The sequence below is a fragment of the Melospiza melodia genome, chromosome 24 (assembly GCF_035770615.1).
Source record: "Melospiza melodia melodia isolate bMelMel2 chromosome 24, bMelMel2.pri, whole genome shotgun sequence".
In the NCBI taxonomy this organism is placed as follows: domain Eukaryota; kingdom Metazoa; phylum Chordata; class Aves; order Passeriformes; family Passerellidae; genus Melospiza; species Melospiza melodia.
Window position 1 is genome coordinate 2,901,307 of NC_086217.1, and position 136,357 is coordinate 3,037,663.

Here is a 136,357-nt window from a genome sequence, read left to right on the forward strand (position 1 = left end):
GTCAACTCATGCTCTTGCTAGGTAAATAACCCTTATCTCCTCATCTCTTTCCAGCTTCCCCAAAATCAGCTATTGCACAAAATGGATCACATGAGTTTCTCTGAGAAGCCCACAAAACCCTGCTGTCAGCTCCAGATATGGTATAAATCACAGAGACGTCCCAACAGGTATAAATTCTTCAACTGACCAAGCTGCAGCAACAGGGAAACTTCTCAGCCTGGCAGGAGCAGAGATTTGGATCCCAGGCAGCAAAACAGGTTGGTGGAATGGCTTTGTTTGAATGGTTAATTCACTTTATTTCAGGCTTTTCACTGAGAATGAATGAAATGCCAAACTTGGCACAGGCAAGGGGCTTTAGAGGGCGTGACAACTCAAGTATTTCACACCCTTCCTGCAGGAACTGCTACAAATTATGATGTGATAGTCCAAAGATTTTCGGGGGTTTCTTACCTTTTGGAGGCCTGTTCTTCAGCAAGGAAGTGTAACAATTTCTCAGAATATTTAGTGTGTGACATTTAGAATTTAAACCACACTGGCTGTTTGCCCCAGGGTATTTGATCCTGTGAGTGCTTTTTGGTGCTTTTCCAATTCTCACATCAATAAACACGTAAATGTGGTGTGACACGTCATTAAACCGACCTGGGATCTTCCCGAGCAAGAGCATCTGAAGTAAAAAAGTCGTCAGGGAACCAGGAAAGGGAAAGTTTAAAAATCAGCTCTCCCTTCTTCTTGCACTCCCTGTCTCTGCAATACATCCTGTGCTGCTCATCACGTGTGCTGGGCTGTTCCAAATGCACCTCTCACTCACGGGCCTCTCTTCTTAACAGCTCTGACCCTGAGGCAGAGCCTTGGCTGAGCCATGACCGAGGAGCCCGGGCAGAAGGACAGCGAGCTCGGACACCTCCCCTGCAGCATGGGCTGCGGGCACAAGGACGACAAAGCCGGCCTGGCTTCGAGCCAGAGCGCGTCCTTCAGCCACCAGCCGCCCTCCACTCCTGCCTCCAAGGAAGTGTGGAAGAAGGGTGGCCGCATGTTCTCCATCCTGCTGGCCGTGCACCTGGCCCTGCTGGCCTGCACGCTGGTGAGCAGCGGCGCTTTCGAGAAGATCGCCGTGCACGACTACGACGTCTTCTTCCTGCTGACAGTCATGATGCTGATTGTCATCATCTGGATCATCTTCTACCTCGCCGGCACCTCCCGGTGCCCCGGTGCCATCCTGGGCAAGGACTCCCACGCCGGGCCCATCTGGCTGAGAGGTAGGTGCTGGGGCTGGAGGGGAGATACAAATTCCAGACCCTAAATCCTGCCCTTCTCTAGTGCTAGAGATGGACAGTTCATGGGAGCATCTGTTATTACAAGGGAAGCAGCAAAGGTCTGGGCACAGCCTCTTCCTGATGATGGACTGGGACATGGCACCGTGCCCTGCCTCAGGTCAGCTCCTGGTCCTTGCACTGGATTCACTGCCAGGTCTCCCTGAATCCACAAAGGCTCTTGGCAACTTACACCAGCATCTCTTCTGCTGCTTTTGCAAGAGCTGTTAACCCCAGCATACCAGGCTGATTGAAAATCAGTTCCAGCTAAAATTACTGTATGATTTTGTTGCTGCCAAGATAATTTGGGTGCTGGGAGAGGAAAAACATCAGTAGAAGCAAAGCCTCTTCATGACAACATTTCCTCTTCTTCCTCTCATCCATCTGCATTAGCCCATGTGCACACATCTGTCCAACCACAGACAATTTTGTTCCCCAACAGGAGGCCTGATCCTATTTGCCATTTTCAGCCTTGTCATGGATGTGTTCAAAATAGGATATTACTCGAGCTTCTACAGCTGCCTGTCTGCAATCAAAATCATCTACCCCATTGTGCAGGCAATATTTGTGGTGGTCCAGGTGAGATGGTTGTGCTCTGTCTTGGGGAGCGGTAGAGAGACACAGGCACCAGTGGAAGGAGCTCTGATCTCTTGGATTTAGTTCAGCTGCCCCCACAGCAAATGCAAGGCCTTAACTCAGCCCCCACCCAGCCCACATCTTCTCCCTCCAACAGCTTCCATCTATGGCAACTCAACTCACTCTATGGCAGTGATTTAAGCTTGTTGGCATTTTTGTCACAAACTCTGAAAAGCCCCCAGCCAGCCAGGCCTCCTTGCCTATGAAGAACAGAGGGGGAGAAGGGCAATCAAGGCAGGGGCTACCTTGCAGTTTGAGGGGCCACACTGAGGACCCCCTGCTCTGGGACAATGCCAAGGAAGGAAGAGATCAGAGAGGGACAATTTAGACAGAACAAGGATTGGCCATGCGCAGAGCAATGGCAGTGGGAGCAAAGAACCTCCAGCAGAGGGCCAGCATCATGAACTATGAGGCTGAGCCCAGATGGACCCAAGCAAAAGAGGCTCCAGTTTGCTCTCTGCTCTGCTCTCCCTCCTTCAGAGGGGTCCTTTGCTTTCTTGTTTTGCTGGGAGTAACAACTCCTTTTCTCTTCCCTGCAGACATATTTCCTGTGGGTGTCTGCCAAAGACTGCATCCACGTGCACCTGAACGTTACCAGGTGAGCACAGCTGCTCTTGAACCCCACTGGCCCAGCAGACCTGGGCGTTCTGTACTCTCCCATACAGCTAATGTGTAACCAGGGGATAATCCCTTAATGCTGCCCAAAACGAAACCTGCTCAATCTCCAGCTAAACTTAGATCCCAGCTCAAGCAGCTGTGGTTAATGACCTGTAGATATATCAGGGTTGGGATTCAATTAAAAAATACAAGCATTACTCAAAGCAGATAGTATTAAATAAATAATTATCATTAAATAATGATTCATAGTTGACTTTTTCTTCCCTGGGGAAGATAACTATGCAGTGGGCAAGACTCAGGCTAAAATGAGATCTTGTCCACTTTTGCAAGACTGGATCTGCTGGAGACCAGTTCAGATATTTTAATTTATTCACTATTGAGAAACTCTTTCAAAAACAACAATGGGAATCAAGCCTTGCTAATTCTCATGAGCATGGACAAAAAAAACAGGAAGAGAGTGAGGGCAGCAAAGAAAGGATCAAGATTTCTAGCCTGGGCCATTGGAGTCCTCACACCACTTCAGGCAGGTGCCACAGTCCCAAATCATGGATGGGAGAAACATGGGCTAGAGCCACTGCTTTAATGTCACAAACCTTCTCCTCCTGCAGATGTGGCTTGATGCTGACGCTGACTACAAACCTGGCTGTGTGGATGTCAGCAGTGACAGATGAGTCTGTCCACAAGGCACATTCAAAGCTGAAGAAAAACATGACAGAGGAAATCTTCAGGTGGCTCCTGAAAGGTAATCTGCCTCTTTGCGAAGCCATCTGGTCCAGGGAGAGATCCCACCAGGTAGAAATTGTTCCCTAGCAAGTCAGATTTTATCCCTTTTCAGAAGGTCTGTTTAGAGCTGGAGGTACCTTTGTCAGGGCTGGTTTGTTAAAAGCCAAGTATGGATGTTCATTTCCTAACCTCTGTCAGACAGGAGTCAGAGAGGTAGAAGACTCTGTACAAATGGGATGGGATTGAAGAAGGGAAGGAAAAAGAAAGATTTAACCTAACAGTTAACGTTTTAAGAAAGAACCTGGGCACAAGAAAGCTGAGGGTGAAGTGTCCTTGTTTTTAAAGTGGTCACATATTCTTTTGTTCTTTGTTTTGATTTTCACTGACCCCAAACATCCAGTTCTTCAGGGAGAAGTCTTGTTCCTTGTTTTAATACCATGGCACCTGTCTGGTTTTGTCTTGTTTCAGTGGGAATGAGAAGCAGCTCAGTTGAAGAATGCAATTGCAACAGCCAAATCTGCCAGATCTTCAAAAATGGCTACTTTTGGCTGTACCCTTTTAACATTGAGTACAGTCTCTTTGCCTCTGCCATGGTCTATGTCATGTGGAAGAACGTTGGACGCTTCATAGACCACCACTCCCACCACATTCAGCGCCTGAAGTTCAGGCTCTTCCGAAGGACCTTCTTTGTAGGCATCATGTTGGGCCTCATCATCCTCGTGAGTGGTTTGGGAGTCCTCATCCTGTACGAGGTGCAGGTAAATTCCAGCACTGAATCCAGCAAGAAGAGCCAAGCACTCACCATGTACTACATCTTCAACATTGTTTGTCTGAGCCTGATGTCTCTTGTCTGCATCGGTGGCTCTGTCATCTACCGGTTTGACAAGAGGGACATGGACCGGCACAAGAACCCCACCAGGACCCTGGACGTGGCCCTGCTAATGGGGGCAGCCTTGGGGCAATATGCCATTTCCTACTACTCCATTGTGGCCATCGTGGCCAGCACGCCAAGGGACACTATCAGCGCACTCAACCTCACCTATGCCCTCCTCATGATCGCCCAGCACACCTTCCAGAACGTCTTCATCATCGAGGGCCTCCACCGGCAGCCCCCCAAGGAGGACTGCAAGCACGAGTCTCACCAGAAGGACCTCTACGGGCTCACCTTTGTGAACATCAACGCCGTGTCCCTGCGGGTGCCCGACACTGGCACCACCTTGGCCGCCAGCGCGGCGCCTGGCACGGAAGCCATGCACACTTCTGACCTCGTCAGGTCCCTCACTGCCCCCAAGAAGATGAACTGGAGGAGGAAGTTCTTGAGGGAGATCTCCATGTTCCTGCTGCTGAGCAATATCATAGTGAGTACATGCAGGGAGAAGAGTTTGTGGGGAAGGAGAGGGCTACAAGCACAAGGGAGAAGGGTCTGTGAAGGAAAAGGTGTGGCCTATGGAAAAGCAGTTTTTTCTGTGCCTCTGCTGTACAGAAAGTACATTAGTTATATTTATAAATGCAGAATTCTGATTCCCTTGTCCCCTAAAAAAACAAAGTGACTGCCCTGAAATTAAGACATTTCAGGCTAGATCAACAGACCTGTCACTTACCACCAGAATATCAGACACAGGAGGTGGATGCAAGAGAATAATCAGTTTCAGTGTTTTTATTGTGCATAAGTGGATGTGTGGGATAGATGACGTTAATAAATTACATTAAACCATTCCCTTCACCCCCCAAAGAAGGGATGTAAAGTGACAAATATCTGGGGTGAAGTCTGGGTTTTCTTGAGACATGGCAGCACATCTCTTCTCGAAACCCATGGCCTAGGAGGTTGCTCCTTTCTTGGGAAGCTGTGACTGCAGGCCCCTGATGCAGCACACACCTTTCTCACACAGTGCTGTTCTCCCATTTCCTCCCACAGCTCTGGATCATGCCAGCGTTCGGTGCCCGGCCCCAGTTTGACAATGACACAGAACTGAACTTCTATGGCGATTCCATGTGGCCGGCCATCGTGGACATTTGCCTGCCCTTTGGCATCTTCTACCGAATGCACGCCGTGGCCAGCTTGCTGGAGGTCTACATCATGTCCTAAAGAGCTCCCTTGCAAGGAAGATAAGATCCTCCTCAAGCAATCCACCTTCTTCCTACCCCAGGGCTGGGAGCTGCCCAGATGTCCCCAGGGGTCTCCAACACTGCCTGAATCGTGTCCCCTTGCAGTGTTGGGGCATTTATGAACTGTCAGTGAAGATGATCCAAACATAGTCCAGATTTTATTTTTGCTACTTGTGTGTGGATGTGCCTGTGTGTGTCTGAAGTTCTTAATGCTTAAAAGAGAACAGATTTTAAAAAAAAGGAAGTTATCTAGGGTGGGATCATGGTGATTACCCTTGGTTCACACAGAGACTCACCTTCCTTGTAAAGCCTGTTCACTCCATGCCACTGATGGACTCTCCAGAGTGTTCTCAGCACCCTCGGGCAGTCAGAGCCTCCCTGCACACAGAGAGCTGGAGAGTGCAAGGGCTGACAAAGGCCTGGAAGGACAGAAAGGGAAACCGCTTCACCTCCTCGTATGGCCAGTCGGAAATCACTCCCCTGCAGAGATGTGAAAAACAAACTGGTGACCACCAAAGGCTTTGGGAAACATTTTAATCTTTCCTCTCTGTATTGCCCATGTGTATGGGCCCTCTCAACACTGCTCTGTGCCAGCCCGTGCCTTCCTCTCCAGGAAGCTTCACTGCAGCCTCCTCTTCCCAAGGAGGGAGAGCTGTGCCTGTGGTCCTGGGCTAGCCCTGATATGGGATTGCTCTAGCACACTTTCTTCTCAGCTCTCCTGAATCAGGGCTCAAGAATCATAAAGATGATGTGGGCAATACAGTCTGGGGGAGAATAAAGAGATTTTTCTTTTTTCTTTTTTCTTTTTCTTTTTTCTTTTTTTTAAATACATAATGATTTTTTAAAAAAATATATGAACATTTTTGTATGCAAAGTTATTTATTGATTTTCACCGTAACTGAACTCCTGAAGGGACCCTATGATGCAGAAATCAATGCAATGCTGTGGCCAGTTTGATCTCCAGCACCTTGAAGGGATTGCTGGTGCTGGATCCTCAAGCCTGTGTGTGCTTTGAGGCTTAGAGTACAGCCCTGCACCCAGACCCTGTGGCCCTGGCTCAGGTTTCTGGGTGCCTGCAGCTCTCCACGAACCACTGAATGATTGAGGGGGCTTTCAGAGCACGAGTCCGGGCTGTAGGAGTAGAAATAGGCCTCTCTGCTGTACCCAGCATCCAGGCAGAGCCTCAGAAAGCCCTCTCTGCCAGGACAGGAGGGTGCATGTCAAACTGGCACAGCTGAGCTCTGTTTGCATCCTGAGAAATCAGGGTTTAACCATTCTAATAAAGGCTTTATTGTTCCATCAGGGTTTATCGTTCCAATAAAAAACACTGCAGAGGTGGCAGAAACCATCAAGCCTTTTCCCATGGACGTTTGCACATCCACCAAAGAAAAAATAATAAATGGAAGTCACGGGACTTGAAATGGAGTGATGCAATTTTCCATCCTACAGACCAGGCTGACGTGTTTCCAGCCACCTTCCCCTCCAAGTCCAGATCACCAAACCAGCAAGGACCAGTGCCTCTGGCTGGTGTGACACCAGTGTTCCTGTCTGCCAGCAGCCTTCCTCTGAACTGGGTAGGACATGGGGGAAAGCCCAACCTCCCCTGCCCTCAGAGGGCTGCGCTGATCCAGCATCTCCACTTGGGTCACTCCTTTCCCTCACCAGTCTGGGAGTCTCCCCAAGCCCAACTGACCCCCCAAAGGCCTGGTTCTATTTTTAATGTTGATCTGGTAAAGATAAAATCTTCCTCTAGAAACCTTACCTTTCCTAAAACAAAAGCCTCATTATTCTGTGGCTCCTGCAGAAGTCAGAGAAGAGACGCAAACAGTGCAGACGTCAGTCCTTCTTACGGCTCCACACATTGTTTGAGCCCAAGCTGTTGAGCACACACAGGGGCAGAAAACACTTTTAATCACCCAGTCTGTTCCCAGGGGGCACACCAGGATTCCTCCTACGTGCTCTTGCTGGTTCTTGCTCCCAGGTTCCCAGGAATGGGTGCCCTGGGTCAAGCAGGGCACACTTTGAACTGCTCTTTTCTTCTGGGCAGCTGCTGTAGGGGCACTTCTGGGGCCAAATAGATTCAGGATGGATGTGAGGAGAATCCCCCAACAACTCAAGCAGCTCTGATAGAGGCAGTAATCCCAAATCAACTTCTCCAGGGTGGTGGGTCAGCTGGAACCACAGCATTCAACCACAGTCCTGTTGGGATAAACCAAAACACTCTGGGGATGGTAGAGGCTCCAGAAGGATCCCTGGCTAACCTGAGGTGTCTCCAGGCTGCAAGCACAGGGATGACAGGGGTTTTCAACCAAGGGCTGAATTCTTCTTCTGCCCTCCAGCCACAAACATGTACCTTGGGAAAAGCAGTAGATTGGGAAAGAGCTAGTGAACCCCAGCTATATACCAAAAAAAGGGGTATATAAATATAGGGGGGTATATATATAGCCAGAGGGAAAGTGAGCACAAATGCAAAGAAGAAAAAAAGGAAGAGGCCTAAAAATCTAAACCCTAAGAAAACTCTGCTGTAAACCCTCTTGTGTGCTCAAGGATACCAGAAGGTATCAGCTCACAGTCAGTTACTGTGCAAAGGGGTGTGCTCCAGGGCTGATGGAGAATCATCCAAATGTTCTGGGCGATTCCTTGGCACATTCAGTCTCCCAGGTGTGTCACCCAAACCCAGGCACAGCCCTGGAGCAGGCACTGCCACATCCTAAGTGCACAAATCCATGCCTTTCCTTGGAGCTGCTCTCTGGCAGGTGACACAGCAGGTGACACTGCTGCTGGCTGCTGCATCAGTGCCCCTTTCCCCTCAGAGCTGGGACACAGCTCCTCACAGCCCACTCAAAGAGCAGGATGCATCTTCTTGAGGGAGGGTTTGGTGGAAGGGGAGGACACCACAAACACAGTACCCAAGTTATGGAAGGGATCACGCCTGGCCCTTTGTACACACATCCTCATGTCAGATCCCTGCAGAAAAGCACTGCTGGTAGCTCCATCTTCCTGCCTGCAAGGAGGGAAACTGAGGCACAGGAGCTGGCTGAGCAGAGAGCCTGTCAGAGCAGAGAATGAGGCTGGGCCCCAAGGCCACCAGCAGCATTTTGCTAACTGCTCCTGCCAGAGCATCCTTAGGCAGCAGGGATTCCATTCCCATCAAGGGATGGGGAGCCAGGACAGAGACGTGCCTCAGGGTGACTGTTTAAATGGCAGTCACTGCAAGTGAAGAGCTACAGGAAAGCAATGGACTGCCATGGGGTGCACTAGGTCCTCACAGGGGCTTCCACATTTGCCCACTTTGGTATAAAATCCACTTTGGCCTCCCAGGGATTTGAGCACCTGCTGTGCTGCAGAGGTTTGGTGGAACCCCAAACCCCACAAATAAAAATTACTCCCCATGGGCTGGCAGGGTTTAGAGCTCAGCACTGCTTGAGCTCGGCTGCTCCAGTCACAAGACCTGAGACACCATGTGAGAGTCAAAAAGGTCTCAATTCAGACCCTGGCTTGAGGGACCCTTGCCAGAGCCAGCAAGGGTGAGTAGCAAGAGAGGGAAGAGAGGAAGAGCAGGAGATCAGAAATCATTGCTCAGAAAAGACCAGGGAAGGCCATAGCCAGGGTCAGGCCTGAGGCATCATCCCACCCCACCTGGGTTTTGCATCCTCTCCTCTGCTTCTTAATCATCTGTTATTTGAGGGCGAGATTTGTTTTATTAGGGGAAAAAAACCAAAACAAAACACTATTTATCTAGGTGGTTTGCTCTGAGGTGTGTCCGAGACGGGAGGAATCAGAGTTAATTATTATCTGTCAGTGCAGTAGATGGAAAGTGGATGGATTGAGAAGGTCACAAGGCTGGAGATGAGGGATGGGATTGCAGCACTAGGTGCCTGTGAGCAGGATTGGCTCCAGCAGTGTGCTGAGGGCCAAGTCAGGAGGTGGTGGCAGAGGAGGCATTTCCCAGTGATCCTTAGCAGTGAGGAGGAACTCAGTGCAGGCAGGAGGTCAAAAGGGTCTGGACCAAGAGGCAGCAGGGAAGATAGAGACACGCTCACAAGAGGAGCCAGGCCATACCCCCAGAACCCATGGAGGGGATGGAGGGGCAGAGCTGGGCAGTGCAGCACAGCTCACCCTCGCTGGACGGAGCTGCTCTTTGCAGTGACCCCAGAAGCCTCTCACTCCCAGCCCCAAGGAGACGTCACGGCCGCGGTTATCAGTGCCAGAGGAAGGGCGTGGGCCGGCCGGGGAGATGTGAGGAGCCCCGCGTTCCTCAGGTGGCCTTTGGGCAAACACAGTGCCTGGGCACGGAGCTCCTTCCTCCCAGGCCCTGTTTACTGACCTGCTGGGCCTGGCCTGGCTGTTATCACTGCTGAGTGCACAGATAGCACCATTAATAAGCACACTGCTGATAGCAGGGGGGCAAACACTGCTCCAAACGTTTACCAGCTTTCTCCCAGCCTGTGAGTAGAGGCAGCTTCTCCAGGGCAGTGATTCCTGTGATCGATCCAGTGATTTGGACTCACCTTCTCCTTCCCAGCACGCTTGCTTACTTAATGATTTAGTTAAACTTGTGTCAATACATTCCAGTAAAATAGCTGCTCTTCTTTGAATTAAGGACCAAATAAGGAGGATAAACCCATCTCCCAGAGCTTTAAAACTCCTCTGGGTTCAATTTCAGCTCCAAAGCCAAGATAGGGCAAGTCAGGCTAGGAAGGATGCCTCATCTTTGCAACACAGATACCCAGTCCCATTGACAAAACTACTGAATCACAGCAGGCACCAGCATTTTATTTCAGACCAATCTTTGAAGGAAAAACCTCCAGTTTCAGCCAGACTTTAGGATACATTCGGACTCATGGCCTCCATTTCCTACTTCTGTATGGTTACCCCAATTTAGGATCATAGCACTGAAAAAGATTAGATTTGTTAATGACTTGCACAGAAATAGTTGGCTTTGGCCAACAGAGGCCAAATGGCTCTTGGGATATCCCAGTTTCCTGCTGATCTCTGGAACAGATTCTGGGAAAGAGCCAGGCCCCTGAAAGAGCTCAATTGCACTCAGGGGATCTCAAAACATGAAAGCAAGGACATCCAAGTAGGCCATCCAGACAGGCTGGAGATGCTGATGCTTTGGGGGAAGGCAGAACAAATCCAACTATGGGTATTCATGAACACTTGCCCAGACTGGAGCACCTGGGCTCCACCACAGCAGTGCAAGGGCTTGGTCAGACATTAAACATGACCTTTTGCAGGCAGACATCAAACAATGGCTGCACCAGCACACACCGGGTGTTCTCACCCAGCAGAAATGGGGCCCTTTCAGCCTTGTTTTCCACCCCTTTCGTCACATCCCCACACACGATAACCTGTGCTCCCCCAACCACTCCCACCTCTAATCAGCTTCTTGGGAATTATTTCATGGCTCTGAACTCCCAGCTCACGTGTCTGCCAGCTGTAAGGACCTCAGGGCTTGGGGGTTCATCCTGGGACACACAATTAAGTCCTCTCCTGCCAAGGAGAGGTACATCCTCTCTTGATGGACCTTCTAAATTCACCAGCTCAGAAATGCTGAATCCCTCCTGCCAGCCACAAAAACTGGGGCATCAGCTCACCACAGAGTCCCAAGTGAGAATCAGTTTGTCCTGCAAAAAGAGAGGGATCAAGAACAGCACAGGTTGGACCTAAAGCATCCCTGACCACACTTGCCCAAGACTGTGGGTCTCACTCTGAAATCAGCATTAGTAGGTTGTAGTTATCACCCTCAAAAGCAGCACCTTTCTGCCAAAAAGGCATCAAACTGGTGTCATTCCTGCACCAGTGCAGGGGTGGACTGCGAGCTTTACCTTTTGGGTAAGATGTGTGCCCTGGATAAAAGCAAAAAGAAATTGTACACGTGAGGAAAAAAAAAATCTTAGGATCTACCTAAAAACAAGGGAGTGGGGAACTCAAATGCGTTTTGGCTGAGGCAGTGTGGGTAAGCACTCCCAACACAAGCCTGTGCCAGGAGATTAGCTCTACACCTGCCTGAGCCATGGCACAAATTAGTCACCACCGTTGTGGTTTTACCAGTTGGCAGAGCTGTTGGTGTGAGGCAACACAGCAGGTGCATAAAGGAGCTGCTCCCCATTGGCTGCCTGTGGCAGATCTGAGAGCTTCCCACTGAGTAATTAATGAAATGACAATAATAGACACAAAGTAAACAAGGTGGAAAGAAAATAAATCAATGGGCTCGGAGCAGAGGCTGCATTTAGTGAGGAGCAGCCCTGACGGTTCCTGTCTGCACCTTGGGCTGTCAGTCTCCCGTGCATCCTGGTGCCATTCCAGGCACCGGCTTCGGACCGGCTGCACTCGAGGCTGGGCCGGCTCCTCGGGCAGGTAAGGGCTGGGCTGGGCTGGGCTGGGCTGGGCTGGGCTGCTCCCCACAGCACAGCACAGCACAGGGGTCAGGGGCTCGGGTCCCTCTGTGGGCAGTCCTGTCTGGGCACTTGGGTGCCTGAATGGGCTTCCTGCTGATGTTATGGCTTCTGAGCTCCCTTTGGAGCACTATGGTCCTAGAAGAGAGGAGGGGGTTTGCCCCTCTGCTACCAAGTTAGGAGAATTTTGGAGAAAAATGAGGAAGAGTTTAGGATCAGTCTCCACCAAGAGATGTGCGAAGGAACTCAGAGCTTGGGGGCTCATTCTGGGATGCACAAATTATTCTTGTCCTTCCATGGAGAGGTTCATCCTCTCCTAATGAACCCTGCAAACTCACCAACTTATAAAGAAATGCTGAATCTCTGCTGCCAGTCACAAAACCCAGAGGAGAAAGGAGGAGGCTCTCCATCTCGAGGTCCCACAAGGAACAATTTATTCCAGGTGAAGAGAGCAGGACAAAAAGCCCCTTGCTCTATTGTGCAAGGGGTTTTGCTCAGATACAAGTCAGGGGGTGGATACAAACAGCTAACTAACAGGGAATCCTCAGGGGAGCACTGAGGGGATTCCATCAGTGTCTGGGGCCACTTGGGGCAGGAGGGTGGAGAGGATGGGCCTCATGGGCACATGGGGCTTCCAGGAGTAGGGGAATTCCAAAGGGGTGTTCAGACATGGACTGGCCCGAGGTTTGAGTGGCAGGGAAGGTTCGGGAACAAAACGGGCTGGGGTGCCTTGCCAGGCAGGGAAAGAGCTGGAACAAGGGCGGGGAATGGCGTGAGGGACAGCTGTGAGGGAGGGTAAAACCCAGGGGTAAACCAACTCGGGGAGAACAGGGGGGTACAACAGAACAAAACACTCAACAAGGAATCAATAAAATAAATTCAAAGAGAGGCTGATGTTGCCTGATTGCTTTATGTCAGCAAGATTTCCCTCTCAAGAGCAGTACAGCCGTACCAAGATTTTACTGGCAGATGGACGGAAAAGCTCCCCGGCTCTGACTGTCAGCTTGGGCCCATCCCTCCAGCTCCTCGTGTCAGTGCCCTCACGGCCTTGAGCTACAAGAGGAAAAGCAAAGAAAAACAGGTACTGATTGTTTCCCAGTCTCAGCCCACTTGGATGGGAGTTTGGATCTTCTCCCAGCAGTTTATTCCAAGCTTTACAGATCCTTTGTTTATTCTCTCCAACTCTGCCACAATTTGTGTGACCATTCAGGGAGCCTGTAACTCTCAGAGCCCAAAAACAGAAGGAAGAGGTTGGACCCATCGACTGAAAATCAAACAGTTCTGAATTTCAAAGCAGGTCTAAGCTTGCTCTTCATTTTCAGGTAATCCTTACAACAACAAAGGGTAAGGAGAAAACCTGAACCCAGGGCTGGAGAAGCTGTAAAAGGTGAGGGTGGGAATGGTTTGAGCACCTCTGGTCCCAGCAGCCCCTGGTACTGTGGGGCAGGTACAGGTATCAGACACCCACTTTAATCCCGTGTCTCTGGACAGGTTTTGGCAGAAGGGCCTTTCCCCAGTGCCCTGCAATGACTCTGTCCACTGGGAAAGTTTTCATGCTTAACCTGGGCTAAAAACCAATCTCCTTTTCCCCTTCATCCAGCTTCTGGAGAAGGAAGGAAGGAAAAGCTGCAAAGCAAGGAAGGGAGGTCACCACACAGTGAAGTGACCTTCACAGCAGAGCATACAGCCTCCCATCTCAGCACATCCCCCCTTTAAACCTCCCCTGTTTTCAATGCAGCAGGTGATCCCCCAGGCAGATGAGCCATGTCTGACAAGAAAGACTCCAAGCCCTGCCATCACTGCCAGAGCAGATCAGCATCACTCCCAGCAGACACCACCACGATCCACTATGAGAAGTTCTGGCTGTACCGTCACTGCTCCTCAGTGGAGCAGAGCCACCGGCAAGCTCAGAAGGCTGGGCAGCTCTTCTCAGGGCTGCTGGCCATGAACGTGGTGTTTCTGGGCAGCGCCTTCATCAGCAGCATGATCTTCAACAGGGTGGCCATCACTCTGGCAGATGTCTGGATCCTGCTCTCCGTCCTCAAGGTCTTGTGCGTGTTCTGGGTTATTTACTACCTGATGGGCACCAGCCGGAAGCCACATGCCATACTCTACAGGGACTCCCACGCCGGACCCATCTGGGTTAGGGGTGAGTTTTTTTCTCTCATGCCTTCTTCCAAAGGCTTGGAAGGCAAAGAAATTCTCCCCCTGTTACTAGAAGAGCTAGAAGCTGTAGGATATGCAGTTAGGGCACTGGGAACTTCCCAGTTCTTGTCAGGCTGATGGGCACAGTGGGTGCCACAGAGTGGAAGCAGAGCAGCCAGGAAAGCCTGAAACTCGGCTTCCCTTCAGCCTCCAGTCAAACTTTGCTCTCTGGTCCCTTCACAACGAGAAATCCAGGCATAACCCTTTCCAGGACAGCAAATGAGCACTGTGGGAAAAACCATAGGAAAGGTTTTAGGCAGGAGCACTTTGAGAAGTGTGTTTATTCAAGAGCACCAGTGGCCCTATGTCACCATCATCCTCATTTAACATCACCGCAGCCTTGTTGCCAGGGAAGGATTCTTACCCATTGAGTCACATCCCAGTGACACCCAGGCTTTCCTGGGAGATTTTCCCTTCAGTATTTGCCCCACTTTGAGAAATTACCCTTCCCGCAGCAGCCCTGCCTCTGGTCTATCGTGGAGTTTTTAATTAGGCACTATCTTGTTAACTAAGCATGGAGAATCAATTGAAGGAAGCTGCAAGGTACTTGTGTACCTAAAGCTGCAGAGGCATGTCCAAGGCAAAAGGGAGAAACAATCAAAGGGTTCCAACTACTGCAGATGGGACTGCTACAAGCCTTAGCAGACCTGTGGTCATTGCAGGTTTCCTCCACAAGGCAGAAAGCATGACCCTCCATTAACTTACCCCTGCCATTTCAGGTTGTACAGAAAAGCCCCAAACCCCCATCCCCACCTTCATCCAAGCACAAGAAAATACCTTGCAGTTTCCTAACACCTTTAACCAGTCAAAGCACGCAGTCAGGTTCAGGTTCAGGACAAAGGCTCTCCTTTGTCCTCCTCTCCTTAAATCGTAAGAATTCCAGGAGAAAGACTGCCAGCTCCACACAAATCCAAGAAGCACAAGGCCCCCTATCCCCAGACAAGCTCAGATGCTCAACAGACATATCTGGGTTTATTTACTGGTCCTTTGCTCTTTGTGCAGGGTCAGTGCTGCTGTTTGGCAGTTGCAGCATCCTCCTGAATGTGTTTGAGATTGGCTACAGCACAATCCTTGTCCGCTGCAAATCCAATGTGGAAATTATGTTCCCTGTCATTGCAATCCTTTTTATTGGCACTCAGGTACTGCACATTACCCTTCTGTAAGCTTGTCTGTTCTCTCTGTCCCTTTCCTGGGAGCTCCAGGGCTGGGGGGAGGCTGGGAGATGTGGGAATGTGAACGAACATGGGGCATTCTCCTGAGCACTGAAAGCATTAAAGCATCACACACCACTTCAAATGCTACCTGCACTCCCTGTGTGCCACCTAGAGAGACAGGGGAGAAAGATTCAAAAATTACCCTAGAAATACCTGACATACCATAGGATCCAGAGGAATTTGCTTTGAAACAAAGTACGAAGAGAGGAAATTTCACATTTTGCCAGAGAGGTCTTTGCACCAGTCTGTGCCTCAGCTCCTCTTTGTACTTGCCAATCTATCCACCCAACAAAATCCTTTCCACACAAAGATATCTCACACCATTTTCACCTTGTTATTCAACACCACCCTTCTTCTTTACAGACCCAAAGCCATATTTGAAAAGTAAACTAATTCCCACCTCAGCAGCAAATACCCACATGAACAGGACAGAGGAACACAGAGCTCCGGGATGTGCATTCAGTGCAGTCACACATAAAAGCTGCCCTTACCCAAGGATGCCAGCACCTGCCTCAGCACTGGGGTGCAGGTGCACACATGTTCCTGCATCCTCACACCGAGGCAGCTTTGCTCCTGCTTGGACCTGTACCTTCTTTTCTACCTGTTTCTTTCCACCATGTGTGCAGCCAGCTGCCACCTTCACCCTGCTCACAGTGTTATTGTTCTCCACTTGCAGATTTACTTTCTGTGGCATCACTCTAAGGACTGCATTCAAGTCCAGCACAACTTCACCAGGTAAAAAACAAGGACAAAAAATGCCTTCTACTGCTCTAAAAAAACTTTTCCTTTCTGCCTGTGATGTCCATTATGATTCCTGTTAGAAATGTGTGCATCCTATACAGACCTTATATTTTGGGTCACACAGGAACCAAACTATGCGTGGTTCGGACCCATCCTCCCTCCACTGAACTGAGCTCACCAGCTCCCTTCAGTTTTCCTTTGTGCCTTGGAATGCTGCAAAGCTTCTTCCTTCCTCCCAAACGTCTTCCTGCTGCCTGTCTCAGGCACCAGCTCACAGACTGGAGGATGGGGGGGGTCTCCCTGTTACTGGGAGATGTCCCAGCTGAGGCCAGTTTCACCAGGCACTGCCTGCCCTGCTCCTTTGTAAATGGCAAGTGGGAATGTGCTCAGGTGTGTTTATGCAAAGCCACACCCCACGGGCCTCAGGCAGAGCGGGCACAAATCTGTGCTCAAATCTGTGCATGGGCCAGCGAGAGGGGAGGGACACGCTGGCTGTGAACCATCTCCAGACACTGTACAAGTCCTGTGTCTCCTCCCAGGTGTGGGCTGATGGTCGCCGTAGCCACCAACCTTCTGGAATGGCTCCTGTCGGTGACCAACGACTCCCTGCACATGGAGATGGAGTCTCAGCTGCGCGAGGTGGAGCAGCGATTCATAGGCAAGGCTCCTTCCTCACATCCCCATTGGTGTTAGGCTGACACAGGTGACTTCTAGGAAAACATTTCACAGGATCACAGAATATACTGAGTTGGAAGGGACCTGCAAAGATCAGCAAGCCCAGTTCTTGGCCCTGTACAGGACCATTCCCAAGTAGTCCACTGTGTGCGCCAGAGTATTGTCCAACACTTCTGAACTCTGTCAGGCTTGGTGCTGGTGCACTTCTCTGGAGACCCTCTGGGTCTCAGTGATTCAGATATCTCCAGTTCCCCCAAATGCTGCAACTTCCCTATTATTGGAGGTTGTCTCGAGGAAATGGGCTGCAAGGGGAGAAGATCTTCACCTGGAGGGAGAGGATCTGCTGTGAAACCCTAAAACTGAGGTCTAGGAAAGGAAAAGCCCACCATGAATTAGCATTTTTGCTCACTTTTTCCTACTAACTGCAAGCACAGGATTGCCAGACTAGAAGAGGCTCATGTAATTGCTGTGGTCTTCTTTGTGAGGATATAGAGGAGTAAAGGGGAATCTAATATTCCAGGGGGAGAAACAGAGAAGGCTTTGTTGTGAAGGAAGAGGAGTCTCTCATCCAGCACCTGTGGTGTTGACCATAGATAGGAAAAGACATTAGCTAAGCTGTGTTATTCTGAATCCTCATATACTTTAGGACTGAGCAGTAGCCAAATAACTTCCTTGTGATCCCTGTTTCTGAGGCACAGACACACATGTTGTGCCTGTACTCAAGAAACTCCCAAAGACAGCCGTGACATCCAGGTCATCCCTCTCTTAATTGTCACCTTCCTCTTCTCAAGCTCCAGGCAATGAGACTGCCATGTGCGTATGCCCAAACACGACCATCTGCAGAGTCTTCCAGGAGGGCTACATCCTGCTCTACCCCTTCAACACCGAGTACAGCCTGGTCTGCTCCTCCATGCTCTACGTCATGTGGAAGAACGTGGGGAGAACCATCAGCCACCACCACAGCCTGGAAAAGAGGCCCAAATTCAAGCTCAAGGGAGTGCTCTTTGGGCCAGTGCTGGGCACCAGTGCTGTAATCATCGGGGCTTGTGTTTTCATGATGTACCAGATCCAGGCCGCCACCTTGGACCCCAGCCGCCAGGTCCTTGTGATCTATTTTACCTACTACATTGTGCTCCTGCCCCTGATGAGTGTGTGTGCCGTGGTTGGGACACTCATCCATGCCTTGGAAAAAAAGGAGCTGGACACGGTGCAAAACCCAACCCGCAGCCTGGACGCGGTCCTGCTGATGGGCGCAGCCCTTGGCCAAATCGGCATGTCCTACTTCTCCATTGTGGCCCTGATAGCCAGCAACCGCAGAGACCTGCTGAACAGGCTTGCCCTGGCCTACTCTGTCCTCATTATCATTCAGAACATCACCCAGAATGTTTTTGTCATCGATGGGCTCCACCGGCGGCACGTTGTAGCAGCAGATGAGGCCAAGCATGCCAGACGCTGCGAGCAGCACACGGTGGCTGCAGAGCTGCCTGGGGAGGAGGAGAGCACGCAGGACAGCGTACAGGAGCACAGCCAGACACCTCCTGCCAAGGAGGAAAAGGAGGAAGACAGTAAAGAAGTGCAGAATTGTGAAGCCTGCCGCCAGAGACGAATGAGCGTGCTGGAGCTGGGACAGGAGATCCGGAAAGTTTCCCTGTCCTACATCCATACCTACTCTCACCTGACCTGGAAGAGAAGAGTATTGAGGGAGATCTCGTTCTTCTTAGTTCTGAGCAACATCATAGTAAGTATTGTGCTCTCTGCTCTGTCACAGCTCCGGCTGAGCCACGGTGACCTGTGACACAGACGTGACCTCTTTGTCTTTCTCTGTATTCCAAACAAAAAACCTTTGCCCACTAAGTCTCAAGTACTGGTGAGGAAAGCCAAGACTGGTTTTGCTGATAATACCCCACCCTCATAATTAGAAAGTCTCTCTTTTACCCTTAGAGTCAAGTATTACTGTGTTTCATGGGAGGAGACAGCTACTAAGTCCTTACTAGCCAAGATTTTAGCCTCTGAGAAAACCCCCACTAGGCTTATTAAGGGTGTTTCATGAGACACATGAAAGAAAATGTCAGGTACCAGCATTAAGTCTCTGTAAACATGAGTGTCCAGGCTTGAAACTCACACAATAAAGTACACTGTGGTCTGGGATCTTGAATCAACACTGCAGCCTTAATCCAGTGAAAACCCATTGCCCAGGGAAACAATGAAACCCCGTAGAAAGAGAAGCAGGCTGGGGCAGAATGGGGCTGTCTTTAGGTTTCCAGGGATTCAACAGGATTTGAATTAGAGCAAGGAGTCAACAGCATAACTGTGGGATTTTCCTTCTCCTCGCTGGCAAGGTGACTACTGTGATACTCCTAAAATATTCCTACAACTCTTGAGATTAGGGTGCAATAGGGGACAGTTTGTCATCCTCTGACTTGTGTCTCTTTCCCTCACATCTCTCCAGCTGTGGATCATGCCCACATTTGGGTCTCACCCCCTCTTCGAGAATGGAATGGAAAGGTCATTTTATGGCTACTCCACCTGGTTTGTGATCGTGAACTTCGGCCTCCCCTTGTCTGTGTTTTACCGCATGCACTCCATTGGGGGGCTCCTGGAGGTCTACGTGACAGCCTGAGCCAAGCTGGACCCCCAGGCCAGCCCCTGGGGGAATCAGTGATGCTGAACAAAGATGCAGTAAGCAGTAGATATGCACATGGAAGCTTCTAAGATGTTTTCCCTCCAGTTTCTGCTTGGACTTCTTGTACAACATCACAGTGACTTTCAGAAGAGGTTCTTTAATGTTGTCCTTTTCCACCATAGAGAATAGACTCAAAGCCCATAAACAAACTCTCACTGCTCTCAGGAATCACACATGCACTCAGCAGTCTGCCAGTGGATGCTGTTTGGCAGCAAATGGGACTTTACCAACTCTTACTGAGATCACCCAGATAAAAGAATGCAAGGGCAGCCTTCAGCAAAAGCAATGAAGACTGGCCTACACCAATTCAGAACATCAAAAGCAATCAAAAAATAAAAGCTATTACATGACCTTGCCTTACTGAGAATAAACACTTCTTCCTACAGGCACTCCCAGAGCCTCAGGTGGGAATCACTAGGGAAGCACTGTGGGTGATCCTTACACACCACGGATGATGTTATCACTGGTGTGGACTAGCCAGGGTCCCATCCTTGTACAAGGGCTAGTTCAAGAGCAAGCCACTGCCACATCCACTGTGAATCTTTCCCCATCCCAACACGTTGGCCCTTGCTGCTGCCTTGCACACCCACAAACCTTTCTTGAGGTCACCATGCACAAAGGAAGGCAGCTGCAGAGGTGCCTGATCAAAGACCCATTGGGATGTGTTCCATAGGGATGCTTGCTTTGAAAGCGTGTGCGAGAGCAAGGGGCTTGTGACTATGGGTCCAAATCCAGAGCTGATGAACTAAAATAAAGAGATTGAGTTTCCATGTGTGTCTTGTGAAGTCTCTGGGTCTGCTCAAGGTCAACTCACTTAAATTGTTCTTACATTCAGAGGTTGTGTGGGGCTCTGAGCAACCTGGCCTTGAGGAAGGAATTCCTGCCCATGGCACATGAGCTTTATGGTCCCTTCCAACCCAAACCATTCTGGGATTCTCAATCAAAATCTGTCATGACCCTTACCCAAGCATGGCACAAAAGGCATTCTCATTATTGCTTCTGTTCCTTTGTAAATGAATCCCAGGATCAGTGTGGGTTTAGGATTAGAGCCTATTTATGGGGTTTTTTTGGGATTTGCTAGTAAAGCAAACTCTCCCAAGACAGTAACAGTGAGGATTCAGCATTGAGGCAGTTTTACTTTCTGTAAAACTCTAAGTGAGACTGATTGCATGAGCATGAACTTTGCCCAATAAGTGTTTGTATTTGGGCCCATGTCAACAGAAATATGTCATGAGAAATAACAGCTGGATAAATTAGGCTCCAATAAAGTTAATTATTATTCTCATGTCAGTGTTTGTACCATGGGATCCACAGGACATACATGCTAACGTCTGACCTCAAACCTTCTTTGTAGTGATTGACAGCCTGGGGACAAGGAGAGATGGCACTTTGTGGGCAAACCATGACTTGGATTTTGTCCAGTTTAATGGATAAAACACTGGTTTAAGTTACTGAGCTTTCAGAGAGCAGGTGACTTTGGAATGAACACTGAATACATGACTGAAGACATGATCAGCATGGACAGGAATGAAGCCCACCAGCTCCAACTCTCACCTCCAGCCACCACAGATCAGATAAACAGTCAAGGCCCTCCATGTCCTTTCCTAACAGCCCCTAGGGCCAGGGTGCCTGTTTTACAGGTCTCAACTGCACAAAGGTTGTAGCACATGGTTCACTAACTCAGGAGACTTGATCCTGTTTGATCTTTGATGATGCTATAAACACAGAAATGGCCAAACCCACACAATTCAGGCTCATTTCCCAGAGTCAAATCTTCATTTTTGATTATAAAAAAAATTACCACTGCAGAGGAAGCCAGCCCACGGTCCACTAGTGGCACAAAAAAAACCTCAACATAAAACAAACAAGATTATAAACCTCCCTCTGTGGAAGGAGAAAAAAAAAGTACCCAAGTGCATGTTTCAGTTATCTTTATCTTTCTGTCCATAAGTAAGCAAAGAGTTTACAGTGCAAGTTGATTTCCACAGAACAAGGATCAGACTCCAAACACCAAGAAACAAACAAAAAGGCTTCCAGAGGAACTCACAAAGAAATAAAGCAGAAAAGAGAGGACGGAAGAGATCATGAGAACCAGCAGATCCATGGGAGGGAAGAGGCAAAGCACGTGGGACACAGGAGGCCCCGTTCCAGCTGTGAGGTGCGAGTGCCATACAATCAGAGTGTGGCCCCACCAAATCACATTCTTATACATGAGATTCTCCAAGTGAAACAGACCCTGTTCACACCTGAACAGAGGTGGGGTCAGGATGGGAGTAGTGCTGGGTGGCAAAGTGGGTTGGAGATGGGAGGCAGGTGGGGGAATAACCTCTCTCTATTTCACGTATTTCTTATCCTTCAGAAAACCGTTCCGATTTTATTTCACTTTCTACTGGCCTGGGACTCCATTCTCTCTCAGTGCCCAGAGGAGGAAACCACCTGACTAGAGGCCAGTGGGAGCCAGCAGCACACTGGAGCAGCTCTCTGGGAGAGGATGGCCATGCTGTTACCACTGCAGCTGCGAGGGTTAGGCCAGGGTTACAAGTCACAGAGTGTGTCACACTGTCCCTGTACTCAATGTGACAGACCTGTTTCCATGCAGTGACGCCGCTGGGCCTAACCTGTGGCAAACAGCTCACGACCAGCAATCCTCCCAAGAGCCTGAATAAAAGAGCACCAAGGATTATGCTTTGATGGAAAGGTCTCAGTTCATGACAGGACCCCTCACATTTCATTGCCTAAAGACCACGTGGGTCTAAGACAGCAGCCCCTCCCAGCAGAACATTACATTTGACTCAAACCTCAAGAGTGTCTCCACTCACCAATGTGTGACCCCACAATGCTAAACCAAGCCAGCTACAGCAGATCTCCCACCAATTTCCATTCTGGCTTCCCAAAATTTACACATGCTTGGGACCCAATACATTCAAGATCCAATAACTTGGTCAATAAGCAAAATGCCCTGAAGAATTCAACTGTGCCTCAGCACTCTCCACTCCCTACTGACATGGAGATGCTTTTCCTCCTACAACTTCCAAATTCCTCCTACAACTTCCCTGAGTGGCTCCCTCAAACCCTTGCCTTAACAGTAGTGTGCAAAAGACCGTTCTGCTCCCTGCATTGCATCAGCCTGCCAGGCAAAGATGGAAGGATATGGTTCCTTTCAAATCCAGAGACGGTGTCCTTTCAGCCAGTGGGAGAAGACTTAAAAGAGTTTAAGTCAGGTCTCTTCTCCTTGCTCTCACTGAGCCAGTCCCTTCATCCCTGTGTGCTCACATGGATTAAAAAGGGCTTTTAAAAGTAAGACAGGCTCCTTTGCAACAGTCCACCATGAAGGACAGGCTGCTGGGCTTGGAAGCCAAGGAAAAACTTCTGACCCACACCAACAAAACTTCTCAAGCAGCTTTCCAGGAAAGGACTAGAGAGATTCAGAACTGAGACACAAAGTTCTCCTTCAACATCATTTAGGTGGGAAAGACTTCCCTATATGAAACTGAGACACCAGGGAGACACCTGCAGCCAGAAGGGATGCCTTGGAAACTTTATGGAGCTACATGGAAGTAACTGCAGTTTCCAAACCCTGTCTCCTGCAGGAATAGCAGCTTCTCCCTTTGCACCCAATTTACAGCTAGTCTTTTTCAATTAAATGCTGACTCTGACCAGGGCAAGGACAGGGTCAGATTGGTTTCCAAACCACATCCAGAAGCAAAAGAGTAACAAAGGAGCTAAGAACAGTCTTGATTTCTAGTGCAACCACAACAATGGACAATCCCTTAGATATCTTTTACTCAAGGTTCATGGTGAAGGGTGAGGGAAGAGAAGTGAGCTGGGGGGAGGGATGCCCAAGCAGGTCCCGATTAAAGCTTTAAATGACAGGGAGGTAAATGAAGTGATTGTCCTTTTGGTCTCTCAGCTGGACGTGAAATGCAGGAATAGCTGTGATGAAGCAGCACGCCACAGTCCTTAGATCCAGTGTATTTCTCTCAGTAGAGGTAAGTGTTCTCTTCAGACCCGTTGAATCTCAAACAGCTTAACATCTGTGTCATACCAGATGGGGGGATCCACATTCCTGAGACAGAAAGACAAGAGCCACTTTACTCCCTGTGGCCAGTTACAAGGAATTCAAATCTCACAGCCACGATTACAGGAGCTGGCTGCACAGCGTGCCTTCAGCTTTGCATAAAAGGAAATCACTTGTTGAGAGACAACACACCTTACAGGGATGACAGTATCTACAACATCCCACAAAGCCAGAGCTTTGCATAAAATCTCTGCACTAGACCCTCTGGGCAGCTTTTCTATTCCCTGCTGCTGCCAGTTCCCAAACAAGCAGCACTCCCAGAACAACCCCCTTCATGTCACCCCCTCAAAGTTTAGGAGCAGCTGATACACCCAAGGGAAAAACATCTTCCTATCCTGTAAATATGAGATAAGCTAGGGCTGGCTGAGGGCATGCAATTGTCTCTGTAGGCCTCCCAAAAGTCTGGAAAAGACCAAGCCAGGCTGCACCCAGCTGCTTTACCTCAAATAAATAACTCCCCACATGTAGGTGCGGAACCACATGGCAGTGCCCGAGTTTGCCTGGTACTTGCGGATGAGGATGGGGTGAGGCACTGGCAGCAGCCCCACCAAGGTGCCATGCTGCAGGAACTTGAGGATCTCCGACTCATCCGTGAGACCCCTGCCAAGACACAGACCAGGAACATCCTTAGCATGTCCCACAGACACCTCCAAAAGTGCTGCAGCATGAAGGACCAGCCTAAACAAACACAGACACTGAGCTGTGGCCCAGAACACATCCCCTCTCCTCTGGAAACAGAGGGATCAGACAAACAAGATGTCTGGCAAGCCAAGTAACAACTCTATTGAGCCCGGGATGCTTTCACTTAAACTTTACAAGGTTTCCCTTAGAGGCCCTCCAAATTCAAACTCTGCCAACCTCACATTGCTCCTTAAACACCACACAGCCCTTCCTTTCCAAAAATCTCCTTACTTGTCAATGCAGATCTTCTCCACCTGAGGGACCAGCACCTGTAAGAGCCGCATGATTGTCTGCAGGGGGAGCTTTGACTTCCAAGACATCACCTGTAGGGAGGAAAACAGCAGGGAAATCAGTACACTGCATTGGCAGGTTTTTACAGCTGTCTCCACAATCTCTGCAACAAATGAAGTTTACAATAATCACAAAGCTGGTGGGTGAACTGAGTGCACAGGAGCAATACAATAAATCCTGGAGCACTAGAATTATGAGGCACCCAAGAAGACCAGTGGGACATTGGTTTGAAACAGGTAAATAAAATATTTCTTTGAAGATGTCAGTAAACTAAAGTTCTGGAGCTTTGACCTCGAGTGTCTGTGAGGAAATGCTGCTCTTGGAAAGCCTCTGATGGCAGGGAAGGGGCAGGGTGTGTGAGGCATTTCTGCCACAACTCTTTCTCATTATTTATTTCCTGTGTCCAGATGCCCTTACCCAGTCAGGAGTTGGAGTCCACTGTCCACTGGAGGATGCACTGGAGAGACGCCTTCGATCCCTCCGGGAATGGGATGCCTCCTATCAATAAACATTATTTTTAACAAATAAAAGCAAACAAATGCTAATCACACTTAAGAGTAAGAAATACAATCCATTTTCTGCTGATATTCTCCCCAGATTTTCTAGACTACTACTGGGAAAGACAGCTCAGCCTGTCTCTAGAACATGTCAAACCCACCCGACCTTCATTCACCAAACCCATGTGCTCTCACCCAGAGAGTGGCAATATTTGATGAAGCTGCAGGACCCTGTGGAAGGTCACAGCTCCAGTCACCACTGTTGACACTGCTGGAACAATCCACAGTGACAGAATTAAAACAGCACTGACAAGAGACTGTTCAGAGGGATGCTTCTCTCTTTTGGCACAGAGATGATATAGCTAACAGCCACAGATTTTTCAGCCTCTGTCTACTGAGTATCTCTGGGATTCTTTATGTCCATTCTGGAATATCTTAAAAAGCATTTTTCCAAGGGGAGGCTCCCAGCAACTCCTATCTAATAACTCTCGCCTCTTGAGGAATGACACACTCAACTTGGCTTTCCATATTCATGGTGGGAAGGAGGGAAGGAAATAACCCTCTAAAATCACTGTCAATCTCTGCACAAGGTGAAAACAGATAGGCTTTTTCCTTTAGCAATGCTCCCTGACCACTCACTGCTACAGCACAGAGCTGACTTTTCTACAAAACAAATGGGCACAGCACTTCCTTCCAGCAGCCACCCTGCAGCTCCACACAAATAAACTCATTCACTCAGCACCTTCTCAACCAGAAACAGCCAGCTTGGGGTAGAGCTGTGCCAGTGCTTTTCCAGCTTGGGAACAGTTTGAGCCAGCTGCTGGACACAGATGGAAAGACCCATGATTATGTTTCATGGGCTGCTGGAAGAAGAAAACCTTCCACAAGTTCTCAGTCAAGATCTCATTTAATGACAACATAATTGTGTGCTTAAGATATCTTGCTAGCCACGGGCTTCACCTGGTACCAGGCAAGGCCAGGAAGGGTAAGAAAATTGGTCCTGGAGCATTTGAGATTTCTGTACATTCCAATTTATTCAAGGCCACTCTGAGGGCAGCACTTCAGCCTAGCCCTCATGGGATCACATTGGGAACACAGCACCAGCGAGTTAAAAGATTCTGGTAGAGCTCTCCATCCCAAGGGAGATGAAAAAGCAGCAGCAGTAAGAACCTGAGTTGGAAACATCAGGATCAGGAGGTTTCATGGACATCCTCTGGCAATTCTGCACTCACTGCTCTGTCATAGTTTTTGTGTTGGAGAAAGCTCACTCAAGTGCCCCAGCTCTTGTGTCATAGCATAAACATGAAACACCCAAGATGATGCAACAGCCCTTCTGGACCACGTTGTGTCCCAGCACCCTGCACGTGTGCACGCTGCCTTTAATGCGATGCCCTTCTTTAATGGGCCAACACATCTCTTCTTCTAACCCCTCATTTTTGTTCACTTCACACCCAGACCTTCCCTGCACACCAGCATCCAGCCTTACCCCACTCCAGGACTCCCCATCACTCAGGGCTGCAGGTGGGTTTCCCTCTGGGGACAGCTGGGAAGCCTCAGGCTCCAGCGAACGCATGGTCCCATCCTCTGACACCTGGGACTTCTCCGTGAGCTTGTCAATCCCTGTGTTCAAAAAAAGAAAAGCTCAGAAACACAAGTTAATTAAATAGGTTTAAAAGCTCTTCTCTACCCCACTATGCACAGATATCCTGTATCTCTGGTGATATTGGAAAACCTCCCCTTTCAGCAAGAGAAGCAAGATTTAGCTTTGATTTCACAACCCCAAAGGAATTTTTCTCTATGAAAATGCTCCTTGAGAAGGAGGAGGAACACAGGTTCATGTGGATAGAGTTAACCTGAGACAACAGGTCAAGACTAGGACAAATGGTCTTATGGACACTAAGTCTGAGAGGACAGAAACTCAAGGCAGTTTGTTTGTGATCAGCTTGGGCCAACTGATCTGAAACTCACACTGAAAGGCGGTTAAGTTATTCACAAATGTAAACTCTTAATCTCTCCACACCCAGTGAAAGGGTGAGTCCACACCATATCCCACAGAGAAAACAAACCTCTCCTGTCCCAAAGGTAAACTAAAGCTCACCTGGAGTAGCCACCAGACTGGCCTTCAGCGTGCCTGGCTCAGCAGGGGCAGCAGGCCGTGACCCCTCCATGGAGACCCCGTCCTGGGAGTTGGTGCGAGAAATGGGCTCGGGGGTTTTCTTCCTGCGCTGCAGCCCCTTCTGGATGGCCTGCGCGTCCGTGGGCAGGTTGGCCAGCTGGTGAAACACGTTCCGCTTGCGGATCACGGCGTAGACCAGATTGGAGTTCCCTGGGAACAACAAAACGAGCAGAGAAGTAAGGCTCAAAGAGCTCTGCCAGCCCAGCACAGCTCGCTGGCTACACAAAACCTGACTGCTCCCACCCACAAAGGCAGTGGCACGGGAAAGAAAGAGCAGAGCTCAATATCCTCTTATCCATTACAGAAAATTCAGTGAAATCCTTCCTAGGCTGGAAAGCTGACAAGAAATGGTTTGGTGAGGGATATTCAAACAGCTGAGAAGAAAAAGGACAGTTTAAACCACATATTAGCATCTATTTTGGAAGAAAAGGTTACTAGCCAAGGTTCAACATTCCTCCATCTTCAAAAGAACTCACAAAACAAATCAGGGCATTTAATCTGAGACACAGGCTTGAAATAGCAAAGCCAAAAGGTCAGAATTCTTACTGCCTGCAAGATAGCACAGAACAGAATGAAACCATCCTCTAATATAAAACACAAATTACACCCACAAAGGCTGCTTTTGGATTTGGCAATTGCCACATGCAAGATTCCTATCAGGGAAGCAGAATGGCCATTCCTGATTAGCAAATTTAAAGCAAAACACTAAATTTTGACCAGGTTTTGGGACCTTACTTTATTATTTATTAGGCAAAAGACTGTTATGCTATTAACAGGGAAAACATAAGGCATTTCCTGGAAAGTAGCAAATATCAGAACTTTCTTTGGATGAGGTGGTTTGGTCTTAAGCCCCCAGAGATTTGTCAAAGCAGAACTGAGAGGCACTTGAAAATTGTTTTGCCCCATCACGTACATTGCTGAGCAACACGAGCAGTTTCACAGCAATATCCAGCCAGTCACAACTTATGAGTTACACACTCACTTTTTGTTTCTTTTCCTCTCTGTGCATCTCACCTTCTGCAGGAGGGCTGAGGTTATGCTGACAATTAGCTACCATCTTATTTTGTTCTAACTAAATCTGCCTGGGCCAGAACCCAATGGTGATTATCTACTAACCCAACTTATCAGTCCTATATAGCTCATTTCTACACTTCTCACCTCCTCTCATCTCCTTGGACTTCCTCTGAACTTCCATCTGACATTCTCTTGGACTAAACTAGTGCAAACCCACTAAATAAAGCAGTCTGTTACCATCAAACTGGTACTGAATGATGTTGTTGAAAACTTCCAGCAAGAAGAAAACAAGATGGTGGTTCTGGACAGCAGAGAATAGGAACCAGGTGGTGGAAAAAGCCTCCAAGAGATGCAGTAACTTGTTAGCAGCCACCATGGAGAGAGACTTCAGGTATGGAGACACTGTGGGAGGCAAAGCAAATGAAAACTAGGGAAAGAACCAAGGTGTATATATTCTCAAAAATACACCACTAAAAATGTCGCTTTTATGACCTTCCCACCCTTGCACAAATGGTTCCACAGAAACATTTCCAAATACAAAGCAAATGAAACAGAGATATTGCCCGGTAAAATGAGGCATTGCTGGTTTTAGATTTTGTTTAGGCTTACACTAGTAACACCATCTCTGCTGTGCCTCCTGAAAAGCTTCACAGCTGGAGCCACCTGGGCACTCGCTAAGTCCAAGGGAAGCACCACCACTGTGAGGAGGTGGCACTCCCTGCTGGAAAGGGACAGTACTGCCAACTGCCCTCACCAGGCCTGCTGGCAAATGTCCTGTTGCCTCCCCAAGGGAGCTCCAGGACTCTGCTCTCCCTCCTTCTGCCCCAGCTGACCATGCAGGCAGATCTTATCTGCACTGGCCAGTGCCCTCCAGCAGCAGGGGAGCACAGAGAGGGGCACAGGGCAGTGAGAGCACTGTGAGCTGTGGTTTCTCCCCCCACACAGTGCTCACCGTTCACAACGATGGTGAGCAGGCAGTCGAAGAGGGGCTGCAGCCGCTGGTGCCCGCTGGTGATGATCTTGTGAAAGACCTGTGGAAGGAAGGAGCTCTTGAGCAAGGCAGCACCTTACTGAAAGCACCCTCTCAACCAAAACCAGTGCCACCCCCACACTAATCGCTTCCTGACACCATTCCTACCTAGGCAGGGCCCTGCACACTCCACAATTACACAGGTGGGGAAGGCTGCTCTCACTGCAGACTCGTGCTCCAGGAGTACAAGCTTTCATTTACAAGGAATCCTTTGGGAATGTGATTAGAGCCCTATAACACTGCAAACAGAAACTGACTGTGAGCTGTTCAACAATGTTCAGGCAGCCTGGGACAAAACTAAACCGCCAGGAAGTAAGAGACACCTTCACCTCCAATAGACTTTGACTCTGAACCCTTATAATAGCTGCTTGAAATGCCACAGAACTAATGATTTTACACCTGATTTTAGTGCAGACTTCTAACTCAAATCTTTGTCCTATTTTTAATTATATCCTCAGACATGGAAAGATTCAAGTGCCTTGTAACCAGTTCAGGCATTCGCAATCTTGGCCTTCCCACCTTTAGCTGGCATGTCTGTAGAGAAGTCCGAAGCATAATTAAAACAGAGAGATGATCTGAGATTAATGGAATGCAAGAGCAAAACACATAGCATCAAGAGCAGTTATGGTGAGCAGGTTTCTTCCTGCTCCTTTTAACAGGAATCTCCTCTTGGAGATTTATCGGAAGCTGCTGAGAGCTTCTTCTCTGGCAAATGAGAACATGACAGAAGGGAAGCACCTGAGGCTTGTATTGCAAAGCACACAGCTGCTCATAGGCAGTGTTGTGGGCTGACTGAAAGGTCAATGAAACTTGCAGCTACCCAAAGCTGTAGAGCTGAGCTTGGTATCACTGTTGTCCCCATTGACAGATGTGCTCCACACACCTCTGTCTGCCTGGGACAGAGCCAGATCTCCTGCCTTCCCTACCAGTAGAGCAGAGGGAATGCACTCACCCCCTCATGACAGCAGTGCAGCACCATGAGGAGTCCTGTTCTTTGAGATCATTTAATGCAGATGGAATTACACCTCATGCAAATGCACCCTGGCAGATACATCACCTCAGGTTAACAGTGTGCATCCCACACACTTGCCAGCTATTCAGTGGGCTTCCAGTTTAGGGAGGGCGAGTATATTAAAGGTGGACAATGATTTGTGGAGCTAGGAGGGTTCAAGAAGTGCTGGAGCTGTACTCACTATGATGAGCAGGTCAGCATGTGTCCCTGTGAAGACAGGGATGTCCATAGGCACTCGTACAGAATACGGCTTGTTCAGTCGCACCCCAAAGTTACGCTCCCCACTGAGGAGCAGCAGGATAAAGACCCCAATGTGCATCAAGCCCACTCGTGCTGCATGGAGAAAAAAACACCAGAAAAATATGTCACAGAGGGGACAGTGAGGAGAGAGGAGAAACACTATGGGACTGATAAAAAACTGCACAGACTAAACCATCCTGATAAGGGACATCCCACACAGTGCTCCCTTCATTGTCAGCACCAGTGTCCTTCCCAAGCACATCTGTGTTAAGTCTTATCAGTGTTAAGTCTTGGATGCTTTTCTTCATTATGTTCTTAATGTAAACCTTTCATCACAGCAGTGAAGATCTGACTACTTCCCTGCACTACACAACGATGGAGTTATGCCTGATTTACTCCCTACTCTGCTTTAGCAAAGCAGATTAGTCATTTTTCCCTCTTCACTGGATCAGGGACACAATTTTCAATAAAAGGGACTCAAAATGTTAATGCATACTAAGGAAGGATTTCCCTTCCCTATATTGCAGGATAGATTGTGTCCTGATTCTAGCCCCCTACAAACATTAAAACCCAATTAACTGGACAACTCCACTCCATGTCTGTAGAAGGTCAGGAACATGCATTCAAAATGCTGTCAACTGGTAGGGAGGAAGCATCTCAAAAACATTCTAGCTCAACTGTCAAGCACAAATTGTTCCAAATATTGAAAATAACCAACTTACACTGGTCTGCTCTGGCATCATTGAGAAAATACAAGATTGGGACAAGAATGTCCAGAACATCACTGCTCTTCAGCACAAAGAAAAGGAATTTCTGGAAGAAAAGGGAGTATTTCAAACAATCATAAGTATATACCCTGCACCATCCACAGGACTCAGCACAGACAGTCTCCAGTTAATCAGTCCGTCAAGAACATTAAAAAGGCTGGTGTATGCAATACCTCATCAACACCAGTGCTATTTGTAGAGTTATGATAATATCTGTTGCAGAACCTGCTTCCAGCACAGACCTTCAGGAGCTGCAGCCCCTCTCCCAGGCTGTCTCTACAGCCAGACCCCCAGCACCTGCAGCATCCCAGAGCCACTGCCAGCTACCCACCACAGCCCTTCACCAGGGCTTCCTCCAGCCAGAGTCACAACAGCCAAGCTGGGGTGAAGCTCAGCAAGAAGCAGATCCACACCTTGTTGAAGTCACAGAGTTTCCAGAAGAGGACAAGGAGTTCCTGATGGAATTGTATCTTCTTGGCAGAGTTTGGCAGGTAGGTCTGGACCAGCGGGTTTGATAACAAGCGAGCCACTCCTTTCAGGATGAACTGGAAATCCTGCCAACAGATCAGGAAAGAGACTGTGGTGGGCCCAGGGCTAATGCAACCAGCATGAAAGCAGACAGGGAACAGTGCAGGAGGGAACATGTTACCTCCTCCCGGTGTATCCTTGAGAGGTAATTCACAAACAGATTGTCTGGTCCAGGAGGCTGCATTCAAAGAAAAGGAGGGAAATGCTTACTGACAAGGTATATTCAGGAAGTTGAAGTATAACCACCAAGGTTTCTCACTTCAGCTTTCTGCTCTGAGTAATTCAGCTTTAAATGCAAAGAGACAGAGAACTGCATGGAATAGTCAGGGGCTTTTCACTTACATGCTCCTGATTTAAGTCAGTGATCAAAATCTAGCCATGTATTTTGATCTGTATAGGTCTTTAGTGACCACAGGACTGAAGCAGGATTGGAACAGAGAGAGCAGACTGCAAGGGGAGTAGCAGTGCTACTCAACAAGCAGTGCTGGGTCCTACAGCTCAACATTCAATCCAAGCTGGTGTGAGAGGACCCCAGTGAGTTCAGGAGAGCAGCAAACACAGATTCCAGTATCACTCACATCCACATCATCCATGGCTGTGCCAGTGGTCGTGCCATCCACAGTGGGACTTGAACTGGTGGAGCTGTCATAGTCCAAGGTGACAATGAGCACCTGGGCTGCCTCCTCGACCAGGGGCTCACGGTAGTCAGAGAAGAGCAGGTGATTGTAAGGGATCCCATAACCCACGGGGTCGTAGGCACAGACGACGTTCAGCAGCGAGGTGAAGAGTGGGAGTGCATGTCTGAGGAGGAGAAAATGTTCTCAGAAGGCAGCAGCAGGAAACAAAAGGCACTGCCTTGGAGAGAGACAGGCATTTCTCTCCCCAGGAGCCCGGGGCCATGAAAAAACACAATCATTTCCTCTAACCTGTGACAGCAGTCCATGACTGAGCAGCTCAGACCCAAGAGCCAAGACTCCAGCTCCCAGCTGGGCTCCTGGACTAGAGCTGAGAGGGGAGGGGAGGTGAAAAAGGCCACGTGGGCTCCCAGAGGAAACATGTGCAAAATGTGAAAACGGGAAAGGACCTCAAAGCTCTCTAGCCTCTGGAAAGACAAAACTGTATTTCTTCAGCCTCCAGCCAGGTTTGTGGTCCCCTATGGTGAGTGCCAGCTGAGGAGCTGAAGTCCCAGAGGTACAATTTCACTAGAGGGCGGCATTCATCCGCCACCAACACCACACCCCCTGCCCAAGGGAACAGCAGGGAACGGGACCTGCCATTCCCCACAGGGCAGGGACCAGTCCTGCAGCAAACTCCAGTGGGCACCGTGCTCAGACTCTGCTGAGGAATCCTCACTAAGCAGAAATACTAATAGGGTGCACATGAGCCAGGGACAAAGTAAAAGAACAGCCCCTGGATGTTGGAGGTAACAAGTCCTGTGGTTACCCATTACCAAAACACTCCATGGAACGGATTTGAAGATATTTCTCCCCCTGGCACCCAGGCCCCTGCCCTTTACCCTCACCTGTTCTCTGTAGAGCAGAAAAACTGTACCCAGGGGTTGGTGTTGCTGCTGTCTGAGGAGGGAGGCAGGTACATGGCCTCAGAGAAACAGGTCAGCAGCAGCTTCAGCAGCTCTGTCCTGGAAGGAGAAGTAAAGGCCTGGAGCCATTCACGAGCAGGGACTGGGCACAGGAGGCACAATAACCACAACAACACACAAGGAAGGCTCAGTCCTGTCTAGAAAGTCCTTCTGAGGGAGAGCTAAGCCCATTTAATTTCCTAAGCCATACTGCTGTCACCGGCACAGAGCTAAACAGAATCACTGCCTTACAAAAAAGAAATCCAGTACAGAGCTCCTTGGCATTTCCAGAACAGCAGTGTTTACCCAGTTCCTGCTGCAGACAGTCTGACTCCCACCCTACATTACAAAAAGCTACTCAAAAGGTCAGCTGGCTTTTTTTCTGTGCTGTCAATCCTGTTACCTTGGAAAGGAGCAAGCAGAAAGCTCCTTGGGAATCATGGATACTCGAGGAGGCAAAGAGAGCTCATCTCCCCCAGATCTCTCTTTCCTGAGCCCAGTTTCTTTCCATTTGGCCTTAGCAGAAGCTCTTACCTATTCAAGTCATGGATGTAGTTGGGCTGTGGAGAATGAGCAAAGCCCACTCCTGCCTCCCAGATGTACTCACAGCTGTCAATGGAGTGGATATCTTCTGCTGTGTCCTGTGGGAGAAATAAGAGGCTGAAGCATAGAAGACAGGAGCCAGAATTGGCAACAATGGTGCATCCAAGGCAGTTCAGCCCTCTCTCTAGAAAAAAAACATCAGAGAAGCACCCAGACAACTGAATTGTACAAAAGTTCCCTCCCAGGCCTGAAAAAGCAGGTGCTGATGTCTTCAAAGAGCTCAGCCTTTGCAAGCAAGGGACAAAACACAGAGATAAAAGTACTGTGCATGATGGAAGGAGCCCACATTTCCAGCCATAATTTTAGGGCTGACTTCAGTGGGAATATGAGTCAGTCCTGTGTCTCCTTTGCCCATTGTCTCACAGTTCTTCCTCTTTGTGGTGCTGGTACTTCAGCCAACACCCACCACAACCTGTATCTCTGGGGCCACATGCTGCTCTGCCATGAACAGAAGATGGTGGTACCCATCTCTCTGCTCTTAAGCTGCAGTCAGACCAAGCCCAGAGAGGAAAAGTCAGCTCAGCAAAGACTACAGAGGCTGCAGGCAGCAGAAGGGCAGCCAGCAGCAAGGAACATAAATCACTCACAGTCTCAGTGTCTAATTCCAGTTGCCCAGAATCCTGAAAAACCAGTCTGGCTGTTGCCAAGGGAAAAATCACAGGTGCAAGTGGTGGGGGGAGGCTCTCCCAGGAAAATCCATTGTCACCCTGACTTGTGCAATCCATCCCAGGTGTCAGCACTGGACAGGAAGTCCATCTGTTTCAGCACCACTTACTCATAGCATATGGGTAGCCCTGATCCAGCCTTGCCCCTTCAGCCCCAGGTGACACATTTCAACTCTCTACTACTCAGAAACCCCAAGCAATCAATTTAGTACTCAGATTTGTCACAGAATTTTGCAGCCATCAAACATACCATGGTTTAGCATGCTCATTTTTAGTTTGCGTCAGATCTATCCCAAAAAGGAGAACTGGGTTTTTTTGTTTATAGACTGAACCTACAAACAACATGAGAGTCACTTGCAGGGAAAAAGGAGAGAGATGCACCACAATCTGTTCTCTGTTCTTAGCACACCTGGTAGAAGATCCCTGCTTCAGGAAACTCCTCTGAGGTACAGACAGTCACCACAAGGATCAGAACATATTTAAATGTCTTTGCTGCCATGATACAAAGAGGGAGAAGAGGTGGAAAGACACAACAGAGGCCATCTACTCATTCAGATCACAGCACATGTGAGCAGACAAAAAGCTGCTTCCTGCCCCAGAATGCACCTAACTGCCAGAGAGGGGAACAAGGTGCTAAAGGTCTCTGCTCTGCTGGCAACAACAGAAGAGCAATTGTTTGCCAGCATAACCACCTTTTCCTGAGGGGTAAGCTGTAGTGTGGGGGTAGTTGCCAGCCACTCCATTTGAGACTCAATCACACTGCAACAATCCCCAGAACATCTGTCTTAGAAGCCACAAACACCATACCATGAACCCAAAATGATGATCAATATCACTTACTGCAGGGTCAAGCTCAGCAAATCTGCATTTTCCTGCCTGCAGGCTTGCAGGAAGCTGCTGGCTTTCCCAGGGTCCCCCCCCACCATGCAGATAATATGCAGATAATCTCATGATTCAACTTCCAACTCACCACCGTGCTCCTCCGGTGGCTCTGCACAGTGAAGTCAGGACAAAAGAGCAGATCTGTGACAGCAAGGAGCAAGGACTCGGCCAGTGGCCGGGCATTTTCATCATCTTCATCTCCCTGAAGTGACAAACACGAGAGCACTGTCAGTTCAGGGTGAGCAAAGGGCACATAGTAACACCAATATGTCACAGCACAAGAAGACACACTCCCCAAAAACACATAGGGAGACAAGACATTACACAGGAACAGGAGGGAACAAAAGAACAAAGGAACAAAAACCCAGATGGTACAGGAAAAAAATTTGCCCCTGGAAGGTGCTGACTGAACAGGAATGAGCTCTTTAATGACAGCAAACTGAGCAAAGGCCTGGAGATGTCAGGGAAAAAGAAGAGTAGCACTGGGTACACCTTGGCAGGTGGCTTGGTTTATTGGATACAAAAGGGAAGAGAAACATTGACAGAGGAGAGGGTTTCACATTCATGAAGGAGGGTGATTTGGATGGTGCATGGAGACAGCAATAGGGAGAAGCCAACCAGCAGCAATAAGGTTAAAAACCCCTCCAAGTTCTTTCTGCATGGGCTGCCCAAAACTGGGGGTTACAGAACAGGGTGAGGCTGTGTGCATCAGGCCAGGGGCTGTCCCAGCCTGCCACAGCAGAGTGAGCAGAGAGGATTGTGCCATCTCCAGCATTCAAAGAAATCTCTCCAAGCACGCATGGCTACTCCTCTGCAGGCTGTTGCCACGGGAAACCTTGCCAGATCCTGCCTGTCAAAGAGCATCCTGCCTGGGAGGCCTTCCCACCACACACTGGTGCTGGAGGGAAAGGCAGAGAGCAGGAATGGCAGGAGCTTATCTACCTCAACCAGGCCTCTGTCAGCCTGAGCACAACACACAGCTCTTCAATCACAGCAGGCAGCCATGGAGATAATGGTCTGTGTGGCTCTGAGTCTGTCTTGGTGACAGCAGGGAGGATACCACACACAGAGCCCGGATGTAGGAACAGGCACAGCGAGGGTGGATGGAGCCAGCAAAGATGCTTTGACTTGTGCTCCCAGTCAGAGGTGAAATGACAATCATTAGGTCCAAGGGGATTTCTTTTCCAAGAGTGATCTTTACTAACAGTATCTAGACTGCCAGAAAAAATGTCCCTGCAGGCTGCAGGTATCACCACATCCAAAATGGTGACACACAACAAACCAGTAGATCTGAACACAATACAGACTCCCATAGAGGAGGGAGGAGCCATGGTTCCAGGAAGCTCTGCCATCCATCACTCCATCATGAAGCAGGTGAAGCATAATCTCAGAGATATTTACTAAGTGTCCAGGCATACCATCATCTTCAGTTCCCAGACAGAAATCAGCCACCAGACAGCAAAGCTGTTGCCCCAGATTAGATGTGGTTCCAGCTTCCCTAACATCTCAGGGATGTATTTGTTATCCCAGCCTTACATGCTGAATGCACATGGTTAAAGGACTGAGCCACTGAACCACAACAGCTCCACCCACACTCCAGAGGGTTCCCCAACACAGCACACGTGGACTGGGCTGGATCACCTTGGGGTGACTCCACCACTCTGAGACTGAGAAACTCTTTTCTAGGTGCTGAACAAAGTGGAAAAACAGAAATAACAGCAGCCTGGCTGGATCAGAGCACCAGGCACCCCTGCATGTTCCTTCCCAAAACATTGTTAAGCCTCACCAGCACTCCCTGGCCCCTGCAGGGATGAAAGGACTGACAACCACCACCCTCCCAATCACACAAATCACAAAGCAGGACTAGCAACGACTTCCCTTTTCATCACCTAGAACTTCCTTTTGATGTGCCCTCAGGCAAACCAGATTAGAGGTGGCAGGCAGAGACAGCAAAAGGTGCCAGTTTATACTGTACCAACCACTGCCAACCCTTCATAACTGTCCCCAAAGACACTGCACTGCACTTAGGAGAACCCATACCTCGTACAGCCACACTGACCTGCAGATCAGAAACTCACAGGAGAGGGCTCTCTATGCACAGAGCAGCTGCTGAGGGAGCAAGCAGGCAAATACATACTCCTGGTATAATTCAGCTGTGCTCTCACTGCTGCTATTCCTCCTATTTGCAGAAGATCCTAAAGCACTTTCACCCTGCTCCTTTGAGAGATGAGAAAGAGCACTATTATGCTTGCTGTCCAGACAAAGAAATGTGGGGAGGCTGAGATACTCCCCAGGGTTATGCACTTCACTGACAGAGCCAGAAACACAACCACTCTTTAACCACTCTTGCTCAGCTGTGGGCTTCATCTCCCAGCTTAGGCCCCTGGCTAAAACTGTATCAGCTCATGGGCAGGGTATTGAGTCATGGTGCCAAGAGCTTCTCAGGCACCATTCACTTTAAATGTGACATTGTAAAATCAGCACAAACAACACCCTGCTGCATTTTGATTTGAAACTTAAATCAACTGTAATTAATGGAACAAGGACATTTCAGTCTAAGAAAATCATACAGCCTTCACTACAGCTCTCATATTCACTAAGAGTCATACCTCCAGTTTACTGGTGAAGCCTTTCCTCACATATCAGTGTTCTCCTACAGCTACACACACAAATGAAACATCCAGAAGATGCAGCAAGAACCAAAGGACGGGAAAGAATTTAGAAAGTGTCACCTAATTTCTGACCACATAGAAATAATCAGAATAAAACTGCCCCCAAATACACACAGTGTCTCCTCACTGCAGCCTCCCCATCACCCTCCAGAAGGAAGAATAAGTGACAAGAGACAGACCTCTCCTCGGCCAGCCCCAGGGACAGTTGACCAGAAGAAACCCCTCCAGTCTGGGTCCTCAAAGATGTAAGGCAGGATACGGGTGAGGAGTCGACAGCAGTTCAAGACAATTTGTCTTTCCTTCTCCGTGTGGCAGCCACTCTCTGCTCCCTGCACCAGCTTCTCCACAGCCTGAAGGAAACAAAACCAAGGAAGGCAGCATTAGCCTGGGCACAAGTTAGCAAGAGCTAGGCAGGTCTGTCCTGCTAGTGATACCCTCACACAGATTTATAAGCAGTTCTTGGGAGTCCATTTGCTCTCAGCTTAATGGCACAGTGGCTGTTTGAAACTGTAAAAAACAGGGTTAATGGTTTTAAACAGACCTTCTTGAATTTCTGCTGTTCCACTGCAAGAGACCTCAAATGCCAGGGCTAATCCATGCAGCACATGTGTGGTGCCATGTGAGACAGACAGCCAAAGCACCAGAAGGCTCCTTCCAGCACTGCTCCATGACACCATGCACTGAACAGGGCAGATGAGATTAATCAGCTGCAGCAAGTGCATGAGATGCAGGCAGGAAGGAGCAAGGCAGCAGCACTGTGCTGCACGGAGGGAGGCGCTGGCAGAAGCACAGAGTCTGACAGCTCTGTCTGTGTGATTACAGCAGGCACCTCTCCTGACTCGGGAGCTGGCAGCTAAGCTGCTGCCTGTGTTGTGTGTAGGGATGCAGCCCCCAGCAGCACCTACCAAGGTCCTGCTGCAGAAGAGGGTGGTAGCCCAGGTTTCCCCACTGCCCTGTGAACAGGACTGCTGCTCTGGAAAGAACTTCTGGGCTGAGACCCTGCAGCCCATCCAAAAACACACTGCAACAATCCAGTAGCTGCTGCAACTGCCAGTGGAGGGTCACTGGGCTTTTCAGAATAGATGAGGGTCTCACCAGGCAGCAACTACAGCCACAGGAGGCAGTGACAGGAGGTTTTACCCACAGACAGAAAATAGCAGTCTCTTCCCTCCACGGCTGCCCCCACTTGCTCTTACTCCCTGATCCCAAGGGGAAACAGAGGGGAAATGAAAGCCAAAACATTTAACAAGGATTCACCTTGCTGGTTTTTAATTCATGAGGTCATGTGTCCCTGCTTATTTTCATGGCAGACTGCCTGGGTCAGTGACTCTGCCCGCCTGCGTCACTGCATTAATGGGTATTTAAGTGCTGTTTGTCCCAGCCTGTCACACACTCACTGAGCTGAACCATTTCTTCAGGCACACATATGACTGTACAGCCTGAATCTCCCACCATGACTGTAAATGACATTTCCTCACAAACACACAGCATTGCTAAGTCCAGTGGCACATTGTCAGGGCTCTCAGACTGGCAAAAGCACTGCTAGAGTGGGCTCTGTGATACCCCAAGATCTACAGCTCATGCATAAACAGTCCTGCAGTGACAAGGCCTCCCAACACACCTGTTTCCAGCAGGCAGAAGAGATTATATTTTATTCCTGGTTTTGGAAGAAAGAAGACACAGAGTCAAAGGGGTTACAGATCTTCTAAGCCCTTCTCAACTTCCAAATAGCTCATTGCCAGAAGCCAATACTAGGGAAAAAACACTGTAGTTTTCCTCATGTTCATATTTTTTCTCAAGTATCCTCTACATGTATCTGTCTATAATTCACAGTCAGAGGTACCTTCACTATGATTCAGTAAGTCTCATTCACATATTGTAGAGGAGGAAAGAAAAACAGGATGGCAGCGATTATTTAAAACTGGAAAAGTGCCATTCCAAATGTTTTAAACTACAAATTCAAGGCTGCTCTTGGCATGGCTCAAATCAGGAGCATTGTTAACACCTGCACTTTCCCAGGCAAAGTAAGTCTCAGGCTGCAGTTCACCAGCTTGACAATTTGCCAAACCTGGCAGGGTAGGAAATGCTGTTCAATTTCCCTGTGCTCCATACAAGGACGTGATAACACCAGAAGCAGCATCAGGAATGTTCTGTTATCCCAGCAGAACAAAGAAAAGTCTTAAGATTTTCCTCAAACTTTATCCAGGCAGTGGATAAAGTTGCACAGTGACAGTCTGCACATCCCTCTGGGATTTCTCAGCTTGAAGCCAGACTGGTGCATGGTGAGGTACAATTAGGTGCAGACAAGGAAGAGGATGTTTCAGCCTCAGCACAAATATGCAGCCTTGCTACAAAGTCCCCTGAGCAAGAAGCAGTTTACAGATATAGAGCAGGTAAGACCCAAGAGGACAGAGTGAAACACAGGAAGGGGACAAGAAGAAAAAGGCTCCAAACTGATCAAACACCAGCTATGGTCTGTCCTAACCTGTGAGAGGAACATTGAGGAACCCTCAGGAGGAGACAGGGACAAAAAAGCAAGCACATTCTGTGGTAGAAGGTACCTTTTATCCCTTGGAAACCACAGTGCTGTTGCTCCAGGGACACCCCTGCCTATCACAGCTCCACAGAATAAAACAGCACCAAACTTACCTTGTAACACAAAGTTGCCAAATTTGAAGGCGATTCTTCTCTCACTGCTCGGATCTCTGCAGCTGGTACAAGAGCAAAGACATCCTGCACTGAAGTGGCTGTGTCTGCCCAGAACTGGTCCCAAAAGGCATTATCTGTGGCCTCCACAGGCTGTGGAGAGACAAATGTGGTTATAGATGTGGAACTACCATTCCATACAATCCAATCATCAGCAATTATGCCTGGCTTGGGGATGGGATGAGGCAAGAAGAGGTTCAATAAAACATACTAGCACTGGTTTTATATGTCAGCCTCTGTTTCCGGGGCTTTGGATGATTTATCTCCCAAATTGAACATTCCTGCAGACATACAGGAGGCTTCATGTTTGTCTGCAGCTGCTGCCAGTAATCCAAGATCTTCAGCACTGCACATGGGCCAGGCTGTCCTTGTGCACTCTGCCACCTTCAGAGCAAGTCAAGGAAGCCCTGAGTGTGCACTGGAATTACTTCTGTTGTAACCAAAATCTCGAGGAAGTAATCAGGGACATCTCATTAGGGCACAAACAGAGCCATGGAACTGACAGACCCACCTCAAAGCACTTACAGATAAAATGCAATTGATCTTTCTGGATCAAATATTTATAGAGAACTGGACTCAGTGCAGCTGGTCGCTGCCAAGGCTTTGTTCTTAAAAAGCACTAAGTGTGCCATTCAAAGAGGAGATGGAAGGAGGAGACCAAAGAAAATCCATTTCAAACCTGTGGTCTCAGAAGCTCAGCCCCCAGCCCAGCCCTGGGAACACACCTCTTTCCACTACATTTTCTGCTAATACTTGCCAAGAGATGGACACTGCCCAAACACAGCTGCAAGTGCTCATCCCACCCCGGGGTCCAGCTACAGGGGCAGGATAAACACATGGCTGTTTGTGATAAGCAGTGTGAAAGAGATGGACCCGTGATTGCATTCAGAAGAGGAAAATGTGAGCTGTCCCAGGAGTTTCACCAGCCTTGGTGTGGGCATGCTGGGCAGGTCAGAAGAGCTGCTCACCTGAGCACCCCCAGCCCTTGGCTTGAGCTGAGGAGGAGCCTCCTGCCTGCCACCAGCACCAGCTCCAAAGCAAACAGCACTTGCTGAGGGAAATAATCAGCACCACTGGGTGGGTCCTGCATGTCAGATATGAAAGGGGCAGAAATGTGACTGTGTGTTTAATTGAAACAACTCCTGCCCGCTCTCAGATGTGTGGTAGAAGGCAGAAAATTTGTCCAGCTCTGTGCTGTGTCTAAAAGCAGCTCAGATGCCACTTAGGGGAGAACAGGCCATTCCCAACTCTGACACAGGGAAGTGCTGCATTGCCCTGTTTGCTGTCACCTCCTGAACTAACAGCCCCAGCCCACAGGCATGTGATGTGTCACCACCACAGGCCAAAAAGTGAGAGGGGCCAGCTACCTCAGACTGGTACAGCAGGTTATTGCCCTGCAGCTCTTTGCCTTAATGCTTCAGTGCTGCTGGTCCTAGTCCTTCCAGTCATGCAAGGAACCAGCCCAAACGACCCCCAGTCTTCAAAAACAAAACCAGAAAAAAACTCTTGTGTGTTCAGACATCTTATTAAAGTCAGCCCTAGTGTTGAAAACCCAATTTTTTTCACCTGGACACCAAAGCAAGATCCCACCAAACCTCTTCCCAAGGGAAGAGCAGCTTTTCCCAAATGGCTCAAGATCACAGGTCCTCAGAGGGGATCAGTAGGAACAATCCAATCCAATATTCACAGCCTGACTTTCAGCTGAGCACGTGAAAGAGCTGAGCTCTCTGTAACCTGGGCATGAAAAGCTTAAATGGAATGGATATTTTGCACATCTCGTCTCTAATTGTACTCCTCAAAAAGAGCAAAGTATTTGGAAATCTGATCTATGTGCTGCGTGACATACCCCACAAATCCTACACCCCATTTCAAACCACACACCACAACCTCATGTAGAACTGCCACATGTACATCCTGGCTGCCTGCCACAGCCACTCCCACTGACAACAGCAAGCAGCAATTGCTGCTAATTGGGCATCATGCATAAATAATGCCTTCACTCTCATCTAGAGGGGGAGCAGAAAACCATTTCCCTCCAGCAGACACTGATCCCTTTACCTCCCACTGGCCTGAGGCCTCCTCAGAGGTGGAACACAGCCTCTGTTTTACAGATGGCAGCCCAACACGGATTGAGGAACTCTGACTGCAGGGAGTGGAGCAGGGAAGCACAGGGGCAATTCCCTGAATGCCACGTTGGATGTACAGCAGCATTCCTGTCTCTGCTGCCATCTTGGCAACCAGATTGCCTTAAAACACCAATACCTTGCATTTTTAATAGTTGCAGCAAGTCAACTCTTCATCAACAGATGGTATCCCATGTACAATCCTGGGACATGGATTCAGTACTGAGTCACTCACATCCCCACTGCCCCCTGTTTTAATTACAGCCTGGCATCATGAAGCTACTCAATCCACATAATATTCATCTCCTTGATAGAACATTACTGTCTGGTTTTAAGCTGATTGTTTTCTACATGCAGCATCTCTGGGGATCTAAATATCCATTTCCTCACTGAGCTCACCCAACAGACTGTATCCAGCCTCACAGAGGAGAGAAATACAGACCTACATCAGCCTTGTTCACCAGCCAGGGAGATCTTCATTTGGAAATGTCAAGATTTAGGTACAAGTGTTGGTACAGCACACACTGCAGTCACAAATCCCAGAGCACTCCTAGCCTTGACTATGCTTCAGCCAGAGAGCTCACGAGGAGCTAAATCCTCAGCACAGGTAAGAAATAGCCTAATGTTCCTCCAGCACAGTGCAGACAACCAGCTCTGCACCAGCAGAACAATGAGGGTAAGAATTGAGGGATCAGTAGCTTGACTCTACTCTGGAAACACAACTGGCACATCTGGAGAGCAAAGGATCTTCCTGACCCACACACATCTCATGGCAGAGGCTGCTGAAGGTACAGAACTGACTGGCAGAGAGATTCTGATGCCCAAGCCAAGCTCCACACCACAAGGGTGAGGTAACTGTAGAGTCCAGTGTTGCTGAGGACGCAGTGGGCAGATCTGAGGTGATGTGACAGGGCGGGCAAGGAGGGAGACTTTTGCCTTCAATTAAGACCTCTCGCCTGCATGCTGCCTAAACAAAGGTAAAACCAGTCATTCTGGACACCTCCATTCTTTGTTTTCTACTAGTTGCAGATGTTGTGTTTCTTTGAAGCACACCACACACATGCTGCAGAAGTTAGGAAAGGAAGATGCTCGGTTTCCCAGCCTCGTGCCAGTTTCTGAGCAGAGAATCACAGCCTGAGCAGGCAATCCCCCGACAAACAGGATACCTCACAGGAAACAGGAAAACAGAGAGGGCCTGACCATGTCCTAAAAACAGGAAAAGCTCCCAAGGCACAGTCTTGCTTATTTGTTACTGTCCTCAGCCTGACACCAGCACCACCTTCACTTTCTCTTTTAGACACAGCTCCTCACAAACTCCAGCAGAGAGTGTGTGTGTGTGTGTGTGTGTTTGTACCTCCTCCTGACCAAGAGCTCTCTGCGCTTATGACCTCAATCAAATGTCCATTCCTAACAATTCCTCCAGGCCCCCACTGGAAGACTCCTGAAACTAGGATTGCTGCAGATCATCAGCAGAGAACCAAGGGGCAAGCAGCCACTAGCCTTGCTCAGTGTGTTCTCTTTTTGCTCCTTGCCAGCATGCCAACTAAGCATCCCACCAGCCATGGCAGCAATCCTTTGGAGCAGGGGCTCAAAGCAGAGCAGGGCCCTCGTCCCTGCCCGGGTTTCCAGGCAGTACTGCACAAGCTCAGGTGATCTGTTACAGCAGTTGATTCTTTCCACCCCAGACGTAGCAGAACTGTGGTGTGGAATCACCATTCATGCAGCACCTGACTGAGCTTTAGATCAGGTAACGCTGCAGGGCCAGGGATTAGTTTGAGGCAATTCACACACCTTTGTACCACCTGTTTGTGCAAAAGGAAAGCCTCTGGACAGACTTATTCTAAATCACAGAATCACACAGAATCACAGAAATTCAAGGCAGGAAGAGACCTATAAGATCATCAAGTCCAACCCATGTTCTAACAATTCAACTAGATCATGGCAGCAAGTGCCACATCCAGTCTTTTTTTGAACTCTTCGAGGGATGATGACTCCACCACCTCACTGGGTAGATGATTCCAGTATCTGACCACTCTTTCTGTAAAATACTTCCTTCTTAATCCTAACTTGCATCTCCCTTGACGCAGCTTGAGACTGTGTCCTCTTGTTCTGTCTGTTATCGCCCGGAGAAAGAGACCGACCCCCAGCTCACCACAGCCACCCTTCAGGAAGCTGTAGAGAGTGATGAGGTCGCCCCTGAGTCTCCTTTTCTCCAGGCTGAACAACCCCAGCTCCCTCAGTCGTTCTTCACACAGCTTGTGCTCCAAGCCCCTCACCAGCCTCGTTGCTCTCCTCTGGACACGCTCAAGCATCTCAACGTCCCTCCTAAAGTGAGGGGCCCAGAACTGGATACAATACTCCAAGTGAGGCCTCACCATATGAATAACTAGTAAGATTTTATCCCTTCAGCCAAGGACAGCACCTCTACACAGGCTTCAGAGCAATAATAATTTTTTTTCTATAGGATCTTTGCAGTCAGCAGCGCAGAATCAATGAGACTTCAAGTTTACCACCAGTTCTGCGCTCTCACAGCAGAGACAGTGTTGCAAAGCAAACTGGAACATGGGATTTGTAGAAGTCTGGCAGGGAAAGACCAGGACAAAAGTCAGCTGTGTCAACTGTTAGTTACAGCTTTCTTTTTAGACAACTTTGCTTTTGATCAACCTGAGACTCTTGGACAGCTGAGTCAAGCTTCAACACTGAAAGAAATGGTCTGCCAGGGACCAACCTTTCTCCAAGCACAAGTTGTGCTTTTATCAGACTCAAGCTAACAGCCCATTGTACTCCTGGATTTCCACACCACGGAAAAGGAAAGGACTGGGGTTTGTCCCTCATGTTTGAGTCTTCCTGTCTCTTTAAAAGCAGAGGCACAGCTCCCATTAAAATCTAACAAGCTGGTACACAAGATCAAAATTGCTTATCTTTTGGCTGCTTGCTGGCAGGAACCCCAACTGACTGGGAAAAGAAAAGGTGGCTCCCCAGCATTTAAAGCTCCCAGACCTGCAATTGACCTGCCCTGATGAACTGTCATATCCACAATCCATGTTCCCTTCATCTGTTAAATAGGCAGCCCTTTTATGGGCAGTTTGGGAGGGCTCACACATTCTCTATTATGAAGCACATCTGTTTTATTATCAAAGGGATGGGCCAACCAGCATAATGTGTGCAGAGTAATGTAATATATACATATATAAAAAGCCTAAAGACCATGTCTCCATGTGTGACTATAAATATACATCTGTAGCATAAGTTAATTTCTTCCTTCTGGTAATACTGCCGTTTTTAATCACTGAAATAATTCTGAAGTGATTTTCCTTTTTTAATACTCTTACACCTTTACAGTTTCTCTTTGGCAGTTAAAAAATCAATTAAGTCAATTCCATTTGCGTCCAGATTTGGTTCTACTTTCAAGTTCTGGGCTCCACATGTGCTGTAAGCATTCAAGTGTTATGTTCCTTACAGATTTATTTAACTTTTTTTAAATGCTCACATGGGAACAGTCATTTTTTAATTAAGAAAAGCCCGGAGATTATAAAAACTTATTTTTAAGAAAAAATTAACTTCTGTGCCAACTCTAAACCTTCACCAATGAGTGAACAGTGACTTTGGCTCAACCACTTCTTCCCAACAGAGCCTTAGGAACACCTCACTGTGCATTCTGAGCTCAGAGTTTCACGTTACAGATGATTTGGCGAAAATCTCTTTGTCCAGCTCTCTAATGTCAGAGGAGAAGGCTGCAAAACAGGAGACAGGCTGCTGAGAAGCAAAGCACGTTGTGAACCACTAGCTTGGAAAGATTTGGCTCTGTCCATTACTGCAGCCTGGTTTTGGATCCAGGATCTCATGGATCAGGAGGTTTTGCTGCTGGTAAGAGATCAGAAGGCTCCAGGAGAGCCCAGCCATGCGTTCTGCACGAGCAAACACCGGTGCCCTTCTACAGAATGTAAATATGGGAGCGCCAACACCCCACCCTCTTCCACATGCAGTCAGTCTCACCTAGATCACAGAGACGTGAAATGAATCCAGCCAAGAATGAAGCTTTAGCTCCTTCCTTTTCTTTCGGGGCCCCAGTGAACCTTCTTCCCTTACACAGGTCAATAAACCAGGGGAGGGGAGTGCTCTTGCCTGGGCTGCTGATCCAAGGGATTGCCTCACAGGATTTTCTTTGTGAACAGCAGACTGGGCAGAGCCCTGTAGGCCTGATTTACCACCCCCCAACCTCACTTTATAAGCACATTTTCCCATGAAGGAAGGACAGCCCAAAGCTAAGGATACTCTGAACTATCTGGAATGCAGAAAAGACTTTGGAAGAACCCCTTAAAACATTAATTCCCCCACTTCTCTCTTTACCTACATTCACAGCTAGTAGTTTTTAAGAATATATTCACAAAAGCCATTCTTTAGCAATGCAGATAAATGTGATACTGCTTTAGAAAGTATAAACATGTTTTTTTTCCAGTCTCTTTCACAGTCTTATCCATCTATAATTCAATTCCCACTAGTAGCCTCTGCCTCTTGAGTTTTCAGAGATTTTCTCCTACCACCCTTTACTCCTTTTCATCCATACCCTTTCCATGTGAATTCATTCCCCATCATTAACTATCTTTCTGCCATGACCCCCACGTTTTCTTAGCAGCTGCCTTACTTCTAAAGGTGGATCATAACAGCTGTTCTCCATTGCAGCTCAGAAGAACACAAGATGCGACTCCTCAATAGAGCAAAATCCCTCTGCTCCTTAGACAGAAGGACAGGCTACTAATTTTCTGCCAGTGTGCTGCTGCTGCTGGGCACTCCACTTAAAACAAAAATTAAGCAAGCTCCCAGGACAGGCACAACATATGTTAGACCTCTAGACAGTGACCCTCCCTTCACACAGCCCTCACTTTCACTTAACTCCTTCTCCACCTCAGCCTGCAGAAATCAAGCGTTAATTCACAAGTCAGAGATGGAAATATCTACTGCCAACAGCACAGCTGCTCAACAGCCCCTTCCATCAGCTATTACCTAAAAACAGGGCAAGGTTCTCCACCCATTATGCGCGGGGGTGGGAGAAAGGATACAGAAAAGGGAGCAGTGGCAAACCGTGTGATGTAAACCCGCAAGCGGAATACATCAGGAGCTGTGGACATCCCTTATGACAGCAGCGTCTGCTCTGTTAGCACAAGACGCTGTTCAGCAAGGCACAAGATGTCACCAGAGGCGGTGACAGGGCCCGGCCACGTCTGGCAGCTGCCCCGGGGACCGGCCGGGGCCCCTCCACAGACCGGTGAAACGGCGATGGGCGCAGCCTGCCCTGAGCCCCACGGCCTTCGGGCACGGCCTCGCTGGGAGAGCCTGGCCAGGGCCGGCCGTGACTGCAGCCGCGGCCCCGCGGGTCCCCCAGCCCCGGCCCCACACGCAGGGACCGGGCAGAGCAGCGCCGGGGGTGTCTCGGGCAGGGCCGGGTGTGAGGGGCTCCTCAGGGCGGCGGTTCCCAGGATGGCGCGGCCCCCCTCGCCCCCCGCCCGAGATGGCGGCCCTCACCTGGGTCTTGGTGGTGAGCTGGATCACCGCCTTCCTGAAGTTGAGCTTGGAGTCGGCGCTGCCCATGGTGCGGCCCGGCTGCGGGCAGGGCCGGGCAGGGCTGTCCCCTCACGCCGCCGCTCCCCGGGCCGCCGTTGACGCCATCCCCGTCCCCGCACCGGCGGCTCCCGATGCCTCCCTCCCTCCTCCTGTCAAACCGCGGCTCGCCGGTCCCGGCCCTCCCCCGCCTCCTCCCGCATCCCTCCCTCCCTCCCTCCGCCCGAGGCTCCTCCTCCGCCAGCTCGCCAGCTCTCCATGCCTAAATCCCGCCCCGCCGCCTCCCCTCTTTTCCCACCTCCGCCTGTCATCCGTCCGCCGCTTCACCCTTTCGTTCTCGCCCTCCCTGTCGCAGCCCCTTCCCTGCCACACTTCGCTCCCCACGGCCGTGGTCCCCACAGGCCCTGCCTCATCTCCGCTCACGACAGAGCACGGCTTTTCTCATTTCTCCTTCCTCGCTGTCCCCTCCTGCCTGCGCTCCCTCCGCCTTCTCTGCCCTGCGCTTTCCTTTACAGCCCTACTCTTCTGCTCCATCCTTTGCCTTATCCCTGCATCGAGCTCCTCTGCTCTCATGTCACCGCTTTTCCCCTTTTCTTGCCCCTTTTCCCGCAGCCTTTGTGCCCTGAAGCTCCTTTGCCAGGCTCGGGCACAAGCCCAGTGACAGCTCTGCAGAGGCATCCCCGGCCACTCTCCGAGCCTGGTGCCAAGCTTTGCTTTGGTCCAGAGGTGCAGGACAAAAGCCAGCTCCAGTCTGTCCCTAGCCCTGGGCTGAAAGGAGCCAGGTACAAGCACGCTTGTAACACAGACCCTGTTCGAGCACCTCACGAGGAGCTCAGTGCATGTGGTGGCCCATTAACCCTAATGAAATTCCACCCACACACGAGGAGAGGATGTTTTATAACCCTGGGTGCTGGGAATTCAGGATTTGGCACTCACCGAACACCTCAAAGCAGCTGTTTGAGGGCATTCAGTGTTGCCTTTGAAGCCATCGTCGAGGTTTTCTGCTCTGAGCAGCTCTGTGAACTGCAAGCAGGTCTTTTTGGTGTCCCTAAGTCACATTTCACATGCTCTACTCTACAAACCTTTCTTCAGAAAAAAAAGTGAGGTAATTCCAATCGTTCTGCAAAGAAAGCAGTGTGCTGACTCTCCAGCTGGGGCAGACTGTGGGAATTCTCTTTTTTTGGCATATAACCTGGACAGGAGTGATGTTTGATTTGACTGAGTGACATATCAGATCTGAGACATTCTGGTAAAACCTACAGGAAAAAATATTTTCACAAAATCATGTAATCTGGCTTTTGCTGCCAAACAGCCTGGGGCTTTGCATCCAAGTACTCAATATGGCTACAATATACAGATAAATTATAAGAATTTATCATAAGATATCTTATAAGAATTCTGTTATGAACAGAATACTTTTCAAAAGCAATTATTTCTCACAAATAATAGAAGAACTCTAGTCCAACTGCCTGACCACTTCAGGTGTGACCAGAAGTTTAAGTATCTCATTAAGGGCATTGTCCACATGACTCTTCAATAGGCATGAGAAAGTTCAGATTTTCCCATTTCTGTATTAAAATTGCTTAGAAAAAAATCTAAGACCTAGAGATGGCTTTCTCCAAGATACACCACAAGTGCTTGATTATGTTTGCTGAGTTATAAATGCCAGGTTAAAGAGACTCCTTCATTCTGATCTGTGATTGTATTAAAGGAGGTGACTTTCCAAGCAGCCACTGAATTTTCAGGATATGTATTTGTGATGCAGAGGTCTATGAGGAGAAAAGAAGAGAGGAATAGTCTATAATTCCTCTCTGATTCCCATCTGTATCCCCCTCCTCTGCTGCTGTACACAAGAGCTGAGTCCTAGCCCTTGCTTTAATCATCCAGGGGCACCCAGCTGCCTGTCACTGCTGGATTGGATGGAGTTTTTTGACACAAATCCCATCTTTTCTGGATGCACAGTCTGCTGCTCTTGCGTAGACACTTTATATTGCCTTTTCTGTAGGCACCAGTGCAAGGCAATGCCATCAAATTTAAATCTGTGGAGCTCCATCATGCAGAAGGAAACAAGAAAACCCAAACTAACAAAAAAACCCCAAACCAAACCAAACCAAAACAAACAAACAAACAAAAAAAAACACCAAAAAACACGAACCAAAAAAACCATTATCCAAACACACTGTTACTGTTGCAGAAGTTGATTTGAATCTATCAGAGATTCTAGGGCTGACAAGCACAAATAAATTCCCTTATGCCAAACTCCAGCTAGGAGAATGACCATCATCTCTAACCCTTATTCCATTAAGGTGGAAAGCAAGCACCAAAATCCAATATATTTTCTGAATTTACTTATATGTAACAGACACATTTTCTCCTGAGAACTCTATAAATCCCGATTTCCCTGAATATTGAGTTCATTCCATCCTTCACAAAGATAAGAAAAATGAAAGAGGAACCTGCATCAGAGGCACTGATTTCCCATCAGAGTGCAAAATAACACAGGGATATATATATAACACACCACACTGAGGAAAAGCTGTGGGGCTGTTTGTATGGGGTATCCCCTTTTGCAGCCCCAGCTAAGGGAGGGTGGATGATCTTGTAGAGCAACCCACACAAACCCAGCAAGGCAGAGAAGGCGCTGAGAGGTCCCGTAAGTGCCCCAAGTCTCCGCGAAGCCCATGGCGAGGCCGGGACACGGCATTCCAATGGCAAGCCGGGATGGGCAGAGCAGGGGCACGGCGGGAGCCGCAGCCGGCACCCCGCGCTCCGCTCCCGCAGCCCCGCACCCGCGCTCGGCTGGGCGGAGAGCAGCAGCAGGAGGAGGCGGAGAAGAAGGAGGCGAAGGAGGCCGGTCTCGCCTCGCCTCCCCCTTCCCTCTCGCCGGTTTTCTTTGCAGCATTTCCATGCTAGAGGTCCCCACCGAGCTGCGGAGCGAGGATCTGCCTGGCTGCGCCGGGCCCTCTTCCTTCCTTTGTGCATCCCCCAGCCCTGTGCAAGCCGTGCCCCCCCGCCCCGGCCGCACGTCCCCGCTGCATCCCCTCCTCCGGAGCCCCCCCCGGCCCGGCAGGCAGGAGGAAGCCGCCCCCCCGGGCACGCAGAGCCGGGGCAGGGGCCGGGCACCGGCTGCCACGTCGTGCCACCTCCTCCTTCCCGGCCCGGCCGGGGCACCGAGGCCGCATCCCCGCCCGCATCCCCGCCCGCATCCCCGCATCCATCCCGCTCCGCGGGCCGGAGGCGCCGGGCCCCCCTTCGGCGGATGCTGCGCGTCTCCCCGGGCCGCTGGTGCTAAATGCTGAGCGCCGACAGGATGGAGGAGTTTCAGAGCGAGGAAGAGGAGCCCTGGTACGACCAGCAGGACCTGGAGCAGGGTAAGGATGGGGGCACGCCGCAAGATGCCAGGGATGGTGGGCCAGGGGATGCGCGGGCAAGAAAACGGGCGAAGCCCGGGGAGGAGAGGGTGGGATCCCTTCTCTCTGGACTGCTATTTGGTTGGCACAGCCAGCGCCTCATCCTGCAGCGGCAAATCTCGGCTCTGCTGCTCCAAACCGCTGTCCTGGCCGAGGAAAGTTTAATGGATGGAGGCAGGGAGCCCAGAGCTGTCCTAAGCACTAGGGCAGTAAATGATTTGTTGTGTTACATCTTCAAGGTAGTTGGTTCCCCAAAAAACTTGCTGCAGGCAGAATCAAACAGGGATAGTTATGACACTGCTTTTATTTCAGAGTAGTCCAAGGTAGAGTTATCAGGCAAATTAGTTAGAAATTAATATAAAGGAAATAATGTATTGCTAAGGATGCTGAAAGTCTGTCTCAAAAGCTTTGCTGTCCCAGCCCAAATCCAAAGGGATCTTCAGCTTCTTAGTCACCTAATTACTTCTGGAGATTTTTCCAACCAGCCATAATATCAGGAGAAATATGGGAGGAGAAGAAAAAAAATCAAGGCCAAGTTTTGAACGGCAAAAGAAGCCTTGTTAGAAGATAAACGTTCACTTCTGTAGTTTGCTTTGAAGTAACTGTACCTAGTTCAATTGAATGTTTATTCTAAGACTGGACAGTTGGTGCCTGTGAGTATTTGGGGCTTTTTTTTTTGTTTTATTTTTCTTATCTTAATATTTTGAGTCAACACGCAGTAAGTAAATAACTGGAAGAAGTCCCATTTCAGGCCAGTGGCCCAGGAATGAACGGGACTGATTTGGCAATGCATAGCAAAAAATTATTCCTACCTGAACACAGTTCCCCTCTGGCACTCTGGCACATTGTGCTATAGGTACAGTTTTATATTTGCTTTTCCCAGCTGACTGTCAGCAGGGATGTGCAGTCCAGCTGCAGTGCCTCCAGTACATGATGTCATGATTTGAAGTTTATACAACTTCAGCTGCAGGACAGGGGCCCAGCAAGGAATGATAACCAGCCCCCCAGGGGTTGTCACAGCTGGGCTTTAATCCCAATTTCTCAATTCACAGGAAGTAGTGGGATACTGGGCCCTGTTCTTTGAAACACAACACTCCAACAAAGCCAAGAGCACAGAGATGAAGCTATCAGCTGGATAAACAGTGCAGCCTTTGAATGCTCAGAAATTCACATTTCTGGGTGACGTCTTCCCATGGCTCACAAGGGGCCTGGGCACTGGTCCAGGGGTGGGATGTAGGCTGAGGAACAGCAGAACTAGGGATGAATACAGGGAGTGTTGAACAAAGTAGGACCAATTGATTTTTAGCCTAACGTTGTCCTGGTGTCAGGTTCATGAGTCAGCACTGGCACTGTACAACTGGCTCACAACAATAAGAGCACCTTCCCACTGCAGGCCAGGTTCCCAGCTCTGTCCCAGCAGCCTAAAAACAGAATGACTGTCTCCAGATGATGGATTGAGGCTGGGTACAGGCTCCACTTTTGAGCACGTACAGAACTGGAGGAAAACACACACCCAAAACAAAGCCCAGCTGTGGGTTTGCAGCCTCCTGCATATGAATAGGGGCTGCACAGGCTTCCACAAACTCAAGGAGAGATGCGGGAAGGCTGTAACTGGAATCAGCCAAATGGAAAGGTCCTACGGGGTAATTACAACCGCTATTAATTTGCACAATGCACAAAGCATCACAAAGGACAGTGCTGGACTTTGTCCACACACACTGTGCCTGTGCATGACACCCAGAGGTCTTTGGTGGCGGCACAGCCGCGGAGCCTTGGTTTGGAATGGGGGGTGGGTGTGCAGCACGAGACTCCAGCGTGGCACGATCAGGGGCATTGCTAAGAGGATTGGCATGCCAAGAGCCCGGGGTCGCACACAAACCCACGCCTGGCAGCAGCACCAGGGGGGCAGAGGACAAAAGCAGAGGCTTAAAGACCTTTCCTTAGGAGCAAGGGGTGGGGGAAACAAGAAACAATCCAAGCTAGGAGAGCAGAGAAGGTTCTTCCGTGAACCGGTTGGTTGCTGGGCCTTTATCATCATTTCACAGCATCATCAAATATTTATTACATTTACATCCAAAACTGTTTGCTAAGCAACAGATGGCTTAACTGGGAGCTCTGTGATGATTATGTTAATTAACCATTTTAGCACCAGAGTGGAAATCATGCCTCCAGCTCCACACCAAGCACCTGTTACTTTCTTTGTCATCCTCCACGAGCTTCACCTTGCCAAAGTAACTATTTTTTTTTTCAAAATAATAAATCCCAATCACTCTTTCTTTGCCCTGAAGTGTCCACAGCAACAGGGTGCATCTACCACATGATTTAGAAGCAGCAAGATCTGGTCCCCAGCCTCAGGGCCTTTCCAACCTTGTTCAGATTAAGCCAGTGCCTTTCAGATGCCTTTACCTGTTCCCTGCACACTGTAACACTCTGTGGCTCAAGGCATTGTACCAAGATGCCTTAGCACACAGAAGCAGAGACTCAAGTCCCAGCCAGGACCCTCAGCAATGACATGGTAACAGCAGTGGTGTCCTGTGAGGTTTCCTTTGCAATGATGTTCCCTCTGGGAAGGCTTTCTGATTTGAGAAAAGTGGTAAAAACGGAGCTGCAATTCCCTCTTACCATGACTTAGCTTATTGCTTTGTAAGCATGAAGAGATATCAGTGCTGCTTTGGTCCAGCCACCTTCCGTGGGCCAGGGAGTCTGTGCCTCTAAGTGTTAAAACCAGGATAAAATTCTGGTGAACCTTTTCCCAGCCATTGTGAACTGATGATGTGGCCATAATTGCATCACATCCTGTGCACAGGGCCTACGTGCAGCCAGACCCCAAGAGAATGAATGAGCTAAAATTAGAGAGTCTGAGCTGCAGATAAGTGGGGGCACCTTTCCTGTTCATCAGGAGCATTTGTGTTTGGGAGGGCTGTGTGCCAACTCAATTGCATCTGGATCCCAACAGAGCCAGCAGCTCTGCCAGCCACTTCCAGCCTTCATCTCAGCGCAGCATCTCACAAGATGGATCCTCCTTGCAGTCATGCCTCTGCCTTCCCTCATCTCCCCAGCTCCCTATCCCCCTGCCAGCAGTCAGGTCTCAGAGCAGAGTGCATCCAAGAGGAGGCCTCTCAAAGCCACCCTTCTGACCCCTGACCATGGCCTAAGGCACATGGGGGTTTCTTGGGTGTCCTGCATGGGGACAGGAGTTGGACCTGATAATCCTGATGGGTCCCTTCCAACTCAGCATATGCTAGGATTCTATAAGTGTGGGATAATTCCTTCCATGTCAATAAACAGCCTCTCACTGCTCTGAGATAGGCAGCAGGACCAGCACATCACCTCACTGCCACTGCAAGACCAATTGTCCTCCAGGGCAGCCACAGAAACCTCTGGGCCAAACCATCTGCAATGCAGGCTTAGGACATGACAGCTGTAACCTCTAAAGGTCTCCAGATTTAAGGATCTTTTTTAATTCCTCCTCCTCTTGCCAAGCATCTGATTGATTGAGTACTAAGAAGGAAAATGACACAAGGTGCTGAGCTTGCACCACTCCCGACTCATCCGTGTAAAGACACAGGGTCACCAGTGCTCTAGTGCCCAGCTCCTGGCATTGGGGTAAGCCCAGGGGATGCATGCTGGCACCCATACCTGCACCACCCAGGCTGTCCAGAGCACTGCAATCCATTATCAGCTTGCCCAAAGCATTCACTGCACAGGGGAGCTGGTGAAACTCATATTCCACCCCTCAGGAGGCAGTTATCCCAGCAGTCCAGGGACAAGGCACACACCCTGCCTGTCCTCCCTCCCTCCCTCCCCATAGGCAAGCCAGAAGGACAGAGCTTTGCCTGCAGTAGCTGAGCCACTTATTTATTTAGCAGTACAGTACAGCAGGTAGCTTATGGAAGTGGAAAGTTTTCAGTGACTAATTGCTGAGCTGCTTAGGAATGACAAGAGGGACTAGAAAAGTCACAGGAGACAAGGAAATAAGATGACAGGTTAGTCTAAAGAAGTGATGAGAGACTCCAAATATGGGGGGGAAAAAGAATATATATAGATGTATTTTCCTAGAGCGAAAATTCCCCTGTTACTTGAAGGCAGCAAGCAAAAATGGCACAAGAAAGCCAAAAAGGGGCACAAGAAAGCCCCACACAGCAGCTTTCAGTGAGAGACCAGAAGGTCCTCTCCACATCTGCTGAGCCTAGGCACGTAGTTCCAGCTGTGGGAGGGAGCAGAATTAGAGGAACTGCTGGAAAGGGAAAGGGGAAACAAACAAAAAAAAAAAAAAAAAACAAAAAACACCACCAAAACAAAACAAAACCCTGAAAAACCCCACAAAAACAAAACAACAACCAAAAAACCCAAACAAACGAACAAAACACCAGAGTTTTCCATATTTCCCATCCTGAAACAATCAGCTAACAGTGGCAATTCTCCTTGGCAAGGCCATGCACAGAGGATTTATGGTCTGAACCCTGAAGGACGTTTTCTCCCAGCAGCTCTGAGCCTGAGGGACTGGCAGCCAAGGCACTGGCCACGAACACCCTGCACATGGAGCCTGTCCCCCCAGCCCAGCATTTTCCAATCCTCTCTCTTTGCTCCTGTACCTGCCAGTGCTGGCTGGTGACAGGGCACTGACTCAGTGTGACAGGCAGGAGCCACTCAGAGCAGTGACAGCACCAGGGTCCCACCCTGCTCCTGCTAAAGGCAGTGCCAGCACTCAGGATAACGCACTGCCCGCTCACTCCCGCACTCACACTCTGTCTCCTCTCCCAAAAGGCTTTCCCAGAGCAGCACAGTGCTGAATTCCCACCTCATCTCACTCCAACAGATCTGTGTGCTCGCATTAAACACACCTTCAGGGTTTCCAAAGCTTCTACTTAATCTGTCCAAAAAGACTATGTCATATGTGGGCCAAGAATTTAGGAAAATATTTCCAATACAAAATACCCCAAAGGAAGGAGACCAGATGTTACACAACTGCTGCTTTTTGCACAGCTGGGAATTTCAAAGGGATTTTATGTTAGTTTGTTTTTTGTTTTTTTCCATGTGTATTTAACAGTTATAAACCATCTCTCCAAAAAGTGACAGTTCTAATGGTTAAAACAGACCATTCCTCTGCAGCTTTCTGGGAAGTCACTGTAGTCTGTGCAGCTGCTCTGGCCCTGCTCAGTTAATCTGCCTCCTCTGAAGGATTCAGACCTCCACGTGTGTAATATCCAGGTCCATGCTTCTTGGCCTCTTCCAAATATGCAGCTGCAGCACCAGCAGTTGGAGCAAGGATGTGATTGTGCCATCTTCCAAGATTTCTTGGGCCACAAGGAAGTATTGAGTCCTGGGAAGGCACCTGAACTGGGAGGTGGTGGCCAAGCATTGGTGTCTGCAGGAGGAGGCAGAGCAAGGAGCAGCACAGCACACCCCACAAGCATCAGTCTTTGAAGCAGAACTGTGTCAGGGACACTGGTTTTGGTGTTGGGCTCCCAAAAGAAGTATTGCTCTGCATCCTGCTCAGGACTAGTGGTGGGCATAACATCATTTTGAGAGTACATCAAGTATTTCATCACTCCCTTTCCCTGCAAGCTCAGACTGGAAGGTTACAGCCCTGTGCTCTTGCAGTGCAGCTGCACAAACAGCACTGATCACTCATCTGAGGTCAGGATCTCTTCCCACACGGGCAGCATCTCCAGCCTGTGCCAATAGCCAGGCACAAGACAGCTGGGCTGTGAGCTGAGCACCTGGAGGAACAGGGCTTCCCAAACTCCCCAGAAGCAGATGGGAAGGGAGCAGAAGTGGGGCAGCACCCTGCAAGAGGATACGCTTTCTTCTAAGTCGAGACAAAAGGCTGATGGAGAAGAGGTGGGCAGGTTTTTTGCGTTGCTGCAGAGGGTCAGGCTGTTTCTGCATTCAGCTGTAACACATGGAAGAAAGGTCTCTGTACCTAAATGCCTCTGGACATACGAGGTGGCAGACAGAAGTAACCAGCAGTGGCAGTGCTGGCAGGGGTCTTGGGGGCTGCTACAGCTGCAAAGTGACAGCTGTGCTAGAAGGGTTGCTCCCTGTGCCCTGAGTGTCCAAATCACTCAGAATCAGTGGCTCCACCTGCCTCCCCCTAGCAAGAGGGGAGCAAGGGCATCCGAGTTGGCTGGGAATGGCTCCGAGTAGAGGAATATATTCAGGAGCAGGGCAGGGCAGGAGAAGTGACACGGTTGTGGCAGCCCAGCGCTGTGGGCACCGTCCCCTGCCACGTGAGCACAGTGACCTGTCCTTCACAGGGCGCCTTTGCTCGGGGCTCTGCACGTGCACAGAGCACCCTGGTGCTCATCCTCCTTGTCCAGCCTGGGTCACTTACAACCTCCTGCCCCCAAACACACAGGGAAGAGGAGTTCTGCCACATGGCAGCCATCCACATGCCTGTGTCTTTAGCTTTAAAAGACTGGAAGCCTTTATTCACGGTTTTCTGCAGCCCAACATAATTAATTAGTTGGAGATTTGCTGCCCAGGGGAGGAGTGCATGCAGGCAAGCTCTGGCTCCCTTTCTCCCTCCTCTTTCTTCACTCCTTCTCTTCAATAGCCCCACTTGTATATATTTATTTAGGACATTCTGATCCAGGTGCACTATCAGAGCCTCGGAGCCACCAGTCACTAAGCTCATTCAAGCCATTTCAGCCTATAAGGCAAACACAGGCACTGAGGCTGTTTTAGATAAGAGAACAGCAGGAAAAGATGCAGATGGGCCCTCGGCCATGGTCTAATAACATCCTCTGTGTTCTCATGCTCTAACAACTTGGCAAAAGGCACAGCAGTTGCTGTGGGCACAGGGATGGGACTGCTCTGCCTGTGTTTGTAGAGGCACAGCTCATAAGCTGAGGTGACCATCCTGGGTCTCAAATATTAATATACAGGGGAGAATTCGGAGTGCAGGATGAGAAGAGGGAAGAAAGAAAAGGCATAAATTAAATCTAAAAAGTCTGGTGAGCATCTGAGAAGAATAAAGGAGAGCTGATAGAGGAAATATTGAATAGAACTGAAAAATATAGAAGGCAAGGAAGGGAGCAGCAGGGGCTAAGAGAGCTGGAGGACTTCTCTGCAGCACAGCACAGTATAGACAGTGTGTCCCTGAGCCCCTTGTCAGGGATTTCCACTCCTTGGTGATGCCACTTTTGCCCAGGGGGGCTCAAGATACCATGGAAGGAGCTGTTCTCAGTGCACTGGGCTTGCCTTGACCCTCTGCCACCACCTGAGCCCCCCTCCCCAGCCAGGGACACTTGCACAGCCAAAGGCAGCACAGGAGCACGAAACAGATTACACAAGAGAAAGAAAAGGAAAAACAAAACAAAACAAAAAAAAAATCCCAAGCAGGAAATCCAGCAAATCTCATTAGAGTAACAAAAATGCCAGTGTGATCAACATCAGCTCAGCCCAGCAAGAGCCACAGTTTGAAAGGAAAACTGTGCTGCTGGGGGCTCAGGCACCCTGTTTGCCCTCACCCGGCCCTAACAGAGACTTTTCCCCACCTGCTTCATTGGGGCTGTTTTACAAAGCAAGCCCTGCCCTTGTGGAACATCCCAATATACCAAAATAGCAGATCCTCCCCAAAAACAAACAAAACACCAAAAACACCTGATCAGCAATGTCTGAGTTACACCAGTGTAAAAGCAATGGAGAACCCACGTCTCAGCAGTAACACTGGTGACTCTCTGGAAGCTCTGGCTGGCCTTGGGAAACACCATCTTTGTACAATGGGCATGTTGGAAAGGCTTTTTCAGGTTGTGTTTGAGGTGCTGCCAGATGGCATTTGCTTCCCTGCACCCCAGCAAGTTCCATTGCAACGCCCTACACAGGCCAAGTACAGAGGTTGCTTCCCTCACCTGCCCTGGAGCAGCAGTCAGTGATACACAAAAGCTGATCCTCACTGTGATATACCCACACAGCACAATGCCCTGCAACTATGAAGGAAAATAAATGAGTAGCAAGTATACCCTATCCCAGGGTAAACAGCATAGCATCGTTCATTTAGACTTTGAAAGGAATAATTGCACCCACCCTTGACTTTAAGTACCCATGTGTAATGGAGCAGACAGCAAATGCCATTAAATTAAACGTCAACAGCATTAAACATCAGTTCTTAACTCTCAATGTACCCCATCCATCAACTCACAAGCACCCTGAGCTTCCTCCAGAGACCTCCCCACCCTCCTCCCTGCTCTTCAGCAGATGCATTCAGCGTGTGCAGCACAGGACAGGAGCAGCCCTTTCCACAGCCCCACATTTAGGGAGGGGCCACAAGTCATTCCTTTAGACATGCTCTGCTGAAAAGGACCTGCAAATCCATAAACCCTTGCTCATCTGCACCACACAGCAAAGGACTTCTGTGTCCCCTGCAAGCTGCTGGCTTTGACAGGGACAGGGCTGGTTTATTAAAGGTGAGGAGCCAAGTGCAGCATCCCCAGTGTGTTCTCTCACAGCCTAAACATGAGAATCCCTCACTGCAAGAGAAATGACAGGGGAGAGTCCAAAGCAGCTGCACCAGATGGTGGCTTCCTCCAGAAAGCTGCATTTATGAGGAGAATCTGAACAGCTACTGGATCATCACTGAGCCAAGAGCAGCCAAAACCTGCTCAGCACCAGGCTTATGCCCTCCCAAAGTCACAACCAGGAGATGCTGGAGGGAACAAACCCCTCCTGAGGGCTGTGGCTGAGTGCTCTGCTCAAACAGATGCAGACCAGCCCTGGGAAGGCAGAAACAGCTCCAAATCCTCTTTGAGCCTCGTTGCAAGGCTGGGGAAGCATCCAGCTCTGCCACAGCCCCATGCAGGGAACATGCCTGTGCCAGGGAACATGCCTGTGCCAGCACTGCCACAGGATGCTGCCATGAGGGAATAGCCTGCAAGTTTGTCCCTCAGCCTCCTTCCATCAAAGGTGACAGCTTTTGGATCAGGATGGGGTTTTTTCAAGTTCCCTCAGTGGCACAGAGGTAGCAGAATTATTGCTGGGCTGCTACTGCTGATCTCTGCAGCTCCAGGACGGTGCCTCCTTGATGTTCTGCCCAGCCCTGCTCCTCTGCTTGGATTCAGCTCCTGCTCCCTTCCCACCACATGGTCTCTCTTCCCATCCCCACCCTCCTTGCTCAGAGGCCTTTCCCATGGAAGCTTTCAGAGAAATGCAGCCTCCATCCCTCCCTCCCTTCCCTGCTCCACAGGCACAGCCCTTTGTTTGGGGACACGGCATGTCTCCTTGGCTGGTGTTAATTAGAAGGGTCACGTCAGTGCTTGCAGTGCAGGGAGCCAGAGGGCGCCAGGACAGTTTGCATCCACAGTTCTCTCCTGATAGGATTTGGAAGCATCAGGAGTCCATTTTTGAAGTTGAACATTGGCCATTTCACAGTGGTGCCTTCAGCACAGGCAGGATGTGGAGGGATTGGGCACATCGAGCAGACACACAGCACTCCATTTCTCCTCCTGCATCCAGAGGTGAGGGGGAAGGGAGTCATCAGCATATCTGCTAAATTAGGGCAAGTCCTTCAGCACTGGCTGGCTGATCTGACAGTGGAGAAGCAAAGAAATACAAAAAATTGGGGGAAAACCATAGTACTATGTAGAAAGGATTCTTGAATTCCTAAACAGTTCTTTTTCTCCCTCAAACAACTTGGTGAAATTTCACATTCAGCCTCGGGTTTCCAAGGTCTCTGTGGAGAGGAGCTGTGTGCTCCCTCAGCCCATGCAGAGCCACAATTAGTACAAAGATCAAGAGGGATCTTGTCTAAAGACGACATTAAAGCACTTCCACAGCATCCCCCCCTCCCCTCAGCCCCATAAGCTGGGGGGACCAACAGGTGGGGAAGAGGACTCAGGCACAAGGGGGTGGATGAGACAGGATTACCAAGGATGCTTTGGCTGGCAGGCAGAGAGTGAGGGAGTGTGTGTGACAATGGCTGAGGCAGTTAAAAGACACTAAAAGGACCAATTCCCCCAAGTCCTTCAAGCCTGGAGTCTCCCAGGCCCTTATGCTCAAAATGGAAATGAAGACTCAATTTCCTCAGAGCCAAGCCCCATTCTTTCCTCTTTCCCACTCATCCCCAAACGCTGCCCATTTCCCCCATTAAATTATTGCTGACAGAGCCCTTTAAATTACAATGCAGGATCTTGCACTGCCTAATCCACTTAACTCAACCCCAGCTGATTAAATTGGATGCCATATGGTGGGAGAGCACTGGTGTAATCCACAGGGACGGGGACACACTTGACTCATTACCTGGAGCACAGCACGGAGCCCTCTCATCCACACCTCCACATTGGGGCCCTGCTTGCTGCCAGGGATGTGATTCCCAAGGTGCCACTCTCCAGGAACAACACTGGCTCTGGCAAGGTGGTGCTGACATTAAACACAGCCCCAAGCAGCTTAAAGGCACAAATTATCCTTCATCTCTGCTGGCATCTGGCTGTTCCCCCAGCCCCAGCTGGTGTAGCAAACACTCAGCTCTCCCTAGGGCACTTTATAAACTAGGGAAATTTGGTGCTTGGAAAAAAACAGATAGGTGGAGGAGGTCTGTCCATGGGGAAACGTGCCAATAACTTGATTGCAGGGAGAGCTGCGACTGCAGCCCTCAGACTGGGTCACTGTGCAATGAAGAGGATTATAATTAAAAAGGTCACAGCCCTTTTAATAATAACACCCTGCAATGCAGGGCACAGCTGGAGAGCACATTCCCATGGAAAGGGGAGATTCGAGGAGATACTGAGCAGCTGTTGGGAGCACCACATCTGGGGAGCCAGCAGAAAAAAACACGGGCAACACACAAACTGGTAACAAATCAGCACATCTCAGAGCACAGCAGCATCCCTCAGGAAAGCCCCACCCCAGGCACTAACAGCACTGTAGCTCACCCCTGGCAAGCACTCATGTCCAAGGTCAGCATGAGCCTCATTTTGTGATGTGTGAGAGGTCAGGGCTTTCCCAGGCTCAGAACACATCCCAGGAGTCCTGGTTCCCCTTCTTCCTGTCTTAGTGACCAAACATCCCTCTTTCCCAATCAACTGCAAGGCCAAATGAACCACTGAAGAAAATGATAGCTACTCTCAGCCCTGGCAAAGCCTTTTCAGAACACACCATTAAATGCAGACTAGAGGGGAGAATTACAACAAGCTGAGAAAATGCCAGGGCAGGAGACCCAGGTCCCCTCATACCCTGCAGGATTGTCACTCTTCAACTACCTACAGATGCATGATAACCACACCAAAGAAAGAAAGAGCAATAGTGCACACCGGGACCTGTTTCCTTACCTTTTGCAAGGATTAAGGTCAGATTTTCACTCTGCCATCCTAAGAGCTGTTACCTCTAGAAGCACCAAGAAAAATGAACCCTCCCTGCTCGCAGTCAGGTTTTAAGAAGACAACCAATTCCTGTGAAAGCAAAGGGCTGTTCTCAGAGCCATCTGTGCTGTCCCAGCCTCACAAACAGCATCACCTGTGTGCTCAAACTTTGGCCAACACAGGATTCACATGGCCTGGAGGCTTTTTCTTTTCCCATCAGCAAAGCCAGCATTTTCAACTGACCACACTGTCAACATCTACTTTTCCCTGCATTTCTCCTGATGTCCAGCTTTTTCAGTAGCTTCCTGAGGGCATTTAGAGGTGGCAGAGAGTGAACACAAAGTAGTTTGTCCTTTCCCTGGAGCTGCCCCAAGGAAAGAGCCTTGGATTCAGCTGCTGCAGCGCTGCCAGGGCAGCACATCTGGGAGGTGCCTCCAGCCCCCTCGGGCCACGCAGGGTTTTATTACTCCTGTCAGTCTGTTAGAGGCTGATGGATGGAGGCTGACAGGGAAGGCAAGGCACTCCCTTCGTTAGAGATAATAATGTAATTTATAGAGCATCCCCAAGGCCCTGCAGGGCTTTACCAACCCTTTGCTCCATTCTGACAGGGGCTGAGCCCTCCCCAGTGATAGGGGATGGAGGTGCTGAGCACCTGCCACAGCCCAGATCCTGGGCTGATCCTGGTTCCAGTGTGCAGGGAATGCAGGAGGGTTTTGCAGCCAGCAAAGCACTACATTGTCATTGCATGGAGGAGCTGCAGAGTCCTGAGCTTGGCCTCCCCTTGCTCCTGCAGCCCAGCAAGACAAGAGGCCAGATCCTGTATGTTCTGTGAGCATACAGCCAGGTCAAAACGTGCCAGTACAACCAGTGTCATGAAAAACGTGCTGCTGTGCTTGGTGTGGGGTCACTTTTTGGGGTGGGGGGAGATCCCACCACACCCAGCCACGGGGCTGTGGGAACTGCAGCAGCTTTGTCCCTCTGCTTTTCAGACTTACACTTGGCTGCAGAGCTGGGGAAGACGCTGCTGGAGCGAAACAAAGAGCTGGAGGACTCCCTGCAGCAGATGTATGCCACCAACGAGGAGCAAGTGCAGGAGATTGAGGTAGGGACACAGTCGGGACAGGGCTGGGGACAGGGGCTGCTTGGCCAGCGCTGCCACCTAAGGGCAAAGGTGGGAAAGGGGCACTTCCACCAGTGCCAGCAGCTCAGATGCCAGCAGAAAGGCAGGGATGTGCTGTGGGGTGTGGAAGTTGAAGTATCCTCTGTAAGTGCCTGAAGCAGGATGGAGTAAATTCTGAGTTTTAAAGTCTGTTGATGGATTAAAGCTCATCCCAGCCCTGGAGAGGGTCTTGTTCCCCTATTAACTTGCATTTTTCCTTTTCTCACATCCTCACTCCCTGCCCAGATGTGCACACCAGATTTTGGCACCAGGCTACATCTGGGTCACGTTTGGCCTTCCCCTGCACATCCGTCAGCCTCCACACTCCCTTCTCTCTGCTCTGCTGCAGCTTTCCTTTGATTCCAGAGATTCAGAATCGTTTTTGTTCCCAGCTGGCCCCTTGGCACCCCCATAACACAGCCCCCTTTGTTAGAGGCATAAAATAGCTCTTTCTCCAAGAGCTGCAATCCAAACCCCCATTTCAAGCATCCTGTGGGGTCAGAGCAGTATTTCTAAGAGCTCACAGAACTGATCTTAGAGGCTTAAACCTGCTGTGCCTGGGAGGGTTTTCATCCACTGGAAACCTTCTAGGAATCTGTGAGTTAAAAAAGACTGGACACCCCCTGATTTAAAAGGACACAGGGCAGAGGAGGTCTGCCAGTTCACAAGAGCAGCACATGATGCTGCAGGGATCAGACAGCTGATGTTTGAGGGAACTAGTGGATGGATTTAGTCATTCCCCCTCCAGCAGCCTGTCAGAAACACATCCACCAGAGGATCTGGAATCTGGCCCCAGCTGAGAGTGAGCACCTGAGTAGATGCCCCTCTCCTAGTCTTCCAAGGATAAGATTTTGCAGTAGCAGACTTACAGAAAAGGGTGTGCAAATCCACAGAAACCACAGGTCTCCTCATATTTCACAGACTCAGAGTTTTAGCCTGAATTCCCAAGGAAACACAGCTTCTGCAATCGATCTGTCAGGAGATCCAGTAACCAACCGGCCAATTTCAGTCAACTTTCAGTCCCAGGGATATCAACTTTCTTTGGTACTGGGAATAAAAAAGCAGCTGAATAGAGAGAGATAGAGGTTAGTGCCCTTCACAGAGGGCAAGGGAAGTTCAATCGTATTTTAGACACAAAAATATTTGCAGTGGTTGGAGGGATGAATATTTCATCTGTGGAAGAGGCTTCAACCAGACAGAGCCACAAAACACATTATCAGAGGAAGCAAAGGCTGTAAGAATTTCTGCTTGTGAAAAACCCTGGGTTTTGGATGTGGAGTGCTCACGCTTCACTTTTCCCTGCAGTACCTGACCAAGCAGCTGGAGATGCTGCGGCAGATGAACGAACAGCACGCCAAAGTCTACGAGCAGCTGGACCTGACAGCGCGGGACCTGGAGCTGGCAAACCAGAAGCTGGTGCTGGAAAGCAAGACTTCCCAACAGAAGATCCAGTGGTATGGCCTCCCCTGGATCTTCAAGATCCCAGAACCTTCAGCTCACCTTTCCCCTGCCCCAAAGTGCAGCCTCTCATTGCTATCTGAGCCATTCTCTTTTGTAGCAGCCCATCTTTGCAGATGTTTAGAACACAAGCGTGTTGCAGTAGTGCTGGTTAGGAGGGGTCATCCACAGCACAGACATCCCTAGGATAAGGGCTGGATAAAAGAGTGTCTGAGGCTACCTGGAGAGAGGCACAGCAGGCTCTGCTCAGATGATTTTCCTTGAAGAAAAGGCACATAATCCTATCAGGGAGATCCCCAGCACACAGCTCTGAGGAAACACCAGGCACAGATCCAGCAACTCATGAAACCCTGGCTAGTCCATGCTGAAACACCAGTTTATCAATAATATTTCTTTCCTAAAACAAGCCCATGATCAAGGTCATCCCTAGAAACAGCAGCCTAAGCCATGTTCTTGTAATGCAGCATCATTTGCAAACAACTGTGTGGAGAAGGAATTTCTGAGCAGAGTGTTTTGCAAACTATCTGCAGACAGAATGAAACAAAATCTCTGCCCAGTCTCTGTGTTTCTCTACAAGATAAACAAAAGGAATAGATGCTTGTTTTAAGTGCAGAGATGTTTCAGGAGAGTGCTTATGTCTCAGAGATGACTCTTTCAGCCAACTCATTTGAGGACAGGACTCCATTCAATCCCCCTATCACTTTTTTTATAACTAACCCCATTCAAGAGTGACCACACAGAGAAAGACCAAAAACAAAAATAAGTGCTGTCATGATCCCAGGGCACTGGAAACTGGAAGCACCTTCCCTAGACTGGATTTCTCTATAGGAAAAAAACACCTTTTAGGAACTTGTAGCATCTGATTTCTCACCTGTGCTCCCTCCTCTCTCTGCAGCTTGACAGAAACAATCGAGGGGCTGCAGAACCAGGTGGAGGAGCTGCAGAAGCAGGTGGAGGAAATGCGGAGCTTGGAGCAGCTCCGCATCCGGAGGGAGAAGAGGGAGCGGCGCCGAACCATCCACACCTTCCCCTGCCTTAAGGAGCTGTGCTCCAGCCCCAGGTACGGAGCCTTGGCTGTGGCAACCCCTCCACACTGCTCCCCACAAACAGGGGAGGTGCTGGGTGAGCAGAAAGCGCTCAGACACAGAGGTTGGGCACCAGAGCCTGAAATGCACGGCTGGAGCTGAAGGGGGGATGTTCCTCTCACCAACCCACCTGCCTAAGGAGGTGTGGGCAAGGCGGAGCCTTCATGATCTCAGCACAGGGATACTTCCCTTCCCAAACCAGCACAGCCCATTTTCCCTTTCCAGCTGCCTTTCCAGCACAGCACCAGCACCTCTGGCTCACTGAAACCAGTTGAGATGGTGCATTTTGTGCTGCATGACTCCAGCACTCCCTAGGAACACCAGTCACACATGCAGACACACCATGTGCTACCAAGTGTTGTACAAACACCTTCAGCACTACTGCAGCCTTAATCCTCCTCAAAACCCAGGACTGTGTTAATTCACTGACCTCACGAGGACATTTCTTGCTCAGCTTTGTCCACAAAAGAGGGTTCTTTAAATAGATAAGCAATCAATAAACTTTGTTACTGAAAGCATCCTCTGCCAGAGGATGTGAACCAAAGACATTTTCATTGCAGCAGCAATGAGGATGTTAATCAGGCCATAACGTGACCCCCAGCAAAATCCACTTAATGTCTCTGTGGTTCTTTTCCCCCCAGTCCCCCAATCCCACTCTCCCTGCTACCACAGGACCTTGGGCCCCCTTGCATCTCCACAGTTGGCTCTGAAGGTCAGGCTGCCCTTCAGTGCCCTGAAATCTGTTCAATACCCCCCACCACAGCCATGCATCCCAGGGGAAGCCATGGAGCTCGCATTTTCCAGTCTGTTCTAAACAAACAGGATGTCATGGGTGCTTCACTGAGGAGGAAAACCCAAATTCCTGAAGGGAAGGGGGAAGTGTTTGTTATCACTTCCGAGGCAATGAAGAAGGGGCACCTCTATCAAAAATCTCTGTTTGCCTTGCCATGTAAATCTTCCCTCACTCCCTCCAGAGCACCTCCCAGACACAGGGCTGCACAGCAGCAGCACATGTGTTTCAGAGTTTTGGCTGGGTGGGTCTGGGGTTGTTGCTGTACACAGTGGGTAGTTGATGAACTCAGTGGTGCAGAGAGCAGCTGAGGGACTCCAGCAGGAAAAAGCCAAAGCCACCCACTTTCAGCTCAGACTGGTAGCACCTGAACATTCATTCTTGCTTCACTGCAATGCTAGTGGCTTGTCTGTTAACCAGATTGTCTTTTACATTTTAGGTTCTCATTTCCCTCCTGTCTTTTATTGCTGCTGTCCAATAAAACTGCAAGTTCTGTGGGACAGATTTGTCTTTGTGTCCACACCTTGTCATCTCCTGGCACATGGAGAAGGCACATCTCACTCCATGAGCTCATGTCCTTTTGGACATCAGCAGAACTACTTACATAACAATAAAACACAAATCCCTCATGGGTCAAACTGCTTGGTCTGACTCTCTCAAGCATCTTTCTCCTCTTTCAGGTATGAGGATGCGTTCCAGGTCCACAGCTCTTCCACAGAATTCAACCAGAAGCCACTGGAGAGGGAGAACGAGCGTCTCCAAGCCATGGTGGACTCGCTGAGATCCCAGGTGAACCAGGAGAAGCAGCGGAAGGAGAGGGTGGAGCGCGAGTACACCTCGGTTATCCAGGAGTACTCGGACCTGGAGCAGCGGGTGTGCGAGATGGAGAACTGCAAACTGCGCATCAAGGAGCTGGAGGCAGAGCTCCTGGAGCTGCAGCAGATGAAGCAAGTCAAGAAGTACCTGCTCAGCAGAGAGGACAACCTGTCCGAAGCCCTCCTTGAGCCGCTGAACAACGCCCCAGAAGCGGATTACATCGACCTGTCCGAGGAGGAGGGAGGGAAAAGCCACGGGACGTCCATGACCCCTTCCCCAAACCACCCGGTGCGCAAGAGCTGCAGCGACACGGCGCTGAACGCCATCGTGACCAAGGACGCCGTCAGCCGGCACGAGGGCAACTACACCCTGCACGCCAACAACGTGCGCAAGCGCGGCATGTCCATCCTGCGCGAGGTGGACGAGCAGTACCACGCCCTGCTGGAGAAGTACGAGGAGCTGCTCAGCAAGTGCCGGCAGCACAAGGACAGCGTGCGCCACACGGGGGTCCAGACCTCCCGGCCCATCTCCCGCGACAGCTCCTTCAGGGACTTCCGAGGAGAGGGGCACGAGCTGGAAGAGCGGAAAACCATGGAAAAGACCATCAGCAAACACGTGGAGGCCGTGGACAAGCGGCTGGAGCAGAGCCAGCCTGAGTACAAGGCTCTTTTTAAGGAGATCTTCTCCCGCATCCAGAAAACAAAAGCAGACATCAACGCCACAAAGGTGAAAAACAAGAGCAGCAAATGAGTCCTGGCTCTCCGCAGCTCCACGTGCGATTGCAACGGCCACGTCTTCTGTTGAGCCCCAGGAAACGCCGTGTGGCCCCTCTGCTTTGAAGGTTCAAGAGGTCTGCAAGCGAGAGAATGTCACAGGGACCCAACTCACTTTTTTAAGCTTAGGCTCTGGACAACCCATTGGGACAATTGTACATTGTAGTTAGAGGATTTCAGAAACCACATGACGGATCTCTGCATGAGTTACTGCTGCTGCCACCAGACATCACAACAGCAATGTAAACCCCACCATGAAAGAAAAGAAACCAGTCTCCCCCTCCACCCTTTTTCAGCTTGTCCTACAGCCCAATTATCTGCAAGCAAAAGCCTGGATGTCCTCCAGCATGCTGCCACAGCTGGAGTACAGCGCCTCAAAGTAAAACAAAAAGCCATCAGAACTTTAGGGGCTGCCCCAGCACAGCAGCCCAATCCTCCAGTTAGGTTTTATGGCTGAGAACCTATGCTTGAACCTGAGAGACTTCTATCTCTGCCTTCCCCAAAGGGCAGCATGGTCTTGCTATTAAAGCCATTCTCTAATCAGTCAGGTTTTTCAGCTCTTTACAATGCAAGCTCATTGCAACTGGAAAAACTTGAAGAGAAACATAAGACTGATTGTTCCATCTCCATCAGCATCTCTCAGTGTTTCAGTCCACACTCTCCAGACCTTGCAGGCATATGGGATTTACTCGCTCTAAGTCTGCCCTGGTATTTCAGCCCAGGTGAAGCACCATGCCTGGTAGGAACTCAGAGCCCAGGGCTTTCCCACAGCGAGACAAGAAGTGCTATTACAATATCAGAGACACACTTTCATCCCACGGTCTGGGTACCAGCTCTCTGTGCTGTGCTCTTCAAGAGGTCATCGTCCCATTGTAGCAAATTCCTCAAAAATAGCTTGCATGGGCTCAAAACTGACTCCCAGGGACTCACACACAAGCCAGGGGATGCAGCACCTCCCAGGTCAGGAGTCTGGCCCTGGCAGTAGCATGGATCACACATCTCCCCTCACTCCTGCTCCAAACATCTCCCCAGCCACAAGGACAGATTTCAGCTTCCTGCTGAAAATAATCTTTCTTGGCTGAGACACTGTTGTCTCTCATGTTCCAGATCCCTTTCCAGCACTGAAACCTCCTCACTTTGGCTTCCACAGACATGCAAACACGCAGCCAAATGGCCACTGCAGTCTCAGGAATCACCAATTTCCAGCTTCCATGAATTAGATGATGACCTTGTACAGGCAGACACTTTTAGGCAGAGAAGCAGCATCTCATTCCAGCTTAGGCAACACCCTGAGCATTGAGCCACAAAACCCAGCAGTTCAGTGTAAGCAACCTACTCTGTACCCGCCTGGAGCAACCATCAGCTACATCTGGATTCTCTTTTCACCAGCTTACATCCCAAAATCTTGGGTCAACAGCTGGAATCTTTGCAACATTGAGAGAAAGAAATGTGAATGTGGCTTTGGAAGGGGCAGACTGTTCAACTGGAATAATCCCCTACATCCAGGGGACTGTTCAAATGGAATAATCCCCTACATCCAGGGCTTTGATGCTACAAGGAGCAACCTTTCTTTCACTCCCCATGGAATTAATACAGAACCCCCCCCCCCCCCAAAAACCACCCTGTTTTGTTAAGCTGAGTACCACAGAGGTAAGTTGGCAGGAGTGTGATGAACAAACCACCCCTGCTCCAGAGGTCTCCTCCTCAAAACCACCAACTGCTCTTCTCTTCCACACTCTGCATTTCCAGGTGCCCCACAGCCCCAGATGCATCAGGAGCTGCACGCACAGCTGTGGCTACCAGCTCTGTAACAGTATGGAGAACCTTCATGCCTTATTTATTTATAATGGAAAGCAGTTGTCTAATAAAATAAAATAAATAAAAATGAACAACAACAGCAAGAGAAGCGTTGTTGGTGTCCTGGGAGCGTTCAGCACCCCTTGACTCGGCACTTGCAGCAGTGTTGGTTTAAGGCAGGCAGTGCTTGCCCTGCAGCCAGCTGATGCTGCAAAGGTGTGGGAAGGGAATCACCCTCACTTTCTGTTTAAAACAATCCCATGTGGATCAGCATCACAGTTAAGTGCACAACACATTAAATATATTTATAAATGCTCTATTCTCCTCTCAAACACAGAGAAACACTGATTTTTCTCACAGCTCTTACAGCTCTTTTTACTTTTAAGAACAGCACAAGAGCTAATTCTTTGATTTTCAAGTACAATTTAGGTCGAGAAAGTGCTTCAGGCGCCCTTGCAGAAAGGAAAGAGAATATGCTGAATTATTCTGCTGCATTATTTATATAACACACATTTTTGTGCACTTGGGCTGCCAACACTGCCACGCGATCAAACCTCTCTTTTGTCAGCTCGGAAGTCTCTGTAAAACCACACAATTTCTAAGCTTCCAATTCAAATCCTGTTTTTCTTTTGACCTTTTTTTGCAAACCACAAATCCAAAAATGACTGATGTAAGTAACATGATATTAGTACTTGGCTTGACAAAGGCACAGCTGCCATGTATCAGCAGCATGTTCAGCAAAGTGCTGAGGACAATTTTCTTCTGCCTCCAAAAATGTTAGTGGCCATATATTCATGTCCTGATTGACTGTGTGAGTCAGAATCACTTGATTCCTGCCTTAAGTGGTGCTTTCCGTGATCAGAGGAGGAGAAAATAAGCATCTTCTGGCCTTTTGTGCCACCTTTGATCTAAACTTTTCCAATTGCTTTTTGGAACACCAAGGAAAGCTACACAACTCCACTGAGAGGGAACAAGAGAGTGCTGAGCAACCACTCTGCCAGAGAAGTGGTGTAGCAGAGAGCAGCAGCTGCTTAACAGCACACCCCCATGGTTCGTGACAGAAAGGAAAATTGCTGCATGCAATTAAAATGGATGAGGAAGAGTATGATGTCACAGGAAATAGTCCTTAATTTCAGAATTTGGCAAAATCAGTGACATTACTCAGCTCACAGCATTAAGATAATAACGGCACAGCTTGTCAACTGTGTGGTTGCATGCTGAATTTGAAAGCTGGCATTTAGACACGTGCAGTTCCATCAGATCTGGCCTGGCTTCTCACTGGAATAACACTTCAGAAGGGTTATAACCTGCTGTTATAAACAGGGAGGGGCCACTTGAAGCACAAATTCAAGGATTTTCAGAGCTCGAGCTCCCCACAGGAAGGATTCAGCATCTTCCCTTTCCTACAGCAACTGAGACCTTCTGGAAGGCCCCTCAAAGCCCGGAGGGACTTTGCTCACACATTAACAGCCTGCCCCCTCACTCACACAGGGAGTGACTGCGTCCTTGGACTCCTCAGCCCTCCCCTCAGGTTTCTGGGATGGCTCCTGACACCTTTTGCTCTCCAGTGACCACCAAGGGGCTGAGGTGGCTTCCTCAGCCAGGACCAGGGACAAAGCAGTTCATTTCTCCAGCAGGAATGCCAAAGGTTTGGCTCTCTTGGCTCACACCAAAGTCAGACCTTGCCATCCCAAGCCCTGCCTGACAGGGAGAGCAGTTTCCAACCACCCAAGCAGAGATCACCCAGCTTTTTACCAAGGCTCTGTGGCCAGAGTGGGAATGAAGTGTTCATTCCCAACACAGTGTGGGAATGAAGCAAAACCAGACAAATGTCCTTTTAGATTGGCCTGGCTTCACCTGTGTGACCTTCCAGCTCCTTTCCCAGCCCCTCTGAGGCACTGTCCTTGGAGGGTGTTCCTGCACAACCACCACCAAACATGTTTGACAACAGCTGGTAAATGAGTCATCCTGCCTTGAGTATTGTACCCATCCCTCTGGCTACAAATCACAAATATTTACCTGTTCCCTGTTAGAAATTAAGGTCACCAGATGGCACAGTTTGCCTCTGACAGCTCTGGGTTTTTTCCTTCAAGCACTTTGTTTCCAGCTGAGTTTGGACAAGGGCAGTGGAGCAGAACTCCGGGATTCTGAAGCTCAATTAAAGCGAAGTGAGGAGCCCTCTGTGGCCCTGAGCTGCTCAGCTGCAGCCAGGGCAGAGAACCATCCATGTCCAGGACTTGCTCCCTCCAGAGGACTGAGTTCCCTGACTTTAAACGCATTATCTGGATGGAACTCGGCTCAGATCAGTCACACAGTCTGCATCGGCTTCTGAACACCCATTTTGCCTTCATCCACAGTTTTAAATACGAGATTGTCAGCTCCTGTCAAAACACCAGAGCAAATGACAGCCCATCCCTGCCTATGCATTTTCCTGCTGCCAGGAATAGCAATCCCTGCCCCTCTGGAACGCAAACCCTTCTTGCCAAGCCAGCCTGGCAGCTCCAACAAGAGCAAAAGCTGAAGGATTTCCACAACTGCTTCACTCCCCTGCATCCTACATCCACCGCTGCTATGTCAGCATTCAAAGAAATAATTGTGTATATATACATGTGTGTGTTTGCATGTAACTCTTTAGCGCTCTTGAGAGGATAAAAATGTGAAAACTGAAGCACTCCAGGTGCAAAAATGACACAAACCATTAAAAAGCAGGATGTATTTTCATTTTCAGCGCTGGCCACCGCGCAGGTCTGGGGCGCACAGACCCCACAGGCACCCCTGACCTCCCTCACGGCCCCGCGGTGCCCCCAGGACACCCCACATCCCCCTCTCCTGGCACCCCCCATTAGTGCTGCAGACCCCTCCCCGCCCCACAGACCCCCAGCACGGACACCACACGCTCAAGCTCCATCCCACAGCCCCAAAAGAGCCCCTTTATCCCCCTAAATCGCGCCCTCGCTCCCTCCGCCCCGCCCCGGAACGCAGCGCGCGGCCGCCGTTTCCGCGGGGACGCCGGGCGGGAGAGCACCGCGGCGGCCAACATGGCGGCGCACACGCTGCGGGGCCTGTGTCGGCCGCGGGCGGGGCTGGCGCTGCTGTGTGCCCGGTTCTCGCAGCGGCCCGCCGCCGGCACCGAGTACCGGAGCTCCCACAGCCTGGACAAGCTGTACCCTCCGCAGCAGGACGGAACCGCCGCCCGCACGACGGTCAGAGGGGCGGGGGGAAAGAGGAAGAGGGCGAGGGACGGCGTTTGGGCGGGGTTTAGTTTTGATTGACAGGTGTCGGCGTGGTTTATTTCATCGGGTGGGCGGGGTCTTAGGAAGGAGCGGTGCCAGTTTGGTGGGCGTGGTTACATTGGGGGCGGGGCTTTATGGCTGCCTTGGCCGTGGTGGAAGCGTGGGGGGGCGGAGTGGGCGGGGCCGCCGTGGTGTCCCCGGGGCCCGGTCAGCCGAGGGGCCGCAGGGGCCCCGGGATGCCCCCAGACCCCCGGGCCTCCCGACACCGCCCCCGTTGTCTCTTCCAGGAGGAGCCGCAGCCGCCCGCCCTCGACGTCCCCATGGGTGAGGCCCCCCCGCCCTGCACACCCGTGCCGGGAGCCGGGCACCCCCCCGGGCACCGAGTCCGTGCTCCGAGCTCGGCCCCGTCCCGGCTCGGCCCCGTCCCGGCTCAGCCCCTGCCCCTCTCTTGCAGCTCGCCTGACCGTGTCCTACAGCCGGAGCAGCGGCCCCGGCGGGCAGAACGTTAATAAAGGTGAGGAACAGCTTCTCTCTTAGAAAAATCACCATTTTCGGTTGTTTTTCTGTACCATGTGGCAAAATATTGAACACAGCTTCTGAGTCTTCAGAGTGCTGGAGACCAGAGATAACGCATTGGATGCTCCTAGGAACACTTACAGGGATCATTCCTGCTACAGATGCCACAAGGGACACCATCCCTATCCATAGATCAAATATAACAGAGCCAACTGGATTCTGAAAGTTCACTCAGCAATAAATTCTCAGCTTAATTCAAATAAACGTAAAATACTGCCTGTTCTGCCATTAAAAATTAGGTAGGCAGCGGCTGGCAATAAATTCTGTGGTGTCTAGAAAGGCAAATGCCACGACAGGTACAAGTTTGTCTTGTAGAGTGATGTGTAAAAACACAGCAAGAAAAGAATTGTGACCTTTCAGGAAAGTCATCATGGAATCATCCCATGTTGAAAGCCAGCAGAGATCAGGCTGAATTACCTCATAGATCTGAGGAAGGCAGGCTGTGACATGGAAACAAAGACCCTGTTTTTCCTCCCAGTGAATTCCAAGGCAGAGGTTCGGTTCCACCTGGCATCGGCCGACTGGATTCCCGAAGCTGTGAGACAAAAAATGGCTCTGATGGTACCAACCCTCCCCTTCCATGGTTTCACTGTCTCAGTGTCAGAACGTGGCAGTTCCAGCGAGGTTTCAGTGCTCACGTTGTGTTTTCCCATCCCTCAGCACAGGAATAAGATAAACCGGGCTGGTGAGCTGATTGTGACCTCGGAGGAGAGTCGCTACCAGATGAGGAATCTGGCGATTTGTCTGGAGAAAATCCGGGCCATGGTCACGGAGGCCATCGAGAAACCCAGGGTGGTGTCTAAGGAGACAGCACAGAAACTCATAGAGAGGTATCTTCATTAAAATGCTCTTTATTTGGGTTCGGGCTATCACGTTGCACAATTTAGTTTGTAGGATTTTTAAACCATTTTAAAGGTCATACTCCTTTAAATCTCCTTTTTTAAGGAGTATCACTGATCCATTAGATTTTAACTGCTTAGATTTTAACAGTCCCAGAACAGGGACTGTTTTTTTTTTTTTTTTCTATCTGAGGATGTTTGTTGGCTCATCAGATCTCAAAAGTTGAATATTTAAATGCTTTCTTTGTACACTGAGGGATCTTTTGGTTTTGTTTTAGGGTGGAAAAAATGAACCGTGAACGGCTACGACAGAAAAAAATACACTCAACTATAAAACAGAGCAGGAAGGCAGATTTCGACTGAGAACAGCAGAGATAGAGATCCAAGCCCTTGGCATTCCATCTTCCTAAAGAAGTGATGTTGGCAGCTGTTAATGATGCTGAACTCATGAGCTGGATTGAATAAAAATGGCCTGAAAGTGTAAATAAACATATTTAACATCTTCTTTTGTAGCCAGTGATACACTGTGATGGCTTGTGAATAATTTTTCAGAATAACTATTGTTCACATTTGAGAGGACCTAAAACTTCTGATTTTTGTCAGCCACTCCTGTTTTTAAACATTCTTTGTGTTCTTCAAGCAGCCTTTGCTCCATCAGAGCACCCTCCTGCTGAGCACAAAGCTACTCTAGATTTTTGGGGAAAGAAAGGGAAGAGTAAAAGCAGTCTCAACAACACATCTACATAGCAAGTAGAATCTTAAAGCATTAATTTTGGAAAAGACCTCAAGGATCATTAAGTCCATCCCTTAGAGTATCCCCTGTTTCTTTCCTTCTATTTCCTTCCTTTCATCTTTATTCCTTTTGTTGATTTTTCTCTAACCAAAGTACATAATTTAGTTAAGCTAAAGCCACATCAGGAATTTGGCAGAAATCTCAACAGTAGGAGACAGAACCCACCCTGTGAGTGCAGGAAGCTTCTGGCCTTTGAGGTGGGACACCAGAATCCTTTGGATGAATCCTCCAGGCGCCTTAGTGGACCCTGTTTAAGGAGAATGAAGCTCTGTGGTGTGATGTGGTCACTGCTGCCAGGTGTGATTACTGTGAGGCTCAAAGAAATCAAAATTATCCCTTTTTTGATGTTTTGCTGGGCCCCAGTGGCCTAATGGATAAGGCACTGACCTTCTAAGTCAGGGATTGTGGGTTCGAGTCCCACCTGGGGTGGGGAGCAGTGAATCTGTTTTGGGAAAACCCCAAATAAGAGAGGGAAGTCATCCCTAAGGTTAATGTGGGGCACATGGAGGTATCACGGCTCTGCTGCATTGCCTTTGGAAGTGGAGCTTTGAGCTCCCCCTGACGGAATATTTCCATCTGCAAACAGCATTCAAAGCGCAGATCCTCCCCAAAATGCAATGGTGGGGGGGATGCAGGAGCACTCCCAATGCATTCTGACATGCCAGGGAGCCCTGCCCTGGTCTCTGCATTCCGACATGCCAGGGAGCCGTGCCCTGGTCTCTGCATTCTGACATGCCAGGGAGCCCTGCCCTGGTCTCTGCACCCCTGCTCAGCACCAGGAGCATTTCACACTTCACCTCCTCTCACGTTTTCCCCCACCGCAAGCTTTTCTGCAAGGGATCACTGAATCATTCAGGGTGGAAAGAACCTCTAAGATTTATCCAGTCCAACCCAGTACTGCCAGTTTCACCATCAAACCGTGTCCCCAAATACCACATCCACACCCGGTTTGAGCACTTCCAGGGATGGTGAATCCCCTTCTTCCCTGAGCGTGGGAGGGGGTCCCTGCCAGCGCCCCTCTCACAGGTGCAGGTGTCTGAAGCTCAGTGCTGTGCCCTCCCTTTACAAACACGGGGATGTCGCTGACTCCGATGTTTTTGTGACACTGAACGTCCTCCCACCATCACCATCCAGGACAGAACCAGCCTCAGCCCAGCCTCCCCATCCCCAGGAGACCTTGCAGCCACGATCACCCGCTGCTTGGGGCTCTTTTCCCACCGATTTGAAGAACTTTGGTTCAAGCACAGGCAAGAAGCCCTGAACGAGCAGGTGGCACCGGGGCGAGGAGGAGCCGGGAATTTCAGGGATTAAAAGCAGAGGGCGAGGTGGAGGCTGGTTTAACATCACGAAAAGCGTCTGACCGACGCCAAGAGGGGCAAGATGGAGAGCAGGGAACCCGCCCGGGCTGCGGGGAGAGCGCAACACGCTCCCCCCGCGGAAGAACCGAGGGACGCGGAGTTCCCGCGGGGCAACCCCGGCCCCGCCGCAGCGAAAAGAGTCACCCCAGATGGGACTCGAACCCACAATCCCTGGCTTAGGAGGCCAGTGCCTTATCCATTAGGCCACTGGGGCCGGGCAGTGACACCTTCTGGGTGCCGTCACTTAACTCTCTGCTGGCCAGGCGGGCGTGCGGCTGCTGTGGGTGGGGACGGGCGGGTTCCGTTCGGGATTTCCGGGATCACCCCGGTGCAAACAGTCCCCACCCCCCTCCCCGCCCCCCCCCATCTCCCGCAGCTCCCGGCGCGGCTCAGGAACGCCACCGCGAGGCGGGGATGGGGCGGGATGAGATCCCCGCGCGGCGCCCTCGGCCCCCGGGAGCTGGCGGGGCCGGTTTGGGGCCCCGGACCCGCCCCGGACCCCGCGGAGGCGGCGCGGGGAGCCCAGCGCGACACAGCTGCTGTGGCCGAGTGGACAAAGCGGTGGTTTTGTACGGAGAGGTCCCCGAAAAGATAGATGGTGGGTTCGAGTCTCGCTTGAGTTAATAGAGATTTAATAGGGATTTAAACTCCTACTACTCCTGCTGGATCCCACGGCGCCCTGCACTCACAAGGGTGGGCACTGGGTTGATATTTCCCACCGAAACACCCACCAAACTGATAATCCACCCCCGAGCCCCCCATTAACTCTCCGACCAGTACGAGAAAACAGCCTTTGTCGTCTCAGCCCTTCCATCTTCACAAGAACCGACCGTAGGTGGGCTCAAACCCCACCCGCAGCCGGTTCCAAGCCGCAGTTCATCCTCCCCCGACAGATGTAAACTCCCCCTCATTCCCGGCGAAAATTTCACCTTAAAACACCTCAATCTGGCTCTTCTACAGGCACATTTTCTGGCGCTTTAGCCAGCTCAATCCCCACGCCGGCGAGCCGCGCAAAATCCCCCGCCGGAAATTGAATTATGTGTCGAGTACAGCCGGTGGCTCTAAAACCACGAAGAGACTCGAACCCTCGATCTTCGGATCCGAAGTCAGACGCCTTATCCATCAGGCCACGTGGTCACCAACCGACGAGGGTCCCTAGTAGTGTCACGCGCTGGGGGCTCCCCGGGTGTCCCCCGAGACCCCCTGGGCATCCCCCGCATTCACCCAGGGCATCCCCCGAGACTCCCTGGGCATCCCCTGCATTCACCCAGGGCATCCCCCACATTCACCCAGGGCATCCCTCACATTCGCCCAGGGCATCCCCCGAGACCCCCTGGGCATCCCCCGCATTCACCCAGGGCATCCCCCACTCTCCACCGCTCCTGGAAGCGTGGCTGGCTCTCCCGACCCACCCCTGGTGATGGAGGCCCCCTCTCCTCTGCGACCCCGTGTGCCAACAGGTCACTGTCACTGTAGATGTGACGGTCACAGCGTCTGTGCCACCAGTGACAGGCACCACTAGAGCAGAACGCTGTGACAATACTGGAAAAAACACCACGGGCCTCATTAACCCCCTGTTTGTTCTCCTCCTGCTGCAGCCACTCTCCCCAAAACCTGTGTTTCTCATCTAATCCCGAAAAAGTTTCCCGAAGCCCACCCCAGGAAGGTATTTTAATTGGTGATCAGTGCCCGGCACTTGGGTAGGTTTATTGCTTTCCAGGCAGCAGAGCCTCCCAAACCTAAGAGAGAAAAACAAAAAGAAACTTCACTTTGTGTTTTACTGGTGTGGCATCGCCTTGACCACAGCTGCCTTTAATATGCTTTAACTCCACAGGAAAAGACCCTCCAGGGAGATTTTTAATGCCACAAATCTCAGAGGGCATTATCCCAAAGGCATTATTACCAAAGGGGAGGACTCTGGTCCCAGGGCAGCACAGCCGAGCGCTGTGACGCCCCTGCCCAGCCCCTCATGCAGACGTGGTTTCTGGTGGAGTAAAGATTCCCGACATCCCAGCTTGTCCTGCTCCGGGAAGAGGCTCCCCACACAAGGTGGACATGAACCAGCATCAATGGGATTTTTGCTGGGGCTCGGGTGCAGCTGATTACACAGGAAGGAGAGAAAAATGTAGCTGAAATTCCCTAAAAACAAGGGAAAATGCAGCTGAAATTCAAGAAAAACCCAGCTCTGCCCAGACAAAGGTAATTAAACAACTGCAACTGCTCTGCTTTGGTGCCCTCTGGGATACCTTGAAGGATGTCCATGACCTGGCCAGTGCCATCCTTTCGCTAATCCCTACAAAAATCAGCCTTTCATTAACACCTCTTCTCTCACCCTCGGGTCCTGGTTGTTATCCCCTTGATCACAGCCTCACCTGAGCTCTGGGACCACACAACTTATCGCACAAAGCATCCACCTTTGCACCCACGCCTGGTGCAATTTGTAGCAGCTCCTCCTTGTTTCCCTTTTCTGTGAAATCTAAACAGGGGCCACAGGCCGGGAGCAGAGAGTCACAGCATCCCATCAACAGCGGCTCCTGGCCCATGGAGAGAGCCCGGAGCTGCCGCGGGGACTTCGCTGGCCCAAAACACATCATGGACCACCCCGACCTCGCTCTTTGGTCTTCCTCCACATCAGGTTCCGTGTCCCGGGCCGTGCTCGGGCAGGGCGTTGGGGAATATCTTCCCACCAAGCAGCAACAGCCAGCGGCCGCAGGGGGAGGAGGAGGAGGAGACGCGCCGGCGCTGAAACGGGGAGAAAGAGCAAGGAAAGAGGGCTAGCAGGGGCAAAACGGAGAGCTCACCCCAGGTGGGACTCGAACCCACAATCCCTGGCTTAGGAGGCCAGTGCCTTATCCATTAGGCCACTGGGGCTGCGCAGGGCGCGCGCCCCGGCCCGCGGGAACGGCCCCGACCCCGCACTGAGGGGGCGGCCCGGGGACCCTCGGGCCGGGCCGGGGGCACCGCGGGGCTGGGCCGGGGCCGCTCCGGCAGCGCCGCACCCAGCCCGAGCCCGCGAGTTCCCTCCGGCCCCCGAGGGGCAAAGATGCGAGCGGAGAAACGGGAAAAAGATGATTTAAAAGAGGAGGGCGGAAGGGGGGGAAAAAAGGCCGACCACGAAGGGACTCGAACCCTCAATCTTCTGATCCGAAGTCAGACGCCTTATCCATTAGGCCACGCGGTCGCTGCGGTGGAAGCCCCCAGTGATGCTGCCAAGCGCCGGCAGCGCCCCCGTGCCCCTCCCGGGCACCCCCCGGGCAGAGACCGCGGGGGACACGGCACCGGGGAAATACACACCGGGGACACGGCACCGGGGAAATACACACCGGGGACACACCGGGGACACACCGCGCCGGACGCGGCACCGGGGAAATACACACCGGGGACACACCGGGGACACACCGCGCCGGACGCGGCACCGGGGAAATACACACCGGGGACACACCGGGGACACACCGGGGGGGACACGGCACCGGGGAAATACACACCGGGGACACGGCACCGGGGAGACACCGTGGGGGACAGGGGACCGGGGAAATACACACCGGGGGACACGGCACCGGGGAAATACACACCGGGGACACCGCGCCGGACACGGCACCGGGGACACACCGCGGGGGACACCGGCATGCGGGGGGACAGGGAACATGGCAATGGGACGTGGGAGGCCGTGGGGGACAGGGAACATGTCAGGGGACACGGCTGGGAGGGACCATCCGCTGCCATGGGGAATTCTGCTGCCAGAGGGGGAATCAAGTGTGGGAATTACTGGGGCTGCCCTGGAGCCATTCACAGGATCACAGAATCATGGAATATCCTGGGTTGGAAGAGACCCACAAGGATCACTGGGATGACAGCAGGAAAAAAAAAAAAAAAAAAGGCAGAGATGGAGAGGAGGGCAGCAGAGGAATACACAGATACATTAAAAACCCCAGAAGTCTCTGAGCCCTTCATCTTAACTGTGAGGACTCAGAAAAGAACAAAAGGAGCATGGGAGATCAGCAAGGAGGCAGAAGCAGAAAATCCATGGAGAGCTCAATGGGAAATGACACAGTGTGGTCTACTGGAAAGCAGGACAGGGCTCCAAGGAGAGCAGCCTCCCCCACAGCCCTCAGTCACACAACCACTCATCCCTGGTCCTTTCCTGGGGTTGCAGCAAACCCTCAGCCCTGTAAATGAGACTAAATTTGCTACTGAGTAGCTCTGGCTCTTTGCCTTTTCTTTGTGGGGATCGGCCCTTTCTTTTCCTCTCCCTCAAATTGTTGGATTCTTTTTTTTAATGACCTTATTTTCCCTTGACCACAACTAAAGGCTACTCCCAAGAGCCAGCTGAGTGCATCAAACCATTAGCAAATTCTTCCCCCGGCAGATAAAATGTGTTTACAAAAATCCATCCCTCATTAATAAATATCAAATCAAGTTCCACATAACAAATGACGCGTCCTGGACCGGCTCATAAGACTCACGGCACCACTCTCCTCCTAAACTGGAAGCAGGAGATGATGCAGGGAGTTTTTGTAGCCATCCTCACCTTTTCTCTTGGGACAGGTAAGTGCAAGGGGGATTGAAAACCTTTGAGGAGTTCTGTTCTCATCTGTGTGAGAAGGGATTTTTGTGTGTTAATGATGTTTTTCACATCCACAGCTCCACACCCTTTCTTTTTTGATGCATCCTCACAGGTTGCCCGATGTTTTTGTGTTTCAAGTGGGATTTTCTTTCCAGCAGGGGCTGCCCCAAAGTACCTCTGCACCTACTATGACATTGTTGACTACCTGAACATCTCCTCTCATGACAAGCTGCACACGTACATCCTGCCCAAGATAAACCTGAAGGAGCCTGTGGAAGTGAAGGTGGATTTCTTTCTGGTGGCAATTCTCTCTGTGGTAAGGACTCAAAATGAGTTTTTACAACAGGAAACTGGGCTATTACTAGACCAGGGTTTGAGTCTTCTGACAGCAAGTCCACAGGGGTGAGAATCAGCCCCTTCCACTTCAGCTTTCTGCTGTTGGAAAGCACTTTTGGAAGATGTGGAGTATTTTCTCCCACTCCTTCCAGAAGTCACATCCAGACAAGCAGCCTGCTTAGCAGGAGGCTCCAAACACCCTGCAGTGCCTGAACTGGGCAGTGCATTCGCAGTGCACTGCCATGGAAATGTTAACAATAATCTATTATTTTTCCTAACCATTGCACTTTGTGCTCCCACCCTTCAGCCGTAGGACCAACAGCCATGAGCTCTCTTCCCAAGCCCCATTACTGCAGTCTGTGCTCAGGGAAGAGCTTCTGCATTGGATACATCTAAGAAAATCAGCTAAACATCTTTGTTTCTCCAGGTGGAAAAGCTGCAGACAGTCAGTTTTTACTTCGTCCTGAACCTGGTAGGTCTCTCAAGAGCATTTCTTTCTCTCCTGATGCCCAACACAAAGTCTGGTGCCCAGCCCAGAGCTCATCTCTCTTTTGCAACTTCTTCCCTCAGGAATGGCAGAACCCTTTTGCAACCTGGGACCCCTGGGATTTCTGTAACATCTCTGAAATTGTTCTGCCCATGGATACGTATTGGTCGCCCCCCATCTTCATCTTGGAGCGGTACGTCCCCCTCTCATTTTTATCCACTGGCTTCACAGAAACACAGAGGATGCAAACTGTTGGTTGTATTATAGGAAATGGGATAAACTCAGATGGCTAAAAGTTGTTCCCTTGAGCTCTCTGTAACCGAGAACCTCCTAATTTAGATTAATGGCGATGACCACAGTTTATACAAAGCACTTAGTGGCTCTGTAATACTGTAACAGCCCCTGAAATTTCCCATCTGGGCTGCAGCTAAAACTGAGGGAGCAGCAGAAACCAGCGCTGCTGTGGAATAAAGTGACCTTTAGTAGTATGTGGAGAGATACAGGGCAGAGCACTGAGGGTCTGACAGAGGGATGGGCACCTCCACCAGCTCTCCAGAGGGAGAGAGGAGTGGGAGTCAGGGCTAGGAATGGGCCCCTGCCCTGGTGAGGGCACAAAGCAGAGGACAGAGAGGCAGGAGGTGCTCAGGAGGTGCAGAGCTGTTGGAGAATTTTGCTCAGAAATGGCTTAAAAGGCAGCTGTGAGGAGCAAATTCTCACAGCCTGTTTCTGTAAACAGCTAAGTTCTCAAGCCTGTCTTCAATAACATGGAGGCCTTGAGAACTTTCATAACAGGGTGAGAAAATAAATCTTGGATTCAATAACAAACCACAGGTATTGAAAACAAAAGGAGGGGTTAATGTGTAATCTGTGACCTATGATGAGCTCGGATTTTGCAATATGCATGAGCTTAATTAACACCACTATAAAAGTGTGTAAATGAGATCAATAAATTGGAGTTTGATGCTGATCAACAAGGATGGGTCGTCTCCCTTCACTTCAACACAGAGCTACAGCAGACCTTGATCCCAAAGGGCTCAGGAACCCTTCTCCCAGACCTGGTTTCCTCTCTTCCTGCTGCATCCCAGGGCTGGGTGATGGCTCAGAGCCCCCCAACAGGGTGTTCACATCCTGGTTTTACGGGGCTGAGGCACAGGCAGCATCTCAGGCTCAGTCACTCTCCCTGTCTGTCCCCTGCAGAGTGAACGGGCAGGACCCAGAGCTGAATTACGTGGTGCTCATGCACAACGGCACCTTCAACTCCACCCGGCCCTACCAGGTCACCCTCACGTGCAGTTTGGTGATCTTCAAGTTCCCCTTCGACACCCAGATGTGCAACCTGAGCATAGCTTCATTCCTCTACCCAGGTACAGCTGCAGGCTGAGCTTGACCACCTCTGGGCTGAATTTGGAGGAGGAGGGCTGGGTGAAATGGGCCCTGGTAACTCCTGGGCTCCTGAGCAGCCCCTAATGCTCACAGCAGGGTTGAGGTCATATGAGACCAGGGAAAATGAGTTAAAATGCTGCCATCCTGTCCTGGCACATTTCCCAGCAACATCTCTGGAACAATCCAGATGTTCTGTGGCAAGTCCCTCCCAGGACTGGTTTCTACAAACCAAGAGACCTGAGACCAGGAGGCTTCCTGCAAAACTGCTACTTGTTCACATAGAATTTTGCAGGACTGATCTTTAAACACACCTGAAAGCTACAGAAATGGCAGGAAATTAATAATAGAATTCTAAGGTTGGAAAAGATTTCCAAGGGAATCAAATGCAACCATTAAAAGGACAGTTTCAGGGATTCAAACTGCAGTTAAAATTCATCCCACAGGGAGGGCTGAAATCTAAGCAGAGGTGCCACAAAATCTCCCCGGTTCCATCCACAGAGGACAACTGCCCTAATTCAACAGATGTTTCCCCTCTGATCCACATTCCCAGAGGTCCAGTGAAGCCTCTTCACAGAGACCTTTTTAATTTCTCCCTCATGGGCTGAGAAACCTGAGCAGTGCATGAAACCTTCCCCCTTCCTGTCTGCATACACCCTCAGCTGGGTGGGAAAGGGAGAGGAATAACTGACCTCTAATAAATTCCTGAATTCTTCAACTTCCCTCCCCCTGTGCCTCCTGCCCAAGCAGTAACAGACTTTGTCATGAAGACGAGACGGACACCAGCTGAGATCGTAAGAGACAGCAAGAGCTTAATCCTAACTGATGGAGAATGGAAGTTTACCAACGTGAGCATCATGGAATTCACGGAAATGATGGATGACAAAGGATTTTCTGTGGTCACCTATGTGGTATGGCAGCACTTCCATATTATATTGCACTGATTTGGCACCAAAAAACCCCCAGTATAAAACAGGACAATTTTTTACATTAGGGGACCAGCATTTGTCAACACATTGAGTCATCTCCTGCTCATCAAATTTTGCTCATCTTCCTCAACAGATTTCCATGGATAGACGACCCACTCTCTACATTCTGAACTTGATCCTCCCAACGTGTGCCCTGTACTTGCTGGACATGGCTGTGCTGTTTGGTCCCAGCTCTCTCGAGGAGAAAATCAACTTCCAGATTGCCATCATCCTCGGCAGCTCCATGCTGGCTGTGATTCTCAACAACAGCCTCCCAACTTCCTCCAACAAACCACCCATCATAGGTACCCACCTTTACCAAATAAACCCTGATTTTCACCCAGGTACCAGCCCAAAGGGGGGGTTTTGGGTGTTGATAGACACATTCATGAACACTGAAGTCATGAACAGCTAAGCTTGTTTAGCTTGCTGGAGTTAGGCTTTCCCTGTTCCCCACCAGGCAATGGAATGTAAGAAAATGCCGATTCTCCAGAGCTTTCTCTGTTTTCCTGTTGCTCTGCAGTGGTGTTTTTCCTGGGCACCTTCCTGCTCATGATCATGGCTGTGTTGGACACCTTCTTCCTCTTGTACCAGCAGCGCAAATCCGGGCGCTTGGACAAGGTCCTCAGGAGCTTCCAGCAAGGTAAAACAGCCCAGAACACCTTCAGCAGAGGAGGTTTGGGGCATTTTCCTGCATGTTGGGTGGAGCCAGGGTGGGTTTCCTCGGGGACAAACTGTGCCCCAGGCAGTGTGAGCCATGGTGGCCCCACAGGGCTGACCCTGCCCCTTGCTCCTGCAGACCCACACCAGCTGCCCAAGGCACCCCCAGACAATCTGGCCAAGGGGGGCCCCCAGCTGCTGCACCCTCCCAAGATGGCCCAAGGGCAGCCCACCAAGCGCCTCTGGCAGCTGCAGGAGCTGGATCAGTTCCTTCCAGTTCTGGAGAAGGTGCTTCTCTTCAGCCACCTCTTCCTGTCCCTGTTCTTTTTTGTTGTGATCTTTGTAAAATGGAGCAGCTGAAGATCAGCTCTGCCCAGTGCCAGCTCAGTTGTTCTCTACTGTGTTGCTTCTGACTCCCTGCTGTCATTTGTTCCTGGTCAATTCATAGAGCTGCAGTTCAGTTGCCTGAATAAAATAAAATTAAATTAAAATCCAAAGCCACAGGACCCAAGATCTGCATGTGTAGTGCTTTGTACTCTGGCTCAGTAGAACGGCAGATGTTCTTGAAGTATTCTGTGAGCTACTAAGGTATTTGAATAAAATAGTTGTGAAATCTGGGGATTAACACCTTCATTCTACCTATCTGTAATTCTGACCTCAAACATGACCAAAAAGAAAAGGAGCTGATTGCCTTCTCTTAGATGAGAGAAGGCAATCAGCCATCTTGAGTAAACACCTTCCATCTTGAGGGGAGGTGTTTAAGAATTCCACCTCACATTATTAAATAAAACAGTGCAAGTCTTTACTATTGTTTCTGTGAGTTCCAGTGAGATCAGCACCATTCAGAAATCCAGGGCAAAGAGAAAAGGATCACCATGATTGTTTTAAAAAAAATTTTTAAAATAATTTTTTATGTGCATCTCAACACACCAATACTTCTTTACCTCCTCTTGGAATTGGCTTTTTCCTAAACAATCACAATTAGCCCAGAAAACAGCCCCAGACCTGTGGCTGTAGAAGCCCTGAGACACTCCAGACACCCACAAATCACTGCCAAACACACTCCAGCATCTCAAAGGGCTACACACGTTCAACTTCTGAGCAAGTGTCTGCCTGCAAGGGCAGGAGAACTCCATCCCCTGCCCCTCATGGCAACAGAGAGGGACTGGAGGTTCATTTGCATTTCACAGGGTTCAGTTTGATCAGCAGGACAGGGAGCTTGGTCCTGCTACCAAAACAAGCTCGTGGGTAGAAAACACAAAATCCAGAAAAAGTGGAATGTTTGCAAGTTACTGTATTGTTCCACGTCTGTATTACTCAGAATTTATGTCTAAGATCTAAGCCACAGACAGAGAAAGCTCTTTATTTATAAGGTCATGGAGTCTGACAGTCATTAAACTGTTCCCTGAACTGCTCCCAGTTTACAGATCAGCAATTGGCTTGTGGGGCCAGTATGGATACTTCTGCTTGTTCAGTTTGGTTTCAGGGAAGGCTTCACCCAAGTCTTCGAAGGTCATCTGTTCAAAGGGAATCATGTTCTGGAGCTTCTGGAGCTGTGGAAGCAGGGACAGACAATAATGACAAGTCAGAGGTGAGCAGGAAGGAGCAAGGCACAGCCAGGAGGGCAGGGTGTGCTCCAGACCAGGCAGGGGCAGCCTCACCTCCTGCTCGTACTGCGCGATGCGCGCCTTGGAAGCCTCGATGTACTCAGCAGTGCTCTTGGCCTGGGGAGAGCAGAGAACGTGGGCACAGTGGTTATGACAAACACACTGCCCCAGAGTGAACCTGCACACACCCCCCAGGCTTTCAGCTGGCATTAAAATCCATCACTGTTACACTGGGAAACTGATGCAACCTCCAGCAGACCCCAGCCAGCCAAAGCCTGCCCTGGGCAGGGATCCCCTTACTCAGAAAGCCAGGCACGTGTGTGCAGGGGCACATCCACAACATCCCCTCCCTCTCACCCCTTCCCATCCCCACAGAAGGCAGGGACAGCCCCAGCAGGGAATGGTTCACTTACAGCTTCCTTCTCCTGGGCATCAATCTTGGCAGTTTGTGTATCCACTGGCTCTGGAACCTTCAGTGCACTGAACTGTAAATTGAAAGACAAGTATTTTTAAGGTTTGTTTGACTGAAACAATCCTTCACATCGAGGTCACCTTCCCTAGCAGCAGGGCAGCATTCCCTCCTGTCTTCCTAGGATTTGCTCACAACCATGTACATTAATGAGCCAAAAGTGATCAGCGCAGCTGTCCCCTGTCCCTCCCAAGCAGCACTTGCTCACCCAGGAGCTTCCAGACATCTCCTCTGTCCTGCCCACCACCCCCAGGACACACACACCACCCATTCCCCACAGCACTGGAAGGCAGCTGGAAGGTCCCACACCACAGACTAACCCCATGACAGAGTTACTGGCCCACACAAAGCTCCCAGCCCCATCTGAGCTCAGTGGGTGCCTCCAGTTCTGGGAGGCAAATTTCCATACTGACACAACCAAGCTCCTCTGCTGATCCCAGTGTTTTCCTCTCAGTGCCCCAATTAAACTCCAAAGAGCAATACCCAGCTGGCAAGGAGACTGACCTTCTTCTGGAACTCATCCACCATTCCAGCCTTGGCAACATGAGCTTTGTAGAAAGCCCAGTCGATGGCCGGGGGCTTCTCTGGCAGCGCAGCCAACCTGAAAGGATGGAGCACAGCAGACATGAGCAGCAGCCTGAGCATCAGCACCAGAGTTTAGCTGCTCTCCAGTTTGAAACAAGCCATTTCTGCAAATCCCTGTGCCCCTGGAACAGGCTCCTCAGGACAGACAAGCAGAGCTGAGCTTCACTCAGCCCCTCTGGGCGCAGCCCTTAAGGAAGGACGAGGCTGTTCCACAACACTGAGCCAGAGGCAACCAGCAGGACTCCCTGCAGCTGCCAGCACTTGCATCAGGCACAGGATGCTAAAGGATTCGAGAACCAAGATGAATTTGTAGAGCATTTAACAGTGACAAAGCTCATGCCAAAGCAAGGTGTGCTCGCAGAGCTGCAGCTACGGGTTTACTCTGGGGAAGATTAACTAAAGGTGATTTGCCAAAAAAAGCCACCAGCTGCCTCAAGGTGACCCGCTTTAATACCTGCGAGGCCACTCCTGCGGGACCGCAGAGGGACAGACAGACAGACAGACAGACAGACAGACAGACAGCGGCACTCGCAGCGGGCTGTGAGCGGGCACTCACCGGGCCGTCAGCGCATCGTTGCGGGTCTTCAGCGCGTTGAACATGGCTCGCTGGCTCGGCGGCACCCGCTCGGCGAACGCCGCCCAGTCCACGGCCTTCAGGGCAGCCCTGCGTCCCGCCATGGCTCCGCCTGGCCCGGACACACCGGTGGGTCACGGCGGGCGGGGACCGCGGAGCGCGGCTGGGGAGCGCGGATCGGGCCGGGAACGCGGCATGAGGGGCGGGATGGGGCGGGACACGGGGCCGGGGACACGGAACGGGGACACTGGGGATCAGGGCACGGAAAGGGTGCGGGCACGGGGATCGGGACACGGAGGGAAGGCGGGCACTGGGGATCTGAGCACGGGGATCGGGGCACGGAAAGGGTGCGGGCACGGGGACCGGGGCACGGAGGGAAGGCGGGCACTGGGGATCTGGGCACGGGGATCGGGGCACGGAAAGGGTGCGGGCACCGGGGATCGGGGCACGGAGGGAAGGCGGGCACTGGGGATCGGGACACGGGGATCGGGGCACGGAGGGAAGGCGGGCACTGGGGATCGGGACACGGCGATCCGGACACAGGGGTCGCTCCTGAGCCCCGCCGCGACCTCACGCTGGCCCCCGTCCGCTCCCACCGGCCTCCGAACACCGAGCACGTGCCCAGCCTGTCCTGTCCCCCACCCTCGGCACTCCAGCTCCCCTTTCCCGCTCCCGCGCCCCGGCCCCGCTCTCACCTTCACTGACCGACACCGCCGTCCCCGCCGCGGGAAGTACCGCCCCCTCTGCTCCCGCCGCCCAATCAGAACGCGGACTGACCGGAAGTCATCATCCCCGGAAGCGGCGCGGGCCGGAAGCGGCGATGGCGGCGATGGCGGCGGGCGGGCGCTGAGGCTCCGCCATGGCCGAGGGGCCGCCGAGGGGCCGCACGCCCAGCCCGGGCCCCGGGGGGGCGCCGGGGCCGCCCAGTCCCCGCGCGGCCGGAGCGGCGGCGGGGGCCGCCGGGGCGCTGTCCCCGCCCGCCGCCGCCTCCAAGTGGGTGCGGCTGAACGTGGGCGGCACGTACTTCGTGAGCACCCGGCAGACGCTGTGCCGGGAGCCCAAGTCCTTCCTGTGCCGTCTGTGCTGCCAGGACGGGCCCGAGCTCGGCTCCGACAAGGTGAGGCCGCGGCGGGGCCGGGCCCCATCCCGGGACAGCCCCTCCCCGTGTCGCCGCCGGTGCCACCGGGGTGCCCAGAGCTGGCCCCGAGCCTCCCGTACGGCCCCGGGCTGTGCCTGGGCCGGTGTGCCGCGGTTTGGGGCTCGTCACTGTGACACATCACCGGCTCGTCCCTCGTGCCCCACGGGCAGGGAGAGGAACGGGGCACCCCGAGGATGCCGCAGCCCCGATCCCTGCACCGCCCTGGGCTGCGCTCAAGGAGCCGCCCGCACTCCCGCGGTGCTCACAGCGGGGAGGGAAGGAAGGAAGGAAGGAAACTCCTAGAAACAGGAATGTTACAATTTCTCACCCTGAGCATGTTTGCTGCTTTTAATATATTCCCCTTCACTCTCATTCATAAAAGATGATGGTGCACTTTGCTTGCATGGCTGGACAGTTTTGAAGTCACTGCAGTTTGTTGTAAGGATTTTACAAACAATTATTCTTGCAATTGCAGATTTTCCACGGGATCAGATGCACAAGGTGTTGTAAATGTGTTGTGAGTGGGTCAGCCAGAATCAGTCGAGTCTGTTGCTGCTCCATTCAGAGTTTAATCTCAGGATAAATCCTGGTTATGATTGAAATATCAGTCAGCAGCATCAGTGAGGAGAGGAGAGATTTCTGAGTGGGTTTGCACGGTTTCTTATTGCTTTAGAGTAGATTGGCAGGAGAAACAATGCTTTAAAGTCCTTAAGAGAGGGATGTGAGAGTTCTGCAGAGGGCTTGGCAATGCTGCAAAGCTGCTCAAGAGGTGCTTTTGGCTGTCAGTTGTTGGTTATTTAATGCCAATAGTTGTTGTATTGCTGGACACATGGCAGGAGCGTTGCAATGTGTGTTTGCAATAGTAGAAAGGGGAAAAAAAAGAGAACAGTTTTGGCTGTGGAGAAAGTTCGGCTGTTTTAGAAGTGGAGATCCCATCTTCCTCCACAGCCTCCTAGTTAAACTGGTCTGGAGAACAGGCTTAGCCAGAGCAGAAGTGCCAGGTTTTGGTTCTCACTGTAGTGAAAAAACCCTCCTAATCCCAGCTTTCCTCTCCAGGCCCATAAACTGTGCACAAGTGCTTCATGTAAGGCACCTGCCAGCGTTGCTGGGGCTGCAATGTTCATAGATCAGACCCTGAAAAAGAAAAATGGTTTAAAGATGTAGCACATCTCCACACAGGCAAACGAATCCGTGTTCTCAAAGGGAAACTGTGGCATTTATTGTGTTAGATTGAAATTCTTGTTTGCTGGCCCCACTGAGCCGTGCCTGTTCTGCTGTCAGGATGAGACTGGGGCGTATCTCATCGACAGAGACCCCACCTACTTCGGGCCCATACTGAACTACCTCCGGCACGGCAAGCTCATCATCAACAAGGAGCTCGCAGAGGAAGGTGAGAGAAGAGCACAGGGGAGGCTGGAATTCCTGTTTGACAGCACATCCAGAGCCCTCACCATCAACTGTGTGAGCAAGTTCCCCAGGAGTGCTGTTAGTACTGTTAATTGCTCATTAGCAGGGATGAAGTCATCAGATTCTGTGTCTTCCCGAGCACAGAGGCTGCAGCTCACAGCACGCCCTGGCACTGTGCTGAGCCCAAGGTCTGGTGCAGCCCATCTGACCCTCACAGACCATGGTTCTCCCCAAACAGGCAGCTCTGAGGGCTTTCCCTTGATGGGGCTGGGTGAAGAAATGGACATTGTACCATGAGATTTCTGATAATCCCAGGGAAAGGGGAATAATCTTTCTTAAAGATCCTCTTAAGTCACAAGAGGAGGTGACAGCTAGTCAGGCATTTTCTCCTAGCCTCAGAGCAGGAGGTGGGTGGCACATTTGGGATTCTGACATCTGGGCTAGATTTGGAGTCAGCAGCAGGGCTGAATCCTTGTGACAGAATCATCTTCATGCTATCCTGTGCAAAGTAACAGAATCTGTGCTTTGGTTCCTCGTCAGGGGTGCTGGAAGAGGCCGAGTTCTACAACATCGCGTCCCTGGTGCGGCTGGTGAAGGAGCGGATACGGGACAACGAGAACAGAACCTCTCAAGTAATGCACCCCTGGGTCATGCAGGCAGTTCTGGGCCTCAGGAGGACAGGCATGGCTGCAGCCCTTGCAGCAGCACTTCTTTGGTTCAGCAGCAACAGGGGAATAAATGCTGTTAGGTGGATGCAGGGCATGGCGAGCAGAGTCCTCAGTGTGGCTTTATAAAGCACAGACCACTGAGCCATCTCAGCCCTGCAGGGAATGGCAAGGGACACTTACAGGAGAGGGGCCAGGAGCAGGCATGGGTGATTATAAAGCAAAACATACTGCTTTGGCAAAGAACAGCTCAAACTCTTCCTTCTCTAAACCATTTCTTCCCTTTGTCTCTCTGTGACATGTTTCCCATTGATGCTCAGCTGATATCAGCACATCCAGTAGATTCAATTTCAGAAATGTTTTCAAAAAGCAGCAAATGGCTTTGAAAGCTAAGGAAGTTTTGGTTTCACCGTAGCTGAGACACCTAGAAAGCTTTTAAGAGAAGAGTACCAGGCATAGGGTTCTGTTTTGGAATCAGTGGGATAGAAAAGCCCTTAGAAAGCCTGGGGGGCTCTGACTTCCTAAGATGAGAGCAGGAGCAGCTTATTAATTTTTTAGCATGATCCTAGTAATTATATCATGCTAATTTTCTAGCATGATACTAGTAAAGCAATTACTAAACCCAGGCATTGTTCTCTGTGCCCCAGGGACCTGTGAAACACGTGTACAGAGTGCTGCAGTGCCAAGAGGAAGAGCTCACACAGATGGTGTCCACCATGTCCGACGGATGGAAATTTGAACAGGTACCATTACCAAAGAATGGCACAATCCTTTTGAAGAGTGGATGTTGAATAGGTAGAGTTGCCTGTTGAGTTGCTTTTCACACTGCTCTGCTCTTCTGAATAAGCAGCCTGACCTGAGCAGCAATCCACTTGTGTCCAGTTACTGACAGGGGAGAGCAGAAGTCACTCAAGCTCCCAGAGAGATTTCATTTTCTCTCAGGGCTTCTTTTCTCCTTGTCAAATCCCAGGGCAGTTCTTTCTTTCTCCTGCATTTCATCACATACACCAGGCCACAGTATAACAGTTCTATCCAGGAAAATTACCAGAGCCATGAAAAAACAGAGCACAACTTTCTTGGAACCTCAAAGCCATAACTGCTGCATTTGCTGAAAAGGCTCTGAGTGACAGGAGAGCTCTCTGCAGATGTCTTTGCAGTGCAGCTGGCTCCAGGGCTGTCACTGCAGATGCACAGGGCATTGGGTCCACGTTTGGTTTCTGGAATCAAACACAGTTCTCTTATTTCTGGGGAGGGAGAACTGGAGCCAGCTGGCCTGTGTGTTATGTTATATTAAGAAACTACAGAATAGGATCTGTGGATTTACAGCAGTGTCTTCCCACTCAGTCCAGCTTCAGAACAGGTGGATGCTGTGGGAAGTGTGCTGACATGAAGTGAGGCAGAGGATTAGGAACAGCACTTCCCATCAGTTGTTCCTTTGGATCTGTTCTTTAATGCCTGAAAACTATCTCAGAGTGGAGAGGCAGCCAAAAACCTGCCCCTGGAAGGAAATAGTGAAATCTTGTGACCAAGGACCACTCATTGCTCCATGAAAATGCAGTTCTCCAACACCCAGGTTTTGCTGTCCAACAGTTTACAGAATCTGCCTTTCACACATCCATATCTACACCCCCAAAACCTTGAGGCTACAGGCAGTGCCTTTCATGGGAACCTGCACCCTTAGATCTCTCCTAATCTTCCTTTTTAAATCTATAATCTATAAATATGGAGCTGGCTCTTCCAAAATCTGTTTGGACATGGAAGTTAAGGTGCATGCTGCACATTAAAGTTTCCTGGACACACACAGTTGGTAAGAGTCACAATGCTTTCTTCAGATGACTTGGATTTATTTTCTGGAAAGCAGAACTGAGTTGTAAATGACAAATTAGCTCTGTACTCCAGGATGTCCTTTTAATGTAATAATGATGAATGAGACAGATGGGATTTCTTGGATAGAGTCCAGACCCCCTCAACACAACAGTAATAGAATATAATCCTGTTTACACAGATACCAGACTCCATTTTGGCAGCATCCACATAAAGGACAGTGTCTGTTTGCCACATGTCCCCAGCTAATCCAACATCTGCCTGGGGTAAAGAATTCCCATTTCCACATCAGTCACAAGGCAGTTGAGAGCTGAGTTCAGCAAGGACCAGGCAATTTGCAATGCCTGCCCACGTCTGAGTGAACTGGATATTATGTATTGCACAATCTGTTTTCCCTTTCCCACCCCCAGAAGCTGGGCAATGTTCTGCTGTGTTCAGCATTAGTTTCAAGCTGGAATTCCTTCCCGGGGCTCCAGGTGCCACTAGAGGGCTGTGGAGCTCGGATGTGTCCCTGCCTTACACACACACACACACACAGGAGGCTGCAGGGGACACTTCATCCAGAACAGATCTGGGACAGTCCTCTCTCACAGCAACTGCAGGAATAAAATCAAGGCTCACTGATTGTTACCTTGGCTGTCTCCTGTTGCACAGCTGATCAGCATTGGATCTTCCTATAACTATGGAAATGAAGACCAGGCAGAATTCCTCTGTGTTGTGTCCAGGGAGCTCAACAATTCTACCAATGGCATTGTCAAGGAGCCAAGTGAGAAGGCCAAGGTAAGGCACCTGCTCAGATGTATCAGTTTGAATTCCCCTAGAAAGAAAAACCTTTCCTGCACCAAGCTGCAGCAGTAGTTCTGTGGATCAGCTTTCCATTGCCTTCTCCATCCCCTCTTGGAAGATTTCATGATTTACTGCAGGACAAGAGCTAAGGCTCTTTGTGAACTTCAAATTAAGATCAAAATACGAAATAAGATCAAATGAAGGAAAGAATAACTTGAAGAGGGAGAACAGACTAGCAAGGACCTTTGAGGTTAGGTTTTGTGGTTGAAGGATGTTGCAGGGAGAAACAAGATTTTTCTTCTCTTTCAACCCTCCCTATCCCTGGAAGTGTTCAAGGCCAGGTTGGATGGGGCTCTGAGCAGCCTGGTCTAGTGGAAGGTGTCCTTGCCCATGGCAGAGAACAAGATAAGCTTTAAGGTCCCTAGGTCCCTTCCAAACCATTCCATGAATCCACCTTTTTTTTTTTTTTTTTTTTTTTCTCCCAGAATTAAAACAGAAGGCAACATCTTTACCTCCTGGCAAGCAGCTGAGCAGGATTTCTAGAGAAGGGGCTCACTTACCCTTAACCAGCCTATCATTTGTTTTGGTGTCATAAAAGCCTGCAAGCTGCTCTCACATTAGTCCGTGCTTCCTTTCTCTGCAAAACCCAAGGACTCTGAACAGGAACTTGTGCATTTAAACTTGTCTGAGGTTTTCACAGAAGGTCTCTTGTGTTTCAGATTCTTCAGGAGCGAGGATCCCGGATGTAATTCAAGTGTCCACTCCATTAAACTCCCAGATGTCACAGGGCAGTCCAGCTGGGCAGAGCATCTCTCCACAGAGCAACCCAGCCCTTGTACAATAACCAAGCTAATGCAAAGCAAAGCCAAGCCTGTCCTGCCAATGGCAGATAATTCTGGTCATAACCAAAGGCTTTTCTCTTACCCTGGAAACCGAGAAAGGAAAAGACTCTTCCAGTTGGACAGTCCTTTCCACAAGTATTTGTTTGATTTCCTTGGCCAGCGCTGTATTGAATTTTTCCGACAATGGCTGGGCCGGATTCCCAGCCGGAGCCTTTGTGAAGGTTGCTCAGGTCCTCAGGCCCTTGTAATCAATCCCACCTTCCACAGGCTGCTGTGGGTGGGAAGCTCCCACATATTTGAGCTGTGCCATTGCTTGCACCCAGGTCTGCTCCAGAAAAGTGCAGGGACCTTGCAGTGCTCCCCCTTCTCCCCCAGATCTGAAGAACAGGGCTTTAAAAGGAGGAACAAAACAACCACTCCTAAAAATCCCACACAAACTTTTCTATCCTTGCTTTGTATCTGTTCCTTGTTCAATTCCTAAGAGCTGAGTTTAGATCTGAGGGGAGGGGAGTTGTGTATCCATCTGACACAGATCTCACTGGTAACACTATTCCACATGGGCTCCTGGTATTTTCCAAAGCCCATCACTTTGTATGCATAAACAAAGAGACCTATGTTCACCCAAAATAGTGATAGAGTGATAATCCCATCCTTTACACTTCTCCACAGAGGAAGAGTGGTGACATCTTCCCTCCCCAGTACCCTGTCATGGCCATATCTTAGCCTGGTGCAAAGTCATAAGGTTTAGGGACTTGCTGCTGCCAAGTTCAGCTTTGCCTTGTTTGTCTCCAGCAGTGTGGGCTCTGTCTCCTTCCCTCTCACCAGGGAGGGCTTGAGGCAGAATTTCTTTTCTACTGTACCAAGCAGGCAGGTTTGTCTGACCCCACGAGATCCTTTGCAGAGGAGATCCCTGATTTACACACAGTGACCTGCAGCCCCCTCATGTCCCCACCTTTAAGAGATCACCTCAAATTACAGAGGGACGTCACAGAGCTGGGGTGGGGGGGTTTTGGTGAAAAGTTGCCAAACTATTGTAATGTTTCTTGTCCAAAGTGATGTGTCAACTTTTGTGACTTTTCTTTCCTTTTTTTTTTTTTTTTTTTTTTGGAATGCCTTGGATGGATGTGCAAAATGTTTGTTTGTGCCTCTCTTGAATTCTTATCTTAGCCAAACTGCAGTCACTGGTTCCCCTCTGTTACTCTGTGCCACCCCTAACCAAGGGCATGTCCCTCTTAGTCTGGTAAATGGAATTTCATAGGAATTTGCTGCATGTTTTTCCCCTTTCATCCTGGCTTTGTTCTTTGTAGCCTGAGTGTTCTGGCACTTGGGTCATTTTCAGTCCCAAACTGACATTACAGCAAAGCTTAGGAGATGCTGGAATTCAGACACTGACAAGCTCAGAGCAGATGTTTCTCAATAAGCTACCAGAAAATTCCTCACCTGGACTGAGGGGTTGGGCTCCTTTTTGGAAGGCTTCAGCTACCCATGTTCTCCTGAAAGTTTTGGCTCAGAATTAGGCAGGTTTTCCATCTTAACCACTTGTTGCTGAGAGGGTCCTACCAACAGTCCAACAACCAGTTCAGTGCCCAAGATGTGCAGCAGAGACACCGAGTGGCACCGCTGTGCTCTGCCTCTCTGCAGTCCTTCTGCATGTCCTCCTGCCTGTCCTCCATCCTGCTTTGCCAGTGTACCTCCTGCAGTGGAGCCCTTGCCTCATTCTCAAGACAGACTGCTTAATTGTCTGTGCTAGATTAGTCCTGGTAACAACAGGCTGTGCCAAATGTCTTTGAATTCACATTGTGTCAGTGACAGGCTGTTGAATCACAGCTGGCTTTCCATCACACTGAAGAACCCAGCTCTGCTTCCCTCCATCTGCCCTGTTCATAACGTGGTGAGCTGGTGTTGGTGTGATCAGACTACACACCTTGGCTGGGCCTGAACAACACTGTGATGTGTACAGATCTCCCTCCTCTGTCCCTATGCTGTAGCCTCAGCCACTGTCTGTGCTCATAGCTAAGAAATCAAGCACATGTATGCAAGTTAGCAGCCTGAAAAGCCCTTTGACACTCATTTGTCTTATTGCCTTCCTCAGAGGAGGGAGTTTTTGGGAACTGGTCAAGAAATACCAAACTGAAGGCAAGAGGAACTGGTCAGGCTGTGTTTGCCACATTGATGCCACCTGAGCACCTTGCTAAACCATGGAGCTCAAAGCAACCCTGGCTGCAGAGGGAGACTTTGTGTCCTGTACAGCTCCAGCAGACAAGAATAACAAACACTTCCCTGGCTGCTTTGTGTCACACGTGCTGAAGCCCAGGGAGGGTTGCCTGATGCGGTGATGCCATGGCTGTCCCCTCTGAGCCACAGAGAGCCTAAAAGTGACCATTAGCAGGTGAATGGCACAGCTGCTTAACTGATGAGCACAAGAAAGAGCCAAGTTGCATCTTGGTTTTCCCTTTCATGCTACTTTTGGCAATGAGAAGGTGCCAGGGGACCATGGACTCTTTGAGTTCCATTGCAGGGTCTGTTGAATTTCAGCAGAACAAATTTATGGTACAAAATCAATCATTGGTACTGGATGCTCAAGTTTTTGGGTGATGTTTAGGACCAGGCATGAAGTCCATCCAGAGCAGGTACATTCCAAGTGAAGGATTTCTCCTTCCCTGACTCTGCTAAGTCACCTTTACCCTGAGACAGGGCAGGTCTCAGCATTATGCACCAGTTGCATCCCTTCTGTGCTCAAACAGGGCTTTTCCTTCCATTGCCTTTCACTCAGTCACAACTATATCAAAATTAGTGCTGAATTAAGATGAAATTTGTCCCATTCACTCTAAAAAAGTGTAGCATGTTGTGGTGAGTAGAGTAGGAGAGCAGGGGTAGATTTACTGGCTGTCCAAGAGTGCTTATGCCTCTTGGGAAGGTTCACTTTAAAGCATTAATCCTGGGAATGGAGTGTATGACACTTTAGATTTTTTTTTTAAAAAAACTTTCCCAGTGGCCTAAATTGTTCCATTATGGCAAGACTGGAAATATCCTCTTGAAGTGTCTTTGTTTCTGCACATTTTTAAAAACTGATTTTTCTCAGGGGTGACTGAGTGGGCTGAGGCGAAGGGGGCCTGGTTGGCTGCGGGGCAGGGCCGGGGTAGCCGGGCCTGGGCTCCTACCCGGAGGTTTTGTACAGTTTGTCACATGTCAGTGCCCTTTGCTACTGTTTCTCTTTGTTTATTAAATGTGTTTGAATAACAGTTGAGATGCCGTGAATTTGTTTTTCCCAATAAAGATTCTGAAATGGGTTTGAAAAGTTTGAAAGGCAGTCTGCAGCCTGCTGCTTGGCCTGCAGCACACAGACACTGCATTATGGGGGATGAAATGTGCAGATTGGGCACTTGCTCCTGGCTTCACTTCTAACAATCATTTGCCAAAAGGAGAATCTGGAGTCCTCCTAGGCTGCTTTCAGGGATAAAGGTACAACTGAAGCTTGTTTCTGATGTTTTAGTCTATAAAATAATCTCAAATTTATCCTAACCATTTCCACTGATAACCACAAGCAAGTAGAACATGAATACAACCACTAAATGTGAGTAGCTAAAACGGGAAGAGGATTTTTTTTTTCTTGGCAGTTGTCATTTGCTAAACCCCTACTCGACACTGGACCACAGGAGGAAGGGTCTGACTCTTTCAGCTTTGGTGCTGCCAGAAGTTGGATGACATTGGCAGTTCAGGCCCAACACAATGAAAAGGAAGAGCAAGGACACAAGTGAAGAATGAGAAGTCTTGAGTTAATCCTACTCTTGATTGCAAGTGGCTGTTGCCTCCTGTGGGTGCTCTGAAGGCTGCCAGTCTCCATCCTCACTGCCACAAGACCCTCAAAGCCACAGAGCAGGGAAGGGCTGACACATCCCCAAACCAGGGTTTAACACCAGCACAGTGGAAGAGGATGAGACTCTCCCCACACAGGGAGCTCACCAGAAACCATGGCTAAGCCAAGTCACCACCCAGCATGAGTTGATTTAAGATAGTATTTTCAAACCTCTATCCCAATTCACTGCACTGCCAGTGAATTTGCCCAAAGCAAAGCCACACTTCAAGTGCTAGCAGAGTCTTGGGCAGAGGTGGAAACTGCAGTGCTGGCACTGCTGACACCACACACATATCTGTTCATCAGGGAGGGCTTGTCAGCAGAAATTCAGGTTACAGCCAGCATTTACAGAATGCCATAACCTCCCTGCTACCCCACCTTAGGGCTGTCTGATAAAGCCACATAAGGTGGAAAAAGCTTTGCAGGACCTTTAACCAGCTCCAGGTGTGCCAGGCAGGTGGCTCCTCTAACACAATGCCATGGCACCACGCAGGAGACACAAACATTGCTCTGTGTTCCTACAGGAACCAGGAGCTGGAGCTGCCAGGTCTTTGCACCGTCCCTCACTCTCCCATCCAAGGCTTTGGAACCCATTAACTCCTTTAAAAATGAGGTTTTTTACTTGCTGCAGGAAACAGGTGATGCCTCAGCATTACCAAGTGATGAGAGGTTGTGCAGGATTGGCAGCATGTGTTAACTTACCCAAAGTGAAAACCAACCCTGTGGGTCAGCTCTTAATGTGCTGGTCCTGCTGCTGCCAGGAGCCCAAAGCTCAGCTCTCCCCGTGGCCAAACCCAGGCTGCTCTAGAGCTGCTGCAGCAGCAGAAGGGAAAGGGGGATGGTTTGCAGCAGAACTGACCTCAGCAGAGGGTTATGGGCCCTGACTCTTGTCTGGGTTGATCAGAGCACCCCAGGCTGCCTCCCAGCACTGTTGCCCCAGGAAGATGTGGGACACCCAGTGAGGGCACATCCCCAGGCACAAGCAGCTGCTGTGAGTGAGGGGCTCTGTGCCACCACCAAGGCAGGAGGTGAATGGCATCACAAAAACACCCAAGGGATTTTGTACCTGCCCATAGCAGGATTTGGTCCCTCCTACCCCCAGAGACAACCAGGGGGAAAAAATTCTCCAGGTGGCTTTGCCAGGTGCCTGAGGGAAAGATGAGTGATGAAACATCACATTTACTGACAGCCAGAGTAAAGTCAGTAGGTAGTGCATGCACTAAGCTATGGCAGAGGGACTTGAAAATCCTCTCATCAGACTTTTCTGCATTGGAAAGCACTTAAAAAGAGAAATTTTACATCCTCCTCTGGAAAGAGAGGCTCAGGGCCCCTCTTGTCCTCCAGGCTGTGTCCAGGGCCCACCAGGCTCCCTGGAGCTGGTGCTCACCTCCCCACAACACTCACATTAGTCACCCCAGCTGGCAGTTCACCTTGCCCCTGACAGTTTTGCCTGGAACACAATTAATTAATTAATTGGTTTTTCTGGCCTGCCTGTTCTGGCCTGACAAAGAGGAAATAGTAATTGACATTAAAGATAGAAAATGGTTTTAGCAGTGTCAGGCACCCATCAGCATCCAACTGCTTGGCCTGGGGCTCCAGCAAAATGCAGTGGAAACTGAGGCTGCATTTGCCCTCTGCACACGTGGGAGGGTGAATCACAGCGATGCAGAGGTCCTGCCACAGCCACGCTTGCATCTTGCACAACCCCTTCACATGCTCTGCCTCAGGCTCTCACACAGACGAAGGTCAATTCCTCACTGACCCGCCCACCCTCACCCGGAACAAAGTAATCAAGCCAGATCTGTCTGCAGACGGGAAGCCTGCAGATATTTTCAACTCAGCTTTCGAACTTGTTTGGGAAACAAGGACCTTAGCCATGTCCTTCTACCTAGATCTGGCTCTGAGGCAGTTATTGACGGTTTAACCCAACTTTCACATGGTTCAATAACTGCCTCATACCCTCTTGCTTTCCAGGCTGGAGAAACACATTGGTTACTCCAAACCACAGTGAAGAAAGAGTTGCAATGCCCTAGTAATTACCTTCAGATTGTGGTGCAACAGATGAGCAAAGGCTTATCTCAAAATATAAGCTTTTTTGACCTTCTGGTAATATTCCCTGTTAGAGGCCTCCATTCCTCCTAGGTGTTTCCCAGTGTGAAGTGCACAGAGTCCTCAGGTTTTATCAGTGAGCTGAGAACTCCACTGGTCTCTGTGTCACCAAGAATATCCTTGAGCTCAGGGCCATCTAGGCAGCAGGTCCTTTACCACAGCCAGGAAAACATGCACCAGTGATCTTGATGAATTCAAATGACAGCATCTAAAAATGAGGAAAACCATTTGGGCAACCAAGCAAGGAGACAGGCCTTTAACCTGAGCACTGAGTTCAAGATGTCCTAGAAAAGCAGGCAGATTCAACACTAAACAGATAGAAAACATCTAATAAATTGTCATCCTTAACCTAATGTTCCAGTGTGTTTTTATCTAAAACTTTAATACAAAGAAACATGTGAAAAGTAAGAAGAGGAGGGACATATTTGCCAAACCAATGGGGATTTGTCCATGAAACAAAGGCTCAAGGCCATGTTTTGCTGTTTCCACACCCCTCTGAAAATATGACCCTAAGGCACACAGGGACCTGCACTTCCCACTGGGATAAAGAGTTCCTGCCTTTCCTTTTCCAGAAATCACAAAACTAAACATTGTGATCCCTCTGGGTATGAGCCTCAGTGTCAGCACTAAGTTGCTGTATCTTCTCCTCTACCCTGTTATGACCTGTAAGCATCACCCATATTTTCCTCAGAGCAGGACATCTTCCTTGGACAGGAGAGCTGGGCAGGGCCTGGCTGGGATGGCAGAGCATCTGCCCAGAGCTAAAGAGCCAAAGCTGAATAGCTGGAGCCCAAAACCAGCTGGCTTCCTAAAAACCATGCTCCAAAATTTCTGGCTGAACACCTTCAACCCCACACAACCTCCTCCAGCTGCTCCACAGATCCAGCAGTCAGACACAAGGAAACATTCCTTTTGATCTCACTCCCAATGAGTCCCTTATTCCTTATTAATAAAAGCCAATTTAAATCATAATTAAGAGCTTGTTAGAGGGAATTTTCAGCCACTGCTCAGGATCAAAATATCAATCTATGAAAGAGATGCCCTGCAGCAGGGCTAGGCTACCCACAGCAGCATCACATCCCATTTCTCCCTCTGCCACATCCTCACCTGCGGGAGTTTTCTTGCAGCTAATGACAAGGTAACTTCATTTCTGGAGAAGCCTCATTTTCCTAGGAACACACCCTGCCCTCACCTTCCCAATTGCTGGAAGAAAAGCACTCACAGCTTCCAGATATCCTCAGTAACCTCAGCCAGGTTCCTAGCAAGGACCTCCATCTGTTCAGGTCCTCCATGGTCCCTCTCTCTGTCCACTCCCAGGGCAGTGTGGCAGGTTAGGGTGTCACACAGCACGAGCCACAGCTGCTCCCAAAGCCACCTTCACCATGAATTTATGCAATTTCTTCCACAGACTCATCTCCAGATCCCCATTGCCTCAGGGAATGTTGTCCTTCTTGGCACCACACTGCACACAAAGCACAGGCTCTGGGACAGCTGGGGACCAGAGGGGATGGTGGCAGTCAGGAGGGCAAGGGCCAGCATGCACACAAACCATCTGCAGTCACCCACCAGGCAGAGATCCACCACAGGGATAAAGAGCAGGGACAAGCCACAGCTTGCTGAATTCCTGTAGGCCAACGGGAGCTGTCAGTGCATGCTCTGGTGCCAGCTGCCTCCTCAGCTCTCATTTCCCATCTCCAGGCTAAGCCATTTTATCCCAGCACTGGCTAATGGCCATTAAACCTAGGCCCAAAAGGGGGATTTCTCACCTGGTTTTACAGCCACATTATCAGTGATTAACGAGCACAAAGCAGACAAGCAGACCCCAAGTTAACCCAGGAGAGCAGAAAGCAGTGGTGAAACTGAGCAAAAAGTGATCCATGCAAGGATCTGGACATAAATGCAGCTGGGGAACAAACAGGATGGAGGGGGTGTAGGAGGAGGATACAGATGAGGCTGGTTGGGCTAATTAAGACCTGTTAGTGCAGGAAGGACCCTGATCCCTTTTGCAGGGGAGGATGTGGGAGTGATGCTATGGGAGCTGCTTGGGAAAGTCAGGATAAACCAGCACTTCCTCCATGCTTGGCACAGCACCATTTTCTCAGTACTAGCAGAGCTGGTCTGAAGGGGTTTTGCCAGGGTTGTTCAGATCCTGTCCCAGCCTCAGGAACCTGTTTTCAAGTGCTCTGAGACCTTGGTTTCTGTTGGGTCTGTCTATATTCCAGGGATGGATCAGAGCAAGAGTTTAATTTGTGACTGAACCTGGGGCAGGAGCAGCTCCCTGCCACAAAGCACTCTGCAATCCCATAGCTGAAATGTCCCTTCATTTCCCTCGCTTTAAACAAAAAAACAAAACCCAAACCAAACAACCCCCCACAGTTCCTCTGCAAGAATTAATCTGCCAGAGGATTTGCTAATCTGGATCTCTGGAACAAATTCAACTGGTCTTTCTCAAGTGTGATTTGCAAGCTCGGAGGCGTTTGCACTTTGGTATCCAACCCCAAAGAATCACAGAACCATTTCCAGCTAAAGGTTGGAAAATACCTTTAAGATTATTGAATTCAGCTGTTAACCCAGCACTGCTAAGACCACCACTAAACCCAGTTTTTAAGCCCCAAAGCTGCTGCTGAGGCTCCTGAGCTCAGGGCTGGTTTACCAAGCTGTAACATGCTGGCAAGGACAGGGAGAGAGCAGGGGACTTGCAGCCACCATGCCCAGCCTGTCCCCTGAGGGCTGCAAGCACCTGCTGACAAGTGACATCCAGCAGAGAGAAGCCACAGCGCTGGGCCAGCTTGCACCACTTGGGCTGATGCTTTAATCAGAGCTAAATCTGGACTCTCTGCTGTCACCTCACTGGATGACCTTGGAAAAGTCAACTGGTATACAAGATTAGCTACATGGGAGAGGATGGCAAAGCAAGCCATGGTCTCAGGATGAAAAGGTACTTTAAAAGTCACTTATAAAGGTATTTACCAAGACAAGTGCTTGGCTCTACTACCCTCAATAGACATTGAGTGACCCCAAAAAGCAGTTTACCACCCTGCTCAGTTTACAGTAAACATCTTGCTTCTGTACATGCAGCTTATTTTACACATTCATAAAATGTGTCTGGTGCATGCCAGGGCTGAGCTTGATGGCAGGATGGTGCAAGAAACCTTCTTCTCCAATCCCATTCCTGCTGTCAAGCTGCAGGCATTGTCCAGTCTCTGAGCACCCCTCCAAGCCCCATTGCTTTGGGCAGCAGTTCTTTGTCCCCCCAGCCACACTCCTGACTTTCCTGCTGGACCCTGTGCCTGGGTCTCCCTCCTCAGTGACTCCAGAGAAGAAGTGGGCTGCTCATCTCCCTGCAGAGGTGCCCCAGCTACAAGCTCATACTGAAGACTATAAATACCATTATTTGCATAACATAAACCTGTATTTGTGAAATATAAACCTCTTCCTTTGAGGTGAGCTACATAAATGCCCCAGGCTCTTGTGTCTCTTGGCATAAAGGGACACAACACTCCCTGTTCTTGCAGAGAACAGCCAGGACCCCTCATGCCAGCAGCTGTTTTTCCCCCGTCGGAGCTGAGAGAAACTGAGGCACAGAAGAAGAAGAAGGACTCCTGGTCTGCTGTCATAAACAACAGCTACCAGGGCTGCTCTGCAACAGCTAGGGAAATCCCAGGTTTGGAGGCTGATGTCTCAGGGATCACTGGAAGAAGAAACAACACTCAGACACAAACAGGAGAGGGTTAGCTTATCAGGGCAGACAGTGACTGCCAGAGGCTGGAAAGACAGACTGAAACAGGCAGTTGTTCCCTGTGTCCCATCCAGGGCACCCGTGTGTCCTCAGGTGCTCCACAGGCTGGTAGAGAGAAGCACCTTTGCACTCTTCACCTGCTCCCAACAAAAGCACGCTGTTTGCAGCAGGCACCCAGGTGTGGCCATTGCTGTGAACTCCAATCCTATTCCCAGCCCTACTAAGAAGGGATGATCACCTGCGTGTGAAAATCTGCCCATGTTTCACAGGCGTCCCAGTCCTGTCATGTTCACTGCTCAACACCAGGAGCAGTTTGCTTAAGAGCACCAAGCCCAGAGGAGCAGGACAACACACACCAGCCCTCCACTTTGACACCGTCCATCCCATCTCGGTACCTTGGAAGGGTTAACCCGCGGCTTTGCGCGGCGCTGCTGCTGCTCGGTGTGGCGCAGCCCGCTAAACCAGAGCTGCAATAATCTTGTTCCTTTACCTTTGTAAAGGAGGCAGCGAGGAGATCGTGTGGCACCTGATGGCCAGGATCCCTGCAGCGACTGTGCAGGTCGGGCTGCCCAGGGGAAAAGGTGTCCTGCAGCCTGGGGCAGCAGGTGGACGAAAGCCATGGGGTCTGCAGCCCCACTGGAGAGTCCTCTCCCGTAGGCAGGCACCCAGGGAGATGTGAGGGGAGCCAGGAATCTGCTGGACAAACTCAAAAGTTGGACAGAGCAGCTGGGAACAGAGAAGAGCTGTGCTTCTGCCTTTTTTTGCAGGTTTGCTGTTGCCGGGGAGAGGTTTTAGGCTGTTATCCAGCTAATTCACACCACAGAGACAAGCACTTGAATTAGTTGCATTATCTGCGCCCAGCTAAATTGGACAAAGGATTAAAGTGTGCTGAGCACCACCACCGTGATTTGCATCTCAGAGCCCCTTCCCACGGGCCCCCTCTGCTCCCAGCCTTTTTTTTTTTTTTTTTTTTTTCACTCTCTGGCTGTGAGCCAGGCAGCATAAGAGCCCTGTTTACAGAAATGATGCCTAGGTTAATATTGCAAAAGACTTCATCAAAGGCTGTAGTCGCTACTGAAGCCGAGGGGTCTGACCGTGGGCCATGAGCTGACCGGGCTGCGCGCACAGGGGATGAGCCGCAGCCACGCGGCACCGCCCTCCGTTTGACAAAGTCGGGTCTCAGCCTGAGGTATGAAACTAACCTTCTGCCACCATAGCATATTTGAAATAACGAGCAAAATCAAACTATTATTCGTGTCTAAAGCTGCACACAAAACCTCAATGCAGCTGTTGTTTTAGGGAAAAAACACTACTGGAGTGCTAAGAAAATATTGCGCTGTGCATTGACCTTATAGGCACTTTTTCTGAGCTCATCCAGCTGCCAGAGATTATTATTTTATGCATGTTTATTCATGTGGAGAGGATGCAGAATGCTATTGCTATATGTTTCTGTCAGTCTCAGAGAAATCCAAACTGGGATCTCTCAGAAGCAGCTCTAGATCTAGAGAGGTAAAGCGAAAGCCTATCTGCCATCACTGGATTCTAATTAATTAATGGCCTTTAAAATATTTTTTCACCACCAGCACTTTGTACGTAGGTGTAGCTCTCCTGAAAGGTTCACACTGAGCTCTGCTGTGACACAGAACCTTTATAGGTTTCTATTTTGCTTGGCATTTGCAGTTTTTCCTCCTCGGCAGGGGACTGAGTGACCTTAGCAATTGCCAGCAAGGGGACTCCATATGATGAAAGCAGGTGAAAGGGAAAATAAGGGCGGAACTAGGTAAAGCCAATTCATACCTCAGAGGAGGTGTGGTCCTGTCCTCTACCTGGCTGTGGTCACAGTCTTGTGAAATATAAAAGGAGAAGGCAGCGGTTTCTAAAACAATCTGGTGCCAGGATCCTGTAGTGAGAAGGAAGGGAGGTGCTGGAAGAAATGCAGAGCAAGAAGTCAAGAGTGTCAGCTGGGAAAGGTGTGGGACTCACCGGTGCTCTGAGCCTCAGGAACACCATCAGCTCTTCCCTGAAGGCCTGTTCACTGGGCTGAGGGTTGTGTGGTAGCTGCACTCCCTTCCCCAGCAGACTGGCTGAGAGGAGAACGGAGCTATCATGTCCCAAGGAGAAGCAGCAGGACGTGGCACTGCCAAGCCCCAGGACCAGGGATGGGCATGGATGGTCCTGCTGGCCGCAGTGGTGCTGCAGGGGCTGACGCTGGGCTTCCCCCCCTGCATTGGCATCTTCTTCACGGACCTCCAGCACGAGTTCCAGGCCAGCAACAGCGAGACATCGTGGTTCCCGTCCATCATGGTGGCCGTGCTGCACGGAGGGGGTGAGTGATGGCAGGGAATGGCCTCTTCCACCTCCTGCCCTTGTGCTGTTGGTGGGGGGATGTAATTCAGCGTTCCATTAAGGCGGGTGGTGGAAGGGACTGGCTGTTGGGCAGTACACAGCATTTCCAAGACACTTGGATCCCACAGTCCAAAGCTAAATGTCCACAGATTCCACGCTGCCTTTTGTCAGTCTCAGAGTCAGCCAAGACCCTTGGTCAAAGAAGGCAAACCTCTTTCTCAGCCCAGTTTTTCCACATCAGCAAAAACACAGTTATTTCTCACAGAAGCTCTTTGAATAAGCCAGCACATAGTGCTGGAGCTGCGGTGCTTTCTTGGTTCATCTTGTCCACGAGAGCACATCTCCTTCCAAATGCCACATGACAGCTCTGTTCTTTGTGGCTGAAGAGATGCCAAAAGCTGAGCTCCTCAGTGCTGCCAGCTGAGGCAAAGCCTTAAAAGCAGCTCCTTGGGCGGTGGCACGGAGCGCACACCTACGCAGGCATCAGGGTGGATGTGAGCAGGGCTGGATCGGTGCAGAATGTGGGTCAGGCAGCACCTATGGCTGCAGGGCTGGAAGGAGCATTGTGCTCTGTGGATACTGGAGTGAATCACTGGTTTTCCCCTCACAAAAAACATGGGAGCAGCGCAGGGCAGTGGTCCCAGATTCCACACAGAGATGTGGGGATTCTTTTTCTGCAGAGAGAAAACTAAATCCCCAGCAGCTCAAGGACTTCCCAATGAGTGGTCTGTGCTTCGTGACCCATGCAAATTCTGTGCTTATTTGATAAATAGACAACCCAAACCCCACCAGGCAACAGAAGGAAAATTCCCGGTGTTGCCCATGTTTCCAAGCTTCTCCTTGAGTTCATTCCTGCTCCCTTCCAATGCTGGTGAAAGTTGATACTACATTATAAAGCAAAAAAACAACCCCAGAGCCCTGAGTCACGCTGATGTGAAGGCTATGGCAGGTTCAGTCTGTACCATGCAGGATATGGCTAGCAGCCACCTGCATGGAACTGAGAGTTTGCACCTTAGCAGAAACAGCTGGGTCCAGAATATCAAGATGCAGATGGAAAGAGATGTCAAGGGAAGCGACAAGGGGAGGAATCACCACTGAGAGTAGGCAGAAATAAAGCAGTATCCTCGGGGCTTGGAATTTGGAAGCTGTTGGGCATTCCCCATCCTGCTTTCCAGCCCCTGTGATCCTTCTGTCATTAGTGGGGAGGATCCAACTGGGACCTGCTGGCTCTGGGAAACGGTCTCAGAAGCAGCTTGGTCCCAGCATGTCCAGGAAGGACAACTCTGGCAGTATCCACAAGAATGTCAATTATCCTGTCGTTTTTAATGAAGTAATTGTTGTGTAGGAGGCTAGAACCACTATAAAAGGTAATACAATGACAGCCAATACATAGATCCAAAAGTTATAAATTAGATAAGGAAAGAATAGCTTTGTGTTGATATTCACAATAGAATTTGTCAGGCCACAGCCAGAAAGTTGTACTTTGCTTGCCAGTTATGTCTCCTATTGCAGGGTGTTAGAGCACAGGAGGATTTATGCTTTTCCCCAGTAGAAGGAGGCAGCAGTAACATAAACCAGAAGACAAAAAAACCCCAAAGTAAACAGAGATCAAAGCTTCCCTCTCAGGCCAAGCACATATGGCTTTTGCTGCAACTTCTGACCTCCTTTGGAGAGGGCCAGGCTTTACTTGATTCAAGTTCTCCAGTTACATTTCAGCACTTAAATCTTTCCCAAAATTGCATGCTGTTGTCACTAGTATCCCTTAAAGGTGCCACTCGCTTTTCTTCACATTTATTCCTTTTAGTTCAGAGGAACTGAAGGGGAAAAAAATTTATTTGTTGCAAAAATTGGAAGAGAAAGGGAAATGGGCAGAGCAGCCTGTTCCCAGAGCAGTCAGTACTGGGAGAAGGTTCCATGCAGGAGAGCTATGGAAGGAAATGGGGAAGGGCACAGGGCAAACAATAGCTCATAATTCAGCCAAACATATTCCATTATCGGTGCTGTGTTCCTAGGTAAAAGCCATTAGTGATTATTCTGTTATAAGATAATTTGAGAGACCTAGGGTGCTACATCTGTGTCCAAAAGGGAATTTCAGGCCACTACAGGTTCCTGCTCTTAGATATCCATGCACACGGAACACTCCGCACTAACTCATATAAATGCGGCAATTTTGTTGATATTATTGCAAAAGAAAGCACAAAAGCCCCAGGCAAGTGAGAAATAACATTTGAAACCCAGACAACAAGTAACCAGGAACTAATCACAACAAACCCTTATGGTTTTTAGAGTCAACCTCATTATTTTATAGTGCTCAATTTATGCCTTCTTGGGCTAGTTAAACAGCAGTACCATCCTTAATGTCTTCAGCAGGAGGAAAAAAATAATCCAGTCACATTTGCTGGACACTTTTTCAAAGGCCACTGAAGTCTAAGGTGAAAATCTCCCAAGCAGATCAAAATACAGACAGCTGCACTCCTAATTTTAATAATGTTCCACTGTTCACTTGACTGTGTGGATTTTATTTCAAACCAGATGTTGATTTAGGTCACAAATATGCCACAGGTTATATTCCCTACACTGACTGACTCCTAATTCTGCAGCTTACAGTCATTTTGCATTTGCTTCCATAACCTTAAGTGTTCAGAATTGGGAAAAATGTTAATAAAACCTGGAAAACCTTGAGGATTCTTGAGGGAAAGGAAAAGAAACTACCTTCAGATCTTCTTCTCCCAGAGAATGCAGAGAGAAGCACCTTCCCCACTGGCAGGCTGCAGATGTGATCTAATCTTTCCCTGCCCCAAAATGAAGGATGTTAATGTCATTAACAAACAAGTAATTTCTCATAATCTCATGGAATTCACCAGAAGTCCCGTTCCAAGGGTTTTAATGAAAATCCATCACATCCTACTTGATGGTCAAAATCCCAGCAGATGACAGTCGTCACCTCAGCCAACAAGCTGGCCAAGCACTTGGGAGGATCACAGAAAATATTTTCTCTTCCCGTCTCCCCCACTACATTAAGCTGCTGGGAAAACCTTCAGGGTCTCTAGACTACATAATTTGATAATTGCAGCAGTCCAGCAGGTACAAAATACTTCCTTCATCCCTAACTGCTTCCCTTTTCCTTCTTTACTTCCAGGGCCCCTGTGCAGCATCCTGGTGAAGCGGTTTGGCTGCAGGTTCGTGGTGATGCTGGGAGGGCTGCTCAGCGGGCTGGGAATGGTGTCCAGCTCCTTCTGCAAGTCCATCAGCCAGCTGTACCTCACAGCTGGCCTCATCACTGGTACGTACTGGAGAGCAGGGAAACTCAGCTGCTGTGCTGGAGATGGGAAGTGGGAGAGCCCCAGCTAAGTGGTCACATTTTTCCACTCATCTGTGAAACAGGAGAACTCAACAGCCTCCCAGCACAGCAGAAATCCTACAGCCACTAGACTTGGCCTTCACACCCCTTTAGCATACACCTCACCCACTCAAGCTCACTGGGAAGTGCTTCTCTCTGGAAAAAGCTACAGATCTCCAGAGGGTAAAATGGAGAAAAAGGATGTCTGTTCTTTTTAGTAGCTTCTCAGCCTTTTGTCTTTCAAGAAGGGAGGGGTTTTGTTGTTTTTCCAATCTTGGAACATAATGTGTTGCGATAATGTCCTTCTCAGGTTCCCTGAGCTTGCGTTTCACCACTCCCAAACTGGGGGAGAACGGAGACATCTTTTTCTAACAAAAGACCCTGTTGGTTTTGAACAGAAGTAACAGATGGGAACTCTTCCTTTCCAAATATTTCTCCTATGTAACTGACATTCAACTCTTGGTTTTCAATAACACAGAGAAATTAATTCCTTACTCTGTAGCCATTCCTGCTGGATCTTGCAAGTTAAGCAGTGGCCACTGCTTTGAGAAAAAAACAAACAACTCCTTGAGCCCTGATGAAAGCATCAGGAAAGCAGCACTGCTCATTGCATGTGGAATAAAATCCAAGCTTTTAATGAACAATTCCATAGCAACTTAAGAATTGCACGGTGTCCCAGAAAAACGTCAGTTTAGATCAGTATATTTACTATACCCAAGAACACAAATAGTTTAATTTACACATAACAACCTTCTTCATCCTGGTGTGGGGTTTCTGAGTATTAATCAATCCCTGGGGGCTATGTGGCCTGGCAGGTCAGAAAATGCTTCAATGGCAGATGAAATCATCTGTGGGTACACCGTGAATTTGGGCTCTTTTCCCCCTTTAAGACAACAAAGAAAGATCATTTATTCTCATCTTTAGGTCTGGGATCATGTTTCAGCTTCCAGGCAGGAGTGACTGTGCTGGGCTATTACTTTGTGCGGTGGCGAACGCTGGCCAATGCCGTGGCCTCCACCGGGGTCTCCCTCGGCTTCACGCTGTGGCCACTGGTGTCTCAGTACTTGCTGGATGAGATGGGCTGGAGAAACACCTTCCTCATCTTTGGAGGAATACTGCTGAACGGCTGTGTTTGTGGAGCCATCATGAGACCCATTCAGCTGGCATCAGGGTCACTTCCACAGTCTGCCAAGCCCGAAGAGGAGCCAGGGAGCAGAGCAGAAGAGACACAGCTGTCCAATGGAGCATCTCCTCACCACCCCACACTCCAGGAGCACACCAAAAGGACAAAATGCTTCCAGATGCTGCAGAAGTACCTGGCTTTTGACATCTTCTGTCAAAACAAAGGTTACCAGATTTACACTATTGGAGTAACCTGGATGATGATGGGGTTTGCCTTACCCCATGTCTACCTTGTGCCTTATGCCATCCACAACGGGGTGGAGGAGCGCAAGGCAGCCCTCCTCATCTCCGTCATCGGGCTCATCAACATCTTCATCCGCCCTTTCACAGGGCTGCTCTCGGGACACAGAGTCTTCACGGGAAGGCGCATCTACCTGTTCAGCCTGGCCGTGCTCCTCTGCGGGCTCAGCAACTTCATCTGTGTCATCTCAGCTGAGTTCAGCGTGCTCATCCTCTACTGCGTCATCCTCAGCATAGCCATGAGCGGCGTCGGGGCGCTCACCTTCCAGGTGCTGATGGATGTGGTGGAGATGGACAGGTTCTCCAGTGCTCTAGGGCTCTTCACCATCCTAGAGAGCACCACCCTCCTCATCGGGGCCCCGCTCACAGGTGAGAGAGGCTATGAAGCCTGGCTGGGGGAAAGGTGGTGGTTTGGAAACTGGTGGCAAGTGCTTGGGAGCATCAAGAAGAGGAATTAGGGAGTTTCCAGACCCTTGGTGTAGGTGAGTTATGCAAAGGGAGCAGTATAAAAGGTGCGGTTGGAAAAGAATCATCAGCCTCTTTTGACAGCTGGAAAGTAATTTCAACAGCTGCATTGAGATCACAGTGAAAAAGTTACTCACTTGGTATGTGATCTGATACATATGGGAGCAACAACAGCTTTTTTCCAGTGGCAAGAAGCCAACAGGAATAACTATGAACTTTTTCACCTTTTTACCAGTTTGCATTGCTTTATCCATGAAGTCTCAAGAAATTGTGAACATCCCATTAAATGAATTATTTGTGTTCACAATTATTACCACTCCTACATTATTCAAAAGCCCCACAGTAAAAGCTTCTGTTCAGTCTTCTTTCCAAGTTCTGGAACATATTAATTTTTCTCTGGAGACAAGAAAGGAGCTAGTTAAGACTCTCAGTCTAATAAATTATTCACAGTTCACTCCAAATGGCACTAAGTGACCTGTCCAAGACACACCTGCTCCTGCAGTCAATTGAAAAGACCAACAAATAACAAATGTCAACCTGAGCATGTCAGCCTCAGTTCATGCTTTAGTTCTCTTCTCCAGACAATGAATTGTGGCTCCTCAGTAGGAAAATTGTGTCTGGTTCAATAATGTGGTGGTAACATGCAGTGTATTTCATGGTACTCCCTGCCATTAGCGTGTCAGTCGCTTTTCTCAAAGAGCAAAAAAGTCCCTTCTTGGTCATCACTGACAGGAGCAGCAGATGGGCAAAAAAAAAGCACAGTAAAAGCAGCTCCATTTCAGTCCTAAAATCTGCTATAGAAAAGTACACCATGGAAAGAAACATCACCAATCTTGACTGAAAAATACAAGCAAATAAACATTATTCCAGTATTTCCATATTGATAAGCAGCCTTATGATGATGGAAGGCATGGTGTATTTGGCCTAAGTATCACTTTTCCATCTCTAATATTAGTGTTAAATGACTCCCTCTATATCTCATGTTTCTAAATGGTTTATACTGAGGTCACTTTATGTTAGTCATAATCTTGGTGTGCTGTGAATTTCCTTATCCTTCATTAAACAGGATTAGAGACAAATGTTCAGTTTGGAGACCTTACTATGTAAGTTTCTGAGCTACTTCTCTATCTAGTTGTTCTATTTTCTGCCCCAGGACATAATAGGGTCACTCATTCCAAAAGCCACTGAGTGGCAGTGGCACAAGGGTTCTCTGCTGAGCAAATGAAATGAAGCAGCAGGTTGGGGAAAAATTACAATTTCCTTTCTTTCCTGATTTCTGTGTGTATTGAGAAATACTTTCTACAGAAGTATCACCTGACTTGTGACTACAAATAAAAACTAAACAACCACTAGAATCCAGAGAAGAGAACTTAACTCATGAGAGAATTCTTGTCTTTTGTATATGGCAGTTTGCTGAACGATTCAGGTTTAACGTGCATGTAAATGAATGCCTTCAGTGCCTCTTCTCTTTGGCTAAGCTTTGATTTCTATTCCAGGTTTCCTGGTAGACATAACCAGTGATTTCCACTACGTCTTCTACACCTCCAGCTTCTTCCTGATATCAGCTGCATTATTTATGGGGCTCAGCTTCTGTGCTCTGGAAAAAAAAAACAAATTGAGAGAGGCTTCCAAAGCACATTTGGACAATCCCTCCAGATATCAGTACAGTGAAATGTCAACAGAACCAAAGGCTGTAAGTCAATCCCCTCCAGCAGTTGAGTACATCACAAGCATATGAAAATAAAGACGGGGGGAAAAGTGCAACACCATGAAGTGGTCTGTACAAACCAACACATGGCCCAACACTGATGGCAGATCAGAAAAAACCAGTCTGCTTTCCACTACTGTCATCCTCCTTCTGCACTTGCACTCCATAGGGCCTTGTCAGACCCCAAGACAGAGATCCAGACCACGGGCCCAGCACAGAACCCAGCATCAGCCAAGGAGATGAAGCACAAAGAGATGTGAGCTCTCCTAAAGCAAACCATAGGATAACAGCCATGGGACCCAGCAGCAGGACACAAAAGCTGGCATAGTTCAATTGGGTTAAGTCACCACCTTTAAGAAGTCCCTGGAATTTCACAAGCACATTCCAGTTGGAAGTGCTGGATAACACATATTAATGGGTAGTTCTTCCCAAAGAAATATTGTTGCCTCTTCTGCATATGCAATTTTGGTGCACAGGCTTCCTGTTTGCTTCCCATGCTGGGGGTGGCAAGTCAAACATTTCCACAGGAAGTGTGTTATTATTTTCCACATCTCTAAATGTTATACAAAAGCAGCTGGATGGGTTGTAGAACTCAGACAAATCTCTAGTAAGATCAACTATTTTCTCCTATGAAGCATACACAGGAGTTCTTCATGCCAAGGACAGTTTCAAAGCCTCAAAATTTAACTCCAGAGCCTCAAAAAAAAAAAAAAACCCAAAAAAACAACCCACCATGCCTTGGAGTGCCTACGTTGTATAACTACTGATATCTCAAGTTTAATATATCATAAAAGAGAATTCATGGCTCATGTAAACACACTTCAGCATTAACTGGAACCCATTTGGGGCAGGGAGAGTGATATTAGACCTAAGAAAAAGGATATGCATCCTTTTATAGGGCAAAATACAAAGCAATTGTAGTTCCTCTTTGTGGAGATCAGTTCAACTCTTAAGTCTTACACTTTTGAGCCCAATTACACCAGCATTCTCATTATAGAAAACTTTGTACAAACATAACTTATATTTCTTACAAGCACAAGCAGAACTTAAAAAGAAATCCATGGGGAAAGCATACAGAGAAAAGCCAGTGTTGCTGACTTTCTATCCATACAGCCTCGACTGTAAGTGGCATTCTCTGCCACATCCCCAGGATTTAGGCTTGTCCCTGTCAATGGCTGCAGCAGGAGCTCAATCTGTTCATATTCTGTGTCATCCCTGATCCAACAGATGTGGGTAACAGCTCGTGAAGCATGTGGATAAGGATAACCCAACACATCAGAACAATCAAAAAGATGGAAGCACAAAATGGGAGTGAAACAGAAGTAACAGCTTTCAATAATGCAGTGCCTGTGTAAGAACTGTTATATCAAACTCAGCTGCAGTGCTTCTCTGGAGAACTGATCCATCACATTCCCAGTGACAAACCCCCAGCTGTCATTATAGCTCCCCAGACAAAACAAACCAACCAATTTAAAAAACCCCACTCTGGATGACTCCAAGGTCTTCAGAGACTGTGATGGCTTCACAGGTGGCTTTTACTCAGAAGGGCTCCTGCTCCCACAGCTCAGGATCTTCTCAAGTACTGCCCTGGTATCACAGACCCAGGAGGATTTGCATTTCCTGATCAAACCTATACTTAAATAAGATGGTTAGGGGGAGATATACATATCTAATCTCTCATCTCATGTGTTTATTAACTTATGTAATGCTTACATGGTTCATAACTATGAAGTAAACAGAGATTGGTGCTTCTCAGTTTACCAAAAGAGACTGCTGTACATTCCTAGGAAAATGAGGGAGCTTTCTCACAAAAAAGCAATAAAAAGGGATTAAGTCCCAAATTTCTTCTAGCTATTGCAAATAAAAAGCTAAGCAGCTGAATAGGCTGTCATTTTCTCTGTGTGTAATTCCTAAATTTTAAATTCTTTCACCTTTCTATATTCCCTTTCTGTTTTCTTACAGAAATATGAGGTTATGTAGCCCCAGATCCTACCACTGCTACAAATGTCCTGAGCAAAACAGGCAAGATATGGTGTAAGCTACAATCCATCAAAATTTCTCACAAGAAACAAAGGTTGGGTGAAGGAGCAATGGAAGGCACCTCCTGCATGGAGCCAATTGATCCACCTGTAATGCTTTTGCCTTGGTTGCTTCATAAAAAAGGAAATATACAGGGCAAAACAAAAAAATCTTCACCAACTGAAGCTGACACAGAGATCAGCTCCTCCTACACCAAGGCAAAGAAACCTGTTTTGATCATTTCTTGATTGTGCAAGATAATTTAGGATGGAAGGCAAGGACAGTGCTTTTCAGAAGGGCTTTTTGATACTCCCAGACTTATCACTGGGGTCACTGGGACTTATTCACAGGTGCAGAGGGAGGTTTCTGGGAAGAAAAACAACCAATTCACAACCCTGTTATTTTAACATTTCTCAAGTTGCTGACTGAAACCTTTCTAATAGAACTCAAGCCTGAAAACAGGGTTGTCCCCTTGGTTAATTTAGACCCTTTAAAAGTAATCCACAACCCACAGGTTTGAAGCAAATCCTCAGCAGACAAGTAGCAACATTTTATGCTGTGTTTCCACAGGTGAATAGGATGTCTTAGTTCCCATAACAGAGAAACAGCCCCCTCCTCTCCTTTCCATGGATCTCCTCTCCCATGTGTGTCTCCAAGCTGAGCTCCAAGCTGCCTTGAGCAGGAGCTTGGCAAAGGATAACAGGAGTGACCTGAGCATGCTACAGAACAATAAATATTCCCCCTCAGAGGGATCCTACAGGGGCAGCAACACTCAGTCCTCAGGAGTCTTGGGGACCCTCATTATTCAATGCCTTTCCACACGGCAGCTGCAGCCTCACTGAAGCAGTTTCTTTACCATCTGCAGAGAGTAAAACAACCCTGGCTTTAATTCGGGACAAACACTAATAACTCAGCCAGGTTACAAATCTCTGAGAAATAGCAGAGCCACAAAAATTGACCAGAATGAAATGTTCCTTGCTCCCCATGTCCCCTCTTGCCCCTCCCCTGCTCCCTTTATCATTGAAGATATTCTGCAAGACCATTGCAAGATAAGCATTTTGGAAAGAAGCACCTTTCCTCACTGAAATGAAACATTCACAGTGGGAAATTCACACTGAAGTATTGCAAGATCATGATCCTTAAAAGCTAAGATTCCCTGCCAGGGTAATACTTGGAAAATTCAATATTAATGATTTATATTTAATAGCAATAAACCCCAAATAAAGGTTACAGCAATCTTACACACTCTAAGACACCTCTGAAGTGCAAAATCACCTTATTTAAGAGCTTGGCTTGCTGTTTGCAGACACAGCTAGTAGCTATAAGAAAAGAAACAACTAAAAATTAAAATTTCCTGAATTCTGGCTTTGGTGTGCTATGGAAGTCACCAGAACAGCCCCTGGAGCTGTGACTACCCTGGCTAGACCAGCCCCTGCTCTGGGAACTGCTCTGGCAAACAGCCAGTGCTTGGAGCACTCAGACCATTAAACTCTACAGCCAATATTGGGTGGGTAAATGCAGTTCTTACAAACAGAAGTAATCGCATTTTTCCTTTTTAAACACAGTTCTCCCCCCTTATTAGTCAATCCCAGCAGTGCTCTGTTTGTATGGACTAGCTGCCTGTGTTTGCTTTCTCTGCCCTGCTTTCCCACATTACTCATTCGCCTTCTATTTAATGACAGATGAGCCTTTAAACTATAGCAACACTTACCACTTACAAAGGCACACATTAGAAGACATTTCTTACTACAGTAGCAAAACATTCTAACATAGACACATTTTGTAGCACCTTTGCTGATCATTTTCAGATATACTCAAATATGCAGATAAAAATGCATGTATATATTTAGACATACACATAAATACATAACGACTTCAGTTGATAATCATGCTAAGAGCTGAAGCTATTACCACTTAGCCTGACTTAAACTTTTATACCAGGTAGAAATAAATATCTTCCCTTTCATGTTCTGTGTCTTCCCACGCCATTACAATGTTAAAAAATTCAGCATTACTGCATTCAGTGAAGCTTCTTTGCTCATCCTTCTATTCAATGTAGTCATGGGCAGATATTTCAGTGCCCTCAGCTGTGTGGGTTAGCAGCCCACCACTCTTGTCACTGGTGCCATGTGGATCAGTCCATGACTAATTTGCTTGATATGAAAATCAATTGTATTTGAGATAACACAAAAGACAACATATTCTCACGGCCTGTTCCTTGCCTTATCCACACAGGAACAGCCATGCACGTAATTGCTTCAATAAAAGCAGTACAAATTTCTGCAGAGTCTACTCCCACAATTTATGATCTTTATTAACCTTTACCTTCAATATTTACACAACATGCACCATAACTGAACCCTCTTGCAGCACGTAAAACTGTGGTGGTTTCACTGAGTTGTTACTTCAAGACAAGGGAATTGCTCTGCTCTGTGCCCAAAGCATTGTACAACCAAGATGGAATTGTGAGATGCAAAGCTGTGTTTCGTGTCAGGTACAAACAGGTGATGTGTGTAGTTGTGAATGTGAAATGTGTGGACCCCGACAATGGGAGAGCTGTGAATTCTAATAATAACTGAGGAAAATAAAGCATGGAAAAAGGCCTTTGAACTCATCTTTTGTTTGCAATTAACCCTGGTTGATTTAGGAGCATTGGAATTAAGGTGTTAAAGATGTTGCTTTTGGCTTGCATTTAATCTATGCAATAATAACCTTTTGTAGTATAATTTTAGAATATTACTTGTATCCTTGAAACTATAGCTTTGGAATATATATAAAGGAAATATGCTTATCTCATACCTTATTGAAGCAGAGAAAAACAGCTTGAGAAAGGAAGATGAACATCACCTCAAGGGTTTATGGTTTCAACCAAAGGGAAGCTGGACATCACTGTTATGAGATTTATAGTCTCTGCAATTAAAAGGTGGACACACATCTGGGGAGCTGGACCCCATCAGATGGGAGTCGTCTTTCTTCTTTCAGAAACTGGACCGTCACCATCTGGGGAAACTCCTTTGAGATACATCCTGAGAAATTAAAATCACAATAGTGTATAGAATTGTGATGTAATAATTTGGAATAAAAACTGCTGATGAGTAAAAGACTGGAAATAGAAACTGCTGAAAAACAACTGATAAGTATCCCTATAAATACCTGTAACCATCAATTATCGGTGTGCAGCTGGAAGGAAAACTTCCCCCACTGTACTCAGCGCTGTATTGCTCATACTTTACCACATTAAATAATAAATTGATTGCTGCTTGAATATTGGCCTAGTCAAGCTTCTTATTCATAACAGAATCACCTGCTGCTCTTTTAATTCACTCCCTGGCTTTGTTTCATTTTTCCCCTCCAGATAATTTCCCTCACTGCGCAAGTATTGTGCCCTGTTTTTACCTTTTCTCCCTCAGCTTCATGTATTGCAATCCCGTTATTTAAACTGGAACTGATCCAGGAGCAGCACTGCAGCAAGGACAACAGCATTGGGATGGAACAGCAAAACATACACAGAGGTGAAAATTATTTAAGTAATCAGTGGGGAAAGGTTAGCTGCTCTGCAAAACCAAGCATTTTAACAGCAAAGCACTGCCATATAATGAGACAGTCAAATATCTCAACACAGGCTCATTTATTTTTATATAAAGTATATAATTATATATCATGTATTTAGAAAGAGACAGAGACGCGGAGCAGGCACCACCTCATCGCCTGAGACTACAGTTGCCCCCCGCCCACAAAATGGCGGCCGCTCCCGCGCCTCCTGAGGGGAGATGGCACCGCCCTGTCCCGCCCCCAAAATGGCGGCGGGCGGGCTGCTCCTGCCGCGCGCAGGCGGCCACTTCGTCTCCGCCCCTCGCTACACCCCGTCCCTGAGCCCACGCTGCCCGGGGGAACAGGCAGCCCGGTGCGGTGTTCCCTGATGGAACTGGGTCGGCTGGAGTATCTGCAGGCGCTTGTCACCGAGTTCCAGGTGACCGACAGCACAGGTAACAAACGCCACTGCTCGCTGGCCCTCTCCGTGTCCAGCATTTCCTCACACCCCCAACCCTTTTCCCTTGCAGAGGCCAAGGAGCAGGTACTGGCGAACCTGGCCAACTTCGCCTACGATCCCAGCAACTACGAGTATCTGCGGCAGCTCCAGGTGCTGGACCTGTTCCTGGATATGCTGACCGAGGACAACGAGACCCTGGTGGAGTTTGCCATGGGTAAGGGCAGCCCCGAGCATCCTCCGCTGTCACCGGGGCAGGGACACCGGCCCCGCGCTCCGTTTGGTCCCTAACCCGCCCCAAATGCTCCAAAAACAAACTCACACTGTGCTGATAAAGCCTCATTTAGTGCAGAATGGGAAGGAAATCAGAGGCAGGCGTGTCTTCCATGTCCTTACAGAGCTTAATGAAGACACTATCTGGAAAGGATTTTAGTTTTTTATCCCAAACACTACCTGATTAACCTTTTACTGAAATCTCTCCTGTAGAGATGCAGTCATTAATACATAGATTATTCCATTATACAGGTCCGTTCTGCTATTGGCAGCTGGTATTCTAGAATGCTTACTTGACAATTTTAATAAATCTTTTGAGGAACTGCCTTACCACGATTTTTCATGGTCTGAACATAAGCTAAGGAGCCAGATGCTGTGAGTTGTTCTGTGAGATGATACTAAATGGATTTGATTTTTAAGGTGTGTGGCTGCATCTCGAAGTTTCAAGTTTCAAACATTCTGTGCTTCTTGGCTACTAACTCTGTTACCTCCATTCTCTGGCTTTCTGTAGCACCTGCAATAAACTGCTGGCTTGTGTCTTCCAGTAGGGATGAGTGGGCATTCCTGGAATCATTCTGTGGAAGCAGTTATGTGCAGCAGTAACAGTGCCCTCTAATGACACGCTGGAGGAGTGTGCTCGTGGAAAATCGTCTGAAACAATCAAAAACACGTGGCCTGGGGAATCGTTAAGAATTTTCTATCCATACAGAAGATCTGGATGTTAGAAACAGCATGAGCGGTGAATTTGCATCACCTCAGACACTTTCCTCTTGCCGTTCCAGGTGGTCTTTGCAACCTGTGCTTGGATAAAACAAACAAAGAGTACATCCTGGAGGCCAACGGGGTGGAGCCCATCATCAACTGCCTGTCCAGCTCCAACGAGGAGACCGTGGTGTCGGCCGTGACCACGCTGATGTTCCTGACGACGCCGCGGTCGCGCGCGCAGACCACGGCGCTGCCCGTGGTGGAGTGCATGCTGCGCTTCTCGCTCTCGGCCAACACGCGCCTCAGCAACCTGGCCTCCATCTTCCTGCAGGACTACTGCAGCCCTGCGCAGCTGGAGGAGGCCAGGAGCCTCAGCAGGCACACGGCAGTGGGCATTCCTCTGCCCAAGGACTGAGCAGGGCTGTGGAGAGTGAAGCCTCCTGCTGTTCTCACTTTCTGCTCAGCAGGTCAAGAGCAGCATTAAAGAGGGGAGTTGGTCCCACCAGTGCTGGGGTTAACAAACAGGAAGGAACAGCACTAACACGGCAGCTGGGCCAAGCACCTAGCTAAGCCTGCAAATATTTAAAATAAATCAGGTCATGGCTGCACGTTGGAAAGTGTTTTGCCAAGTGCAGCTCAGCACCCAGCTTGCACAAACAACCCTTCCCAGCAGTGAGGGGTGTTCTGCTCAGGTTATTGGGTGGAATTATGTCCACTCCAGTTCCTGGCTGATTGTGCTACACGTCTCCCCTTCAGTGCCCCTGACAAGTGACACTAAGTGTCAAGTCACTGAAATGTCACAGAAATGCATTCCTCCTGCAGAGAAAGGAGTTTCCCTGCCCTGGCAATTCACAATCTCTCCATCCCTGTGGCACTAGTTATGCCATCCTCTAATCTTGGCACACGTAGCCAGCTACAGAATCACTACATAGGGCAGGCTGTAGCTACTCTATAAATGAAGAAGTGGAAAGTTTGTCTTTTATTACCACTGGTGAGAAAGGTGAAGTAATTAAAAAAAAAAAAAAAAAGGAAGGGGGTCATGGCAGTCCAGCTCATGAGAACAGCTGTCTTGTTAAAGCTTCTGTTAATAAAACATTAACTTAAATGCTGTGTAATCATTTCTCTGTGAGAAGCACACAGGCCAAGAAATCGAAGCCAGCCCTGTCTCTTTTCGTTATCAGCCATGAGGCAAAAGAAAACCCAATAACCAGGGTGGCTAAATAGATAACATTTAAAAGATTTGACTGTTGAACCCAGTGCTTCCTGTCAGACACCCACACTGGGTCTGCTCACGTGTCAGACCCTTCTTCCTCTTTTTCTCTCCCCTCTGCCCCCAGACAGCACAAAACAAACAGGAGTGAGGTTAAACACACACAAAAATCCAACCACAGCTGCTTGTAGTTTATAGTTTCTCTTCTCCAACAGCAAACATCCAAAACACTACAGAGATTAAAAGTGTAGAGCAGTCTTCCAGAAACCCAGAGCGCTGTGTCTGACAGGAGCAGCTCAGTTGATCCCTGCAGTGACAGTGCCTCCTGGGCATGGCAGGGGATGGGCTGGTTGTTTCCTGGCAGTGGGAAGAGCACAGCATCCCCTCCCTGGATTACTGCCTGCGCTTGCTTTCCAGGATGGCCTTCCAGTCGTCGGCCCAGGAGCGCAGGCGCCGGCGCGGGGCCGGCAGCTGGAGGTGCCGGTTGTGGCAGCAGGTGAACAGGATGTGCTCCCAGCTCGGCTTCGGCTCCGCGCCTGTGGGAAGGGGGCAGAGCTGGAATCAGCTGGAATCAGCTCCCCAGCCAGCAGCCAGCCATGGAAATGTTGTTCAAACCTTGGATGGTGTCCTTGTCATCAAACAGCAGGTCAGCAGCCACCACGGTCTTGTCTCGGGTCAGAATAATCCGCTCCACAAACTCGGGTCCCAAGTGTTTCTCTACCCACTTATACTGCAGAGACAAGGAACAGGAGAAAATCCTGCTGTGCTCTCAGTTTGCACATCACTCCTGTCAGACCAGCCCTAATAGAGCAATTTCTTCCCCCTGTAAACCTTATCTGTGTCTAGGAATCCCCACATGGAGACTGGCTGCGGCCCAGGGTGCTGATTAAACCTGTTTGTGTGACAGCCTTCACTCAGAACTGCCCTGGCTGTGCCCAGCTGGGGAGTTTGTGAGAAGCACTGGCTGCTTGCCCAGAGCACATGGGTTGTACCCATCTAAGTCATTCCAGTGATCAAAGTCCCCCCTTCCATTCTCGTACCACAGAGAAAAAGGATTTATTCCAACACTACAGCCTCCTTCTCCACACAGCACTGACCTCTTCTGGGACATCTCAGGCTCCAGACTTAGACTGAAGTAAGTTTTGTTGGTTGGTGGTTCTCCAGAGTAGAATCCCCTGGGAATACCCCATCCCTGTGGGTCACACTACAACGGTTCCTTTGCTGACACAGCTGGTCCCAGCCCAGCTCCAAGAGCCCAGAGCTCACGTGCTCCACAGCAATTCTGGCACCATGTGGCACTTGGAGATTGCCTGTCCTGAGTTACTGCTCTGTGTGTGTGAGAACCTATCCCTCAGACAGGGACTGAGGGAAGCCTGGCCGCTGGAGCAGCTACTGTCTCTAGAAAGGAGTAGCTCCATCTTGGGTAGTATGAAACAGCAAGGCCTTGCAAAAGCAGCATTAAACTCAATAAAAACCATTCTCTCCCACCTTTTCCACGACGCAGTGCTCGTAATTCCGGAGAGGGCTCGTGCAAATGAAGACCTCAGTACTGAAAAGAAACAGCTTTTGTTAGCAGGCAAGTGAAAGTGTGTTAGATCCTGGGAAAGGGCTGCAGGGTGCGAAGTGTCCTTACTCCTGCATGTGGAACATCTCCTGCACAGCTTCTAGGGCTCCTGGAATTGGATCCAAGCTTAGGAAGAAGCCAGGCGACTCATAGACACTGGCTACCTTGGCCTGCAGGAGACAGAGGACCATGAGCAGTGGCTGTGCCCTGTCACAGCACCCTCCAGTCACCCCCTGTGTAACAGCCTGGTGCTTCCCCCCAGCACTGAATTATAAAATGTCTCACCTTTGGGTTCTGAGAGGTCCAGCTTGGGCACACAAGAAGGAGAAGTTACTTTCTGGTGGCTCATGAGGAGGCAGAGCTGCCCCTGGCCCGGCTTGGCTCCCACAACCAGCCCGAACCCACTGCAGTCTCTGTGGGGGCTGAGGGAGGCAGAGCTCCCACCCCACCCCACCCCTTCCCAGCAGGTATCTTTCAGCTGGCTCTGATGAAAACCAAAGGAACAAAGTGGAGGCTTCTCCTCCTCTGTCACATTTGGCTGAGATTAGCTGAGGGCTCAGGAATTCACCGGGGAGGGCACACACAGGCATTGCCCATCAGCCTCCTTCTCCTTCAGAGCAAACAGGGTACAGAGGTGACCATGCCAATGGCCAGGCCAGCACAGCCACACCTGGGGGAACCCCTTCAGCAAGAGGGAGGGATGAGAATGAGAGTGCTGGGAAAGCTCCATGTCTGTTGCTTCTTGATTTTCAACCACCCACTTCAAATATTGTTGAAGGAGCAGGCGGCCTTGGCTCCAGCCTGGATGGAGCTGTTCCCCTGAGGTCATGGGCTGGTGAAAATCTGCTCCAAAGAGTCTGAGACTGCAGCAGGAAGTTCACAGGTGATCCCTGTGCTTCCCCAAGAACTTTTGGCTCTGTGAGAGGCGATCCGTGCACCCCATGAGCCCCATCTGGGCTGGGTGTGAGGGTGCTGTGGGACACTGCTCCCCTCCCAGGCCCAGCACTGGGCTGAGCTCTGTGATCAAAAGGGATTTATCCCTTTTGGGTCTGCACCTGCTCTCGGTGTAAACCTGCCTTCCACACAGGCAGGTGGGATGCCACACCAACCAGACAGGAAATCAATGATAAACAAGTGGTGAAGGAGGTTAGCTTGAAAGGTAGAATCATTTTTAAGTGAGTGTAAATAGAAAAGAAACGAGGTTTCGGGAGGAGTAATGTTATCCCAGGCTAATGTAGCCAAAAATGGGTCCAAAAGGTATTTAATATGATACAGTACAGCGGTATCTTTAATCTCTGAAAGGAAGAGCAGTATTTCCAGGGCAATTTCCAGGTAGGACTGTCCCTTTTCTTCTTAATTTGCTGGTAAGACATTTTCACACTTTTTATTATTAGAAAATTTACTGGTTTGAATCCAGCTCTGGTTAGTTAATTTTAAGAATTGCTCCCTGGTGACTATTCAGTGGCCTGTGTTAAACGAGTGTTTCACAGCAGGTCACAGCTGAGGGGTTTTCCCATTCCTTATCCCACACCCATCATGGCAAAGGACCCACAGCAGCACCAGGGCTGAGGCCCCTTCCAGGCCTAAGTTTCACCTTCAGACAGAGAGGTTAAGCTTCCAGTATCTCTTTACCCTGAGACACACAAATCTTAACTTCCTTGGGGTCACATAGTGAACTTCAGAGGTGGCAAAGCAGCATTATTCCACGAGCATCAAAGTCATATATTCCCATGCCACTGAACAGTTTGGAAAACTTAATTCATGTTTAGTATTCTTCAAAGGCAGGCTGCAGCATTTGCTTAGAAGTATCCAGCTCTTTAGACTCCAGCTGAAGGTCTCCTTGCTCTACACCACCAGTGGAACATCAACAAAAACCCATTTCAATTAAGCAGCAGTGAGGAAGAGTGAGCATTAAGCCAGACTCCCAGATCCTGAAGCTCACTCAGTTATCATCACCTACAAATGCTCATAAATCAACAGCCAGGAAGTTGGGAGCACTGCCTGATTTCACACGCAGATCAGAAGAGGTGAAGCAGCCTGTCTAGGTTCAGACATGGCAATCAGATCTGCCCGGATCTCTGTTTCCATGCAAAGCCTCCCTGATCCCAGCAACAATTCCCTGGAGCTGTTCCAAGGAGACTGAATTACAGACTTGGGGCTCATGTCTGAAAGCTCTTTTATCCTTCAGCAAGACACCAGAAACTGGCAAGTTTCCACCACATCACAAAAAAGTGGCTTTGTTGGAGAAAGAAATTTGTTTTGATGGCTCTTGGAACCAGAAGCCATTTCCTCTCATAAAAAAGTGACTAGAAAAAGAAAGTAAAACCATTTTCTTTCCTCATGTTCATGCCACCAATGCTTTCATTGCATTAGTAAGATGACAATTTGGATACAAAACTGGCGGGACTACATCTGTCCCTATGCTTTCCCATTTGCAGGACTTCAAAATCATTCTATAAATTTTTAGATTTCCACTGGTGGAGATGTTGAATCCTTTTACATTCCCCACTGGTGGGGATGTTGAATCTTTTTCTTGAAACTGCCTGGGGCCAGGAAACGTGGGGACCAATCCCCACCAACAAAATGGCCACACACACAGGAGGGGAGGTAGGCAAGTGCAGTGAAAAACTCTTCAACAAAATAAAATGGATTAGAAGTCCTTCTAAATAAAACGGATTTTCAGTGTGGAATTAATGATCAACTTGCAATCAAAACAGAAACAAAAACAAAGTAATGGCTCAAGTTTCAAGGGGCAGCTGCTCAGCACCAGCTAAGCATGAACACCACTCAGGAAGAGGTGATGCATAAATCATCACCCCAGCACCTCCCAGGCCATGCCAGGAGAATATCCCACACCTTGGAAGTTCATGGACAGACACAGCTGACACCTGCCACAAAGAGACCCCCTGGTGTCCAGCTGACCCCCTGGTGTCCAGCTGATCCCCTCATGTCCAGCTGATTTCCTCATGTCCAGCTGCCCCCCTGGTGTCCAGCTGATCCCCTCATGTCCAGCTGACCCCCTTGGTGTCCAGCTGATCCCCTCATGTCCAGCTGATTTCCTCATGTCCAGCTGCCCCCCTGGTGTCCAGCTGCCTCCCTCATGTCCAGCTGCCCCCCCTTGGTGTCCAGCTGATCCCCTCATGTCCAGCTGATCCCCTGGTGTCCAGCTGATCCCCCTGGTGTCCAGCTGACCCCCTGGTGTCCAGCTGATCCCCTCATGTCCACCTGATCTCCTGGTGTCCAGCTGACCCCCTGGTGTCCAGCTGCCCCCCTGGTGTCCAGCTGATCCCCTGGTGTCCAGCTGCCCCCCTCCTTTCAGCACTGACAAACTGCAGGGTGCATTTCCCTGCATGGCCCCACAAACTGCCCTGTGTGGGCTGCTGGCTCCTGCCAAAGCTTTCCCTACAGCTGGAGCCAAGGAGAGACATTCGACAGGGATTCTCCTGTCCCACAGACACTCTGTAGAGCCACAGCAGAACAAACAAGGACTCTGTTTTTTAATTAATGGATGGAATTTGCATAAACCCCAAAGGAGCCTCACATCTTTTCTTTAAAACTATAAATTTACTGTTCTGCCAAAGATACCTGAACCATCCCAAAGCCCCAGGAGATTACTGAAGGAGACAGACACACAGCACAGATCCATAAAACTTATTTCCTTAGGAAGTCAGGCTAGAACAGTAAGATAAGAGCTTTCTGCCACTGCTGGTGTGCTGGGATCCAAACCAGTTATCTGGTTATTTCATTGCCACACCTAAGGTCTGGGGAGGAACAGGATGAGCATGAACCAAATTAGGGCATGGGGATTCCAGAAATAGAACAAAGGGCAATTTTCTCATAGATCAGATTGTAGTCCTTCCAAAAAAGAAAAAAATAAAAATCATGACCCCTTGAATTACCTGCACCTTTTCTCCTTTTTTTTTTTTTTGTTTTTGTTTTTTTTTTGTTGTTTTTTTGTTTTTTTTGTTTTTTTTTTTTTTTTTTTTTTGTTCACGGGATTCATTTAAGGAATACTCATTTAAACAAAAAATCATGTTTGTTTATGCTATGTAATAGCCAAATTTATGTCTACTGACTATATTTACAGGTTTCTGCTTCCAGGAGCTTTTGACCATCAATAGTCATTGATCTGAACTCGGCAGTTTGGAGCCTGTGGAGATGCTGACTGGATCCAGCACTCCTGCCCCTTACTCTGATGCAGGAGCCCTTACCTCACTATGGAACAGGAGTGAAATGAATGTGGATTGTCATTTCTTAGCAGTAAAAAACTCCAAGGCCCAGTACAGGATCTTAAAATGAGCAATGAACTTCTCTGGGACAGTGTTCAGCACAGCCTGGATCAGCAGTTTCCTTAGAGTCCTGTAAGGAACTAGACTGGCCTGTGGTGACCAGAAGGAAGGATGAAGTCTGGATTCACAATATTTCTAATTTTCTGTTTCATGAAGCCTTAATTTGTGCACTGATAATCAGTGACTTCTTCCAGGACAGCCAGCCCTTTACAGAGGTATATGTGTGTGGGAATTCTGCAATCAAACCATTCACTGAACCATCTTCTTCTTTACCTACTCATGTTCTTGCTCTTGCTTTGCAGCAGAACAATAACTTAAAGCTCCCTGAGCGCTCTGCACACCCTCACACTGCTCCACAGCAGGACAAGAACTATGTCTGTTCTATCTGAGTTAGTACAGAACAAAATCCTGTAGCCATATTCCCTCTGCATGCCCTGACAAGCTGAGTGCACAGCAGGTAAGAGATCAGGAACAGCAGGAGAAAGCTGGTGGAACACCCTCCATCCATGCAAACCGCTGCTATTTTTAATGGTTGCTAATGACTGAATGAGTAACAGAGAGATCTGCAAGACAAAATTACAAATACTGTAAATCCAGACTTCACCCTTCCTTCTGGTCACCACAGGACAGTCGAGGACTCTGTAAGGAAATGGAACAGATGCTGATTCAGACTGTGCTGGACACTTTCCCCAGAAGTTTATTGCTCATTTTAAGATCATGTACTGAGCCCGCTGGCTTTTTACTGCTAAGAAATGACAATTTCATTTCCCTCCTGTCCTACAGAAAAGTGCAGGCTCCTGCCACTGGCTGATAGACAGGAATATGAATCCAGTCAGCATTTCCACAGGCTCCAAACTGCCGGAGTTCTGATCAATGACTATTGATGGTCACAAGTTCCTGGAACTAGGAACCTGTAAATACAGTAAGTAGGCACGAATTCGGTCATTAATTACATAAACAAACACGACTTATTGTTTGAATATTCCTTAAACGAATCCCATCTAGACAAAAAAAAAAACCTGCAGGTAATTTAAGGTTTTTATAAAAATCTCTGTTCCCAGGCTGAGCCTTGCAGAGCCCGGCGGGCAGGGAGGCTGCGCTGGCCCGCACTCACCGCCAGGTCCTCCCGCAGGCTGCGGTACTGCTCCCGCACCGAGAAGCCGCGGCGCTGCTCCAGCTCCACGCGCGGCTCCGCGGGGAAGCGGGCGCGGAACTCCCGCAGCACGGCGCCCTCGAAGTCGGCCAGGACCCCGTCCATGTCCAGCAGCACCCGCAGCGGCGCGGCCGCGCTGCCCATGGCCAGCCCGGAGCGCGCTCCCGCCCGCAGCGCCCCCGGCCCGGCCCGGCCAGCGCGCTCATGCATATGCAGATGTGCACATGAATATGCATGAAGGGGCGGGGCGGAAGGCCTCGAGGGCAGCCCCGCGTGGGAACAGGGCCGGGCTGCGGCGGGAATGCAGCAAAAGCCACCAAGGCCACCCCCGCCACCCTCGGGACCCCGCCAGCTCCCGGCCCCAGGAGAAAGGAGCACAGAGCCGCCTCAGCAGCACGGAGCCATCTTCTGATCCATCGAGGAGCATTAACAAGCTCCCCTGGGCACGAGGCGTGCAAAGGAAATATTAATGTATGGATTAAATTAATATGCTCTCTGTGCAGGGCACGGTGTACATCAGGGAACCCCCTCGGATGGAGGAGCAGTCACAGCAAATCCAGTTCGGTAGGTTCAGCACCCCAGGGCAGGGCTTCTCCAGCAGGGATCTGGAAAGCCAGGGTGCTTTCAGGCTGTCAGGGTGCTTTCTTCCCGGAGAAGGGTGGGAAAAGAACCATAAAACACAGCAGCCCCATAGAGTTGCTCTGCTGTGGCTTATTGGGCAGCAGAGCCCTTCCAGAACAGCACAGAACTTCATGGCTTGGTCCATCTTTAGGGTCTTCTGTTTTTTTTTTTTTTTTTGTTTGTTTGTTTTTTCTTTTTAATGAGGAAAATAAACTTTTCTCAGTTTCCTTCAGGAAAAACAGTGTTTTGGGTAAACCATAATATCTATCAAGCCATATTCCACAGTTCTCTGATCTAGAAGCCAAAAAAGAAGAGATAAGATTTTCTCTTCAGGGGAAGTCAGCATATATGGTGGTGACCTCAAGCCAGGTGTAAGAACTCTCCTCTGTTAGAGCAGGGAAGGTTGGCTGAGACAAGGACAACTGAGAACAAAGCAAAACCAAACCCGTGAAATAAAACCCACACAGGAAACACTGCTTCAAAATTTCTATATTATTTACTTTTAAGCAACAATCCAGCTTTGTGAAATTACAACACACACTTTAAAGGATGAGATTTTCACCTCATGGTCAAGCACCAGCATGATCATGCACAGCATTGAGTCAGTTGTAAAAAAAAATGCCCTGTAATTCTTATTTATATGATCCACTCCACCTTCACTGAATAAAGTCTGAATCAGCCCCTTCCCAGCACTAGGCCAGGTGGCTCTGGTCATCAGCCCTCTATTTGGCACAGACCCTGTGTCAGAGTAGTCCAGTATCAAGATTTCTTTTGTTTTTAAAGGCAGCATGGTGTACATTAACCACTTAATGATTTATATGGCACAGCAGGGCTCAAGGCATTTACCACATGCAGTCAATGAAGACTTTTAGATACCTAAATCCCACATGTGGAGGAAGGGACTGCTCTTGCTGATTGTTTGCTGGCCTGGTTAACCAGGATTCTAGACCCTTGTAAAGCTAAGGGGTTCTAAAAAAAAAAACTCAGTACAAAAACCCTCTAAGCACACTTAGAACCAAGCTACTCTCCTTTGAATTACATTACAATACTTCATAAAGCTTTCCCTCAAGTCTATCACTAGAAAACACTCATGTCACTTCCAGTAGATCTGGGGGAAACACAGGACAGAAGTGGAAAAAAACCCTTTAATTTCAAAAAAAGATGGAGTACATAAAGTGCTTCTTTTTAATGAAAGAAATTTGAGATGTACAGTCAGGCTCAAGTTGTGCAGTTCACAAGCATGGGGGAAAGAAAACAGACACAAGTTCAAAACAGTCAGGAAGGGAAAGGTTTAACCGAGCACTAGGCTGGACTTGCCACCGGGTGGATTTCTCCTGGAGGGTGCAGGTGCTGGTGCTACTGGGCTAGGAACAGGTGCAGCAGGCAGGGACTTTTCTTCACTCTGACCTGGGGCAGCTTCTACATCAGCCTCAGTGTTTTCTAGAAGAAAAGAAGCTTTTAAAGTGTTTGATGTGGATGATGAGAGCCAGATGTTTGGCTGGCTCAGACGGAAGCTCAGCTCCTGTCAGGTTTCTCCAGGGGTACAGACACACTCCAGGGCTGTCACCCACTGGCAGGGCAGACTCAGCCCTCAGAAGTGTTTCTCAGATCCAATCTGAGGCCTTACAGCTCAGTCTCAGCAAGAGCCACATTCAGCCAGCTGCAATTAGGGGACACCAGCAATTCATTTTTTAATGACAAACAGCTTAAGGCATCCACATATAATCAGTCAGTGTTGTGACTGTGGCATTGTCACTCAGGTCTGAGCAGGTGCTGGGAGCCACAGCAGCACCAGCAAGAGCTCAAATTGCATCCCAAATTCCCTAACTGGAGGGAAAAGGATCTGACACACTTCTGAGGCTTCACACAGGACACACCAGGGAACAGCCATGCATGGGGAGGCTCTGATTGTACACTCCCTGGAGAGAACATGATAGTTTATTTTAAATCCTTCTGAGCAAACCACAAGTAAAGACAGGGCCCAGAAGGAATTCTTCACAGGAAGCACTTTAGATACTGGAGCAAACAATGTACCAACTAATTGTTGACAATTGAGTACAGCATCTCACATTTTTACAGATTAGCATGATCAGTTCTGAGCCAAAGGCCCAAATCAGCACCAAGCAGTCCCTGATATTGGGAATGAAGATGAACCTCACTTGTTTTCAACAGATCCCTTTGTTTCCTCTCATGATCACTAATTCTGGGTTGGGAGAATTCAAAGAACTGCTGCACATTCAGCTTAAGCTTCATGATTTAGCAGATCTTGACCAATTTTCCTCTTCCAGCCCTCTCCTTCAAACTGAACAGGCACAACTATCCAATCTCCCCCCACAGAGCAGCCACTGCACCCCTTCATCTTCTCCTTCACCTTCCCTGTGACCTCCACTATAACCCCCTGCTCATCATGTGTCAAAGACTGTACACACAATCCAAGATATGGGGGTATTACCATTGTTTACAGGAAAAAGTAAGTAATTTTCCACCCTCTCCCTGATGACATTCAGTATTTTGCTGGCACCTCCAAACATTTCAAAGAATTTCAAGGGGAAGGACTCGAGGCAGATCCTGGGAGTGCCACAGCACAGAGCTGAACACAAGGCTGCCATGGTTTAGTTTTTGGGGGGTTGTCCCCCTCATCCCCCAGATTCATTCCTTTACACTTGCTTACACAGGGATTATCCTGCCTTTATACCTGCCTGCCTCATTTAGCTGAGTCCTTCTGGCAGTGAGATTTTCCCACCATCAGCACAATTTGACTACTTGAAAAAGGAAATATCACCAACAAAACTGGAGACTTCACTGCTCATTACCTTTTCCATGTCACAGACAAAGGCACTGAATAAAACCACCTCCAGCATCATCTCCCATAGCTCATTTTTGCAACCTGAAAGGTAATTACTAAGTCCTACCCTTTGCCTCCTATTCTTCCTACCCCCAGCAGCAGCTTTCCTCACATCCTGTGTCAATTCTGTTTTTATCCAATGCAAAATGTTATCAGAAACACCAAAACCCAACTTTTGCCCACTGAACTCCCTCTGTATCCATGCTTATAATAATCTCAAAGAACTCCAGCATCTGAGCAGAGTCCCCATGCACTCAGGAATAATCTCCACTAGAGATCCTCTGCTGTGCTGGGTTAACAGCACATTTTAAGCCTGAAGCTCCTGCAGCTGCTGAGTCAGCAAGGGCTGAATGTCCCTGCCTGGGGACAGTCCCAGCACTGTGCAGGGCCCAGGCTCCACCTTCCTGTGGGTCATGTACACTCAGGCACTGCCTCATTCTCCTTGGCTGCTCACATTCATTCAGCTCACACTGCCCCTGAATCACAAAGGAAACAAGAATTTCCAGCACAGGAGGCTTTGGGGGAAGTTTCTGTAGCTCCTTGTGTAGCTGATAAATGTTAGCACTTCCCACATAATCAAGGTAAGTTTGCCAGCCTGATGAGTGAAGTGGTAAAACCAACAGGATCAGATAAAATATTAAAGCTCCTCCCTTCTCAGAAAGGGTCTAATTCCTGAAATAGCTCCCTGCTCAGTGCACTGCAAGCCACTGGGAACTCTGATGCCCAGAAAGGAACTGCAGCTCCCAAAGAGGAAACAAGAACCCTGCTGCAAAATAAATCAGTTCCCACCTGACACATACTTGTCATACATAATACATAATCACATACATAATCAGTCACATAGAGAAAATAATTCCCATATTCAAAAGATTAACCATTTTTTTTAACTACAGAAACCTACTAAGAATCTGGCTGGGCTGTGAAGTTGTCAGCAGACAGCTTTTGCTTGGAGGTGTTCATTGTTCCTTTCCCAGCCCCACAGACAGCCCTGCAAGGCCAGTACAAGTCCAGTGGGATGTTCAGCAGCCTAGGTCTGCCATCCCACAGCAGGAAAATCCAGGGGAGGAGGGACAGACAGTCCACTCAGCTACAATACCCAAAGCAATCAATGCTAGGAATTCATTTTAAAATCCATTAGGATGTTCAGGTATCTGCCACATTTCCAGGAGGCATTAATTTCTACCCCTTCCTAAGTACCATCAGTGAAAGTTTAACATTCAAACCTTTGCCTGCCGTTTTTATTTAATCTTGGCCACCATCAAAAATTTAATTTTCAGTCATGGCCACAACAAGAAACAATCCCAGTTACTTTCCATAACAGTTGCTTTTTAACCACCTCCCAGCACAGCTTCCCCTGACCCTTGATAAGAACCTCCTTCACTGTCACTTGCCAGAAACAAACCAAAAGACAAATACAACACCTGTGAAAATGTGACCTTTTTAAAAAGAAGTCAGGAATACCACTTTGCACTCTGAATTTCAGCCAGCCCTGTTTCTGCTTCCTGGCATCTCAGCCATTCTCACCTCCCTGCTGTTTGTGGGATCTCCTCTGCCCTGTGGGGAGCTGGTTTAAACAAACACCAGGAAAAGCAGCAGAGCCCTCAGAGCAGTTTTCTTCTATTAGCAAACCACATCCTCCTACTCAAGGCATGAACACTGGATGCCTACAGTGCTAATTAAGATCGGACAGACATGGGAAAGAAATCCTAGAGCCTGTACAGTTGGATTAGAAGCAGCCTGCTAGAGAGGATACGCTTATTTTAGGCACAGAGGTAGAAGAAATGTTCTGGAAAAGCTCTCTCCCCTCCCAGCAAGTGTCCTTTCAGGACATGGAGGTGCTAATGGCCCCAGGGATGTCCCACCACTCCAAGGTGTTGAAAGAAGCACTTGGAAAGCAGCAGTCAACACACGAATTCCTGTCATCAGGAAGTCAGATATTCCTAAAGGGGATCTTGCAAAGGAGGCATTTCCAGCCTCAGAGCTAGAAAAAGCACTTCAAGGGGAAATGCCTGTTTACAGGAGATTTACAGTATGCAGATCAACTTCCGTGGCAAAAATCAGCATTTAAAAAGCAGCAGGAAGTCAAGAGCTGGTTAACACAGACACTTGCAGAAGCAGTAGCTGGGTTTGATTCTTCCTGTGAATGTAGAGTTTGCTGTATCAGAGGACAATGGGAAAGAAGCAAACTGCTAAACTAAAGTCAATTATGTTGACTGTCCTATTTAATTATAAGCAACTCTAACAGCTGCCTGGCCTTTCAATCACTGAACTCTTTGCAGGAGTTTCCACCTTACCTTCCAGTACTCAGACAAATCTTGGCACCAACAGCTGCTAGCAAAATAAACCAACAGGACAGTTCTCCTTTTTAGCCTGATGAGCAATAGCATTCCACATTTCCCTCCATGCCCACACTCCAGTGAAGCAGCTGGTCACTTTGGTGATTTGATGGGTTCCAGGGACAACCCCAGGCTGCCTCTCTCCTAGTAAATGACCATTTATGGATCCTACATCTTCTTCTACTGCAAAGCCACCTGCAACAGGCTTTTATTAGAGGAGTCCAAGGAAGTTACTCACCAAAAATGTCACCACCAACATCTCCTCCCTAGAAAAGAGA

The 136,357-nt window shown here is 49.3% G+C and overlaps 11 protein-coding genes, 1 long non-coding RNA gene and 4 other non-coding genes across 18 annotated transcripts in view; 8 read left to right on the forward strand and 8 right to left on the reverse strand.

Annotated features, from left to right (window-relative positions):
- The first annotated feature begins 87 nt into the window (after positions 1 to 87).
- Positions 88 to 6,188, forward strand: OTOP2 (otopetrin 2). Its single transcript, XM_063175611.1, has 7 exons — positions 88 to 257; positions 828 to 1,256; positions 1,753 to 1,889; positions 2,486 to 2,544; positions 3,173 to 3,306; positions 3,756 to 4,645; positions 5,203 to 6,188. Exons 2-7 carry the CDS (start codon positions 860 to 862, stop codon positions 5,371 to 5,373), a joined length of 1,788 nt encoding a protein of 595 aa, XP_063031681.1. The 5' UTR covers positions 88 to 257; positions 828 to 859; the 3' UTR covers positions 5,374 to 6,188.
- Positions 6,189 to 11,595: 5,407 nt separating this feature from the next.
- Positions 11,596 to 20,080, forward strand: OTOP3 (otopetrin 3). 2 transcript variants are annotated; one of them, XM_063176120.1, is made up of 8 exons: positions 11,596 to 11,756; positions 12,713 to 12,875; positions 13,005 to 13,943; positions 15,002 to 15,138; positions 15,890 to 15,948; positions 16,494 to 16,612; positions 17,421 to 18,367; positions 19,079 to 20,080. In XM_063176120.1, the coding sequence occupies exons 3-8, from the start codon at positions 13,559 to 13,561 to the stop codon at positions 19,247 to 19,249; spliced, it is 1,818 nt and encodes a 605-aa protein (XP_063032190.1). In that variant the 5' UTR covers positions 11,596 to 11,756; positions 12,713 to 12,875; positions 13,005 to 13,558; the 3' UTR covers positions 19,250 to 20,080. The 2 variants fall into 2 exon arrangements, with proteins under 2 accessions (XP_063032190.1, XP_063032189.1); XM_063176119.1 differs by having other exon boundaries at positions 12,731 to 12,875.
- A 986-nt stretch (positions 20,081 to 21,066) lies between these two features.
- HID1 (HID1 domain containing) lies at positions 21,067 to 48,563 on the reverse strand. Its single transcript, XM_063176118.1, has 19 exons — positions 48,380 to 48,563; positions 40,677 to 40,826; positions 38,207 to 38,377; positions 35,444 to 35,557; positions 33,740 to 33,846; positions 33,149 to 33,265; positions 32,205 to 32,427; positions 31,748 to 31,804; positions 31,512 to 31,652; positions 31,054 to 31,144; positions 30,273 to 30,424; positions 29,002 to 29,080; positions 28,287 to 28,451; positions 26,958 to 27,185; positions 26,346 to 26,479; positions 24,780 to 24,860; positions 24,303 to 24,394; positions 23,832 to 23,990; positions 21,067 to 23,378 (listed from the first exon to the last, which is right to left on the reverse strand). The coding sequence occupies exons 1-19, from the start codon at positions 48,443 to 48,445 to the stop codon at positions 23,315 to 23,317; spliced, it is 2,391 nt and encodes a 796-aa protein (XP_063032188.1). The 5' UTR covers positions 48,446 to 48,563; the 3' UTR covers positions 21,067 to 23,314.
- A 2,922-nt stretch (positions 48,564 to 51,485) lies between these two features.
- CDR2L (cerebellar degeneration related protein 2 like) lies at positions 51,486 to 70,812 on the forward strand. The gene is made up of 5 exons (XM_063175727.1): positions 51,486 to 51,786; positions 64,112 to 64,224; positions 65,587 to 65,735; positions 66,635 to 66,799; positions 68,295 to 70,812. The coding sequence occupies exons 1-5, from the start codon at positions 51,708 to 51,710 to the stop codon at positions 69,178 to 69,180; spliced, it is 1,392 nt and encodes a 463-aa protein (XP_063031797.1). The 5' UTR covers positions 51,486 to 51,707; the 3' UTR covers positions 69,181 to 70,812.
- A 3,209-nt stretch (positions 70,813 to 74,021) lies between these two features.
- MRPL58 (mitochondrial ribosomal protein L58) lies at positions 74,022 to 76,168 on the forward strand. The gene is made up of 6 exons (XM_063175505.1): positions 74,022 to 74,203; positions 74,521 to 74,557; positions 74,688 to 74,747; positions 75,288 to 75,370; positions 75,470 to 75,639; positions 75,927 to 76,168. The coding sequence occupies exons 1-6, from the start codon at positions 74,039 to 74,041 to the stop codon at positions 76,009 to 76,011; spliced, it is 600 nt and encodes a 199-aa protein (XP_063031575.1). The 5' UTR covers positions 74,022 to 74,038; the 3' UTR covers positions 76,012 to 76,168.
- A 629-nt stretch (positions 76,169 to 76,797) lies between these two features.
- Positions 76,798 to 76,870, forward strand: TRNAR-UCU (transfer RNA arginine (anticodon UCU)). Its single transcript has one exon. It is a non-coding gene; the product is annotated as a tRNA-Arg (tRNA).
- A 1,070-nt stretch (positions 76,871 to 77,940) lies between these two features.
- On the reverse strand, positions 77,941 to 78,013 carry TRNAR-CCU (transfer RNA arginine (anticodon CCU)). The gene has a single exon. It is a non-coding gene; the product is annotated as a tRNA-Arg (tRNA).
- A 2,584-nt stretch (positions 78,014 to 80,597) lies between these two features.
- TRNAR-CCU (transfer RNA arginine (anticodon CCU)) lies at positions 80,598 to 80,670 on the reverse strand. The gene has a single exon. It is a non-coding gene; the product is annotated as a tRNA-Arg (tRNA).
- A 237-nt stretch (positions 80,671 to 80,907) lies between these two features.
- Positions 80,908 to 80,980, reverse strand: TRNAR-UCG (transfer RNA arginine (anticodon UCG)). Its single transcript has one exon. It is a non-coding gene; the product is annotated as a tRNA-Arg (tRNA).
- Positions 80,981 to 87,532: 6,552 nt separating this feature from the next.
- ATP5PD (ATP synthase peripheral stalk subunit d) lies at positions 87,533 to 90,189 on the reverse strand. The gene is made up of 6 exons (XM_063175784.1): positions 90,125 to 90,189; positions 89,412 to 89,541; positions 88,775 to 88,871; positions 88,215 to 88,286; positions 87,856 to 87,918; positions 87,533 to 87,747 (listed from the first exon to the last, which is right to left on the reverse strand). Exons 2-6 carry the CDS (start codon positions 89,531 to 89,533, stop codon positions 87,616 to 87,618), a joined length of 486 nt encoding a protein of 161 aa, XP_063031854.1. The 5' UTR covers positions 89,534 to 89,541; positions 90,125 to 90,189; the 3' UTR covers positions 87,533 to 87,615.
- A 99-nt stretch (positions 90,190 to 90,288) lies between these two features.
- KCTD2 (potassium channel tetramerization domain containing 2) lies at positions 90,289 to 99,333 on the forward strand. Its single transcript, XM_063176129.1, has 6 exons — positions 90,289 to 90,546; positions 91,849 to 91,957; positions 92,515 to 92,606; positions 93,287 to 93,382; positions 95,118 to 95,243; positions 95,969 to 99,333. Exons 1-6 carry the CDS (start codon positions 90,289 to 90,291, stop codon positions 95,996 to 95,998), a joined length of 711 nt encoding a protein of 236 aa, XP_063032199.1. The 3' UTR covers positions 95,999 to 99,333.
- An 8,023-nt stretch (positions 99,334 to 107,356) lies between these two features.
- SLC16A5 (solute carrier family 16 member 5) lies at positions 107,357 to 116,957 on the forward strand. Of its 2 annotated transcripts, XM_063175766.1 has the most exons (5): positions 107,357 to 108,121; positions 111,281 to 111,424; positions 112,406 to 112,828; positions 112,994 to 113,272; positions 114,865 to 116,957. In XM_063175766.1, the coding sequence occupies exons 1-5, from the start codon at positions 107,902 to 107,904 to the stop codon at positions 115,104 to 115,106; spliced, it is 1,308 nt and encodes a 435-aa protein (XP_063031836.1). In that variant the 5' UTR covers positions 107,357 to 107,901; the 3' UTR covers positions 115,107 to 116,957. The 2 variants fall into 2 exon arrangements, with proteins under 2 accessions (XP_063031836.1, XP_063031834.1); XM_063175764.1 differs by having other exon boundaries at positions 107,360 to 108,121; positions 112,406 to 113,272.
- LOC134428785 (uncharacterized) lies at positions 112,094 to 120,817 on the reverse strand. Its single transcript, XR_010030459.1, has 3 exons — positions 120,492 to 120,817; positions 119,895 to 120,121; positions 112,094 to 114,965 (listed from the first exon to the last, which is right to left on the reverse strand). It is a non-coding gene; the product is annotated as an uncharacterized LOC134428785 (long non-coding RNA).
- A 101-nt stretch (positions 120,818 to 120,918) lies between these two features.
- ARMC7 (armadillo repeat containing 7) lies at positions 120,919 to 122,669 on the forward strand. Its single transcript, XM_063175795.1, has 3 exons — positions 120,919 to 121,081; positions 121,157 to 121,300; positions 122,139 to 122,669. Exons 1-3 carry the CDS (start codon positions 121,015 to 121,017, stop codon positions 122,474 to 122,476), a joined length of 549 nt encoding a protein of 182 aa, XP_063031865.1. The 5' UTR covers positions 120,919 to 121,014; the 3' UTR covers positions 122,477 to 122,669.
- A 772-nt stretch (positions 122,670 to 123,441) lies between these two features.
- Positions 123,442 to 130,446, reverse strand: NT5C (5', 3'-nucleotidase, cytosolic). Its single transcript, XM_063175794.1, has 5 exons — positions 130,239 to 130,446; positions 124,905 to 125,005; positions 124,760 to 124,820; positions 123,887 to 124,001; positions 123,442 to 123,807 (listed from the first exon to the last, which is right to left on the reverse strand). The coding sequence occupies exons 1-5, from the start codon at positions 130,419 to 130,421 to the stop codon at positions 123,665 to 123,667; spliced, it is 603 nt and encodes a 200-aa protein (XP_063031864.1). The 5' UTR covers positions 130,422 to 130,446; the 3' UTR covers positions 123,442 to 123,664.
- Positions 130,447 to 131,375: 929 nt separating this feature from the next.
- JPT1 (Jupiter microtubule associated homolog 1) overlaps positions 131,376 to 136,357 on the reverse strand; it is an 11,001-nt gene continuing 6,019 nt past the window's right edge. Inside the window, exons 4-5 of the mRNA XM_063175472.1 lie at positions 136,318 to 136,345; positions 131,376 to 132,338 (exon numbers count right to left, since the gene is read on the reverse strand). Coding sequence (XP_063031542.1) covers positions 132,190 to 132,338; positions 136,318 to 136,345 — 177 coding nt within the window. The 3' untranslated portion in view covers positions 131,376 to 132,189. The remainder of the gene's footprint in view (positions 132,339 to 136,317; positions 136,346 to 136,357) is intronic.

What these genes read in the sequence shown, in the direction of transcription:
- MRPL58 (XM_063175505.1), top strand. Translation starts at nt 74,039, where the DNA reads ATGGCGGCGCACACGCTGCGGGGCCTGTGTCGGCCGCGGGCGGGGCTG. An exon ending in CGGGCAGAACGTTAATAAAG is followed by an intron (nt 74,748 to 75,287) that starts GTGAGGAACAGC and finishes TTTTCCTCCCAG; the next exon opens with TGAATTCCAAGGCAGAGGTT. An exon ending in GCACAGAAACTCATAGAGAG is followed by an intron (nt 75,640 to 75,926) that starts GTATCTTCATTA and finishes GTTTTGTTTTAG; the next exon opens with GGTGGAAAAAATGAACCGTG.
- KCTD2 (XM_063176129.1), top strand. Translation starts at nt 90,289, where the DNA reads ATGGCCGAGGGGCCGCCGAGGGGCCGCACGCCCAGCCCGGGCCCCGGG. An exon ending in CCGAGCTCGGCTCCGACAAG is followed by an intron (nt 90,547 to 91,848) that starts GTGAGGCCGCGG and finishes TTCTGCTGTCAG; the next exon opens with GATGAGACTGGGGCGTATCT. An exon ending in AGCCAAGTGAGAAGGCCAAG is followed by an intron (nt 95,244 to 95,968) that starts GTAAGGCACCTG and finishes CTTGTGTTTCAG; the next exon opens with ATTCTTCAGGAGCGAGGATC.
- SLC16A5 (XM_063175764.1), top strand. Translation starts at nt 107,902, where the DNA reads ATGTCCCAAGGAGAAGCAGCAGGACGTGGCACTGCCAAGCCCCAGGAC. An exon ending in GGCCGTGCTGCACGGAGGGG is followed by an intron (nt 108,122 to 111,280) that starts GTGAGTGATGGC and finishes CTTTACTTCCAG; the next exon opens with GGCCCCTGTGCAGCATCCTG. An exon ending in CACAGCTGGCCTCATCACTG is followed by an intron (nt 111,425 to 112,405) that starts GTACGTACTGGA and finishes TCTCATCTTTAG; the next exon opens with GTCTGGGATCATGTTTCAGC.
- OTOP2 (XM_063175611.1), top strand. Translation starts at nt 860, where the DNA reads ATGACCGAGGAGCCCGGGCAGAAGGACAGCGAGCTCGGACACCTCCCC. An exon ending in CGGGCCCATCTGGCTGAGAG is followed by an intron (nt 1,257 to 1,752) that starts GTAGGTGCTGGG and finishes GTTCCCCAACAG; the next exon opens with GAGGCCTGATCCTATTTGCC. An exon ending in GTGCACCTGAACGTTACCAG is followed by an intron (nt 2,545 to 3,172) that starts GTGAGCACAGCT and finishes CTCCTCCTGCAG; the next exon opens with ATGTGGCTTGATGCTGACGC.
- OTOP3 (XM_063176120.1), top strand. Translation starts at nt 13,559, where the DNA reads ATGTCTGACAAGAAAGACTCCAAGCCCTGCCATCACTGCCAGAGCAGA. An exon ending in TCCTTTTTATTGGCACTCAG is followed by an intron (nt 15,139 to 15,889) that starts GTACTGCACATT and finishes CTCCACTTGCAG; the next exon opens with ATTTACTTTCTGTGGCATCA. An exon ending in GTCCAGCACAACTTCACCAG is followed by an intron (nt 15,949 to 16,493) that starts GTAAAAAACAAG and finishes GTCTCCTCCCAG; the next exon opens with GTGTGGGCTGATGGTCGCCG.
- ATP5PD (XM_063175784.1), bottom strand. Translation starts at nt 89,533, where the DNA reads ATGGCGGGACGCAGGGCTGCCCTGAAGGCCGTGGACTGGGCGGCGTTC. An exon ending in AACGATGCGCTGACGGCCCG is followed by an intron (nt 88,872 to 89,411) that starts GTGAGTGCCCGC and finishes CCATCCTTTCAG; the next exon opens with GTTGGCTGCGCTGCCAGAGA. An exon ending in ATGCCCAGGAGAAGGAAGCT is followed by an intron (nt 87,919 to 88,214) that starts GTAAGTGAACCA and finishes TGCTCTCCCCAG; the next exon opens with GCCAAGAGCACTGCTGAGTA.
- CDR2L (XM_063175727.1), top strand. Translation starts at nt 51,708, where the DNA reads ATGCTGAGCGCCGACAGGATGGAGGAGTTTCAGAGCGAGGAAGAGGAG. An exon ending in TCCCAACAGAAGATCCAGTG is followed by an intron (nt 65,736 to 66,634) that starts GTATGGCCTCCC and finishes CTCTCTCTGCAG; the next exon opens with CTTGACAGAAACAATCGAGG. An exon ending in GAGCTGTGCTCCAGCCCCAG is followed by an intron (nt 66,800 to 68,294) that starts GTACGGAGCCTT and finishes CTCCTCTTTCAG; the next exon opens with GTATGAGGATGCGTTCCAGG.
- HID1 (XM_063176118.1), bottom strand. Translation starts at nt 48,445, where the DNA reads ATGGGCAGCGCCGACTCCAAGCTCAACTTCAGGAAGGCGGTGATCCAG. An exon ending in TTCTGCTCTACAGAGAACAG is followed by an intron (nt 32,428 to 33,148) that starts GTGAGGGTAAAG and finishes TCTCCTCCTCAG; the next exon opens with ACATGCACTCCCACTCTTCA. An exon ending in GGACTCCAACTCCTGACTGG is followed by an intron (nt 24,395 to 24,779) that starts GTAAGGGCATCT and finishes TCCTCCCTACAG; the next exon opens with GTGATGTCTTGGAAGTCAAA.
- ARMC7 (XM_063175795.1), top strand. Translation starts at nt 121,015, where the DNA reads ATGGAACTGGGTCGGCTGGAGTATCTGCAGGCGCTTGTCACCGAGTTC. An exon ending in CCAGGTGACCGACAGCACAG is followed by an intron (nt 121,082 to 121,156) that starts GTAACAAACGCC and finishes TTTCCCTTGCAG; the next exon opens with AGGCCAAGGAGCAGGTACTG. An exon ending in CCTGGTGGAGTTTGCCATGG is followed by an intron (nt 121,301 to 122,138) that starts GTAAGGGCAGCC and finishes TTGCCGTTCCAG; the next exon opens with GTGGTCTTTGCAACCTGTGC.
- NT5C (XM_063175794.1), bottom strand. Translation starts at nt 130,421, where the DNA reads ATGGGCAGCGCGGCCGCGCCGCTGCGGGTGCTGCTGGACATGGACGGG. An exon ending in GAGATGTTCCACATGCAGGA is followed by an intron (nt 124,821 to 124,904) that starts GTAAGGACACTT and finishes GTTTCTTTTCAG; the next exon opens with TACTGAGGTCTTCATTTGCA. An exon ending in AGCACTGCGTCGTGGAAAAG is followed by an intron (nt 124,002 to 124,759) that starts GTGGGAGAGAAT and finishes TTGTCTCTGCAG; the next exon opens with TATAAGTGGGTAGAGAAACA.